General features: G+C 46.9%; 4 protein-coding genes, 3 non-coding genes and 2 pseudogenes across 7 annotated transcripts; 7 read left to right on the top strand and 2 right to left on the bottom strand.

Moving 5' to 3' along the window:
* Positions 1 to 1,297: 1,297 nt before the first annotated feature.
* LOC139015940 (U2 spliceosomal RNA) lies at positions 1,298 to 1,423 on the top strand (annotated as a pseudogene).
* A 39,047-nt stretch (positions 1,424 to 40,470) lies between these two features.
* Positions 40,471 to 41,589, bottom strand: TEX44 (testis expressed 44). The gene is given in 1 exon segment (XM_070423248.1): positions 40,471 to 41,589. A coding segment is annotated over 1 exon segment (1,119 nt).
* A 28,882-nt stretch (positions 41,590 to 70,471) lies between these two features.
* On the top strand, positions 70,472 to 79,120 carry NMUR1 (neuromedin U receptor 1). Its single transcript, XM_070423346.1, has 3 exons — positions 70,472 to 70,533; positions 73,180 to 74,059; positions 76,610 to 79,120. Exons 1-3 carry the CDS (start codon positions 70,531 to 70,533, stop codon positions 77,044 to 77,046), a joined length of 1,320 nt encoding a protein of 439 aa, XP_070279447.1. The 5' UTR covers positions 70,472 to 70,530; the 3' UTR covers positions 77,047 to 79,120.
* Positions 79,121 to 80,120: 1,000 nt separating this feature from the next.
* LOC139015103 (nucleolin-like) lies at positions 80,121 to 95,689 on the top strand. The gene is made up of 11 exons (XM_070422383.1): positions 80,121 to 80,200; positions 81,612 to 81,725; positions 83,596 to 83,971; positions 84,364 to 84,483; positions 84,834 to 84,956; positions 85,248 to 85,334; positions 86,105 to 86,243; positions 87,900 to 88,024; positions 88,693 to 88,816; positions 92,487 to 92,644; positions 94,947 to 95,689. Exons 2-11 carry the CDS (start codon positions 81,642 to 81,644, stop codon positions 94,988 to 94,990), a joined length of 1,380 nt encoding a protein of 459 aa, XP_070278484.1. The 5' UTR covers positions 80,121 to 80,200; positions 81,612 to 81,641; the 3' UTR covers positions 94,991 to 95,689.
* Positions 95,690 to 107,168: 11,479 nt separating this feature from the next.
* On the bottom strand, positions 107,169 to 107,708 carry LOC139015459 (ferritin light chain pseudogene; annotated as a pseudogene).
* An 8,242-nt stretch (positions 107,709 to 115,950) lies between these two features.
* On the top strand, positions 115,951 to 127,552 carry NCL (nucleolin). Its single transcript, XM_070422381.1, has 14 exons — positions 115,951 to 116,118; positions 117,298 to 117,411; positions 118,598 to 119,084; positions 119,480 to 119,692; positions 119,801 to 119,887; positions 120,079 to 120,220; positions 121,004 to 121,128; positions 123,099 to 123,222; positions 123,728 to 123,885; positions 124,405 to 124,528; positions 124,763 to 124,896; positions 125,404 to 125,530; positions 126,758 to 126,981; positions 127,082 to 127,552. The coding sequence occupies exons 1-14, from the start codon at positions 116,101 to 116,103 to the stop codon at positions 127,156 to 127,158; spliced, it is 2,154 nt and encodes a 717-aa protein (XP_070278482.1). The 5' UTR covers positions 115,951 to 116,100; the 3' UTR covers positions 127,159 to 127,552.
* LOC139015881 (small nucleolar RNA SNORD82) lies at positions 119,930 to 119,999 on the top strand. The gene has a single exon (XR_011472531.1). It is a non-coding gene; the product is annotated as a small nucleolar RNA SNORD82 (small nucleolar RNA).
* LOC139015882 (small nucleolar RNA SNORD20) lies at positions 125,017 to 125,095 on the top strand. The gene has a single exon (XR_011472532.1). It is a non-coding gene; the product is annotated as a small nucleolar RNA SNORD20 (small nucleolar RNA).
* LOC139015877 (small nucleolar RNA SNORA75) lies at positions 125,584 to 125,718 on the top strand. The gene has a single exon (XR_011472527.1). It is a non-coding gene; the product is annotated as a small nucleolar RNA SNORA75 (small nucleolar RNA).
* Positions 127,553 to 142,306: the final 14,754 nt, after the last annotated feature.

The following is a 142,306-nucleotide window of genomic DNA, read 5'->3' as shown; positions in this document are numbered from 1 at the left end:
AAATAAAAACCTCACTCAGAAAGATCCAGAGGTGTGGGAAGCTGCCTATTGTCTTCACTAGCAGAGAGGTGTGGACCAGGAACCTGGAAGGCTGGTGACCCTTGAAGCCCTGGCAAAGGTCAGAGCTGTGCACCCACTGTTAGTCCAGACAATGGTGGCTGAAGCAACTTCCCCACTTATTATTATGTAAATCCTTGCTGATGGGCTAGTCTGCCTTTTACTGAAAATTGCCTGCCTAAGGGCTATGGGTGTATCCCAAACCAATAAAAGGTTGGCGAGGCCTGAGCACCAGTGGAAGTCCTTCCCCTTGAGTTGGACTTGCCTGCCTGGTCCCCCAATATTTCCAAATTACTATTTCTTGTCTTGTCTCTTTAATTTGCGTGCAGCCCTCTTCCAGATCCTGAACCCTAAACCACGCGGGACGTGGGGGAAACTTTACACACAGAGGCCTCACCAGACTCTAGAGGGGCCTGAAGCACAGAGAAGATGAAGAAGCCTGCCTTCCCTGCCCAGGGCATCTCCTGCCCTAACAGTCACCCTGCTAGCCCTCTCTTGGTGCGCTGTGTGTGACTGGCACCTTTCCTTGGCAGGCTGGCCACATGCTGCCATGTGCTGGGTCAATGCTTGTGGTCCTTCTATTCCTTCTGGGCATTATGAGGTATAAGTGAAGACATGGACTGTGCCCCAGACTCTTGCCAGAGAACCCCATGTGACACTGACACCTGGTCACTTGGTCCCCAGGCCATGGACATAAGGTTCTGTCTGGCTCCTGATGAGGACTTGGGAGCAGGTTAGTGGCAGAGCACAGGCCTGGACTGTGGAGCTAAAATGCATTTAAAAAAAATATTTTGTGGTTTCAGAGAAGTAGGGGGAGGGAGAGAGGACAGAAACATGAATGATGAGAGAGAATCATTGATCAGCTGCCTCCTGCACAACCCCTACCGGCATCGAGCCGGCCACCCAGGCATGTGTCCTGACCGGGAATCCAACCATGACCTCGTGGTTCATAGGTCGACACTCAATCACTGAACCACACTGGCTAGGCAGGCAAATGCATTCTTTTTTTATTGCTTTTTTACAGAGAGGAAGGGAGAGGGATAGAGAGTTAGAAACATCGATGAGAGAGAAGCATCGATCAGCTGCCTCCCGCACACCCCCCTACTGGGGATGTGCCCGCAACCAAGGCACATGCCCTTGACCGGAATCGAACTTGGGACCTTTCAGTCTCCAGGCCGACGCTCTATCCAGTGAGCCAAACCGGCTAGGGCGGCAAATGCATTTTTAAAAACAAATTGTTATCGCTTCTTGGCCTTTTGGCTGAGATCAAATGTAGTATCTGTTCTTATCAGTTTAGTGTCTGATATTTCCTCTACCCGAGGACAATATATTGAATGGGTTTTTGGATCAGGGGAAAAAAATGTTCTTTGAATTGATAAATGAGCACATGAGACAACATTGAGAAGTTGAAAAGAGAATGTGGTGAGAAGTTTCTCTCCCTCTGTCCCTTAGCCTCAAACTTTACCAGAGCTGTTCTCCACATCTACAGCTCAAATTAGGTTTCTTTTATTATTTAAAGACTAGGATATTAGGCACCTGCTCTGCACCTGGCTTTTTTATTTACCAATATTGTCTTGAAAATTGCTCCTTATCTACATATAAATAGCTTCCTCTACCTCCTTTTCTTTATATGTATTTCTGTGGTCATTTCCAAGTAGTTTTTTGTTTTTTTTAAAGAATGCCTTTCCACAGAAACAGGAGTCCCCAGACATAGCCAGAAATTTCAGGATAACTCTTGGATTCGTTTACTCACCTTCAAAATTCCAGGAATACTGGGTTGAATAGATCGGTATTCCTCTTTAGGTGGATTCGAATTTCAAAAGAGGCCTTGCCCTAGCCGGTTTGGCTCGGTGGATAGAATGTCGGCCTGTGGACTGAAGGGTCCCGGGTTTGATTTCCAGTCAAGGGCACATGCCCGGATTGCGGGCTCGATCCCCAGAAGGGGGTGTGCAAGTGGCAGCCGATCAATGATTCTCTCTCATCATTGTTGTTTCTATCTCTCCCTCTCCCTTCCTCTCTGAGATCAATTAAAAAACAACAACAACAGCAATTACAAAACAACAAAAACCAGCTACATGATAGAATTTTGGGCAGGAGGGGTGGTCAGAGATAGGTTGGACTTTGGATAGAAGACTTTATCTGTGGTGTCCCTGTTAGGGGCAGAAATAGAATATTGGGGTCCAGGTACAATTATAAGAAATATTAAATATGTTCTGTTAACCATGATGGTTCTGTTATGAGTAGAGGAAGCACATTCTAACCTGGCTGAGTCTTGTACGCCCTGGGACCTGGGAGCTAACATTGGTATGCAGTCCATCCTCCTGTCCCGAGAACTGCCTGTCATTACAGAAAGATTTACAACCTCATGGTTGAAACAATCCCAGTCCCTAGTCCCAGAGGCACCTGCTCTTTACAACTCCCAGCCCCTATTACCTGTAATCTGGTCCCTAGATGCCTGGAGGCATCAGCCCTCTGAAACCCCCTCCAGCCCTCATGACTTGTAACCTGTAATGTTTATCCCATGCCTACTTTCTTTCCCATGCCTGTAAGTCCTACTTTCTCACGTAATCTTTGTCCTTCTACCCAATATAAGCAGCTGGCTTATGGGCAGAGGCAGTGCAGATTTTAGTGGATGAACTGCTGCTCTCCCATACTGCCGGCATTATTGGAATAAACGTTCATCTGTGATTCAACCGTCTCTGCTTAATTGTTCAAGTAGCGAGAGGTAGCCTGGACCCCTTGGTGGTCCAGTTACATCCCCAAATCCAGGTGTTAGGGTACAAGGTTCTCTGTCTATCCAGAGATGAATATTCACCTTGCCTCCCGCCTTGGGGCTTTATAATAAATGCTACCCTCCCAATACTGAACTCTCATGCAACCAATCAGCTCTTCTGCCCAGCTTCTCTCATGATGTCAGACAGGCCAGAAGCCATTGGCCAGGGACACCTCAGAAAGATGCTAAGAGATCAGAAGAGTTTCAACTGCTCCCCCAAGCTCCCTGGGGTGGGCTGGGTGGGCAAGGCAGGCTTCCCTCTCCCCCCACTCAGAGCAGTTCCAAGTTTATTGCAGTTTACATGTCAGTCTCTGAATAAGCTTTGAGCTGAAGAATATGTGCTTTGGCCTAACAATCTACATGGCCAGCAGGGGCTTCCTTGTCATGGATATCCACCCCTTTTTCACTTTGGGCCACTGAGATTCACCAACAGATGTCAGTCCCATCCAACAACCTTCCTGCCAGACTCACACACCGGAGCGAGAGGGGGACTGTCCAGACCTGCCACAGTGAGTATCTTGTCTACCAGATAGACTTCTCTGTGAAATAAGGAGAGCTTTCTGGTTTTTACATCAGTGCTTGATGAGTCTGTTTAGTGTCAGTCCTGCCAAAAGGGATCCCCTCTGGCCCACAGAGCTCAGAGCAGCACTTCAGATGATGGTTTATTCCCCAGAGTAAGTGCCCACTTGCTCTCTCAGGCCAGCCAAGCCACTGCTTGGACCACTGGTGGGGCCCTTCTTTCAGCTGGAAGTGTGTTGATGAGACTGAGGGAGCAGTTTCCAGTATATGTTTGGTTTGTGTGAAAGAAATTCAGTTGCAGAATTATAGTGTCCTCAGGTGCACAGTGACCAGGTAGAGGGAAAAGCACAAATCCATCCTGACCACCACCAACTGGTGTCAGAAGGTCCCCTCCTACCTGGAGGATGGCACCACCAGTGTTTCTCCCTCCAGATTGTAAGGAAAACCTTTTTCTCCACCCTCTTATATTGGGGGCCTGCAAATTAACTGGCAAAATACAGATTAGCAAGAGAAAAGACAGATGTGTGTTTTTTTAATCCTCACCCAAGGATATGTTTATTGATTTGAGAGAGAGAGAAACATCTGTGTGAGAGAGAAACATTGACCAGTTGCCTCCCACACGTGTCCCAATCAGGTATTGCCTTGATTGGGAATCAAACCCCCCACCTTTTGGTGTACAGGACAATGCTCCAACCAGACCACACAGGCCAGGGCCAAAAAGACAGGTTTTTAATTCACATATATGCTAGGGAGTTGACAGAAAAATGTGACTCAAGTAAGCTTTGTGTGAAAGAAAGATTAGATATTACACTTAAAGCACTTAATACAGTATCTGGCACATAGCAAGTGTTCAACTAACACAGCTAACCTCTCTAGAAGCAATGGGTAAAAGCAAGTTCATTCCCCCTTGAGTCATCCATTCTGGAGAATTAGAGTTATGTTATGTTCATACCCTGCCTGCACATCCCCAGAGCATTTTCTTACTTTCTTTTAAATTTTGACTTAAAATAAAATTTTATTTTTCAATTACAGTTTACATTCAGTATTATTTTGTATTAGTTTCAGGTGTACAGCATAGTGGTTAGATAATCATAGACTTTACAAAGTAGTCCCCCTGATATTTTAGGTACCCACCTGGCACCACACATATTTATTACAATACCAGAGGCCTGGTGCACAGATTTGCACACTGGTGGGATCCATCGGCCTGGCCTACAGGGATCGGGCCAAAACCAGCTCTCCGACATCCCCTGAAGGGTCCTGGATTGCGAGAGGGTGCAGGCCAGGCTGAGGGACCCCACCGGTGCATGATGGGGTGGGGAGGGAACGTGGGAGGGCTCCAGGTCATGTCTGGCCTGTCTCGCTTAGTCCTGATCAGCAGGACCCCAGCAGCAAGCTCACCTACCGGTCAGAGCATCTGCCCCCTGGTGGTCAGTGTGCATCAAACGGTCGAACGAATAGTCGATACTTAACATATTAGGCTTTTATTATATAGGATTATTGACTATATTACTTATGCTATACTTTACATCCCTGGGAATTTTTTGTGACTACCAATTCGTAGTTCTTAATCCCTTCACCTTTTTATCCAGCCCCCCAACTCCTTCTCCCCGCTAGCAACTGTCATCCATAGCACTTTCCCCACCACTTAACCCGTTCTTGTCTGAAAGTGAACGGGACTGAGTGGGTTCCCATCACAGTTGCTCAGTGACCAACTCTCCAGGAATGCCTGTGGGACAAATACATTTTAGGGGCGGCAAGGGGCAGGCAGGGGGTCGCCAGGTTTGGAAATGTGAGTTAGGGTGGTGGATTTTTCTGGCTTGGATCTTTCTTCCATCCCTCTTTCCATCACAAATCCACAGCTCCACAAAACAGTTATTAAGGCATGACTTGCCTTTGGGAGAAAAGCTTACTACACATTTGGCCCTTGGGTCCAGGAGGAATTGTGCTTGGGGAAACTGGCCAGCTGCAAGGCTACAGGGTGAGGCCAAGCTACAAGGACCAGAATAGAAAGTCTAAATTTAAACTGTGTCTTAGAGGGTTCAAGGAGCCTGGGGCCTGTGGGCCCTGAGGCAGCTCCCTTCCAGGGGGATCTCCATGAGGACAGCTCTGCCTTCCTCCCTTTTCCTTCCTCCTTCCTCCTCCCTCCTGCCTCTTGCTTCCTGCCTCCTCCCTGCTCCCTCCTCCTTCTTGCTGCCTCCCTGCACCCTACTCCTTCCTGCTTCCTCCCTCCTCTCTGCTCTCTCCTCTCTGCTCCCTCCTCACTCCTGCCTCCTCACTCCAGGAGTGGAAACTGTTTGGTTCTTGGCTCGAGAGCTGGTTTCCTCCCAAGGAAATATTGTCTCACCGCAGCTGAGGCAGGATCTGCCCCTGGAATTTCCCTGCTGTGAAGAAACACCCACTGCTGAGTGGCTGGGACACACCTAGAGCCTGCCTGTGCACAATGCAGAGGGGACACGCCCAGAGATACACAGATGTAAACAGAAACACAAACAGGCCAGGAAAACCCTGGGGCCCTAGGAGCCAGTTCTGGTCCCAGCTCTGGCTCCACCTCCCTGTGCAAAGGTCTGAGTGAATATCTCCTTTAATGAACCCATTTTTTCACCTCTACAATATTAAAATAGATCTCTTAAAAATCCAAACAGAACAGAACTCTAAGGGAATCACCCTAGAAAGTTCTCTATTTCAAAGATTTTTCTTTCATTGTTCAAAATATTTTTGAAGTCCTTTTCTATTTTCTGAAAAAGTCCTTTCAGAACCAGTTTTAGGCACTCACAAGTCGGCCTTGTTACAGACCCAGACATTTCCTTTTTGCCTAGAGGGATCACTGTCCGTGGTACCCAGAGGCTTTGGGCTGGTTCCAAATATCCAATTCCAAAGCTTCCTGTGAGGATGGTGAGAAGTGTCTGGCAGGCATCAGCACCACTGCAAAGCTACTGATGGCCTAGGCCAGTCCCCAGAGAGGGACTCGACTCCACTCCTGGAGGGGCCAGTTCCACTCTCTAAACCCTCAGCCACAAGCAGGATCCTGCTAGAGCCTTAAATAGTCCAATATTCAGACATGGAGGGCCCTGCGCACCATTGGCCAAATGGAAACTTCCAGTTTCTGCCACAACCTCCCGGGGCAGCAGTTTGGAAGAACCCCAGCCGAGCCAGCGTTTGTGCTTTTGTGTGTGTTCACGGAGCCTGGAGGCCAGGGGCTGTCACAGACCTGATCACGTGGCGAAGATCACAGCCCAGAAGCCAGCACCCAGACTGCACCCAGAAACATCAGCAGGAGAGAGAGCACTAAGGAGACACACCCAGACACATTGGGTTGCCCGGAAACCCATAATGCCAGGCCCGCATCAGGCAGCTCAATGCAGACCCTCTCATCAAGCGAATAAACCCACCAGGAAGTCAAGTCAGAAACAGCTGTGTAATTAAAGTGCCTGCTCATCCATACGCCAAAATGCTCACCCAGATTTAGATAGTGCCTAGGCAAGGCCCCCCAAACTTCCTATGTGGTGATGGGGCATCTCAGTGACACATACACTCTCCTGAGTGGCCAGTCTAGACTCCTTACCTCCCTTTGTTTCCTCTTGGAAAACCTTTGGCTTTTCCATCGTAATCAGCCAGTGACCAAATAGTCTATTTCTGTAACTTCTTAGTATTAGACAAAGATCGCTCTTTTGAAACGTCCACAGTAAGTCACAAAGAATGCCTCTGACCTTTGTTTTCAAATTCAATATGCAAACACTAAACACACAATGAAAACTTAGAGGACAGTTTTTCAATTTCACAGACAAGCCAAGATTTTTTTCCATTTTGGCATGCAGAAGAGAAGCAAGTTTACCAACTTTTCAGTGATTCTTAAAATCCCAACTTGGTGAACAAGATACAACAGCAACTTTGAGTCTGAAAGTGTAGCATGAACAACAGGAAAATACTCCTTCTGGGCAGTACCCCTCAGTTCTGAAGAATGGGTATAAACTGAGGACTGGACCTCTATCTGGTGTCACACTGTGTCTTTACTTGGGAGTAGGCAGAACTTCTGGCATGGGGTTTTAGGCTGCCTGTCTAGTGGACAACTGTGACCTCATTTGGGTCCAAGGACAACCTCTCTGTGTAGATTCTGCCCCCTTCTCTATATATTTCATACACTTGTTGGTTTTGAATGAGATAACCTGGTCTCCCAGGCCTCTCTTCAGTCCCATCACCAAACAGGACCCACCTAGAGACATCTTTCATCTACACACTGGGTGTGTCCAGGCCCTCCACTGCCATGCAGATCCTTCTGCCTGTTGTAAAAGACCAAAGAAACCCAAGCGACGCTTAGAGAGAAATGGAGTTACACAGCTTTATTACGCTTGTGGTCTCAGAGGAGTCGTCTCCAGAGTTTGAGCAAACCAATATGGTGGAAGCTCTTATTTATACCCCTTTGGCTTCTTTGTCCCCCAGATATGGATCATACTTCTGGACTTTTCGCGGGCTTTGCAAAAAACCCTGTGGGTTGGAATGGGGGCCTTGAGACCATATCTAAGGGCCTGGCCTGGTGCCAGTACTGATAACCCCCTCCGGGGTTTCATGGTTTATGGCCTCTAAAATGTGAGCATTTAGGTAACAGGTCTCGCAAGACCAGATTGTGGAGGAAAGGGGCAGTGACTTAATTATAGGTTATCAAGAATGTACATTCGGTTACTGCACAGATTCAGATTGCTAGCCCCCCAAACATCAGGGTTACATTGGAATTAGGCTTTTAGCCTTCTCATGCCCTTTGTCCCTTTTCCCTCTCCTCGCCTTCCCCTACAGGGATTTCCGTGTAAATCTGGAACAGCCACCTTTAGTGACCTGAGGTCTCCACATGTTCAACCTGTCCTCCCAGAGATTAAATACCATACCGCCCCCCTCCAAATTCCTTTCTATTCTTTTTTAAAAAATATATATTTTTATTGACTTCAGAGAGGAAGGGAGAATGAGAGAGAGAGGGAAACATCAATGATGAGAGAGAATCATTGATCAGCTGCCTCCTGCACACCCCTCACTGGGGACTGAGCCTGCAGCCTAGGGAATGTACCCTGACCAGGAATCAAACCGTGAAACGTGACCTCCTGGTTCATAGGTTAACATTCAACCACTGAGTCACTCCGGCTGGCCTCCTTTCTATTCTTACTTTTTATGCCTGAAAAGATTAATCGGTTCCTCACCCAAGACAGAAATAAACCAAAAAAAAGCCTACTAGATTTAATTTTCTTTTTTAATCCTCACCTGAGGATATGTTTAGAGAGAGGAAGGGAGAGAGAAGCATCGATGAGAGAGAGAAACATCGACGATTGGTTGCCTCCCATATGTGCCCCTACCAGGGATTGAACCCACAACCTAGGTATGTACCCTGACTGGGGATTGAACCTTGACCTTTTGGTGTACAGGATGATGCTCTAACCAATTGAGCCATAAAGCCCGGGACTATATTTAATTTTTTTAAAATATATTTTATTGATTTTTTACAGAGAGGAAGGAAGAGTGATAGAGAGTTAGAAACATCAGTGAGAGAGAAATATTGATCAGCTGCCCCCTGCACACCTCCCACTGGGAATGTGCCCGCAACCAAGGTACACGCCCTTGACCGGAATCGAGCCTTGGACCTTTCAGTCCACAGGCTGACACTCTATCCACTGAGCCAAACCGGTTAGGGCTATATTTAATTTTTTAAGTGAAAATTTTCTATATGTCAAAAGCCACAAACAAAACAAATTGAAGAGGCAGAAGACAAACTTGGAAAATATATTTTTCAGCCTCCTTAATACTCAAAGCAAGATAAAATAAAACCATTTGAGATAACATTTCCCCTTATTGCCTATCAGACTAGTAACTGAATACCTACTGTTGGGCAGTGGCTTTCTCATGAATTACTTTTAGAAATGCACAATAGCCTGGCTGGCAGGGCTCAATGGTTGAGCATCGGAACCAGGAACCAAGAAGTGGTGGGTTCAATTCCCGGTCAGGGCACATGCCTGGGTTGCAGGCTCCATCCCCAGTGAGGGTGCATGCAGGAGGCAGCCGATTGAAGATGTTTCTCTCTCATTGATGTTTCTTGATGATGTTTCTCTCTCATTGATGTTTTTATCTTTCTATTCTCTCCCTTTAAAAATGAAAACATATTTTTTTAAAAAAAGAAATGCATGATAACTGGGAGAGCCTTTTGGAAGAAAATTAACCCTTAAAATTACCAGTACCTTTTTTTCAAACAAAGAATGAGATAAAATTTCTGATTTTTATTTTATTTATTATTATTATTTTTTTAAAAAATATATTTTATTGATTTTTACAGAGAGGAGGGAGAGGGACAGAGAGTTAGAAACATCGATGAGAGAGAAACATCGATCATCTGCCTCCAGCACACCCTCTATTGGGAGTGTGCCTGCAACCAAGGTACATGCCCTTGACTGGAATCGAACCTAGGACCCTTCAGTCCGCAGGCCGACGCTCTATCCACTGAGCCAAACCGGTCAGGGCTTATTATTATTTTTTAAATCCTCATCAGAGGATATTTTTCCATTGATTTTTTAGAGAGAGGGAAGGAGAGAGAAATATCGATGTGGAAGAAACACATTGATTGGTTGTACCTGGACCAGGGCCCGGCCTGGGGAGGAGCCTGCAACAGAGGTATGTGCCCTTGACCAGAACTGAACCCGGGACCCTTTGGTCTGCAGTCCGATGATCTATCCACTGAGCCAAACCAGCTAGGGCACCAGTACTGTTTGACCTGTCAATCTCACCTGTAGAATCGTTAAGGTATGCAAAACATTATATGTTTTGCATAGCTACAAAAATGCTCATTGCATTACTATTGCTAAAAGGAAAAAAATGTATTTATAACTTCTATTTCTTGAGAATATACCCAATTCCTCTTGGCCTGTTTTATGTTATATTTATTTAAATTCTCAACACACGGTGCCAGAATGTTATTTTGTATTTCAGTATCTTAATAAGAATGCAGTTGATTAGAAATATGTTGAGTTGGGGTGAGTCTGAGAATTAACTCACCCCCTTGCTGGCCCTGTGACCATAGAAAGGGACTTCTTTCCCCTTCAGTTTCCCACTCTGAGGTTTGTGGGACATGGGACCTGGGCTGAGTGAGACCCAGAAGATGGGCAAGGACACAGTGGAAAGAAGTTGGCAGAGGAACAAGTGGCAGGCTCCTGGGAAGTAGCTGGGAGGTTGGATTACAGGTAACCGGAGCCTGTATGCTGAGCCATATGTCTGGGGTGAAAAGTCCTTTACAGGAGGGGCCAACAGACTTCTCTGGCTCCCCCATCACCCACCCTGCTGTCTCTCTGGCGTGGCGCTGTCCCACACCATGGCCACAAGGAAAGGTGACCCAGAGAATACACTTTTGTGGGAAAGCTGCCACCTGGCCAGAACTTTCCTCTGTCAGTTCACTGAATTCACTCCTGCTCATACTGTCCTCCCAGAGCTCCCTAAGGTGCGGGGTTCTCCAGCAACTCTCTCCCCAGCAGGACACCTGCATGCTCCAGACAGCCTTGAAAGCAGATTTACTCTGTAACTCGGAACCCTCCCCGCAGTATGGCTGCTTCCGCAGGTCCCCGTGACAGAGCCCAGCTCTGGGGGTGCCAGCCTAGAGGTTCTCTTTCTCACCACCCTTTGTGCATCCCCTCAGAGTCTGTCATTTCCTCTTTTCTTCTAAACTGTCCCCTGGCCCTGCCATTTCTTTTCCTCTCATCCGGGGGCCTCAAGAGTTGCCTGGCTGGTCGGTCATGCCGAGTGCCATCCAGTTGACTTCAAAGTAACACACCACTTCCATTCTCTTGTTCTAGCCTAGGGTGTTCACACTTGATTTTTTTAACCATTGATCCAGGCTTTTGGCTGCTCTCAGGCAGAACATCAATGCTGAGCTGCCTGGGTTGGAAGGGAATGAGGTCTAAAACCCTCCCTCCTCACATGGCAGCCTCCCCACCCCACCCACCCAAACAGAATCCTTCCCCAGTGCACCCATGACCTGGTTACCCATCAGAATCATCTGGGGAACTTTAAACGAATGGGAATTCGAGAACCCCAAGCAGGCCTCCTGACTGAGAATGTGTGTATATGGGGTGGGGCCTGTGCTGTCCATGGGTCTCCCAGAGACTCTGAAGCAGCTGGTCTGCATCCCCTCAGCTGCCAGTTCCTCTCCTCGCTCTGGCCATGGGGTCTTACCACCTTCAAGACCTGCCACCCCTTCCCTTTATTCCCTCAGCTCTTCTCCTGACTGGTCAAGTCCCCCTCCAGCTCAGACCTTCAGCGACCCTGACACCTGCGTGACCCTTCTCTGAACAACTCTAGCACTTACTGTCTGTGCCACTCATAGGGTCTAATATAGGAAGTTTATTTTTAACTTTACAAGTAGTGTAGGAGTACATCTTTTTTGTAAAACAATTCAGGTGATCCAGATGGAGTGAAGCCCCCTGATTCTCCCTTGTCCCCACTCCCACACCTGGGTCACTCTGAGCAGGTGGAGTGTCATTCCAGACCCGTGTATTTCCTGCCTAGTTTCCAGATCTGGAAAAAGAAGAACCATCTTTCCTTCTGCCGACACAGCTCCTCTCTGCCTGTGCTAAGTTCTGGGCCCTGCAGCCTCCCCTACAGCCTGTGGCCGGGGCCACCCCCTCTCTTCTGCTTCTCTCCCCTCACCTGGGGCCTGTGTCTGCATGCACACGCGTGCGCGCACACACACACACACACACACATGCACGTGCCAATATACACAGGTATTTCTTTTCTTGAAAATACCTCTCTCAGGATCCTTAGATGCCTTTTACCAGCCTCTCCTGTTAGTCTCCTTCCTTTCAAGCCCAACTTCTTTAACAAATGGGCTCCCTTCCTGAACACCTCACATTGCAGCTGCTCAGATCTCAGGCCGCTCCCTCCTGCTGATCCTCCCTGGGAGGCCATGACCCAAGTCCAGGCTCTGCCAAGCTAGTGCTGCCCCTCCCCCATTGCAAAAGTGCTCTGGCCTTGCAGCTGGACTCCCCACTCCAGGCCATGCCCCCAAGCAGTTTTCTGGTCTCTTCAGGGAGTGGATGAAGGGTGAGAAGTGTCCTTAGGGGAGCTCCTGGAATACTGCCTCAATTCATCTCCGCAGTCACCCTCAGACTTCTGTGAGCTTCTGGCAGTTTTACCTACCAGGGAGGGAGGGACCAGCTCCAGAAGTTCTCCTGGGGTGTGGCTCACCCCAACAGCCAGGGCATGTTCTGACAACCAAGGCTTCCAGAATCCGAGGGCCCCCTGGAGATGGGCACACAGCTCAGCTTTTCAATCCAGTGGCCAACTGAGAGAAGCGTTCCGACAGCCTTTCCTTCTCTGAGGGAGGAACAGGAAGATGGGCCATAGACCTTACCACCATTCTCCTCACTTTAATAGCATAAAATAAAAGCAAACAACATTTTAAATTATGAAACATTCCCCCCAAAGTACTACATTAGTCGCCTATTGCTGCTATACCAAGTTACCACAAATTTAGTGACTTAGAACAATACAGATTTGTTCTTTTAGGTCAGAAGTGTAAAATCAAGGTGCTGGCAGGGCTGTGTTCCTTCTGGTGCCTTCAGAGAAGACTCTTTTCTCGCCTTTTCCAGCTTCTAGGGACCATCTGCATTCCCTGGCTTCTGTCTCCTTCCATCTTCAAAGTACATCCCTGTAGCCTCTACTTCCATTGTCAGTGTCCTCTCTCTGATTAACCCTCTTGCCTCTGTCTTATGATTACATTGGATCCCTCAGGTAATTCAAGATAATCTCCGCCTTTCAAGATCCTTTAATTATATCTGCAAAGTCCTTACACCACATAAGGTAGCATATTCATAGATTCTGGGGATTAGGACTTGGATGGACATCTTTGGGAACTATTATTTCACTTACCACAGTATAAAATGTAATATAAATAGACATCTGTATCTGCCCCCAATGTTTAATAGGTGCTAATACTTTGCCTTATTTTCTTCAGATATTTCTAAAGAAATAAAACTTGAAATAGCTAAAGCCCTATATCTCTTTTCCCTCCTTCTCTCCTCAGAAGTAATCACTCCACTAAGATTGGTGAAAATAGCCCCATGTATGTTTCAGTTCTTTGCTATATATTATAAATGCAATTCTAAATAGAACAATAGTATTTTGTGTGTTTTGAAACTTTATGTGAAAGGAATCACTGTGTGGACCATTTTGCAATCTGCTTTTAAAACTCAATATGTTTTTGCCCTGGCTGGTGTAGCTCAGTTGGTTGAGTGTCATGCCAAGCACCAAAAGGTTCCTGGTTTGATTCCTGGTCAGGGCACATACCCAGGTTTTGGGTTCGATACCCAATCAGGGCACGTACAGAAGGCAACCGATCAACGTTCCTCCTTCACATTGATTTTTCCTCTCTCCCTTCCCCTCTCTCTGAAAAATTAATAAAAAACTTTTTTTAAAAAAACACTTCAATATTTTTGAGGCTATACATGTGAATACATGAAGATCTAGCTCATTCATTTCACAATATAGACTACCTCCGATGAGCAAGTTAGAGTTCATTTTGTCCTTCCTTTGTTTTCACTTTTTTTTCTATTACAAACTGTGCTTCATTAAAGATTTTTGTACTTGTTTTCAGGAGCAACTGTGCTGAAGCCCTCAGTGGGAGACACCCAGTGCAGCATGGCTGGGTCTGGGGGATGCACACCTTCCGAATTACTAGGTATTGCCCCCTGGTCCCAAAGTCCCTCCCAACAACAGTGTCTAAAAGTACCCATTTCCCCCACATCCTCATCACCATCTGGTATTTTCAGATTTACTATTTTTTAAAATGATTTTCTTTAGGGGAGAAAGATTGATTGTTTTCCAGTCAATCTGTTCTGCCCCCAATTTTTTTCTTGATGTTTATGCAGCTGGGCTCCTCTCTTTCATCTTGACCTTGACTGACAAATCCACCCAGGGCCTCTGTGCTCTGCTCGGCATCCCCTCCCCAGATTCCCTCTGTGGAGCTCCCCACTGTAGATAGCCTTCTGCCCACGCTGGTTTCTTTGTGCCAGCCCTAGATGAGTTCCTCCTGCACAGTCTGGAGCACCTATTCTCCCCATAGGAATCCCTGGGATGTGTGGGGAATCTCCCAGTGGGAGGAGCCGAGTCTTCTCCATTACTGCCCCTTAGCCTAAATGAATGAGGCCTGTCTAGCCCTGATGATGTGAGTACATCCATTCGGGAATTATTCAGTTCTGAGCTCCAAAAATAAATAAATAAATAAATAAATAAATAAATGGTTGCATTTCTCCTGTCCCCAAGGGTGTTCTGCAACATACACCTGCCAATGAACCAAAAACCATATCCTCACGTCAGGATGGAAGAATACAGCCAAAGACTGTGACCTTTCTTCCCAGGGCAAGCCTCATGTCTTTATCAGCTGGTGGCATTTATTTATTTTTTAAAATCTATTTTTATTGATTTCAGAGAGGAAGGGAGAGATAAAAACATCAATGATGAGAGAGAATCATTGATCAGCTGCCTCCTGTACACCTCCTACTGGGGATCCAGCCCACAATCTGGGCATGTGCCCTTGACCAGAATCGAACCCAGGACCCTTCAATCTGCAGGCTGACGCTCTATCCTCTGAACCAAACTGGCTGGGGCCATCAACTGGTGGCATTTAGACACCAAACCTTATTCTAGGTTTTTATGCCCCCTCTCCCCCTCCCGCCCCCTTTAAGCTAGATGTGTTGACTATCAGCACAGGAAGTTATCTGGTCTTCATAATGATCCATTTCTCCTCCTACTGGTCCCTAAACAAACGGAAATGACATTGTCCTCATGTGTCTATGCCAGTGATGGCGAACCTATGACACGCGTGTCAGAGGTGACAGGCGAACTCATTTTTTTGGTTGATTTTTCTTTGTTAAATGGCACTTAAATATATAAAATAAGTATCAAAAATATGTCTTTGTTTTACTATGGTTGCAAATATCAAAAAAATTTTATATGTGACATGGCACCAGAGTTAAGTTAGGGTTTTTCAAAATGCTGACACGCCGAGCTCAAAAGGCTCACCATCACTGGTCTATGCTAAGACAAAGAGATTGCTCACCTATCTGGTTCTGAGAGTCTTTTGAACTTTGTATATACCCAGTCTGTATATTCTCATGCACCCATTATGGGCTTTGCCCAAGATGTATCCCTGGAAAAGATCTGGGGGATTGCTTCCTAAGGTTGAGATCCGCCACCTGCTTTAAGGAGAACCCCGAGGGCTGCTGGCTGAGCCTCCTGCTGCAGAACAGTGGCCAGTGGGATGCATCAAAGGGTCCTTATACTTGCACATTTTAGCATTTGGAGTGAATCCCTTGCTTGGTTCTAGGCATGAGAAGGGTACTTTAGAAACTATCATTTTCCTATAAACAAATGGTTTGTGTTTCTAATGCTCCACATGGCGCCCCCTTGTCCAACCATTCCCAGGACTGAGATAGGAAGATGAGGGGTTCACAGTGGCCAGTGCGGCCTGAGGCCCTTTGTGCCCCACCGGTCACCTGCTGTCATTTAAAGTGCACGCAAAACTCCATTTCAACTGTTTGTTAGAAGCTGCTTTCCAGAGAATAACCCAGACCAACAGAGCACAGGTGGACACCAGCCCTAATTGACCTCGTCTGACAAAGACTACTGGAAGCTCAGAATGCCTGCGGAGGTGCCAGGAGGCACAGTGACAAGCCAACCACAGAGGAAGTCACCCAGAAACCCAGGGAGTAGAAGTCCTGTTCTCAAGTGCCTGTTTTCAAAACAAATGTTTCCTGATGGAACTTGGAGGGAGTTCTGGGCAGCCACCAAGACGGGTAATTGGGCCATGTCAGGGCTTCTGAAAAGACCGAGGAAGCTCAGGGCCACATGCCTGCACAGTGAAATCTCTCACCAGACCCTTTTCTCCAGATATTGTAGATTCCTGAATTCTCTCTAGCTGGGAAATTTGATCAACCACTGAAGTTTTTTTGTTTTTTTTAAAATATTTTTTATAGAGAGGAAGGGAGAGGGATAGAGAGTTAGAAACATCGATGAGAGAGAAACATCGATCAGTTGCCTCCTGCATTCTCCCCACTGGGGATGTGCCCGCAACCAAGGTACATGCCCTTGACCGGAATCGAACCTGGGACCCTTGAGTCCGCAGGCCGACGCTCTATCCACTGAGCCAAACCAGTTAGGGCAACCACTGAAGTTTTAAAAAGAACTAGGTGAAGAGTCACTCCCCTCCATCCCTGGCAGAACAGATTAAATCTTGTCTTGAATTAAGGGTTCTCTTAACTCCTAATTACTGCATTAGAAATTGATATTGTTTCTTCAAGATTTACTCAAACCAAAGTTTTTATTTCTCAAAAATGTCATCTCACTAATTAGCATCTTAAAGTCACTTTACCCCATCGTTTAACTGATGTCCCTTCATAGTTTTCTGCCACACACTTCTCAGTGACTGTAGCACAGATCCTTCCAATCGACAATCTTACATGAGGAGCAGATGGGTTGATACATCCATTCTGCTGTGGTTGCTATACTTGGCGTCATCTTACCAACAAGTTAGTTAATGTCAGAAGCAAGGTGTAGGTGTCCTATGATTCCGTTCGTGTGTCGGGCTGTGTGCTTAATGACATACACATAATTTTACCATGTGAGCTGGAGCTGGCTCTCATCCCTAGCTAACTGTGCACATTCCTCCTCAGCTCCACATTCCCTGACGTCATGTTGGTAGCTTGAAATCAGCTATGATGGGAATACTTACACCAGGAAAATTGGCAAATGAATCAGGGCTTTTTGTTGGAGGGTCGGGGGTGGGGGGAGGGCTTAGAAAATATCTGGAGCCTGGCTGGTGTGGCTCAGTGTCGACCCAGGTACCAATAGGTCACTGGTTCAATTCCAGGTCAGGGCACATGCCCAGGTTGTGGGCTCGATCCCCAGTTGGGGGGACTGCAGGAGGCAGCCGATGATGTTTCTCTCTCTCTATCTTTCTCCCTTCCTCTCTCTCTAAAATCAATAAAGGGAAAAAATAATAAAAGTATATTTTAAAAAGAAAAAGAAAATATCTGGAGGAAACAAGAAACCAAAAACAGTTACCTTTGCAGAGTGAAACTGGAAAGCAAGGGTATTGGAGAACATATTTTTGTTTTTGAATTTTTTATCATGTTCATCACTAGTTTTTAAAAGATTTTTTATTGATTTTTAAAAAATATATTTTATTGATTTTTTTACAAAGAGGAAGGGAGAGGGATAGAGTTAGAAACATCGATAAGAGAGAAACATCGATCAGCTGCCTCCTGCATACTCCCCACTGGGGACGTGCCCGCAACCCAGGTACATGCCCTTGACCAGAATCGAACCTGGGATCTTTCAGTCCGCAGGCCGACGCTCTATCCACTAAGCCAAACCGGTTAGGGCTTATTGATTTTTTGAGAGAGAAGGGAGAGGGAGAGAGAGAAACATCGATTGGCTGCCTCCTGCTTGCCCCCTACGAGGGATAAAGCCCACAACCCTGGCATGTGCCCTGACCTGGAATGGAACTGGCAACCTTTCAGTGCATGGGACAACACCCAACTGAGCCACACCAGCCTGGGCTCAACTATTTTTTAAAAAAGATAACTTTCTTTTTTAAGAACAAAGACTTCCCGAAGTGTTTATTAATCCCACACCATAGTCAGGAAACTGCCTGGTTGAGGAAGAGATCAGAGCCTGGAGAGGATTTATAGCAGTTGCCCCAGTGGAGTGATATCCTGGGACAGGAGCTGGGGACTGGGCAGGGGCAGGGCCCTGAGGAGTCGGGAGTACAGCAGCAGGCGGTCCTTCTAGAACTTTGTGCCAGGCCTGAAGGGAGTGCCAAAGTAATGCCAGGTCCCCAGCCAAGACCTCAGGCCAAAATTAGGGTCACCAAACCCCAAGAATCAAACAGAAAAATGGGTATGAAGATAGGACACCAAAAATAGTGCATCTCTAGGGAGGATAGGGGGAGGCAGAGACCTGATACAAGAGGCAGGGGTCACAGGAGGATATTTTCGATTATGGGGCTGGCGGGGGAGCTCTTTAGGCCATTCCTGAGACCATTTCCCTGCAGCTTAACTTAAAAGGGGACTTTAGCTCTGCCTAAGAGGGTGGAGGGCAAACTGGGGCAGTGAGGAAACAAGTAGAGACAGGTTCCTCAGCACTGGGGAAAAGGCTCCCCACAACTCCCAGGGGAGCGTCCGCAGTCCACAGTAAACAAGTTCCAGGGAGCAAAGCAGAACTCCAGGCGGATTCCAGAAACCTCGCCATTCTGCAGAAAGCACCCCTAGAGGCCTGGTCAGTGTCTGGGGATGGGGCAGGGGTTCCCATTGGAGGGTTTTGGAGTGGCTTGAAAATTCTGAGCAGAGATAATGGAGGCCCCAGGTGCAGAGATGGGCTACATCCAAGAAAATACATCTGAGATGCAGTGAGATGCAGGATCTGGAGCGTGGCCCCAGAATAGGTTGGCAGGACCCTACTTCTGGGGGACCTCGAGGCAGCATCTCATTCCTCCCTGCAGGCCAGGATGCTTGGGAAAGAGACTCTCCAGGAAACTGAACACAGGAGCATTGGCCAGGAAAGGGAGGGGGCAGTGGGAGGATGGAGTGGGCTGCTGCTCCTCTTGGCAGCAGCCAAATGCCACAGTCTGTGCTCTCCAGGACCCTCAGACATTTCCAAACTCCACCTGACAGCTCAGGAAGCACCCTTTGCAGACTTGTCAAGTAGGGCTGCCACTGGTTACGAGGGAGTCAAAAATCCCATTTTATAAACACCTAGGGCTGCTTCCAAGCAACCAGAACTAATAGGGCCACGACTTGGCCCCCTTCTTTTTAAAAAAAAAAATTTGCTTTTTAAATATATTTTATTGATTTTTCACAGAGAGGAAGGGAGAGAGATAGAGAGTTAGAAACATCGATGAGAGAGAAACATCGATCAGCTGCCTCCTGCACATCTCCTACTGGGGATATGCCCGCAACCCAGGTACATGCCCTTGACTGGAATCGAACCTGGGACCTTTCAGTCCGAAGGCCGACGCTCTATCCACTGAGCCAAACTGGTTTTGGCAGGCCCCCTTCTTTTAATTTGCTGCTAGAGTCCTTCATTTTTTTAAGATAAATTAGATGCATAAATCTCCTATCACTGGCACAGGCTGTTCCCTATCTCCTTTCATATTACTGCAGCTGGATTATGATAAACCAGCAACACCCTGAAAATGCTGTTGAACCTATTGATCAATTATGGTTAGCACTCGCTCCCTCTTTCCCCCCCCCCACCCCCGCCCCCCCAACCCCATATCAATTACAGGTAAACTAAGTCAGTTTCTGCTGACATTGACATGTTCAATTGTAAGTTCCCATGACATCACTAAATCACAATATCCCACAAATTCAGCTACTTGGTACATATTTTACAGCAAACTCATTCCCAAAAGCCTGTCAGGAAGCCAGCATCCCATCATGAGATAATCAGAGTCATTCACTTAACCAACGTTGAGACTGTGGCTGCTGTGTGTGTGTGGTGCCGAGTGCCAAGGATGCAGACAGGGCCTGGCCCTATGAGGAGAAGATAGGCCTATGACTACGGTGCCACCCGCAGGCTGTATGCCTCAAGGACAGCCCTGAGCTGTATTTGTGACAGTATCTCTTGCACCTAACAGGAGGCCTAGAACTTGGTGCTCAATAAAAATTTGACAATGAATAATATATAACAAAGATTTGGGAGATCAGGAGGAGGTGGTTAGCTCTGCTAGGGAACTAGAGAAAGCTTTGCAGAAGAGGTGCAAGAAGCTGGTCTTTGAAACATAGGAGTCCACAAAGCAGTCCAGGAGGGCAGCAAACAGGCAGGCGTGATGTGGCGAGAGGTCAGGCAGGAAGGAAGGCAGGATGAAGAAGGATCTTGAACTGAAGGTTACAGATACTAGGCTCTGTTCATAGATCCTACCATCCAAATGACAAATTCTTCTTAGAATTGAAGCCAAGTTGCCTTTTTAGAAGATTATTTTCCTTTCTTTGTCCAGTAGTAAAACCATGCTGTTTCCTTTCTCACCTTGACTGCTGGGAAACTCCTCAAGTACTGGGTTCCTTATACTTTTTTGTATCCCTTAACAGTCCTATGTAGGATTTCCCACCTACTAGATCTTATATTAGTTCTGTGTTGCTATAAAACAATATAATGACAAAAGTTGCCACTTAGCCCTAGCCCAGTGGTCAGCAAACTGTGGCTCATGAGCCACATGCAGCTCTCTGGCCCCTTGAGTGTGGCTCTTCCACAAAATACCGACTTCTGCGCATGGGCCACGAAGTTTCAATCGCACTGTACATGCGCGCCCGCACGTGTTCTTTTATGGGAGAGCCACACTCAAGGGGCCAAAGAGCCGCATGTGGCTCTCGAGTCGCAGTTTGCCAACCACTGCCTTAGCCAGTTTGGCTCAGTGGATAGAGTGTCAGCCTGAAGACTGAAAAGTCCCTGGTTCGATTTTGGTCAAGGGCACATGCCTGGGTTGTAGGCTTGATCCCCAGTGGAGGGTGTGCTGGAGGAAGCCGATCAATGATTCTCTCTCATCATTGATGTTTCTATTTCTCCCTCTCCCTTCCTCTCTGAAATCAATTAAAAAAAAAAGTCACTGCTTAAAGCAGTACACATTTATTATATCACAGTTTCTCACAGAAGTCTGGACATCCTGGACTGGGACTTCTGCAGGGCTGCCATCAAGGTGTTGGCTAGGGCTGAGGTCTCATCTGAGGCTTGACTGGGGAGGAATCTGCTTGCAAGCTCATGAGGTGGTTGGCAGAATTCAGTTTCTTGGGGGCATCAGGGAGAGGCCTCAATTCCTTGTTCCCTCTGTAGGCAGCCCCAATGTTGCAGCTTGCTCTGTAAAGAAGGTGGTTCCAATTTTATGTAACATTATCATATACACATAATCACATCCATCCCATCACCTTTGCCCTATAAGTCCCACCCACACAGATCCCACCCACACTCGGGGGTAGGGGTTACACAGGACATGAAGACCAGAAGGAAGGATCATGGACCATCTCAGAGTCTGCTGCCACAAGTCCTTGTCAGATATTAACCGTTAAGTGAACTACTCCTTTTGGCAACTGAAGGTATCACTTCCATAAACACACATATTCTCTGCTGAGGAAGAAAGTGAACTGTCCCCCTGCTAAGAATGCTCACCACCCCCGCCTCTATCTACTACAGTGCTGGGCATAGTTGTGCAGGTTATAAATATGGAACAAAGAAATGTTTTAGGATTCATATCACTGCTGGAAGGACCTGGAGTTTTCTACCATCAGGGTGATTATCTGATTGTCATAAATTTCTCGATTGACATGTGCAATTTAAAAAAACCCATAAAACAATTATAACAGTCACAAAGTGAGAACAAGTTCAGACATCACCATTATGAATGGGCTCTTTCCTAGAAAAATGTCTCCTAGCCCCTAGCAGCTACTGTTTCCTCCACTTTACAGATGAGCTATGTACATGAATACCATTTCCCAATTCCGCTAGTGCAAAATTTCACTAGCACAGGATAAGTGCATGGGCGACAGAGCCGGGTGGCCTGGGCTGACATCAAACTTCACATACTATGTGACTTTGGACAAATTACCTAACTTCCCATAGTGATAGCAAATGCTTTACTACTTGCTATGTGCAGGCTCTTTACGTATATTAAATTCATATAAATTCATTTAACTCATATAACCACCCTGGGAGGTAGGCACCATTAGTATCCCTATCATTATTCTCACCTCAGTTAGGTGAGAAAACTGAGGGATAAGAGTTAAGGCCTGGGTTTACTATTCTTAGCCTGAGCAAGAACAAGGAGAATGAAGGGTAAGTGGTGGACGAGGCAACCTTGAACAAAGGAACAGCAAGCAGGATGCTAGTGCCAGCAGATTCTAACTACTGTCCCCACTGCTGTCCCTGGCCAGGGAGGACAAGTAGAAACTGTGTGGTTTACCATTTGAACCTCGTGTACTGACTAAGATTCCGTGCTGACTGAGATCTTAAACATGACTTGCATCCCTGTGCAGGGTACGAGGACAAAAACTAAGCCAGAATGCCATCATCTGGGAAACTGAATTGCGTTTTGCTTAAAGCTAGCCTCACCTCGGTGAAAGTTCCTCTATTCCGGGGGCTGGTGCCCAGCCACAGGCTCCGTTTCAGCTTCTGAAACTTCCCACCAGCTTCACAAGGGCAAAGGGCATCTGCGTTAGCCTGTGAGCAAGAAGCCCAACTGTGTGGAACCAAGGCTTCCTCATGTTCCGATGGCTTGGGAGGGAGGGGGCCTTAACACTGGGAGGAAGCAGATAGAGCTGACAAAGATGCAACTGGAGGAGGGGCCCTTTCAGCGAAGTCAGGCTCCCCCATTACTGCCGAGGAAACAAGAGAATGCACCAGGGAGGGGGTTAGATGCTGGCAGGGAGACAGCGCCGAGCCTCCCTGGATCTGGGTGTCCCTTACTCTGCATTTTCCTCCCACACGCACCTTCTATCTCCTCTGTCTGAGGAGAGCCCCAAGAGTTTCCAAAACCCCACAGAGCCAGACGTCCTCTTAACCCAGGACCCCTTCCTCTGCACATTCGTCCCCTCACCCCTGTACCTCAGCTGAAGGCCACCCTGCCCGTCTGGCTTCTCTGGTAGGGAGGGCTTAGCAAGCCTCACTCAGAAGCAAACACAACGTTTCTTACACTTTTCCCGCCAACATGGCTGGGTAATAGCTGGGAGGCTTCGCTGGTGGCTGAGACACCCACCAACTGAGCGCACCTCTGCGCCCACAGGATCCAGCTTGCCACGGTCACACAGTACCCATTCCTGCCCTCACTCCCTGGGACATTCCAGCGCCCCTTGCATCTCCCCATCGCCCCTTTCCTGCCTGCCTATCTCCCTTTTCTTCCTGATGGCTGGGAGGGGGTTCTCGGTGCTCCGGGGCTTACTGCCCTCGAGTGTGCCCATTTTCCCGTGGGGGCGGGCGCGGTTACACCCGGGAGCGGCGAGCGCGCGGTGGGCCGGGGGTGATCTCCCCGCTGTGCCGGGCCGTGTGCGCGCGCTCCTGGGTTCCCCTCCACGGTGGGGACCACCAAACCTCCTACCGCCCGGACTGCACCCCAACCCCTTGGGGAAAACGTGAGGCCCTTCCACAACCTGGAGGGATTGGCGGCCCGGCTCCGCACCTGCCTGACCCCCGTCCCCCAACTTGCAGCCGGGGAGTGGCTCGGGGCGCCAAGCGCGGAGGCGTGCGGGCCAGGAGACGGTCAACTTTGCGCGCACACGTGGGGCTTAGGGGCCCGGAGGGACGGAGCGAGCGGCGCATCTGGAGAGGGCACAGCTCCCCGCAGGCGATCTCGGGGTCTTGCCGGGGTCGCCGCCCGAGCCCGGGCGCAGGAGGCCGGGGTCTGAGTTGGGAAGTGAGGGAGGCGGCACCGCCATGCTCCAGTTGAGCCCTGGAAAAACCCCGGCGCGCGGCGGGGGAGGCGGGCCGCTGCCGGGGACCAAGGGAACAAAGGCGGCCCGCGGCCGGATGCAGTCATGGAAAAACCCATCAGGGCGCCGGGGCGGGGGCGGCAGGGGAGGGGCGGCGGACGCCCAGCAGCCGGGCCGCCCTCACCAACCGCCCGGGCGGGGCCGCTCTCGGACCCTGCCCCAGAGCGCTCCTCGGGGGCGGAGCGGGAGGCTCGGGAAAACAGAATCTGCCGGCGGGGAGGGCTGGGCTGGGGACCCAGAGCCGGAGCCCCCAGGCTCCGGATGCTGTGGGCCAGCCTGCCCGCCGCGCACACCCTGTACGCCGGTCCACGAGGGGAGGGTGGCCACACACGGGACACTCGGGACACACGCGGCGCTGCACACGGCCACTTGGCCGTTGCGGCAGCCGGTGGTGGCCGGCCAGTAGGGGGCGCGCACAGACCCAAGCAATGGCGCGGACGTGTGTGCCGCGGCGCACACTCTCCTGCACACACATGATCGCTCACACGCACGTGCTCCCAGACACGCGAGCTTCCCGCAGCTCCCAGGGCAGAGAGAAGGAAAGGGTCCCACCGAGTGGGGCCGAAATAGATACTCGCCAGGGCCTTTCTCGGAACCTCAGAAGCTGCGGCGGGGCCTTAGAAGAAGTCGCAGTTAGGGTCCTTCACCCTGGACCCCATTTTACAGGGGTGGGGATTGGGCCTCCTAAAGCCGCTGTGCTCGAGTCCCGCCTCAGGGCTGGAGTTAACGTCCCTGGCAAAACGCTGCCTGCCCTGTCCTAGTCTCGTGAACCTGCCTGGAGATGCGAAAGCAGCACGCTGTGTTTTATTCTGTAGAAAAGGAACGTCTTGGTGCAATGGACCCAGTGACTCCTGAGGCCTTTCCAGTTCTGATTTAGGAGGAAAGAACCGGACCCAGAGACCATAAAAGGAGTTGGTGGGAGATGAGAAAAAACCTCCCGTGCCTGGTTTGAACTCAGCCATAGGCTCTTCCTGGTTCAAATGTCTCTTTGTTTATTTGTGCTGCTGCCTGCTGTTGGGTGTCAGGAGAGGCAAAACCTGAACCAGTGGGGCCCCTGGGGTGGGGAAGGGATGTAGAATAGGACAGACTTTGGGGGCCTAGAGCCAGCCTCTGGGAGCAGAGGAGACCCCAGGCTCTCTGAGTTGGGGTGGCAGGTAGGGGTTCCTGAAGGCCAGAGGGCAATGAAGCAGGAACCCATGACTTCAAAAAGGTTCAAGTTCAAGAAGTCACCACCTTTATGGGGCCTGGCTGTTGGAGTTGTGAGAATAGAGTTGTGGTTGAGGTTCTGGCCACCACTTAGAATACAGGATCAACATAGTAGGGACACCAGTGAGACGACAGGGTCAAATGAACTGACATCAACTTGTGGTCCCTTGGGGAACTGAGGTTGTAATCACATGACCTGGCCCTGCCTCTCTTAGCTTCCTGGTTTGGGGGAATCTTTGGGCCTCAAGTTCCTCATCTGTAAAATGGATACAAGAGTTCCTCCTCCACAGGGGTATTTTGGGGATTGAAAATGGATATAAGGCCCCCTTCTATGCCACCTTCTCTTCTCAAAGTCCCTGGTCACTAGGGCTCCTTCCAAGTCCATTTCCTGTGAGCAGGTGGGGTCCAGTGGGATGAAGGCTGGGGAGCAGCGCCCCCTTGTGGTGGATATCAGGAGGGCCGGGTCAATTGAGGAAGACACGCATGGGCTAACCTGGTTAGTGCCTAATGGCGTCTAACAAGTGAACCTCCAGGGGCTGGTCATGGGGCTGCACTGAGGGAGACCTTTACTTCTGACTCAGTTACCCCCTGGAACAAGCAGAGAGAATGCTGCTTCCCCACAGCAGCCTCTCCTCTCACAACCCAGCTTCTCCAGCTTTAAAAGGTTTCTCTCAATTCTGCCCCCGGAGGAATCCACGCACTTGGCATTTACACTGTGCTTTATAGCTTACAAGCACGTTGACACATTACTTGTCCCTGAGGTGTACTGTTTCTGGGTGGTGATGGCACTAGATGGATAGAGACCGTGGTTTACAGCATGGCTCCAGCACAGTTTGGATCCTGCTTCCTCCATCCAGCTTTGTAACCAGGACAACATTCAAAATACTGAATAACCAGAGGACTGGCAGCGACCAATCAGAACAGATCCTGCCACAAACACCAGGAACGGAGGGGGGGGGGGGGCGCAAATGCTTGTGTAGCTATGGAATATTCTGGAATAACCCCAACCTCACTGGGCCTCAGTTTCTTCATCTGCAATTTGGGCACGGTGACTGTAATAGTACCGCTTTTTAGGGCTGTGGTGAAGACTAAATTAGCTAATGCATGTAAAAGATTGAGAAACCCTAAAAAACACCTAATAAGAGTTACCTGTCCTGTGTCCTCTCAAACTCAGTGACTCAGGGTGATTGCTACTTTTTAGGGAGACTCCCCAAGTAAGTCCACTGTGTGTGCTTGGGCTCACCTCCTGGCTCACCTCCTGTTTGTCTGGCCCTCCGGTTATTCTGCTCTCTAGAAGTGCTCGAACTTTACCATTCATCTGAATTTCTGGGGGATCTTGTTAAATTGCAGGTTCTGATTGAGTAGGTCTGAGTGGGGCCTGGGATTCTACATTTCCTACAAGCTCCCAGGTGGTGCTGATGCTGGTCTGAGAAGCAAGACTCCCAAAGAGTATTGCAGAAACAGAATTGTCAGATAATTGATCTGTAAACATTTATTGAGGACTTAGTGCAAGGATCAAAACAGTCTGAAGGATGGCTTCCAACCTCAAGCAGCAGGGTCATTGCACAAACACAGGTTAAAACTAAAAATCAGCCGAAACCGGTTTGGCTCAGTGGATAGAGCGTCGGCCTGTGGGCTGAAAGGTCCCAGGTTCGATTCCGGTCAAGGGCATGTACCTGGGTTGCGGGCACATCCCCAGTAGGAGGTGTGCAGGAGGCAGCTGATCGATGTTTCTAACTCTCTATCTCTCTCCCTTCCTCTCTGTAAAAAATCAATAAAATATATTTTTTTAAAAAAACAAAAACTAAAAATCAGGCCAAGGGGCAAACATGTGCCAACAGTAGCTGGTGAATCCATTCTCTGCCCAGTAGCCAAAGTGATGCTCTAAACAAGTAAAGATTTCATAACTGCCCTGCTAACAGCTGTCCAATGGCTCCCATCTCACTCAGAATAAGAGGCAAATTCTCCTGGATTCTTCAGGCCCTGAATCATCTTGTCTTGCTTCTGACCTCATCTCCCGTCACTCAGCTTCATTCTAGACTCACCTTTTGTTCCCTTGAACCCAATACCCCACTTCTTCCGGAGATCCTTTGAATTTGCCTGGTTAATGCTTGTCCTTCAAACTGGTGAGCACCTGGCCTCTTATTCAGCCTCTAATTGCTTCCCAGAAAGACCTTCATTGACCTAAAGGAAGTATGGTCTAAAGTAGCTGCCCCCAGTCCAGGTCAGATATTCTCTATTGTATCATTTTTTAAAAAAAGAAATTCAATGTTATGGCATTATATTGTTGGGTTTTTTTTAAAAAATATTTTTTTATTGACTTCAGAGAGGAATGGTGAGGGAGGGAGAGATAGAAACATCAATGATAAGAGAGAATCATTGAAGAAAGAGAGGAAGAAAAAATAATCATTGATTGGCCGCCTCCTGCACGCCCCCTACTGAGGATCGAGCCCTCAACCCAGGCATGTGCCCTTGGCTGGGATCGAACCCAGGACCCTTCAGTCTGCAGACTGATGTGTTATCCACTGAGCCAAACCAGCTAGGACTGTTGGTTGCTTTTTTTTTTTTTTTTTAATGTTTTTATTGCTTTTAGAGAGAGAACGGAAGAGGGAAAGAGAGATAGAAACATTGAGTGGCTGCCTTCTGCATGCCCCCTACTGAGATGAAGCCCCAAACCCAGGCATGTGCCCCTACCTGGAGATCTCTTGCTGCCTCGGGATGGTGTATTTTTTTGGGGGGGAGAGGGGGGATAGTGTATTTTTTAAAAAATAGCCCTAGCTGGTTTGGCTCAGTGGCTAGAGTATCAGCCTGTGGACTGAAGGGTCCCGGGTTTGATTCCAGTCAAGGGCACATGCCCAGTTGAGGGCTCAATTCCCAGTAGGGGGTGAGCAGGAGGCAGGTGATCAATGATTCTCTCTCATCATTGATGTTTCTCTCTCTCCCTCGCCTTTCCTCTCTGAAATCAATAAAAATATATTTAAAAATATCTCCCAGGATATTTTTTCCACTGATTCTTAGAGAGAGGTGGAACGGAGGGAGGAAGGGAGGAAGAGGGGGAGAGAGAGAGAGAAAGAGACATGATGTGAGAGGGACATATCCGTTGGTTGCTTCCGGAATTCGCCCAGCCCCGGTCAGGGATCAAACCTGCAAACCAGGTATGTGCCTTGGACCAGGAATCGAATCATGACCCTTTGGTTCGAGGGCACGAGCCACACTGGTCAGGGCTTGACTCTGTTCTTATATGTTTCAGTGTTGGTCAGTGCCAGATTCTCATCAGTCAGCTGCTGTGCTTATTTCCTCCTCTTATGTAGACAGCCATCATACATTTCACTCAAGAGCAAGTGTTCTTCTGCTGAATAGAGAACCAAATATCCAACATTTGCATTTCTGGAAGGGTCCTGTGATTTTGGTGGGCCTCTCTGAGGACACACCCCCCCCCCACCCCCCAATGCCCTGAGTGTGTTGAATGGTTAGGAACTGGCCAGCAGCAGCGTGTGGGAGAGACCAACAGATGGATCCTGAGAGAGGGGACAGGTGGACTGTGCCCAGGAAGGAGGCTTGCTTAGTGTATAGGATTCACCAGCTGGGTTGGTTTCATGCATGCAACCTGGGCAGTGGCATAGAGCCCAATAATTGGCTTAATGCTTTGCTGTCATTTTCTTGACATTCTTAATACATTTTGAGCAAGATACCTTATATTTTCACTTTGCACTGGGCCCCACAAATTAGGTAGCTGGTTCTGCTCACTAGCTCTGGTTCCTGGCCCAGGGTTAGTTCCCCAGGATCATCTAGGAGAGACTGAGGAAACTTGGAGGAACCTGGGTGTATCCTTGAACAGGTTCTGCATGTGAAACAGGGATCACGGAGCCTGCTTCACCCAGAGGGATGGAGGTTTTTCCCAACTATGAGTCAGGCTAAGGAGCTGCACTGCCAGGAGAAAGCCAGCTCTAGGCCTCTCTTTCAAAGTGGCCACATGTCTCCTGCCCTCAGCCCATGGTCAGCTGTCAGACTGTTGACAAGAGATGCTAGGGTTCATGGGTTGGGGCAGATGCCTTCCTGAGGCAGGATAGGCAGAGCATGCCCTGGCTTCTGGGCAGGGACCTAGCTGGTCTGGATGCCAATACTGGCTGGTTTTCTGAGGCCTGGGCCCAGATCTCTGTGTCTCAGAGTCTAGACCAGCCATGGGCAAACTACGGCCCGTGGGCCATTTGAAATGAATAAAACTAAAAAAAAAAAGACCATATCCTTTTATGTAATGATGTTTACTTTGAATTTATATTAGTTCACACAAACACTCCATCCATGCTTTTGTTCTGGCCCTCCCGTCTAGTTTAAGAACCCATTGTGGCCCTCGAGTCAAAAAGTTTGCCCAGCCCTGGTCTAGACTCTAGCCTGCCCGGCCCATTGGACCCGGGGGAAGTGGTGGCAGCTCCTCCGAAGCAGATTGTGAGAGGCTTGGATGTTGCTCCGTTGCTGCTACAGGTGCCATTAGGAGGGAGGACCCAGTTAGCACCCTGAGTCCTGAGGGACGCCCAGGTGGGGCTGGGCCAGCTCTCAGGCCCAAATTTAGGTCATTGCTTTGCCTTTGCATACCTGATTGTCTTTCTAATCCTGTTGCGTCTTGTCCCTCACCTTCTTCCACTCTGGGTTTGAGCCTTATCCTTTTTTTCTGTGACTGATGCCACCTGCCTCCGTTTACCCATGTACTTGTCACTTTTACTCTCTTGCAGTTCACCTTCAGTGGGCAGGGCTGGGGCCTGTTTCCGACATTGTCCCTCGGTCATTTTTTACGCCCCCCCCCCCTCCCCGCCCCCGGTCATTTTCGAACAAGGAGCCTCTCGTTTTATTTTTGCATTGTGGTCCCCAAATCATGGAGCCGATCTGCTGACCAGGGCACGAAGGACAGGTACGGAGGTGCTAAAGATCAGAATCTGACCAGGGGTTCTCAGCGCTGGAGTCATATGGCAATTCTGAAAGGGTAGCCAATCCCATGGGAAGGCCGGGCTGAGTACCTACTGTGTGCCAGTGAGGGTTCGGGGCGGGTTACTGCAAACTGAAGCCCCCTTTTTTCAAGGGGTTGACCCAGGAGAGCGTTTATAAGCAGGACAAAGCCTGGCCATCCAGGGGCCTCCCCAGGATCGGGGAGAAAACCGCGGCGGCAGGGAGCGGAGGAGGGGCGCTTCGGGTCGCGCTCAGACCCCGCCCCGCCCGGGTCGCCGGCCCCGGGCAGCTGAAAGGGCCTCTGTGTTCTGTCCTCTGCCTGCCCGCGGGCCAGGAGCGCATTTCCTCAGCTGCGCCAGACCCCGGAGGCTCCGCAGCCCCTCTGGGGACAGACACAAATAGTTCCCGGCCCAGCTGCCGGGCCAGTTACCTTGGGAACCAAACTCAATTGCCTGACGTCACCGGGCCGTTGCGTAGCAACCGGCACAGACTCTCCCACCCGCTCTCCCCGCCCGCGGGCTGAGGTCGGGGGACTTGGAGACCGCGGGGCGGGCGGTGATGCCCAGCCATAGCCCTGCCGCGCCGTCCTCGCCGCCCCTCGCCCGCGGGCCGCGCCCTTGTCCCGCGCTCGAGCTGCCGCCCGGGTCCCAGAGGGGCTCCACCCTGCGACGGAAGGAAACCCCAGCGGAGGACACGGCGCCACCAGGCCTCGCGCCGGTGGGCAAGGGCCGGAGGTGGTCCCAGGGCAGCCTGCAACCAGCCGGGATTTCTCTCCCAGAGAGAGGCCTTTGTTCGCTGTCACCCTTCTGACTGCCCTGCTTTCCGTCCCGGTCTAGTTTCTCGCCAGGCCCCAACCTGGACTCCTGCTCCAGTAGCAAGGAGCAGAGGCAGTATGGGGCGTCTTCGTCCCCCCTCAATCGCCTCGGAAATCTGCCTCTTGGACACTGCCTTGGAGGTGGAGAGGCTGGGCTCTGCTCATGCCACTCTGCCCCCATCCCTGGAGCCCTTCTTCACTCCTGTGCCTTCCCCTGGCCTCTGTGCTGTGACATCCGCATCCCAGGGTTGTGGTCTTATAATCGGACCACCAAGGGGTCGGGTCTCCCTGTCACTACTTGAGCCAATTAAACAGACAGGGTTGAATCATAGATGAGCGTTTATTCCAATAATGCTGGCAGTGTGGGAGAGCAGCAGATCATCCATAAAAATCTGCTCTGCACCCCACCATAAGCCAGCTGCTTACTATATTGGGTAGAAAGACAAAGATTACGTGGGGAAGTAGGAATTACAGGCATGGGAAAGTAGGCTCGGGATAATTATTACAGGTTAAAAGTCATGCGGGCTGGGGGGGCGGGGGAGGGGGGGCGGGCATTGCAGGAGGGCGGGTGCCTCTGGGCACCCTGGGACCAGATTACAGACAGGTAATAGGGGCTGGGAGTTGTAAAGAGTAGGTGCCTCCTGGATTAGATTGTTTCAGCCACAATGTTATAAATCTTTCCATAATGATAGGCAGTTCTCGGGACAGGAGGATGGGCTGCATTCCAATGTTAGCTCCCATGTCCCAGGGGGTACAACTCTCAGCGAGGTTAGAATGTGCTTCCTCTAATCAGAACCATCATGGTTAACAGAGCATGGTTAATATTTCTTAAATTTGTAGCTGGTCCCCAATATTCTATTTCTGCCCCTAACAGTCTTGGGAGCCAGCTGTGGTCCTGGGAGTGGAGAGGGAGGGGCCTGCCTGACCACCTCCCCACGTTTCTGGAGTGGGCCTTGTCATTAGGTTACTCCATCTCCTGCCCAGCTCTGTTTCTCACCATTGCTGAATCCCAAAGCCCAGGCTGGGAGACAAGGCCCAGAATTTCATGCTGGGGCCAGTAGTAATCTGCCACTGTGCCCTGCCCTGCCTCAACTTACCCAACTTTGACAAGGGTAATAATGACCACCACCTCTTGCTAAGAGGACCCTGCTTGTCTTGTTCAAGTTCACTGTGGTGAAGGCCATCTGTGGGAGGTGATTTTCTTCATCAAAAGCTCCATTTTAACAAGTACTAATAAAATACAGGTGGTCAGAAATGAAACCAGGTGTTTTAGGTGAATCCTATTTCCTCATTGGTTAATATTTAAAATTCAGAGATGCAGAGGAATTTTTTAATCCACAGAGTTAGGGGAGTACACCTAAGAATGCCTCAGATCTTTCTAAAGCACATGGTTAGAGGAAAGTGACCCAGACCGGGCCAACCAGATCCTTCCACTTGGCATTTATCAGACTGGAGCAGGGAAACAGGTTTTTCTTCTTAGTGCTGGAAATGTGAGCATGTGGGCCTGGAGCCTCCAGGAGCCATGTTCCCTACAAGCAGCAGAAACCTGGAGGAGAATGCTAAACAAACCCAAAAAGGCTCTGGAGCAGTGGTTCTCAACTTTGGCTGCACGTTAGAATCACCTGGGAATCTTTTCAAAATCCTGATTTCTGGGCGTCATCCTCCGGAAATTCTGTTTCTTTGTTACTAATGTTGTGGCCCCACCCCATAACAAAGAAACAGAATTTTCGGAGGATGAGGCCCAGAAATCAGAATTTTTAAAAGATTTCCAGCCCTAACCGATTTGGCTCAGTGGATAGAGCGTTGGCCTATGGACTCAAGGGTCCCAGGTTCGATTCCGGTCAAGGGCATGTACCTTGGTTGTGGGCACATCCCCGGTAGGGAGTGTGCAGGAGGCAGCTGATCGATGTTTCTCTCTCATCGATGTTTCTCTCTATCCCTCTCCCTTCCTCTCTGTAAAAAATCAATAAAATATATTAAAAAAAAAAAAGATTCCCAGGTGATTCTAATGTGCAGCCAAGGTTGAGAACCAATGCTCTGGAGGCTTCAGCTAGAAATAAATGATAAAGGTTTATTCAAAGGTCTTAGGGTTTGTACACCAGAAACAACTAGACAATACCCAGTGTTTCAAAGAATAAAGAAAAGCTGAGGGCTCTTATAGTAAAAAGCACATTCTTGAGAAGAATTAGTCCTGCATTCTTCTCCTCTGGATTGGTTGGAGAGGATAATTCTCTAGATGACCGATTGTCTGCATCCTGGATGTCAGGTGGTCTGGATATGTGAACATTCTTCCTCCGTCCTTCAGGGGTAATCAGAGGGTTATCTGGAGGTCTGATGTATATCGAGGCATTGGCGCAGGACTGGAAAGTTCAAAAATTTAAGTTCCCAGGCTAGTTAAAGCAAGAATAGAATCATTTCCTCAGGCTTCAACCTACTTGATTTTAGTAATTGAGCAACTTGACTATGGTGACTCCATTATATTTCTTCGCTCTATTTCTCAAGGGGCAGAGTTGCTATGGTAGGTAGTGGGCGCAAGCAATGGAGACAGTCCTTACAGCTTGGAGTCCCTGACATCGGGCATCTCCAGAGCCAGGTTCTTCCTAGCCCTTCTCTGCCCAGCCCATCAATCTATTAGTGCCCACGTAAGTTACTTCATGTTGTGTTTCTGTCAGTTCCAATTAAGAGATTTCCACAATGCAGAACACCCCAAGGAAGAAGAAAAAGCACACCTGTCATTTGTCACATGCCAACTGTTAAATGTTTGTTTCTTTTTAGTATGCATTATTATTTTTTTTAAAATATATTTTATTGATTTTTTTTACAGAGAGGAAGGGAGAGGGAAAGAGAGTTAGAAACATCAATGAGAGAGAAGCATTGATCAGCTGCCTCCTGCACACCCCCTACTGGGGATGTGCCTGCAACCAAGGTACATGCCCTTGACTGGAATCGAACCCGGGACCCTTGAGTCCGCAGGCCGACGCTCTATCCACTGAGCCAAACCAGTCAGGGCTTTAGTATGCATTATTGATCACAGCATCCCTGTGAGGGAAATGGGAGACCTATTTTATAGATGAAGAAACTGAGGTTTGGAGACAGTAAGGCCCTCATCTAGGACCACAGTGTCCACTTGAGGAGGACTCAATAGGATGGGCCAGTGGAGGTTCAATGGATACTCCCCGTCCAGAGACCCCTCAGCCAAGCCCTACCCTTTACAGTCTCTGCAAGGCGAGGCCCTTCCTGGAGGACCCTGAGCCTGCTGTGGTCTGAGTTTGGAGCACTGTTATGCAAACTATGCCATGGTGTTGGGCTCTGGCAGCAACTCCAGTTGGAGGGTCTGTGTCCTTCTGCCCATCTGGCTTTGTTCCTCAGAGATTCTGAACACATTTTCAACCTGAGTCAATCAGTTCAACTGATGGCATCTCAGGTTTATTCTGAACCCCGGAGATGTAGCAAATATATATTGGTTTCTGCCCCCTTAGTTCCTGGCACAGTTTCTAAAACCCTTGGAATTTCCTGAGTAGTAGGAATGACTCTTGGAATATGGGGGCTGCTCGCCAGAGGAACCAACCTTGAGATTAGAGAGTTGGAACTTTTAGTCCCGTTCTATCTCCCCACCCCCACCCCCACCCACCCCGCTCCCACACACACACCTCTGGGGAGAGGAGGCTGGAGATTGAGTTAATCACTGCTGGCCAGTGCTTTACTTTAATCAATCATGCCTGCATAATGAAACTTCCATAACAACCCTAAACCACAAGGTTCAGATTGCGTCTGGGTTGTTGAATGGATCCATATACCAGGAAGCTGTGGCCCCCCAACTGCATGGAGACAGAAACTGTTGTGCTCTGGACCCTTCTGGACCTTTCCCTATGTACTTTGTCATCTGGCTGCTCATTTATATCCCTTATAATATCCTTTATAATAAACTGGCAATAGTGAGTAATGTGTTTCCCTGAATTCTGTGAGCTGTTATGGCAAATTATCTAACCTGAGGAGGAAGTCAAGGGAATCCCTGATTTTGTAGCCAAGTCAGACAGAAGTGTGGGTAATCTGGGGACCCACCTTTAGTGATGGCATCTTTAGTGATGCAGTCTTGTGGGACTTAACCTGTGGGATCTGTACTGACTCGAGGTGGTTAGTGTCAGTATTGGATTGCAGGATACCCACAGAGAATTGAAGAATTGCTTGGTGCGGAAAATCCACACATTTAGTATTGGAAGTGTTGTGAGTAAAGAAACAATTTTTATTGAACTCACTTCTCTCTGGATATTAACCTCAGTCTGGGGCCCTCCTTGGTGCAGGCTAGTGATGCCTTCTCTCCAGCAGAGGGCGCATTCCTCTCCCTTAGTGGACTCAAAGCTCAAGATCCAGGAGGCCTAAGAAATAGGGCTTTCTCTTAGCCCAGAGAGGGTCAGTTTTGCATTTAAATATTTTAAAATGTACGTAAGTTTACCTTTACACTTTATCACATTCCCTGGGGGACTGTCCTTATCTATGATCACTTTCTTTAGGAGACACTTTCCTGGATAGAACCTGTGCCTAAACCAGCCAAACCTATAAACTTGACTGTCGTCATGTGGTGACTAACCAATTAGCTTAGTGGCCATAGACTAAACAAGAATATTGTCCTTACAAAACAAGTAAAAACACTGACAGATTTATTTTTATTTTTTTTTACAATAGTCAAAGTGGCCTCAAATTTCTAACTATTCTTACAAAAATAGTTTCAGAGATTCTTTTTTAAAAATAATCTTCCAACTTAAATTTTTTTCATTGATTTCAGAGAGAAAGGGAGAGGGAAAGAGAGATAGAAACATCAATGATGAGAGAGACTCATCGATCAGCTGTCTCCTGCACAGCCCCCAACCAGAGGTTGAGCCTGCAACCTGGGCATGTGCCCTGACTGGGAATCGAACAGTGACCTCCTGGTTCATCGGTTGATGCTGAACCACTGAGCCACACTAGTGGGGCCAAACTTTTTTTTTTTTAATCCTCATTAAAATCCTCATTTAATCCTCATATGTGTTAGAGAGAGGAAGGTAGGGCAAGAGAGAAAGAAACATCGATGTGAGAAACATCCATCAGTTGCCTCCCATACATGCCCCGACCAGGAATCAAACCTGAAACCTACTATGTGCTCTGACTGGGAATTGAACCTGAAACCATTTTGGTCCCTGGGATGATGCTCTAACCAACTAAACTACCTGGCCAGGGCAAAATTCTCGAACTTTAAACATCATTTGAATTTGTGGATCCCACTCCTCGATACACATCTCAGATGGTGGAAAATAACAGTCTCTAGTCACAGGTTGGTTTTTCCTGGACACAGGCTCTCAGCCAGAAGGAAGCCGGAGTGTGTGGAGGGGGAGGGAGACTGCCATGCAGACCCCACATCACTCCCATCAGCTCCCCAGGAGCTCTAGAGCTGGAGCTGGAGCTGGAGTTGTTCCAAGCTGGCCCAGGACAGTCGGGCCTTACACTCCTGCACAGACCAGTCATTGGATTGGACCACCCAGGAGGGCATGACCTTGGGCCAGGTGGCACTGAAAACTGTCCACTGATAGTGCTCATAGCAGCTCGGGGAACAAGTCCTTCAATGAAGGGGACAATCCACTCTGGGGTGGAGGCCACAGTGTCCGTGCTGCTATCTGCCAGGACTTGTTGGTGCCCTTCCCTTAGCCAAGCCCCTGCTGGGCTCAGATGTTAGGCTACTGTGCCTGCCCTGCTGGCTCTTGGCCCAGCCTAAATGTTTCTTTAAGCAGATCCTCTGCTTACTGGCCAATCTCTCAGTGGCAGAAGACCTGCCCAGAAAGATGGTTGTCTCTCCTAGAGAAATATGGGTGGTTGTCAGGTGGGAACCCTATTGTACAGAGAAGAAGTGAGAAGGTGCCAGCTTTGTTGGGGTGAATTTGTAACTTCGTCATGCCTCAGTTCTCAACACGAAAGAGTACCCTACATACAGCCACCCTGTTATTCTGACTGCTCATTGTTTTCCCCCTATATTTTTTCTTTTTAAATATATGTTTATTGATTTCAGAGAGGAAGGGAGAGGGAGAGAGAGAGATAGAAACATCAATGATGAGAGAGAATCATTTTTTTTATTCTTTTTAAAAAAAGTATTATAATAAGTATTACAAACGGTATTACATATGTGTCCTTCCCCCCCCCCCCCCCCGCCCTTGACAATCCCCTGCCCTCCCTTACCCCCCAGTGTCTTATGTCCATTAGTTATGCTTATATGCATGCATACAAGTCCTTCGGTTGATCTCTTACTCCCCTCCCTTCTGCCCCCCAACCCCTCTGGCCTTCCCACTGCAGTTTGACAATCAGTTTGAGGCAGCTCTGCCTCTGTATCTATTATTGTTCAAAAGTTTGTAATGGTCTTTATTATCCATGAATGAGTGAGATCATGTGGTATTTTTCCTTCATTGACTGGCTTATTTCACTTAGCATAATGCTCGAGAGAGAATCATTGATCGGCTGCCTCCTGTATGCCCCACACTGGGGATCAGGTCCACAACCCAGGCATGTGCTCTGAGAATTGAACCGTGACCTGGTTCATAGGTCAACACTCACCACTGAGCCACGCCAGCTGGGCTGTTTTCCCCCTTAAATAACACTGTCTGTGCCTACGCACTGCCTCTCTTCAATAGTGCTCCCCTTCTTCAATTTTTATCCATCTGCCAAGGTGATCCATATGCCCGCGATGAGCTGATCACTCCTGCTTGCTGACTGCTCCTGTGTCTATGAACTGCTCCCTCTTGCCCGGAGAGGGGCCTTTCCCCAAGCTCATGTCTTCTGGCCTTTCTTTTCTCTCTCAGGCCACCTTTCCAGAACCGGGGTCTGCCCACTTCTCTCTGTGTTGGACTCCTCTGAGTGTGCAGTCCTGACCTTCTCCCCAAGTGCACTGGTACCCAGATGCCTGGGGGGTCCCACCTGCAGAGAAGATGTGTTGCCAAGCGGATTTGCCAACACAGCTGTTTATTCCGAAGCAAAGAGGAAGGCTGGAAGCAAGCAGGAAAGTCAGCCCTTGGCACATAGCTCCATAGAACCCTCTGCCACAATAATGACAATGCTCACTAACACATAGCACTCAACTTCGTGCCAGGCACTGCTCCAAGCACTTGACTCATTAACTCGTGTAATCCTCACAACAGCCCAATGCAATAGGTGCTATCTTGTCACTTCACAGATGAGGAAACTGAGGCACAAGGGGATAAAAGTTACACAGCTAGTACAAGGTAGAGCCAGGATTCAAGGTGGCCTGGGCCCCAAGGCCATACTCTTTACAACTCTGCCAGCTTTTACACATGTCCTGTGGGGATTCCCCCAATTCTTGGCTGACCCTGGCTCCAGAGGTAGGTGTGAGGCCCAGGCCAGGTATCCTGTTTCCATGGCCTCAGTGACTGGTTCAGGAGAGAGCATGGGAGCCAAGCCAGGCCCTGTGGTACCCTCCCCCAGGACTCTCCTGCCAGAGCCTGGGAACAAGAGCCTCTCTCTTTCCAAGAAGGTGGCTGAGCCACCTGAGAATGAAGTCAGCACAGATTGGGGGAGGGGAGTTTGAGCTGGAAAGATAGAACCCTGAGGACAAGGCTGAACCCTGGGCCCAGCCACACCTACACTTGGCGGTTGTGCCAGTCAGCGAATCCCTTCACCTAGTCAGGGTTGGTTTCTGTCCCTTCTGAACTGTTGGTTACCTTTGAAGTTCCAGTGTCTTGTAGTAGCTGGCACATAGTGGCATTTACCTAGTTCAACATTTTTTATTGATAGCCTTTGGGGTCTACCCTGGCAGCTTTATCACCCATTCTCTGCTCTAGGCCCAGCCCAGGTTGAGCTGCTGAACTACCCTCCCCCACCAAGTACCCATCACATCCGCATCAGCTTTCCTTCCTGTGACCTCTCCTCTCTTTTTAGGTCTAATTCAATTACTTCTCTGCGAGGCCTTGATCACTGGGAGATGAATTGACAACTTCCTTCCTCTGAACCTTTGCTTTCACTACATGGAAACAGTTCTCGGCTCACCTACAGAGAGTGGCAGCTGCTCGAGGAAAAAGGTAGACACACCTGGTTCACCTTTGCACCCCTCCCCTTGGGGCTTGGTATTAGATTTCCTCACGAACCATCTGCAGGGTAGGGGTGGCAAATATGCGCCTCTGGGGGCCCAGCAGGTGACATCAGTCATGGATGCAGGCCAGGTAGGTCTCTCTTAAAGCAGGCAGCTCAACTGCCAGTTGCTCTGAAGTAATAAGGCCCCTAGGTTTTTTAAGAGAAATTTATATGCTTATATAAGCATTCTGGGATTTTAAATGTTAGCAATTAATTCACAATTTGAGAGACACTGTGTAGGGCAAACGCATTTGGAGACGCTGCTAGAAGTGAGGAGTGAATGACTCCACGTCCAGGGCTGCAGCATAAAGGTGTGAGGGGTGCGACCTGCGTAAGGCACTGGGCCAAGGGCAGGAGTGGGGCTGATGTCCAGTAGGAGCCTCACTCACCAAGTCACGTGACCAGTGTGATACTGTATCCAGCCAGAGGGCTGGTGGATTTCCAAAGCAGGCGGCTGCCCTTCCAAGGTGGACAGAGTCACAGTCAAAAGTAAAAACCACGTATAAAGGCCTGGTCTAGGATGACCCACTTGTCTTGGTTTGCCTGGGGGTTTCCTGGTTTTAAACCTGAAAGTCTCACATCCCAGGAACCTTTTAGTCCCAGACAAACTGGGATGGCTGGTCACCCTACCTATATCCCTGTTCCCACCCTGACCCTCTAGAACAGTGGTTCTCAACCTTCCTAATGTCGCGACCCTTTAATACAGTTCCTCATGTTGTGGTGACCCCCAACCATAAAATTATTTTCGTTGCTACTTCATAACTGTAATGTTGCTACTATTATGAATCGTAATGTAAATATCTGATATGCAGGATGGTCTTAGGCGACCCCTGTGAAAGGGTTGTTCGACTGCCAAAGAGGTTGCGACCCACAGGTTGAGAACCACTGCGCTAGAGGATAATGATAGTGACAGCTGAAATGTTCGAGCTCATCAAGTGCCAAACCCCATGTGCTAGGACCTGCATGGTTTCCCTTATGTCTCATAACATCTTCATGGTGTGGCTTCATTATCCATTCTACAGAGGACCGTCGGAGGTTCAGAGGGTGAAGTGATGGGCCCAGGACCAGCAGTGGCGCTGGGGTTTCAACTCACATTGGTCTGGCTCCGTGTCCTCGAACCCACTCAGAGAGCCCCTGTCTGCTGGGCCAGGAGGCCTGGGAAGGGTCAGGTCACTTCCTCAGGAGCACACTTGCCTGATTGGAGGTCCCACCAGGATCAATTTTTGCAGGTCTGAGACCTCTACGCTAGGCCCCCACCGCTGCCCAGGCTCTTTCATTTCTGTACTTTGGCTCCAGCCCCTGAATGGGACCACCTGAGAAGCCCTCAGGGGACCCCTTTCTGTTTCTAGAACACCCTAGCCCTCTCCTGCCCCTCCACCCTGTGCCCACCGCAGAAACCAGGGATAAGGCTGACACTTAGAAAATAAATGCTGCTGGGGATTTATTGCTTGGTCTGGGGAGAGCCATCCCAGGCTGGCAGGGGCAAGGGGGCAGGGCATGAGTGTCCAGGGTCTCAGGGGGTTGCTGAGCTAGTCCTTTGGGGGCTTGCTGTGCAGGGTCTAGTCAGCGTTGGGGCCAGAGTGGGTGAGTTGGCTGGTCATATAACAAATGGCTGAGCGGATGCCTTCTACAGTCCTCTGCTCCATCCTCTCCAGCATGCGGTTGACAGAGCAAAGGACCAGCCCGGAGGAGAAGGCCAACCTGGCGTTCCCCAGGATGCTGGAGACCAAGCGCAGACTGAGCCCTGGGCTGTACAGCAGGTATGTCACGGAGATGTGTCCCGAGGCCAGGAGGCCTGTGGCCATGGTCATGGTGGCCTCAGACCAGACCAGGATGTCTGCCAGGGAGCTGATGGACCCCTCGCCCGCTCCCAGCAAGCTGGTCATGGAGCGCATGTAGGCGTTCTCCTAGCAGGCTATGTACAGACTGGAGTCCAGATGCCTTCTCCCCAGGGCCACCGTGGGGGCGCCAGGCAAGCAGGTCGCACTACTTCCTGGGGAGGGAGGGGCCGGTGGAGCCTGCAGGTCTCTCGAGCAGTCTATCAAATCCCCCTCGGTCACTGCCTGGGACTCAGCCAATGGCAAAGCTTCAGTGTCAGGGTTCACGGCTTCTGGACCCTCAGATTTCTCAACAGCTTCGATGGTGTCAAGCTGGCTGTCTGCATCTGCAGTGCCCATGGCAGGCACATTTTGGGGGAACTGTGCTTCAGCACTTGGGGTAGATGGGTCTAGGTCTTGCTCCCTGTCTGGGACACCCGCTGTTTGTGGTGTCTCTTCCTTAACCAGGGAGCCAGTGTGGAAAATCCTAAGACTCTGGGTCTTCCTCGAATCTCGCACCAGCCCAGCCCACACTAGGTTCTGGAGACTCAAGGATGTTTGCCGGGCATCTGGGGCCAGGTGGGCCAGCTGGGCCATGGCCTTCTTGGGCTCCTGACTGTGCCCTGCATCAGCTTCATCTTCATGCTGGTTCTCCTCCCCAGATGCTGCTATGGCCTTGGAGGCGGCTGACTTGATGGAGGCCGGATCTACAGCCTGCTGTTCAGTGGACGCTGCACCGCTAGCCGCTGGGCCATCTGCAGGGAGGGAGACCTGACTTTGGGATCCCACTGCAGGGCTGTCTGAAGACCTGCTGTCACTGTGCGTGGGGATGCTGGCCTCTCCCCAGGGGACAGTGGTCATCTAGACTGTCTGTTACTTGTGCTGCTTGAGGGAGTAGTGATGGCCCTGCTGGGCTGAGTTGTCCAGGTGGTGAGGTCACAGGGGGCTGAGGGCATTCAACGATGTCACAGGCACCAGCAGAGCCAGGGTAGCTGTGTTTAGTCGGCTTAGTCCCCAGGACTGTTTATAGTCAAGTCTGCCAGTGCATAAGGAGAGAAAGACAAATACATTAGAAAAAGGTGGAGGTATGTATGCAGGTGCAGGTGCCACAAGGAATCATAATGGCTGTGACTCTGATGAAAGAGAATGGGATGCAGTTGTTCACTTATAATAAATGATATAAGGGACCACTCCCAGCACCTTCCCAAGAAGATGTAGTCCTCCTATGCTCCTGAAACACAGTCACATCTTGTTGGGCTTCTTGTGACCACAAGGGACCTGGCCTGAGAAAAAGCCCCACATAGAGGATGGTGGAGCCAGGGGGATTGCAGAAAAGTAGGGCAAAGCCTTAATCAAACTGCACCTGCAGCCCCCAGCCCCCAGACTTCCTGTGAGGGCAGTGTTAGGTCGGAGAGAGCCCAGGATCGGATACATGCAGACATGTGATGAGACAAGGGACTCCCCCTGGAATTTCTCACAGATCAACGTGCTAGACACAGATACCGGCTTCTTCTCCCTGAATCCACATACCCCCACACAGATACTGACTCATTCCTGAATACCTTGCTGACCCCCCTGCAGCTGGAGCCTCCTCAACTGAATACCTCAGCTCATGTCCCCGCCCCTCACCCAACCGCAGTATAAAAAAAGCGCGCCCCCCTCCATGTTGGCGTGAATCCACGTGCCCTGTCTTTGGGGGTACGTGGGTCTCCCGGGGACGCAGAAATAAACCTTTTCCTTTCCTTTCTTTTCTGATTCACTGGACTCTCTATTTCTTGCGCCGCCTCCTGAGCCACCTAACCTAACAGGCAGGAGATTTGTGTCCAAGTGGCTTTAGCAAGTTGAGCCAGGGCTTTTTGTTACTAGCAGTCACAGGCAGCTTAAGGGATAACATCCCTAGTCCCTAGTCTAAAAGTCATCCAGGGAACCTAGTAGTAGATTCACCACCATCCTATCTCCCCTGAACACCCTGGCTCCTCTGGCCACTAGGGCCCTTGCTCTCCTGTCACCTCTCTCCTGCCTTGGCTTCAGACCTCCCCTCCCAGGATCTCTGTCCACACTGGTCCAGAAATCACCCCACAGAGTCCCTCCCACCCCCTTCCTTGGATTCCTCCTTGGCACTGGCGCTCAGCTAAAGCAGCTGAAGCAGCTGAAGCCACCTCCACAGACTAAGAACTACAGGGCTCACCATTTGAAGCAGCAAAGATTGTCATTTCTCCCCCAGAGTCTACATTAATGAGCAGAGAGCTATAAACCAATCTAGTCAATTGGCCCCTGGGCTCCCCAGTCTTTGGCCGGCTGCTCCTCAGGATGCTCCATCCCAGCTCTGGGCTCCCAGGGCAGCCTCTCTGCATATCAGCTCTGTAAGAGGGTCTCCAGGTTCTCCATCTTCCCAGAACTCCACTTCCTGCATGTTCAAGGCACAAGGAGATGGAGTAACCTGGGCGCCATTAGCAGATGGTATGGGAATTCCACCTAGAACATCACTGGGTTTGTTAGGAAGAAACAGGATAATCAGCCCCAGGGGGTGGAGCTGAGACCCCAAAGGCATTCTCAAGTGACAAAGGAAGTTGCTACCCAGCTTTCTAAGGAGGTGGATGCCATTAGCCTGAGGGCCTTTGTTTGGAAAGAGCTGGGTTTGGGCCAGGCGCCTACAGCCCAATTGTTCTGCAGGAGAGGGGGTGAGGGTTCTGGGAAATGAAGGCCGAGTTAGAGGGGGAGCAGCAAGGCAGCTGTGCTGAGAGGGAGGGTCAGGCTTCCCTGGGGATGCAGCAGGTGAGGCTTGGGGAGAATAGAAATATCTAGGGAATGTTTAAGTTGTTTGTGTTGAGGTCTCCAGGGTACACCCATCACCTTCTCCACAACATCAGAAATCATACCTTGTTTGCTAGTGCTTTTTTTGTGTGAGTGCTGGCAGCCAGGGGATTACAAGGTTTTGTGTGTGTGTGTGTGTGTGTGTGTATTTCTCCTAGACAGTGGCTTGGAGCAGATGACTGTCTTTGGGGACACAGATACAGAGATAGTGGAGGGCTGAGTTACAAAATGGTGCTGGGACAACTGGTTAAGTATTTGGAAAAACACTAAGTTAGGTTCTAACTTTCACTTTCAGTTTTTAAAGAAGTAAATACAGAGAGGATTAAAGGCAAACTAAAAAAAAATATTTTATTTTGTGAAGGAGAAGTACTTTCTAAGCATTAAAGTCAATAAAAAAAATTCTGAAGGGGAAAATAGTCAGAGATAAAAAAAATGCTCTAAAAATTTTAAGAGCAAACCACAAACTGGGAAAAATATATTTGCTACAAATATGACTGAGTTAACACTGTATATATACTAGAGGGGCCAGTGCACAAATACGTGCACCTTGAAAAGAACTGTGGGCCACTGGGCTGTGGTGGTGTCTTGGCATAGGGGTGGGTCTTGGCCCATCCTTCCATGCCCTGCCCAGCCCCTCCCGCCAGGGCCCCTGGGCCCCTGTCTGCAGGCAGCCCTGCTCCCAAGCTGGCCCTGCTGACGGCGTGGAGCGACTGGGTCCCGCACCAGTAGCAGGTACGACCAGGGCCCGCGCTGGCAGTGGGTGTGAGCAGTGGCTCCGGTGCTGGCAGCAGATGTGAACGCCAGGTGGGACTGCGGCGCACGGAGCAAAGAATTTTCAGTAACCACCAGAGGCTTGCCTCAATGACGGTGACCGGTGCCCTGCCTTGGTCTGGGGCCCCCGCTCACCTGCCCCACCATCCCACTGTGGCCAATGCCCACCATGTTCCGCACATGCCCCCTTGTGGTCTGCGCACATTATAGCGACCAGTTGTTTGGTTGTTCCGGTTGTTCCACTGTTCGGTCTATTTGCATATTAGCCTTTTATTATATACTAGAGGCCCGGTGCACGAAATTCGTGCACTGGGGATGGTTGGGGGGGTCCCTTAGCCCAGCATGTGCCCTCTTGCAGTCCAGGACCCCTCCCTTGTTACTGCCCAGCTGCTTGCTGCTTCCTACCACTTGGCTTGCTGCTCCTTAGTGCTGCCACAAAGGCCTCGGGTCTGCTGGGTGCCAGGCCTGCCGGTTTGTGTCTCTGATACCCCCAGCAGCCCCAGCACCAAGGTGGCCGGCCTTGGAGCTGCTGGGTACAGGCCACCCGTTGCGTGTTTGTGTCTTCTATCAGGCCCCCAGCAGCCCCAGCACCACCTAAATAACTTAAGGGAAACTTTATTTAGTCTTCTTTTAAAAGCAATCTAGTTTAAAAATGAGTTGCAGTTAAGACAGAAAAAAGAACATGGTACCTAAGAGTGAGATAGACTGACAGAGGAGAGGCTGTACACTGGTCAGGGGCTTACATGCCAACTGTTCTACACCTGGGAAATGATGTAAAATCGGTTTCTTTAGTTTTCTGCTTAATGGTCTTCTCCAGCACTGAGGGCAGAGGAGCTGCCTTCCAGCCCATAGGCTGCTTCTCAGAGTTGAAAATTTCGCCATAGGCCTCTGCCTAGGACAGGACCTCTGCACCCCCAGGGTGCATAAACACACAGGGCTTCCATCAGGCTCCGCTGATCCCGGGGCTGGGAGGCTTCTCGGCTCCACTGATCCAGGTGGCCGGGAGGCCTCTCAGCTCCGCTGATATCGGGGGCAGGAGGCCTCTCGGCTCCACTGATCCAGGCGGCAGGGAGGCCTCTTGGCTCCGCTGATCCAGGGGCCGGGAGGCCTCTCGGCTCCGCTGATATCGGGGGCGGGTGGCCTCTCTGCTCCGCTGATCCCCGGGCTGGGAGGCCTCTCGGCTCCGCTGATATCGGGGGCGGGAGGCCTCTTGGCTCCGCTGATTCCTCGGCCGGGAGGCCTCTCAGCTCCACTGATCCAGGCGGCCGGGAGGCCTCTCGGCTCCACTGATCCCCGGGCCAGGAGGCCTCTCGGCTCCGCTGATCCAGGGCCGGGAGGCCTCTCGGCTCTGCTGATCCAGGGGCCGGGAGGCCTCTCGGCTCCACTGATCCCCGGGCTGGGAGGCCTCTCGGCTCCGCTGATCCAGGGGCCGGGAGACCTCTCAGCTCTGCTGATTCCCCGGCCGGGAGGCCTCTCAGCTCCGCTGATCCCCGGGCAGTGAGGCCTCTCTGCTCTGCGGCTTCAGGGCTGTTTGGCTTCGCTCTACCGCTTGGAGACTGAGTTTGCAGATTAACCGCCATCTTTTAGCTTCTACTTGAAACATTGTATCTTTTGGAGCTGTTGCTTCAGGAGCTCAGAGCCCCGCAGTTGCAGGAGGGAACCTTGGTTTTCTCTATCACTGGGGCAACCAAGCATCCTGTTCTCAGCTGCCTGGCTGCCGCCGCCATCTTGGCTGACAGTTAATTTGCATATACTCACTGATTAGCCAATGAAAAGGGTAGCGGTCGTACGCCAATTACCATGTTTCTCTTTTATTAGTGTAGACTAGAGGCCTGGCGCATGAATTCTCGTGCGGGTACGATCCCTAGGCCTGGCCTGTGATCAGGGCCATCTTCCCTGGCTGCCTGCAGCTGGCCCCGCCCCCTGCCACCACCCACCCCCCGCTGCCACCCACCCCCGGTTCCCTGTTTGCCATTAGACGATTGGAGCCTGCTGGCTGAGGGGAGGGACCAAGAGGTCAGCCATTCCGCCTGCTCCCTGGCCCTGCCCCCCACCCCAGTTCCCCATTTGCCATTGGGCAATCAGAGCCTGCCGGCCAGGGAAAGGGACCAAGAGGTGGTCAGTGCGCCTCATAGTGACTGGCCATCCGAGGCTTGCCTGTGCCTCAGGCCGGCCCTGGGTGGCTGGGGGGCTGAGGGGAATGGGGGACTCCAGAGGCAGGTGTGCGGAGCGGCTGGGCCCACCTGAGGGTGGGCCCAGCCTTGCTACGCACCTGCTGCCCTGGAGGGGCTGAGGGGACTGGGCACCACCATCTTGTGGCTGTGGGCACCGCCATCTTTGGGTGGGGCAGTCAATTAGCATATTCCCTCCTTATTGGCTGTGGGTACCGCCATCTTTGTGATGGCGTGAGGATCAATTAGCATATTACCATTTTATTATATAGGATATATATATATATATATATATATATATATATTCCAAGTAGATGGACCAGACACCATTAGATACCCAGTAACACAATATGCAAAAGATGAGAACAGACCATTCATCCAAGAAATCTAAATAACAAATAAACAAAGGAAAATATTCAAATATATTAATAGTAGTCAAAGAAAGATATGATTAGCCCTACCTGGTTTGGCTCAGTGGATAGAGCGTTGGCCTGCGGACTGAAGGGTCCCGGGTTCGATTCCGGTCAAGGGCATGTACCTTGGTTGTGGGCACATCCCCAGTGGGGGTGTGCAGGAGGCAGCTGATCGATGTTTCTCTTTCATCGATATTTCTGACTCTCTATCCCTCTCCCTTCCTCTCTGTAAAAAATAAAATATATTTTAAAAAAGAGAAAGATATAATTTAAAAATAAACTATCTTTAGGTAGTGGTATTATAAGTGACTTAAAATTGTTTTCTTTGGCAAACTGCATTTCCTAATTAATTATTTTACAATTACACTTATTGCTTGCATTAAGAGAAGATCCTAAAAGGTAAAAGCACATGATACCATTAAATAACAAGTGAATAGCCAGAGTCAGAGATTTCTAGTTGTGGTGAATCACGGGCAAATTTTTTCTTTCAACAATGAGTAAGTATTACTTTAAGTATTAGAACTAATTTGCAAGTTAAAATAAATTCCTTCTTTCTAACCTCCCAGAAGCCTGTGCTCTGCATGCAAATAGGATTCCTGGGGCCACCAAACGCCCACTCCACAGTGGGAAGGCAATTGTACTGGGAGACCACCCCTCCCACATCCATCCCTAAAACAAAGGGGTGCTTCAGCCCTCCCCACACCATATACACACCCCCTAGGCTGCCCAGCCCTCAGGACACCTCCATCTCCAGGGCCCTCCCTAGTCTCTCCTGACCCTTAGGTTTGGCCTGTCAGCTGCTAGGAGAGGACTCAGGGCCAGTGTGGGACTGCCCCAGGGCCCAGAGAGGAGGGGCAGGCCCCCAAGCCCCCTCAGAGGCCTGGCTGGTGGCTGTGCAGTGGCCTGAGGGGGCTCTGAGGGGCTCTGGTGCGGACCAGCCTTGAGAGGGCAGAAGTCAAACCATGATCCCTCTGCCTGCGGCATGTCCCCCCACCCACCCTTCTCATTTACTCCTGGGTGTCTGAAGTGTGTCCCCTTAAATGGCACGTGTTGAAGTCCTAATCCCCAGTATCTCAGAATGTGACTGTATTTGGAGATTGGGCCTTTAAATTCTAACTGAGTTAGGATGAGACCATTGGTGTGGGCCCTAAAGCAGTGTGACTGGTGTCCTTTTAAGAAGAGGCAGTTTGGACACAAACACACATAAATGTCCATAAACCGAGGGGAGAGGCCAGGAACAGCTCCTTCCCTCACAGCCCTCAGAAGGAACGAACCCCTCCAACATCTTGATTTCTGCCTCCTGCCTCCAGAACTGTGGGAAAATACAGTTCTGCTGTTTCAGCCCCCAGTCTGTGGTACTTGTAATGGCAACCCTGGCAGACGGATGCAGTGCTCTTGAGCAGGATTGGGCCTCAAATAGAATTTTTAAGAAGTTAAAGATAGGTGTCTGCTGGCAAAAAATTTATTATCCAGTTTGAGAGACAGGTCATCAGTCTGTTGTCACAACGCAGCCCAGTGGGCCAAATGCACAATCCCAGCAGTGTGCGGTGGCAAGATCCAGGATGCTGGCTAGACTTACAGATAGGGCCAGCCGGAAGCCAAGCCATGGGGTACAGAGAGGTCGCAGGGTTTTGCCCTCAGGCTCCCCGGCTCTCCCCTGCGCAGGGATCTGCTAGTCATCTACAAGGAGGCAGTCAGGTGGGGTGGGGTGGGGGAGCTGTGACTCTGCATGGAGCCAGCTTTGTTCCATTCCTGGGGCATCCTGTGGATGGTGACTCAGTTGAAATGCCTGTGTCCCCCAGGATCGGGGCCCCTCAGCTCAGAAGGAGTGGGAAGAGGGGTTTCCCTGGGGCTACTGCTCTAAGAGAGAGTTACTCACTGAGCCTTAGCTCTAAACTAGTGGTTTGGTTTTTAGCCTCTTTAAGTCAGGAAGAAACCATTTGGAGAAGTGATGAAAGATATAGGCCCCTCCCCAGAAAAAAATGCACACACATACATTCCCTGAGCCCCACCTCTAAGATCTGAGCCATCTCTGGTTATTTGCATTCCAGGGACCTGCAGATCCTTGAAACTCACCTGTCTGATGGCTTGTAGGCAAGCAGAGTGTGGAGAGGTGGTAGGGGTGGGTGAGCAGGGATGCAATCCAGGTGGAAGGCACCAGGGTAGCAAGAAGTGCCAATAGCGCGAAAAAAAAAAAAAAGAAGTGCCAATAGGCCCTAGCTAGTTTGGCTCAGTGGATAGAGCATTGGCCTGCAGACTGAAGGGTCCCAAGTTCGTTTCTGGTCTAGGGCACATGCCAGGGTTGCAGGCTTTATCCCCAGTAGGGGGTGTGCAGGAGGCAGCCGATCAATGATTCTCTCTCATCATTGATGTTTCTATTTCTCCCTCTCCTTTTCTCTCTGAAATCAAAAAAAAAAAAAAAGAAAAAGAAAAGATATATTTTTTAAAAAGTGCCAACAGTAAGAACACTCAGGCTCACTTCCTCCTGTAGGCTGAGGGGGTGGGACAGTGTTCTGGGCAGGAGAGGGACCTGGAGGAAGCAGAGATTTGAGAAGACTTGGGAGAAAGCCTCTAGAACAGTGGTTCTCAACCTGTGGGTCACGCCCCCTTTGGGGGTTGAACGACCCTTTCACAGGGATCGCCTAAGACCATCGAAAAACACACATATAATTACATATTGTTTTTGTGATTAATCACTATGCTTTAATTATGTTCAATTTGTAACAATGAAATTGGGGGTCACCACAACATGAGGAACTGTATTAAAGGGTCGCGGCATTAGGAAGCACAGCCCGTGAGAGCCTGCCTACCACATTGCTACAATGGCTGAGCATCAGTTTTTGCAAATGTTTCCAGAAAGACAGGCCCTATCTTCCAGGACAAAGCAGAAAGAACACGGTCAGAAAGTCCAGTTCAGATTTTGAGCGAGTAGAACAGTAAGTCCTGACCTGCCCCAAACAGGAATGCGTTCATGGGGGATGGTCAGCAAGGAGTTTAGGAAAGGAGGATTTGTGGATCCAGCATTGCTGAGAGGATAGTGCTCTTCCCAGTGTGTCCCTTGGAGGGGATGGACCCCGAGCTTGCAGACACCTAGAGGAGTCCCACTCACCCCTGCTCTGTGTCCACACTCAGCCAGCACCTTGGGTGTCCTTTGGCTTCTGTAGTGAATGTAGTTATGGTCCCCAAAAGACATGTCAACCTGCAACCTTAGAATGTGACCTCTTTGGAATAAGGGTCTTTGCAGGTGTAATTAAGTTAAGGATGGTCAGATGAGATCATCTAGCAGGGTGGGCCCTAAATCTGATGACTGGGGTCCTTATAAGAGAAAGAGGAGGGAGTTGAGAATGAGACACGAAAGGGAAGGTCATGTGAAGATGGAGGCAGAGGTGGGAGTCAATGATGCATCTATAAGCCAAGAACACCACAGTTGGTCGGTAACCACCAGAAGAGAGGAATGAGGCACGGAGGGTTCTCCCTCAGAGCTCCAGAAGGAACCAATCCTGCCACCATCTTAATTTCTGACATCTGGTCTCCAGACTGTAAGAGAATAAGGCCGTCAAGCTTGGGTTGTTTGTTACATCAGCACTAGAAATGAATATAGCTTCTGATGGTGATCATAGGTGCTGGCAAAGGACCTCATCTTTGAATAAAATTGGGAAACACTGTGTTAAATATAGGTTTCTTTGTTCAAGAACTTTTCAGAGTCTTTTTTTTAATCCTCACCTGAGCATATATATTTTTTTCTTTTTGTTTTAAATGATGGAACGTGTTAAACATGTAAAAACTGAGCTATCTTGAATAGTCCATGGGAAGGACCTGGTGAACACTTAGGTTTTACTTGCAAAGCAATTTCCTTTTGAGAAATGGCACCATCTTCTGAAAACCAAGCTGAAGTGACTGTCTTGGTGGTAAGGATCTTCAGAGATGGGGGGCTGGGGGGAAGAGCCGTGGTATGGAGACAGCTCCCAGTGCCCTCCCAGCCTGACCTAGCTCTCTGCTGCCCTCCAGTGCTGATTATTTGAAATTGCAGGAGGGTGCCACCCTTCATTCTAGGTAGCTGATCCCTCTCAGGGTCTGGGCTTAGACCCAGATCCCATGCCACAGGGTGAGGAGGAGGTTTGTGACGCATACCTCCCCACCTTTCCCCCCCAAAAGCTACACATATCCACCAAGCCGAACTATCTAAGGCAACAATTCTTAACTTTTATTAACATTTATTAACCCAGGAATTGTACTTTAATTTTTATATTTGAAGCCAATTAATCTTTTTTTTTTAAGTCACACATATTCTCATAGGACCTTAGCTGCTAGGTTATGCCTGTGCCTGGGATGCTTGATATAAGGAAACCATCCCCCAAAAGGACCTACTGGGACCCGGGACCCTGCTCTCTTCCCAGGGCTCCCTGCCTTCCACATTTCCATCAGCTATTGGTTATTTTAAACATACGTGTATAACCATTTTGCTAAGTTACAAAACATGATATGGTTATTTTAGACAAGTTGGAAATTGGGTTTTCTGGTCAATGGACCGGCCTGGCCCACATACCCCCATATGAGTATAAAGGAGAATAACCACCCTCCCTAATTTTACCACCTTGAGATAACCAGTTAACATTTAAGGGTCTTCCCCCCAATCCATTTTTTAAGGCAAAATTACCACCCAATTTATCTCAATCAATATTTACAAGATACATTTTTACTTGAAAAATTGGGATCCCATGTACTTTCAGTTTTAAACTTTTGTCCACTTATTTAAAATATTTTGAGCGCCCTAGCCAGTTTGGCTCAGTGGATAGAGCATCAGCCTGTGGACTGAAGGGTTCCAGGTTCAATTTCAGTCAAGGGCACATGCCTGGTTGTAGGCTTGATCCCCAGTAGGGGCATGCAGGAGACAGCCAATCAGTGATTCTCTCTCATCATTGATGTTTCTATCTTTCTCTTCCTCTCCCTTCCTCTCTGAAATCAATAAAAATATGTTTAAAAAATACACATATATTTTTGAGCAATTTCCTAGGTCCTTAAATAGAATTTAGTAGGTGCATACATTTAAGTATAAATTTAAATTTAATATAACTTAAAACATAACTTTAAGTTTGATAGCTGCATTCCCACCATAAAGGTACATTATATGGCCAGTCACCTATTGTAGGGTATTTTTTAGTCTGTGTTCACTGGGTGTAGCTGCAGTAACAACGTATCTCAACATCTCAGTAGCTCACAACCCTAACGGCTCATTTCTTGCTCGTCTTAAACAGGTGTCTCCCCAAACTTTATACAAACTTTAACAGCTGTTAGCTCAATTTTGAAAATGAAATGCATTTTAATAAACACTTCCTTTGCCCTAGCTGGTTTGGCTCAGTGGATAGAGCATTGGCCTGCGGACTGAAGGGTCCAGGTTCGATTCTGGCCAAGGGCACATGCCTGGGTTGTGGGCTTGATCCCCAGTAGGGGATGTGCAGGAGGCAGCCGATCAATGATTCTCTCTCATCATTGATGTCTCTCTCTCTCTCTCTCTCTCTCCCTTCCTCTCTGAAATCAATAAAAAAATTTAACAAAAAAATAAATACTTCCTTTATAATTATTCAAAGTGTGTGCATATATTTTGGGGGGACACCCTATATTTCTGTCACCGGTTTCTTGCGGCTTAGCTCCTTTTGCCTGTGAGTCACCTGTAGCTGTAATTCTTCTTCCTTCTACAATGCAAGTCAAAGAAACAGCCCCCACTGGAGACATGTCAATCTTGTGGCAGAGGTTAAGAGCAAGTGAGCAGGTGGAAATAAGCAATATCTCTTAAAGTTTCAGCTTGAGCCCTAGTTGGTTTGGCTCAGTAGATAAGGCGTCAGCCTGCAGACCAAAGGGTCCCAGGTTCGGTTCTGGTCAAGGGCACTACCTTGGTTGTGGGTTCCTCCCCGGCCCAGATCCTGGTTGGGGCTCATGCGGGAGGCAACCAATCATTGTGTTTCTCTCACATTGATGTTTCTCTCTGTCTTTCCCTCTCTCTTCTCTCTCTAAAAATCAATGGAAAAATATTCTCGGGTTAGGATTAACAAACAAAAAAGACAAAGCCTAAAAAAAAAAAGTTTCAGCTTGAGAGGCCACAAATCATGTTCATACACAAGCCATTGGCAAAGGCAGTCAGGAGGTCAAGGCCAAAGACAGTGGGGGCAGGAAATAGTGCCCCTGGAGGCAGCGGCAGGTGAGCGGGGTTGTATAATCTCCTTCCAGGAAGAGAGAGCAAATACCGTGGGGCCTTGACTTGCGAGTGTCCTAACGAGTTTTTTGAGATACCAGCTGTCTCTCTTTTGAGATACCAGCTGTCTCTCGGTGGATTTTTTGCATTGAGTTGATAGAGTAATTTGAGTTAACGAGCTCCTTAATGAGCTCCTTAACGGTCTTGGTCTCGGAATGAATTAAACTCTTAAGTCAAGGCCCCACTGTAATTGGGAACTAGAACACGATGGTCTCCAGGTGTTTCCAGGTTTAAACTATTAAACTACTTTGATTTATCTTCTTGAATGATATTAAATCTTACATAATTTTTAAACTAAAATTTAATTTTAACCACGGTTGCACAGGTACATACTTTTTAAAGTCAAATAATTCTTTAAGGTTTATAAACCTCCCTACCCCCGAAACAGTAGCAGCCTTCCAGCCAAATTTCTACATCTCAACCGCTTGGAAAAGAACTTTCCCCCATTCTTAATATGTGCCAGGAATTGGGCTAAAGGTTTTACCCAAATTGTCTTCATTTAATCGCCCCAAACACCTCGGTAGGTAAATATAGTATTTAACAGAAGAAATTGAAGCTACAGAGGCGATTTCTTTGGCCAGCAGGGGGCAGATTTGCGATTGGCATCAGGATACTGGATGCTGTAAACAGGAGCTGAACTTTTGCACCATCGGTCTCAAAGTGCCCTCCTCACCAGCAGCTTCCGCCCCATCTGGGAACTTGTTAGAGATCCACGTGCTTAGGCCTTACCGCAGCTCTGCTGGCTCAGAAACTCTGAGGCTGCAATCAGCAATTAGGTGACTAATGGACACTCAAGATTGACAACTGAGCCCAGCTGGCGTGGCTCAGTGGTTGAGCATCCACCTATGAACCAGGAGGTCCCAGTTCGATTCCGCTTAGGGCATATGCCCGGGTTGGGGGTTCAATCCCCAATGTGGGGCTTGCAGGAGGCAGCCAATCAATGATTCTCTCTCATCATTGATGTTTCTATCTCCCCCTCCCTCTCTCTAAATATCTTTAAAAAACAACAACAACAAAAGAAGATTGACAACTGGGCTCCCCTAGCCGGCCTGGCTCCCTCCTCCTGGGAGGCAGGAAGGTGCCGTGCCCTGTGCCTCTCCCACCGGCTTCAGTGACTGCCTGCTGGATGACCTGAGAGCTCATGGAGACACTATCCCTGCTTCTCCCAGCTCCAGGGGACCCCACCTACCCAGTGCCACCACTGCTAGGCCCAGGACAGTGATCATGGAGCCCCTGGGATCATTGGTTAGTGGGGGACCCCTGGCCCACAGATGGAGAGATGTGCGCCTTGGAGAGTCTGGGGTCAGAATGAGGAAGAATGTGAGTCAGAGGGGCTTCTACGCTAGAAGGGGAAGATCTGGGGTCTGAAGGTTTAGGGAAGGGATCCCGGTTATGGGGAGAAAAGAGCACCTGGGTCAGGTGGAACACCTCTAGGACTGCCCTCCCAGGGAAGTTTCTGGGCGAGTCGCTTGCATCCCCCAGTGCAATATCCTGGAAACATAGCAGGTGGGTGACTTCCCTGCTCCTCCCCGCCTGAAGCCAGCTGCTCCTGGACACTGCTACGTGGGGGCTTGGATGTCTGCTGGAGGCCCCTGTTGGGTCTGTCTTCCCTGGAGACGATGAAGGCCCTGCTTGCTGGAAGTCAAGGACCCTCCAACATGGGGACCCAGTGAAGCTATGGAGGGACTGGGTTGCTCAGAGATGGGGGGCGGTCACAGAGGAGGGCAAAATCAGGATGGCAGAGCCTGAGGGTGATGGTCCAGACTTCATCCAATCTAGACATCAGCTGTTTGTTCAGGTCATGCCATCCCAGTGTCTCTACAGTGTCTATCTCTGTAGAGTATCCTCATTCATTTCATTTTGTTCTCATGGGTGCCTTTTAAAACCATTCCTGTGGAGCCAGAATTATGACTCCCTCCCTCCCCTCGGCCTTCCACAGTCCTCCCCACCCAGCTGTCACCTCACACACATACATGTCCTCTAAATCTTGACCTCTATTTGATATCTCAGTGATGATTCCTCCATCTGTCTCTGGCTCCCTGCCTTCTGGGCACTTGACAATATCACATTTCCTGGCCTTCTTATAACTGATTTGATGGGGCCATGTGACTAGTTCTGGCCAACGAGTGGAGTGATTTGAGTGACTTCTAGGCTAAATATTTAATTGCCAGATACCCTCCCGAACCCTAACAGAGTGATGTTTAAGAAGATGGTTACTCCATCAGTATCAGTCCATGAATGACACATGAGAAGACTCCTCTTACTGCTCTATAGATACCTGTGACAAACATGCAAATTGAAAGAGTAATAAACTTCCGTTGTGTGCAGGGCTGGCCTAGAAGTTCCATAACATCACTAGAGACTTACACTTCCTCTGCCTTTCAGCTCTGCTCTTCATATGCTGTGACCTGCAACTTACAGTTTACTTCAGGGTCCATAATGGCTGCTGGAGCTCCAGACATCACAGCTATATCCCAGAAAGGAAATAGCGGGGAGAGGCTAAGAAGAGGGTAAAAATGGCCCTTGTCAGTTCTCTGTTTCTCTTTTAAAGAATTTCTCATAACTCCCACTCAACATCTACTCAATAGCACCCCCTATTTGGGAAGCATCACTTGGCTGGATACACGCTGTATAAACGGTCACTTGGAAAAACAAAGAAACGAGGATCCGTCAGGCAGGAAAGAGGGAGAGAGGAGAATGGACACTAGGTGGTCCGCCTGCCTCTCTGTCATGGGTACCACCCAAAATTCCCTCCGGTCTCTTACAGTCCAGGCTCTGCTTAGCAGCCAGATGATTACTTGTTTAAATTTTAAGGCAATACACGTACATATTTTTTTCCCAAAAAAATGCCAGCAGTGTAGCTGATACAGTGTAGCTGATGCTACAGTAAAAAAATAAGTCTCCCGACTGTGCCTGTTCCCCACTTCCTCAGCCAGAAACAATCTCTGAATTTTCAACATATGAACCAGACCCTGTCATCTCCCTGGTGAAGACCCTTCCGTGGGTCCCAGGGCCTGCTCTCGGGCCGTGCCCCCCTTTCTGTCTCAGCTCATGCCACTCTCTTCCTGGCTCATAGTGGGAGGTGCTCTGGCTTCTAACCAGTTCCTGGAGATGCTCCCCCTCCCAGGCCTTCCCCTTGCTGTTCCCTCCCCTGGAATCCTCTTTCCAGTCCTTCAGGGCTCAGGTCAGTTCCCTTTAGTTCAGTGGCATATTCTTCTTGAGGTGCAACCCCATACAAGGTAGCCAAGTCCTTCTTCCACCCTCCAGTCAGGGGTCCACACTGCTAGACAGCTGAATGTCATGCTTTACTACTGTCCATCATCAAGGGACATGATGAGGTAGGCCCAGGGTTCTATGGGAAATGGGGGACGGGGGGCTGGTCCAAATATGAATAAGCGTAGGAGCTGAGGAACCATTTTTTTATTTAATACTAGAGGCCCAGTGCACAAAATCCATGCATGGGTAGAGTCCCTAGGCCTGGCCGGCGATCAGGGCCAATCTGCGGGGTAACTGGCAGGTTGATCAGGGGGCCCCCACTGACACCCACCTTGGCTGGCCCCACCCCCATCCCTGCCAGTCGGGGCCTGTGGGCTGGGGACAGCTCCTGGGTCTTTCCCCTGTTCAGTCAATTTGCATATTAGGGTTTTATTACATAGGATGTGTCATAGTGCCTCCTATGACCCAGTATTGGGGAGACACAAGAGAATGAGAGGGGTGCATTCTCCTGGAACTTCCAGAGCAGAACAAGGAGGCTGACAATAAACAAAACAAACAAATAAGATGATTCCAGACTGTGATAAATGGGATTTAGTAGAAGATTTTGGTGAGGAGGGTGGTCGTATCAGAATGTGTGGTCAAGAAACTATCTTAGAACCCTGAAGTATGAGAAGGTGCTAGGCAAAGAAGCAGGGAAAGGGATTCCCAGAAGAGCAAACAGCATGTGCAAAGGCCCCGAGGTGGCAGAGAGTGGTCTGGTGGAGCTCAGGGAAGGGGAAGGTGAGCAGAGGTGGGCAGGGCTGGGCTACAGTCTGAATTAAATTGGGATTATTATGAGCATAACCAATGGACACAGACAGTAAGGGGATGAGGGGATGTGCTGGGGGGTGGGGGTGGCCAGGAAGAAGTCAATGGTGGGAAAAGAAGACTCATGTAATACTTTAAACAATAAAGAATTTAAATGTAAAACAAAATTGGGATTATTCCAAGAGCCTTGGGGGGATTTTTGGCTGGGCAGTGGCGTGATCTGGTCTGATTTATATGGGAGCTGACTATGAGAACTGTGCTTCTTGAGTCCTTTGAGTGGTCTCTGCAATTTTTTGTTTATAGCATTGGAATAGCTTTATGGAGGTTATTCTTGGATGTCTGGCCATTTCAGTTGAACCAACAGCCGGATGCAGAGCAATAGGGCAAGTTTCAGCAAACATCCCATATGTTTCTCTGTGACCTTGAGGATTGTCTCCCCTGAGAGGGACACTCATGCCACTCAGCACTTTTAGGCCTGCCTTCCACTGAGGGTAGGTGCATCCGTCAAGGCTCTCCAGAAAGATGGACTCAATAGATAAATCAATAGACCTACCTCTATCTCTATTTCTATCTCTAACTGTACCTATAATTACATCTATATTCTATGTTAAAGAATTGATTTATGTGTTTGTGGGGCTGGCAAATCTGAAATCTATAGGGCAGGCTGGCAGGCTGGAAACTCAGGTAGGAGTTGATGATGTGTCTTGAGGCATAAGTTCTGCTCTGGAAAGAACTCAGGTTTTGCTCTTAAAGCCTTCAACTGATTGGATAAGGCCCACCCACATTATGAGGGTAATAAACTCCTTGTGGATGTGAACCACTTGTGCAAAATACCTTCACAGCAGCATTTATCTTCTTGGTTTTTTGCTTGTTTGTTTTTGTTAATCCTCACCTGGGGATATTCTTTCCATTGATTTTTAGATAGAGTGGAAGGGAGAGGGGAGGGACAGAGAGAGAAACATCAGTGTGAGAGAGACACATCGATTGGTTGCCTCCCGCTTGCACCCCGACCAGGGCCAGGGATGGAGGCTGCAACTGAGGTATGTACCCTTGACCAGAATTGAACCCAAGACCCTTCAGTCCTCGGGCTGATGCTCTAACCTCTAACCACTGAGATAAACAGGGCTCACAACAGCATTTATACTAGTATTTGAATAAGTAACTGGGCACTGTAGCCTACCTCGGCACCTCTCAGGCCTGCCTTCCACTGAGTTGACACATAAAACTATCACAGTGAAATATAGAAAAAATAAAAAGTTTTTATTCTAGGCCAACTTATGAAATCTTTGAGCTAACTTAGGCTCTTTTGTTCTGTTGCTCTGGGCCAGGGGTGGGCAAACTTTTTAACTCTAGGGCCACAATGGGTTCTTAAACTGGACCGGAGGGCCGGAACAAAAGCATGGATGGAGTGTTTGTGTGAACTAATATAAATTCAAAGTAAACATCATTACATAAAAGGGTACGATCTTTTTTTTTTTTAGTTTTATTCATTTCAAACGGGCTGGATCCGGCCCGCGGGCCGTAGTTTGCCCACGGCTGCTCTGGGCAATCCTAGGTGTGAGTGTTGTGGGCATTAACATCCACCAACTATCCTTTACTTGAAAAAGAAGGCATTTGGCTGAGGCTGAGCAGCCTGGAATTGTGGGAAAATCAAGTTCTGAGCATCCATTTCTCACTCTGGGTCTGGAGGTGGTGTGAGAAGCTGGGTCCAGCCCAAACTTCTCCCCTCTGACTCTCAGCCTGTGCTCAGACGGTGAGGTTCATGGCCCAAGTGACCTGGGCCTCGCTGAGCAGGAGATGCCTCTCCCGCTCACCCCCTTCCCTGACAGGCCTCCAGGGGTGTTCCTGGCTCACTCACTTCAAGTCTTGGCTGTGTAATCTTTGCCTTCCCTTAATCAGATATGTCAAGTTCACAGTCAAAGGGTCTGACTCTTCCCACAGTCTGCTGAACTCTACCCTCATAGCCCTTATAACCTCCTGCTTCTCTGTCTTGGTGGTTTGTGTGGTCAGATGAAACCCGACCACAGGAGACAGGCAAAATAAGACAAAGGGGAAATGAACACGTCCCATACAGCCTGACTGTAGGGTAAAGGGCAGTGACAGGCCTGGACTGTTCCATGGTCCCCTCCACAGTTCCCAGGCCTGAAAGTGTGTGTGTGCGGGGGTGGTTAGCGTGTGTGCAAACTACCCCAGCCTCATGCAGGCATGCTGGGCAGACTGAGGCCAGCTTCATGGTATTCTGGACTTCGGTTCAAGCTTTCACCCTAGACAGTTGGCCGGTGGACACAGTCTCCCCAGATGGGTTCTCTACTGACAGGACTTAGAATCAGCCTCATGCCAGGTGAACTTGACTCCCAACCCAAAGAAGACAATTGCTTTAGTTTGGGTTTCTTAAAAAACAAACCTTAGGAGAAGAATTGGGTGCAGTTGTTTATTTGAGATGTGATCTCAAAAAGCATGGGGTGGGGAAAAGAGACAAAGAAGACAGGAAAGGAAAGAAAGTTCATATTAATGGGCAAGCTTTGGCCGTGGGAAATGGGTTCAGTCACACTGGGACCTTCTGAGAGAATGAAACACGCCTCAGAGTTACCACCTAAGGGCAAGGAAGCTGTGGTGTATCTGCTTTTAAAACAGTTTTATTAAGATACTAGAGGCCCGGTGCAAGGATTTGTGCACATTGAAAGGAAATTAATTAGAAGAAATATTTTAATATTGCTATTCGCCCTTTCTCTATAATAGAAGGGTCAACCAAATTCACAATCGACAATGACAGATCAAAACACACGTGGGTGCCAGCAAGAGCTTTATATATATTGCGCATGCGCAAGTCAACTTAGCCTTTTATATATATAGAATGAACTTGCTTAATTAGACCTACTTTCTGATTTAACTAAACTTTTGCCGGCCCAGTGAAGCACCCCAACTTCTCTTTCAGGTAATTGTCAGCAACACAGCAGTAAATATCAACACGAAGCTGATTATTATTATAGATCACGCAGGGAGAACAAAGGGTAAAGTATTTAACTGCAGCAGTGTTTGACTATATTCTGCACAGTGAGAAAACCTGAAGTCATTTTCAAGGTCCACCATTTATTACTTATTTTCAGTCGGGTCAAGTTTCTAAACTTTCTAAATCTCCGTTTTCCGGCTGATGAAAAGAAAATAGTATTCTACCAAGTCTCCTATCTACCTACTTCAGGACTTCTGTGAGGAGCAAATGAGATGAGGCACGGGAAAACACTTCACAAACATTTGGTTAAAGTGTAAAATATTTGCATCTGGCTATAAAGTAAGTCGAGGTCCTGGGCTGAAGAAACTCCAAGGAGGCTAGTCACTAGGGAGAGGAAGCTGGGAGTTGCTACGTCTGGCACCCATAGTGACCGTTTCCGGGCTGGGCTGGGCTGTGGGCTGCATTTTGCGCCATGGGGTCTTGGCAGTGTTGGCTGTGATTTGGTGGGGTGTTGCTCTGGGGTGGTGGCTGGGCCTGTGTCCCACTTGGGGAAAGCCGAATGTTGGTTTGTTGGCACCAGGTCCGTGGTGCCAGCCAGTGTGCATCATGGCAGCTCCTGCGTTGAGCGTCTGCCCCCTGGTGGTCAATGCGCATCATAGTGACTGGTCAGACACTTACTAGTAGCATATTAACCTTTTAAATATATAGATAATTCACATACCATACAAATTACTCACTAAAAGTGTACAATTTAGTGGTTTTTAGTATATTCACAGATATGTGCTATTATCCCCTTGGTCAATTTTAGAAGATTTCATCACCTCTAAAAAAACAAATCCCATACCTTTTAACTATCACTCTTATACACCACACCCCACCTCAGCCTAAGCAACCACAAATCTACAGTTGACCCTTGAACAATGTGGGGGTTATGGGCACCAATCCCCCATACAGTTGAAAATTCGAGTATAACTTTCGACTCCCCAAAACTTAATTACATTTGTTCCTCAGTATCGTGGGGGTTGGTTCCAGGACCCCTGTGGATGTACCAAAATCCATGGTTACTCAAGTCCCTTATATAAAACTAGAGGCCCGATGCACAAAATTCATGCAAGGGGCTCAGCCCTTGCAGCCCCAGCTACCTCGGCCCTCATGGCCCCACCCACTGGTTGTTCTGGAAGGTTGTTCCGGAAGGTTGTTCTGCCGTCCAGTCTAATTAGCATATTAGCTCTTTATTATATAGAATGGTGTAGAATAATGTTCACATTCTTTCTGTCTCTATGGATTTGCCTATTTTGAATGTTTCATATGGATGGAATTATATACTATGTGACTGGCTTTTCTTCACGTCTTTCAGTTTTCAGGTCCATTCAAGCTATAGCATATATCTATACTTAATTCCTTTTTATGACCAAGTAATATTCCATTGTATGAATAGACTGCATTTGGTTTCTCCATTTTTCCCTTGATGAACATTTGGGTTGTTTCTACCTTTAGACTATTATTTTTTAAAATGCTATTATAAACATTTGCATGCAAGTGTTCTTTTTTAAATCTTCACCTGAGGATATGTTTTTATTTATTTTTTGAGAGAGGAAGGGAAAGAGAGGAAGAGAGAGAGAAACACTGATGTGAGAGAAACATCAATTGGTTACCTCCCATAAGCGCCTGACCAGGGATTGAACCTGCAATCTCGTTATGTGACCTGATTGGGAATTGAATCCGCAACCGTTTGGTGTACAGCACAAGGCTCCAACCAACTGAGCCATCCTGCCAGGTCATGTATACAACTTTTTATGTGAACATATGTTTTCATTTCTCTTAGGTATGTATCTTAAGTATATAATTGCTGGGCATATGGTCACTCTATATTTAATCATTTGAGGAACTACCAAACTGTTTTTCCAAAGTGGCTACATCATTTTACATCCCTACCAGGAATATATGAGACTATTAGTTAGCTATTGTTTCATAACAAATTACCCAAAACCTAGCATCTTAAAACAGTAAATATTTATTACATCACATTGTTTTTGAGGGTCAAGAACCCAGAAGCAGCTGAGCTGGGTGGTCTGGCTCAGGGTCTCTCATGAGGCTGGAGGACTTGAAGACTTGACTGGAGCTGAAGGATCCGTTTCCAAGGTGGCTTGCTTCCAAGGGCCATCTTGGAAGCTGCCTACCACATGGGATACTTATCCAACCACTTCCATCTCTCAGTAGGAGGGTAGCTCCTGGGATGTTAAGTCCTTGGTACTTTTGGCATCAACCAGAATATACTGAAGGCCCTATAATGTTAAAGAATACCCACAGGCAGAGAGAGAGAGAGAGAGAGAGAGAGAGAGAGAGAGAGAGAAAGAAGAAGAAGAAGAAGAAGAAGAAGAAGAAGAAGAAGAAGAAGAAGAAGAAGAAGAAGAAGGAGAAGGAGAAGAAATTGTCAGCCTGTATGAGCCATATTTGCAGATTCCACAGGAGACATGGCCAGGGAACCTGCCTTGCCTGTTACAGTGATCAAACCTGTCCCACATCATGTCTCCAGTATCCCCTTCCTTGCTGAAAGCCCCACCACCCCTCACACTTGTCGTGACACCAATCTCCATCCTCTCTCCTGTTGAACATGCCCTGCCTTTGGTCTCTTTCATGTCCTGTGGGACTTTGCTCTAGTTCTTATCTGCTCCCCCCTTAGTTGATCAACAGTGGTATCAGCAGATTTCCCAGGTCTTCTTCTTTACTTACTCAGTTGACTTTTTTTTTTTTTTGCTTTATGATTACAAAACCAATAAACGTTGATTGTTGAAAATGCAAACAACACAAAAATTTGTTTTTTAAAAGATGTTTTTACTGATTTCAGAGAGAGGAAGGAAGAGGGAAAGAGGAATAGAAACATCAATGATGACAGAGAATCATTGATCGGCTGCCTCCTGCATGCCCCCTACTGAGGATTGAGCCCGCAAGCTGGGCATGTGTCCTCACTAGGAATAATACTGTGATCTTCTGGTTCATAGATCTGGTTCATAGGTCGATACTCAACCACTGAGCCACGCTGGCTGGGCCAAAATTTTATTTTTTTGAGAGTGAAAGTCTCTAGAATCGACCACTGTTGCCTATTTGACAAATGTTCTACAACCATTTTTCATGCATACGCCCACCCAGTAATTTACATACTTGGGGAGCCAACCCTCCCTGTTGCTATGTTCCTCACAGGTTTCTCTTGGCAACTTATCTTGCCTATATGCCTTTCCCGGACAGCATGTGTGGGTCAGCCTGCACCTCTCACGTGCATGCCCAGTGCTTCTTAGTGTGTGTGTCTCATCATGTATGTTGCTCATTCCCTTTTGATGGAGTCAGCAGGTCCCTTTGGGGCCATGTCTCCTCTCCTTGCCCTGACTCTGATTTCACCTGCAGCTGGGGAGGAAGGGTCCCAGCTCGGGCTCATGTCTATCGTCTCTCGCTTTGTGGAAGGACATTCTCTGGACTCTTGTACGGACACATCCACGAAGTGCTGGGGAGCTAACAGCCCTGAGGAAGCCAGTTAGCCAATTACTTGGTCCTTCAGACGGATGGTTCTGGGAGCGTGCAGGACACTTCTTTTAGGAGTTAAGACAAAATATTTAGGTTTAGGTTGTCTCCAATTTTTCATTATTACAAAGATGAGTCTTCTTACACTCATCTCTGTATTTGAGTTACTATTTTCTGTAAATTTCTAGAGGTAAAGTTGCAGGGTCAAAGGGATAAACTTCTATATTTTGGTAGCTACTGTTAAACTTGTGCTTCAGAAATGTAATTCGCGTCCACAGTGAGGGAGCCTGTTTCCCTCTATCTGGGAGGTTGGGTACATACAGATATATATTCCCTAGTTTTGCTCACCGATACAGCCTGGGGGTAGCAACCGCCCAGTAGTAATGAGCATATCTGGTACCCAGGTGTTGGTCTCTAACCACCATTTCCCACTATAAAAGAAGCAGAACCCTGGGAAAATGCAAAGGAACAGTGCCTGGGTCATTGCCCCTCTCAGAATGAATACTGAATGAATGCTTCCCATGCAGAGTATGAAGAGAAAAGAATGGAATACAGACACAGGGCCTCAATTATGGGCCTCAAGGCTTCCCCTTCATGCTTGGGGCAAAAGCAGCCATAGAGTTTGGTGGCCAGTGATAAGAGACTGTATCCAGGTAGGGAAGTCACTGTCCCACGGCCAATGTAGAAATCCCTCCTTCTAGTGGGCCTTGAACTGCTGCCCTGCCACAAGTGCCACAATAGGACAAAGGTGAAGAAAGAAAAAGGAACCAGAGCTCCTTGGAAAATGGCTGATTCCAGGCTGGTCCCAAGGAAATACACTGAGGCCTGGAACATCTTATTATGTAAGAAGGTATAGAAATATACATGGTAAGGATGTATGAAAAGGATGCAGGAGATAGCTTGAAGGGGTTCCCACTGGCCAAATCTGGGATAATTTGAACATCAATGAATAATGATAATAAATTATTATCCATTGAATAAAATAAGAAATCCCTAGTCCATATGGATATAAATAAATAGTGAAAGCAAGAAATTTTTCCTTACAGTACAATGTCAAATGAAGAAATGATAGAATTAGAATACCATTTGGCAACCATCATAGTAATAATTAATTCCTCCAAGAATCATAAATGGATGCTAAAGTTAATGGGTAAGAGTTTGGTGAGAAATGAGACATATACATCACCTCAAAGTACCTCCCCACAAAATACATATTAATCCCAAAAGTCTCTAGGGGAGAAGCCTGGAAGATGCCCTCTCCATCAAGGGAATGAAGCCACCATCTTCAGTAAGGGGACAAGTAGAAGCTTCGTGCTACCTCCCAGGATGCAGTGACCAGGACACACCCCCTTTCTGTGACACTCCTGCCGAAAATGTGTAACCCGAGCCCGTTATTAGGAAACATTCAACAAACCATAATGGAGAGAAACCCTACAAAATAATTGGCCTATAATCTTAAATAATGTCAAGGTCATGACAGTCAAGGGCAGACTGAGGAACTGTTCCAGATTGGGACAACTGGCGGAGCTTGAAAGGGCGGCAGTGATGCCTCCCATGTTGATGTCTGCCTCGTGGTGACAGAGGAGAGGATCCCCATTTGCAGGAAAGACTGAAGTATTCGGGGAGCTTGGGCTTCAGGTCAGCAACTTACTCTCAAATGGTTCAGGACAAGAAGTCCTTGGTACTATTCTTACAGAATTATTCTGGAATGTATTTTGTCATTAAAAACTCCACAGGTGCCCTAACCGGTTTGGCTCAGCGGATAGAGCGTCGGCCTGCGGACTCAAGGGTTCCAGGTTCGATTCCGGTCAAGGGCATGTACCTTGGTTGCGGGCACATCCCCAGTAGGGAGTGTGCAGGAGGTGGCTGATCGATGTTTCTCTCTCGTCGATGTTTCTAACTCTCTATCCCTCTCCCTTCCTCTCTGTAAAAAATTAATAAAATAAAATATATTTAAAAAAAAAACTCCACAGGTTCCTGGGAGCCTATAAGAATGATCTAATTTTATCCTCACACCAACAGGCAAAAGATGGCTACCCCCACCTGATGGGTGAGAGAAATGAGGCCCCACAGCTGGCACAGGCTGTTGGGGCAGAGGGGGATGCAGCCAGGGCTGTGCTGTCTTAGGTCATTCAGTGGGTATGTGGTCAGTCAGTAGGTCAAGAGCAGGGCTTTGCAGGGGGAGTGGGTGCCAGCTGCACTCCCTTCTCTGAGAAATGGGAGGATGGTGCCTTCCTTGGGGGTGAACTGAAACAATATTGAGGTCTGGTTAGTGCCCACAGACCTGCACTGTTGGGGGTGGGGTACTGTCCCCACATAGGGGTCACACAGGGAACGTAACTGAGCCCAACTTCCTGGCCAGAGGTCTCAGCCAGGAAGTACCCATGCTGGGCCTGGCAGCCAAGATCTGGGAGGGAAGTGCGTTGTGTGCGGCCCCTCCCTCCTCACACTGGGCCTGGGGGGTCCTAGGTGCGTGGTAGGGGTGACACAGCAGAGAGTGTAATAATCGGATGACAAAGTGGCAGCCATATGGAGGGGGCCCTGGGTGCACAAGGGCATGTGTCTGGCTGGAGGTGACAGTGACACACCTCTGTGCCCAAGTTTTCCCACACCACCCTCGGAAGGTTTCTGCCCAGACAAAGCCTGACCCTATGGATGATCTGGAGAAAGGGCTGGCCAGGGACAAGCCACCGGAATTAAACAAGAAACTGCCTTTTAAAATGAAGAAACTATGTACTTACACATGTAATTATTATAGAAGGAGCAAATGTTGACTGTTGGAAAAAAAATTTTAACTGAAAACAAAAAGAATTACCTTCCCTCTTCCCACCCTAGTCTACCCACGAGAGAAAACCACTGTCAACTTCAGGATCTGACGCCCTAGACAGGCTGCCCCTCCGCAGGGCCTTGGGCTACACACTGACCTGGGGCCCACCCCTGGACCAACCTCAGCTGGCTCCCCTCTTATCAACGCTGAGAGGAAGATACAAGTCCCCATTCTGCAGATGAGGACGCTGAGGCTGGAAAGGGGAAGGCGCTTGCTCAAAGTCACACTCCCTATCCTTGCCCAGGTTCTTACTCTGGCTGCAGACGCTCTCCGTCACAGCACAGGAGGCCTTTGCTCCCTTCCTGCTCAGAAGCGACTGCTCAGGGAAAGAGCGGCCTGGAGCAGAGTGGGGCCGGGGTCCTCCTGGGTCCTTTGGGGCCCTTCGAGGTTGGGTTTAGCCTGACAGAGTGGTCCTGCCCTAATAAAGGCCTGCTCAGTTCAAGCTGCTCATCCTTGTTTATAGCGCCTCCACCCAAACAGACTCAAGAGCTTTCTGAGAACGTGAGTTGCCGGATGATCCTAATGAGATCACCCAAGGGAGGACAAGGACTGCCGGCCCCTGTATACAAATGGGCCTGGCCACCAATCATAGCCTCTTTGTCCTTCAGTTTCTCTCTCTAAACCCCCTCTTCCCAGGAGATAAAGAACCTTTAGGTTATTTTCTCTCACTGCCTTGAAGAAAAACACTAACAATCACTTCCTTTTGTTCAGAAATGTACCAAGTGCCTGAGACTTGCACCTATTCTCGTTTATATGAAAAATATCCAGCCTGGGCCGGGTAGCTCAGTTAGTTAGAGGTCATCCCAATACGTCCAGGTTGAGGGTTTGATCCCTGGTCAGGGCACATGTAAAACGCAACCAGTGAATTCATAAATAAGTGGAAGATCAAATCAATGTCTCTGTCTCTATCTCTCTCTACAAAGAAAAAGAGAAAGAAAAATAGTCATCAAGTGGCTAAATGCTTTCTGGGCAATGCATCCTTTATTTCATTCAGTTCTTATAATAAACCTCATGAAGTAGGTCTGTTGTCATCCCCATTTCACAGATGAGGAAACTAAGGCATAGAACATCTAAGCAACATGTCTCCCAAGAATGAAAATTATAAAACTTCCGTCTCTGGGAAGTCATCTCAGCCACAACCCCACGCTGTGATCCCTTGAAGGGCACCAAGCCCCAACTAGGGAACTCTTGAACTTTTACCAAATATTCCAGCGCAAATTGGGTACCAACACTGCTCCCTGGAGAAAAGGACGGGAGTCAGCAGGGTGAGGAGAAGCTGCGGGGCTAGTGCAGTACACTCTAGGACCCGGGGGGTACCCCAAAGTGCTCCCAGAGGTCTCAGCAGCCCTCCCTTGGCAGATTTGCTGCTTGTGGACTTGGCCCTTAGTCTGGGTAGATGCCCACCAGACCAGGAGATGTGTTTACTCCAGGCCTCTTCCCTGTGAGTGTCTTTCTCCCGCCCCCCGCCCCCACCTCCCCATGGGCACGGCCCTAGGGAAGCCACCTCCGGACAGAGTAGAGAGGCAGCAGGATGTCATCGGGTTCTGATGGGACATGCTGCTATGGTGGTCTTGAGCCTGAGGACACAGGGCCCTCTGGACAGTGCTACAACCATGAATGGCCACTGGGCTTCTCCTTTTGGGGGACTACCTTTAGCTCCACGTGATCTTTGATGGCTGCTGATGCTCTGAGTGATGCAGCCAGCTGTAGGAATTCCTGACCAGTGGGAGCCCTTCTGCTTCTGTGAGGTAGAGAAGAGGGCCTTCTCCATCATTTCCTGGGCTCTGAGCACTTCCAAAGGGTCTACAGTGAGTTTCAGGCTGCTCAGAGTTTGTGCAAAGTGTTCAAAGTGGTGTGTGAGTGTGAGTGTGTGCTCCAGTGATGGGAGCGGTGTCGACAACACTAATCACATGCTAAGTGTTGTCTGTGACCCCATGTTTCCCAGCCATGCTGCCTGCCCCTCGTTGCTCATCTGATATGATAGCAGCCCTAGTCTTATTTTATTTTATTTATTTACTAGAGGCCTGGTGTATGAAATCTGTGTAAACGGGAAGGGGGAGGAATGCAGCGGGGGGGGGGGGGGGGTCCCTCAGCCCGACCTGCACCCTCTTGCAATCCGAGACTGCTGGCTCCTAACCACTCACCTGCCTACCTGATCACCCCTAACCACTTTGCCTGCCTGCCTGATCGCCTCTAACCACTCTGCCTGCCTGCCTGATCGCCCCTAACCACTCTGCCTGCCTGCCTGATCACCCCTAACTGCCTCTGCCTCGGCCCCCGCCGCAGCAGCTTCATCCAGAAGGACTCTGGAATGATGTCCAGAAGGTTGTTCGGCTGTCCCATCTAATTACGCTTTTATTATTATAGATTTTTGCAGCCCTGGTCTTGAAGGGTACACTGGACTCACTCATCCGGGGCTCAATAGTTAACTCTCTGGGAAACCCCAGAATCCTTTACCCCTAGGACTTGGAGACGATCCGCCCCTGCACTGCCAGAAACCTCCCCATGCCTAGAGCTATGCCTAGAGCTATGTTTATATGTGCAGTTCCTGGGAAGGCAGGCTGAGGGAGGCTTTGAGAGGGCCTAACTCCCAGTTTCCAAGGCCAGTCTCATGGGGCTGGGGGGCAGGGCAGAGAAAATCTGGGGGAAGGTCTTGCTTCCAGTTGTCACTAAGTGGAGATAATCCCACCCAACTTTCTTGAGTGCTGACCACATGCCAGCCCTGTGCTAATCTTCACACTCCATCTCATTGCGTGCGCACAATAGCGGTAACAGTGAGCACATTCTACTGGACAGAGGGGCTGGGTCTCTTCCCATTCCCACAGCTCACCGCACCCTTTCTGGGTCCTGGGGCTTTGTACTTAACCCCTCCCAGTGCTCCTCAAAGTGTGATTCTGGGGCTCTCAGGAAGGCATCTGTGGCCTCCCCCAGACTAAGTGAATCAGACCCTGAGACGAGGCCCAGGAGCCAGCGTTTTAGCCTGTGAGGCCCACATTTCTAGGCTCCCCTGCAAGTTCCTGATGAAATAACTTCCAGCTAAGGAGCTGCTGAGAGGGGGGAGCGAGCAGGGACGGTGCTCCCTGCTGGGTTTACATGCGTCCTGTTTGTGGGGGCAGGAGGAGGCTGGGGTCCCAGCATTCATGGCTCTTCCCTGCTGACAGCTCCCTCCTTCCCTGTGGACATCCTGCAATCAGGTGAGAGGGGCCTGGGGGACATCTGAGTGGAAGGGTATTGAGGGTGAGAGGACTTAGTGAGGGGGCCCAGGAAGGCAAGTGGGAGCCAGGGAGGTCCAACATCAGGTCAGACTTGCGTTCTTTTTCAGAAGGAAGGACCTGTACAAGGTTTCGAGCAGAATGACTGCGTTGGGGGTTCAGGAAAACGGGGCTGTGGGAACAGGGACTGGAGGGAGAAGGGAGGTTCCTGCAGTCGTCCTGGGAGGGCTGAGGGCCTCCAGGGAGAAGGGGGGAGACTGCTGCCCTGGACCTGGGATGGAGGAAGGGAAAGAGGCTGGTGTGAAGCTGGGAGGCAGGATGGGACCCTTGGAGTCTCATTAACTCCCCAGGGGCCAGTGGGATGTCCTTGGAGGCTCCTCTGAAATGAGGGGTAGGAGGAGGTGAGGCTGGAAGACACCCTAGTAAGGACTTACGCTGAAAGTCAGCCAGTTGCAGGGCGGCGACAGCGTGTGAGACGCAAATCACTCAGCCTTCATCTCTGAAAAACGGGTTGTCGTGAGGGTTCTGAGAGAGAACGGTGCGCCAGGAAGCGCCCCGTCAAACGCTTGGAAACACAATGATATGGTTTAGGTGGGTGTGTGCGTGGCCCCAGATGAGTGTGTCTGGCTGGATTCAGAGGCGGGGTGGGCGGGCTGCGGGGGGGCGGCCCTGCCCTCTGGTGGCGGTCCTGGACGGGGCACCCCGGCCACCGATAGGCGGGGCGGCGGGGCGACGGGCGGGCTGTTGGTGGGCCGGCCGCCGACAGGCGTCCAGTCTGCCAGTCCGCTCTCTCCTGGCGCCGCATCTGCCGGTCGGGTGTGCTCCGCGCCCCTGGAACTCGCGGCCGCGGACGGCATGGTAGGTGAGCGGGATGCCGCAGTGGCCGAGAGCGCTGTGGCTGGACGGGGCGTGGGGCGTGGGCACGAAGAGGCGGGAGGAGCGCGGACTGGGTCTTCCCCGGCGGTAGAGGTCTGAGGGTCCTGTTGGGGCGCCCCATCTCCGGGGGACTCGCGGATCATTTGTCTTACTGCGCGCGCCGCGGGGCGACCCTTCCCGGTGGTGTAGGGAGCCTCCCGTGGACCTGGGTCTGCGCCGCGCTGGTCCAGCTCATCCCCGCGCCTCCCGCCCAGCGGGGTCGGGGGAGGCAGAGGCTGCGCTCGAGTGGATGAAAATGCGCCAGGATCCCAAGATGCGGGGATTATGTGTGGGAGGGGCAGGGAGGCTGGGGGATTTTGTTTGGAGGGGAGGAAGATACTCTGATTAAGAATGCCTGGGGGTCCTTGTCACCCAGTTTAATACCTCACTGTAGGAAAAAAAAAAAAGAAAGAAAGAAAGAAAGAAAGAAAGAAAGAAAGAAAGAAAGAAAGAAAGAAAGAAAGAAAGAAAGAAAAAGGAGAAGAATGCTTGGGTCTGGGAGAGCAAAGGACCTGGAAAAGAAAGTAGTTGGAAGGTGGTTGCACGGGTATGTGGGCCACCTGAGCCCCCAAGCCTGTGACTGAAGAGAGGAAATGGGGCTGGAGGAATAGGGAGAAGACCCGGGAACCAGCCTGAAAATCCAGTTGCTGGAGGGGAGGGTTGATGGTGGGGGTGGGCTTAGGGAACAGGCTCCGGAGGACAGTCTGGGGCTGCTCCCTCCCTCCCCTGGACTGCCCTTCCCTTTCCATGTGGGGAGTAGGGTCATGTACTGTGCACTGAAACTGAGCACCCAGAATGTACCAGGTGCGCTCCTGAGAACTCTGTGTCGTCTCTCATTTAATCTTCACAGAAGCTGTAAGGTAGGCTCTATTGACACCCCCATTTCACAGACGAGGAGACTGAGGCACAGTAAGGGGAGGTAACCGCTAGGCTAGAGTGTGACAGAGCTGACATTTGCTCCCAGGACAGTTTGTTTAACACCATGGCCTTGGTTCTTAATCACTGTATATGGTGGACTGGCAGAGATGGGCAGCCCGAGAGAGGAGAGGGAACCCGAGAACTGAGAGTGTTAAGGGTGTCAAATATTTCAACTTCTAATAGTGTAGGTGATGGAAAACAGAAATAAGAATGAACTTTTGGCTATGGCCAGCATTGCTCAGTGGTTAGAATGTAGGTCTATGCACCGGAGGGTCTCAGATTCTATTTTCAGATAAGGGCAGGTACCTGGGTTGCAGTTTTGATCCCCACCACCCCCTCCCACCCCGTTTGGGGTACATGTGAGAGGCAACCAATAGAGCTCTCTCTCTCTCTCTCTCTCTCTCTCTCTCCCTTCCACCCTCCTTCTCCCCCCTCCTTTGCACTCTCTCTAAAAATCAATGGGAAAAATATCCTCACTCCTTCAGTGAGGATTAAAACAATAAAGAATCAACTTTTGGATTAGCATTACCATCTTTTAGCCCTGGGTCCCCTCAGTGACTCAGCCCCCTCTGTAACTCAGTCCCCTCAGTGGGGTGCTGATAACCTGGCCCTTCTGAGTGTCAGGCAGGCCTCTTTCAGGGATTAAACTCTCTCCAGCCTCCTAATAAGGAAACAGCTGCAGAGAGGTTACCAGGCAAATGGTCACACAGCCTGGGACTGGGAAGGCTGTATTTGAACCCAAGCAGTTGCCTACTGAGTCCTTGTTCTTCAAGACCACATGATACTGCACGTTGCCCATTTTACAGATGCCCAAACTGAGTACCTGTCTCAAAGTCTGTGGCTTGAAAGGGGAGAGATTCAAGGGAAAACTGCTGATGGCAAAGCCCATGTTCAAGAGGATTCATCATTTAGTCAAGGTTTCAATAGATTGAGAAATTTCAAATTGAAGTCCACTTGTTATCTTTTGTAAAAATATGTTTATTGGTGAGAGAGAGAGAGAGAGAGAGAGAAACATCAATGTGAGAGAAACATCAATCAGTTGCCTCCCATACATATCCCAACAGGAATTGAACCTACAACCTGGATATGTGCCCTGTGATTGGGAATCAAACCGGCGGGGCATGGGACAATCCTCAACCAACTAAGCCACATCAGTTAGGGCTTTATCATTTTGAAGATGTACTTTTATTTATTTAATTTTGGTTAATCCTCACCAGAGGATATTTTTTCCATTGATTTTTTTTTTAGAGAGAGAGTGGAAGAAAGGGGGAGAGACAGAGAGAGAAAGATTGATGTGAGAGAGACACATCGATTGGTTGCCTCGGGGATCGAGCCTGCAACCGAGGTACATGCCCTTGCCTGGAATTGAACCTGAAACCTTTCAGTCAACTGGTGACCATGCAGGTTAGCCCATTGCCCACAGGTGATGCTCTAACTGCTGAGCCAAACTGGCTAGGATAAGATGTACATTTTTACATCTCTGAAGTTGTAATGCATCTTACAATGGAAGACAGACTTCTTTCTCAGCAGTACATAAATAATGCACCTTTGGTTTAATGAATTACAACAGAGCCATGGTTCCCTAAGTGACTTTTCACTTGATCTTAGCCAAAAGGCCGAGAAGCGATCCCTAAGTGACTTTTCTGAGTGTCTCTGTATTCTGTTCTACAGGTTCCTTTCTGCCTCAATTGTTCCATCTTTCCTGGAGACATGTCCATCAGGGGTGCAAGGAGCCCGGTGCCCTGCAATGGCAGTAGGGAGTGGGGGCACTTTGAACCTGTGGATTTTGAACTTGAGGATTTGAACCTGACTGATGAGGAGCTGAGACTCAAGTATCTGGGGCTCCAGAAGACGGAGCTGTTCCTACCTATTTGTGTCACATACCTGTTGATCTTTGTGGTGGGCACCGTGGGCAACGGGCTAACCTGCATGGTCATCCTTCGCTACAAGGCCATGCACACGCCCACCAACTACTACCTCTTCAGCCTCGCAGTGTCGGACCTGCTGGTGCTGCTCCTAGGCATGCCCCTGGAGCTCTATGAGAAGTGGCGTAACTACCCCTTCCTCCTGGGTGCTGGTGGCTGCTACTTCCGCACGCTGCTCTTTGAGACAGTCTGCCTGGCCTCTGTGCTCAATGTCACCGCCCTGAGTGTGGAACGCTACATGGCCGTGGTGCACCCACTGCAGGCCAGGTCTGTGATGACTCCAGCCCATGTTCGCCGGGTGCTCGGGGCTATCTGGAGCCTTGCCTTACTCTGCTCTCTGCCCAACACCAGCCTTCATGGCATTGAGCTGCTGGATGTGCCCTGCCGGGGTATAGTGCCCGACTCGGCCGAGTGCAAGGTGGTCCACTCAAAGGCCTTCTACCACCTACTCATGCAGGCCACAGCACTGCTCTTCTTCTGCCTGCCCATGGCCATCATCAGCGTGCTCTACCTGCTCATTGGGCTGCGGCTGCGGAGTGAGAAGCTGCTGCTGCTCAGGCAGGGGCCCCAGAGCAGGGTCCAGCGACTACAGGATAGGAGTCGGACACAGGTGACCAAGATGCTGTGTAAGTGTTGCTGCTGGGGAAAGGGGTGATCGAGACAGTGGGTATGAGTCTGGGTCTTCCAGGGCTGGGGGAGGTGCTGCATCCGAGTTTATGAGTGTAAGGCTTGGAATCACATACCCCTCTGTGTGTGTGTGTATGCACAGGTGCACATACACATGTGCATGCATGCATACTGTTTTAGAAACTAACACCAAAGGTAAATGCTAATGACTTCTGGCAGGATCAGCTACATAATTTGCAGAGCCCAGTGCAAAATGAAAATTCAGGTTTCTTGTTAAAAAATCATTAAGATTGTCAAGACAGCAACAGTAGAGCATTAAACCATTTTAAACTCGGGCCCTGTGCAAATGCACAGGTGGCTCAGAGACCCAAACCCAGACGGGGCAGGCGACATGGCTGGGCTCCAGGATAACAGAGCTGTTCATGGCATCTGCACCCTCCAGGTCTCTCATCTTGGCTGCTAAACATGTCTTGGCTCTGTCCTTTCCTACATCAGCCTGGAAGGCATGGCCATAGGCTTTCCTGAGGAACCGTTCTCTTTCCTTAGTGGCTATTGAAAAGTTCCAGGAAAGGATTCTGATAAGTGGGGTTAGGTCATGGCCCATCCCCAGGCGAGAATAACAGGATGCTGAAGTGACTACTCCCACAGAACCATATGGGGGGTTCTGGGGGGATCTGCATATGCAAGATGATGATTTCTTCCATCTATGTTTGCAGTTCCCTGGGGACCACAGGAGTGATCATTGTCTAAAAGAGGATTGTCAGAAAATTAAATAAATAAATAAATAAATAAATAAATAAATAAAAATAAAAGAGGATTGTCAGGAGGGGTGTTTGCGAGGGTCAGAGCATAGGAGAATCAGGGCAGAAGTGTGGACTGGGGCCAGCCAGGGCATGCAGCTGGGTTGAGGTTCTAGATGTTACTGTGCTCTAGACGGGGCTCTTTTTCAAAAACAGTGGCCCCAGGAAGCAAGACAAACTGATACTAAGTCAGTCATTGATTTCCATCCCATCTCATTCCACCTTAGCAGGGCCTGAATCAAGCAGATGGGTTGAGCCAGGGCAGGACAGGCTGGTGAGGCCTTGGTCAAAGCCATGGGATTACAGCCAGCTAACTGAGGACTGCCCCATTCTCAGACAGAAGCCCACCCCCCACTCGCCCCCTGCCCTGGGTGTGGTGTCCCAGAGAGTGGTGTCACTTGTCATCCCCTGGAGTTCTCTGCTTGCTTCCCAGCTCTGCACTGTGAAGCCTGTACTACAGACCAACTGGCCCCTGCCCCCCGCCCCCCCCCCCTACCCCGCCCTCCTGTTTCAGTCTCCTCCAGATGACAAGGTCCAGGTCTGAGTCTGCTCAGCTGGCATAGTTCTCACCCTGGGCAGGAGGGCGGGGAAGATGTTTCCTTAAAGCCACCTTGGTTGCTGGCCTGGGACTCTGGCTTTCTTCTCTCTCTCCATCCCTCCCTTCCTCCTTCCCCCACCTTCACTTTCTGAAGGCCTACTGTGCAGCAGGCTGCGTGCTGGGGACATTGGAATCTGGGATTACGAGCAAAACCACACGAGGCTGACACTGCAGGGGAAAGATAGTCAGCTAAACAAACACAAGAAATAAGAAACAAAAATCAAGGCAGCCCTAGCTGGCTTTGCTCAGTGGATAGAGCGTCGGCAGCGTAGGCCTGTGGACTGAAGGGTCTCGGGTTCGTTCTAGTGAAGGGCACATGCCTGGATTGTGGGCTTGATCCCCAATAGGGGGCATGCAGGAGGCAGCCAATCAATGATTATCTCTCATCATTGATGTTTCTCTCTCTCTCTCCCTTCTTCTCTGAAATCAATTTAAAAAAATTTTTTTTTTTAAATCAAGGCAGATCCGGTGACAGAGACCCAAGAAGGTCATGGCTGGTTAAGACTAGGGCTGGAAGGAAGCTGGGGAGAAAGAGTGAGGGCTTGGCCAACCTGTCCTGTCTTTTGCTGGATGGTAGGGGATGGGATCTCAAGAAGCCAGCAGTTAGTACAGGGCAGGATATTCAGCTGGGCCTTGGAGAGCTGGTGGCTGGGGCTGGGAAGGCTCTGGGGCCAAGGCAGACAAGGGGAGGTGTTTGTGTTTTCTCTGGCCCCTTAACCTCCATCTACTGCTGTCTGAACATGGGCCCCATTCTTCTGCTTCTCTCTGCTTACCCATCAGTAAGCATTGTCCCTGAGTGGGCACCCAGGGTGGGCCTTAGCCACACAGTCTGCATCACGCTGGGGCTTAGTGTCCAGAGCTTAGAGTCACCTAGTTCCAAGCTCCATGGTGAGATAGTCGGGCTGGGCCAGCTTGGCTCAAGTGTCCACGCCTGGCCCAGGGGGCTGTGGCCAGGGGCAGGGCACACACCCACTGCCCAGTCAGTGACAGTAGTGAGAGCAGCCTCTCTGAAGGGGGGTGGCCAGGGCAGGCGAACTTCTAGAAACTTCCAGATGGACAGTGGGCATGGGTAGCCTGTGGAATAGGAGGGGAGGGGAGAATGAGCAGACCAAACTGGAGCAGCACCCAGTCTCCTTTCTCTGCCCCTACAGTTGTGCTGGTCCTGGTGTTTGGCATCTGCTGGGCCCTGTTCCACATCGAACGTCTCATGTGGAGCTTCGTGTCCCCCTCGACCGAGTGCCTGCTCGTGGCCCACCAGTACGTACACATCATCTCTGGCGTCTTCTTCTATCTCGGCTCTGCTGCCAACCCCGTGCTCTACAGCCTCATGTCCACCCGCTTCCAGGACACCTTCCGGGAAGCCCTGTGCTTGGGAACCCGGTGCCGTGGCCACAGACGACGTCACAGCTCCCACAGCCTCAGCAGGGTGACCACGGGCAGCACCCTGTGTGACATGGGCTCCCTGGGCAGCAGGGCCCACCCTCTGGCTGAGAACTATGACCCAGAGGGACAGCAAGAGACTGACCCCTCCCTCCATAGAGGAGACTCACAGCAGCTCCACCTGGAGGCACCAGAGGGCCACTTGTAGCCACACCTGCCCTCCTCTTCAGTGATGTCTTCATGCCTGTCCCCTTTATGCCCTGTTCCCCCTGCAGCCACCTTAGTGACTCCTGCCCCCACCATGTACTAGAAGGGATATACGATTACCCTCTAGGCCCCTAGGCCTCCAGTTAAAGTCCTTCCCTGCAGGAACATCATAGTCGGTTAACTGGCACAGCACACCTTCTTTTGGGGACATCCCCACTCCTGCCAGTTTCCAAAATGTTTTCCCAAGGCTCTGCCTTCCCTCCCACTTTCTGTCCCTTTCTAGCTCATGGCCTGCACCTGGGGCCCTCCTCCTACCTGACCCCTCCCTGGCCTGGTCAGCTTATTCTGCTCTGGGATCTCCACTGGTGGCACTGTTGGGTGGCAGGGATGGCAGGGATCCAGGGGACCTGCTTCCAATCTTAGCCCTGTTGCCACCTTGCTGTGTGGCATCAAGCATATCAGCTCACCTTCCCAGGCCTTGATCCCCTGCTTGCAAAATGAAACGGGCCCCGATATTCTAAGTGCCACACTTTGACTCTTTAGCTGCATTTTCTGCGAGTGTGCGTAAGTCACTGCTGTAATGAAACCCACTGATACCCTCAGATTACCAAGACGGAAATTACTGTCTACGCACTCACCACCCCAACCCCTCTCCCTCCCTGACCTCCATACGCACCACCTCCCGTGCCCCCCTTCTGGTTGCACAACAATGTGAACATGCTCAAACAATATTCAACTGTATGCTTCAGGGATGGGCAAACTTTTTGACTCGAGGGCCACAATGGGTTCTTACTGGACCGAGGGCCACAATGGGTTCTTACTGGACCGGAGGGCCGGAACAAAAGCATGGATGGAGTGTTTGTGTGAACTAATATAAATTCAAAGTAAACATCATTACATAAAAGGGGACGGTCTTTTTTTTTTTTAGTTTTATTCATTTCAAACGGCCTGATCCGGCCCGCGGGCCGTAGTTTGCCCACGGCTGGCTTAAATGGTTAAGATGATAAATTTTGTTGTGTATTTACCAGTTTTTTTAAATCTAAGATAAGCAGAAATTGTCATTTATTTTTTTAAAGCCCCACACAACAGTCTGTAATACTTAGTAATCATTCGAATTCACTGTTTTTAAAACTTTTTTTTTTTTAAGAAGAAAGATGAGAACAGATTTAAGGCATTTGGTTCTAGAAACATTTACATTCTTCTGACAGTCTAAACCTCTTCAGCACAGGCCTCACCCTCTGAAGTTCCTGCACAGGACAGAGCAGGACAATTGGGGCTGTTTAGGAACAGATGTCAAGGCCAATAGCCTGTAGAGCAGCGGTTCTCAACCTGTGGGTCGCGACCCCTTTGGGGGTCGAACAACCCTTTCACAGGGGTCGCCTAAGACCATCGGAAAACACATAATTACATATTGTTTTTGTGATTAATCACTATGCTTTAATTATGGTCAGTTTGTAACAATGAAAATACATCCTGCATATCAGATATTTACAATTCATAACAGTAGCAAAATTACAGTTATGAAATAGCAATAAAAATAAGTTTATGTTTGGGGGTCACCACAACATGAGGCACTGTATTAAAGGGTCACGGCATTGGGAAGGTTGAGAACCACTGCTGTAGAGGTACATAATGAAGTATTTACAGACAAAATGATAGGATGCCTGGGATTCACATTAAAATAATTAAGCAAAAAAGGAGGAGGGGGAGGGGGGAAGGGAAGGGGTGAGGAGGTAAAAGTGAGGCAGGGAATAGCTGAGAAAAGAATGGCAAAAATATTGAAGTTTTGCCCTGGTTGGTTTGGCTCAGTGGATAGAGCGTTGGCCTGCGGATTGAAGGGTCCAGGGTTTGATTTCTGTCAAGGGCATGTGCCTGGGTTCCACTCTCAATCCCCAGGAGGGAGCGTGCAGGAGGCAGCCAATCAATTATTCTCTCTCATCATTGATGTTTCTCTCTCTCCCTTCCTCTCTGAAATCAATAAAAATATATTTTAAAAAATATTGAAGTTTTGAAGCTGGGTGATGGGTAAAAGAGGATTCATTTTTAATTTCTCTACTTAATGTATGTTTGAAAGTATTCACAATAAAATGTTTTTAAGTTTGCAATAAAGATTCACCTATTTCTCTCTCCATCAACGTGACTGCCTTTATTAACAGCTCTCAGCACCTGCAGACTGGGGTTCCCAGCCTGGGGCTAAGGAGGGCCTCCCACTCTCGCGTGCTGACCTACGGTCTCTCACGTGGCCTCGCTCCCTAGCAGGGGGGGCGGGGGGGGCTGGGCGTGGAGCGCGGGACGGGGGTGTCGAGCACTCTGCCCGCGTCGACAGGATCCCGAAACGTCCGGGAACCGGAGGGACCAGTACCCACCGCTCCCAAGAACGGCACATGCGGCACCAAAAAATGTCCGTCCCAAGGCGCAGGCTCCGCAAGCACAGGCCGCGGAGGGGCACTTCACTAGCCGTGCGCCCACCGCCCAATCTGCGCCGGCCTCGCACAGAGCGAATCCCTGCTCCTCACCCGCTTGCTCCCCCCCCCCCCTCGCTCCCCCGCCTCTTCCTCCCCCGCCCCTCTTGCTCCTCTCCGCCCCTCTTGCTCCCCCGCCCCTCTTGCTCCCCCGCCCCTCTTGCTCCCCATCCCTCTTGCTCCCCCACCCCTCCTCCTCCCCACACTCTTGCTCCCCCCTGCCCCCCTTGCTCCCCCGCCTCCCTTGCTCCCCACCCTCTTGCTCCCCCGCCTCCCTTGCTCCCCACCCTCTTGCTCCCCGCCCCTCTTGCTCCCCATCCCCCTTGCTCCCCACCCCTCCTGCTCCCCATCCCTCTTGCTCCGCACTCCGGCCCGACCCAGAAACGGAATCTCCACTCTCCCTTCCGGCGACCTGGGCCAGCCCACTCCAGGCCCCGCCCCACGACGTCCGCGATTGGCTCATGGAATGAGCGCAAACTCTGATTGGTTGAAATGGAGTGACGAAGGCACAGTCGTCGACTTTCCAAAGATGAGCTTTCGCCCAGGCTCGAACTCCAGCCGGTAGCGAAACATCCGCGCCGGAGTCTTCAGTACCAGCGGCCCTTGGCGTTGTTCGGGTCCTCTGGGCTCGTCTGCCCCCCTCACCCGCCACACACCCACCGTGTAACCCACAAAGATAAGGGGCCTTCCTCCGTAAGCACGAACGTCGAGGCCCGTTTTCTGAGGAACGCGCGCAGGGCGCCGCTAGGAGGAGGGTGTTCGCGCCGTCCGGGCGCATTCGAGGGCGTCCTGCTGCGGGAAGTCTCGCGTGATTAGCGCGGAGGTCTTGCGGTTTGGGGTTCTTGGTGGCGAGGTGAAGAGCCGCGGCGGGTGTTGCGGGTGGTGGATGCAGCGGAGAGCCTTCGGGACTGAGCGTGGGGAAGGGGGCGCTGGGCCTTGGGGTGGAGAGATGAGGCCAAACTCCTGGAACAGGCGGGAGCCGGGCACGTGCCTTGGGTGGCCCGCCACGTGGGCCGGGCCTCGCAGGTCGTTCCTCGAGGTAGCGAGCAGCCGGGTTTCTTCATTTTTTAAATCTAGTTAGGTTAAGAGGTGATCTTTAAAGTTGCCCTAATTTAAATTCAGAGGAGAGGGGTGGGATAAGGTGCCACAATTTACCGAAGGCTTTTAAAAGTTTTTTATTTTATTTTATTGATTTCAGAGAGGAAGGGAGAGGGAGAGAGAGAAACATCAATGATGAGAGAGAATCATTGATCAGCTGCCTCCTGCACGTCCCCACTGGGGATCGAGCCTTTAACCCAGGCATGTGCCCTGACCTGGAATCCAGTCGAGGACCATTCAGTCTGCAGGCTGAGGCTCTGTATACTGAGCCAAACCGACTAGGGCTGGAAGTATCATTTTTAAAACAGGTGTGCTAGCCCTGACCGGTTTGGCTCGGTGGCTAGAGCGTTGGCCTGCGGACTGAAAGGTCCCAGGTTCGATTCCGGTCAAGGGCATGTACCTTGGTTGTGGGCACATCCCCAGTAGGGAATGTGCAGGAGGCAGCTGATGGATGTGTCTCTCTCATTGATGTTTCTAGCTCCCTCTCCCTCTCCCTTCCTCTCTGTAAAAAAATCAATAAAATATATTTTTAAAAAATAAAATATATTTTAAAATAAATAAATAAATAAAACAGGTATGCTAAATGAAGGCAATAGGAGGAGGGAGAGCGTGTGTTTGAAATTGTTTATTTTATTTTTAATCCTCACCCGAGGATATTTTTCCATTAATTTTTAAAGAGAGGGAAAGACAGAAATATCGATGTGAGAGAAATACCCATTGGTTGCCTCCTGCATGAGCCCTAACCAGGACCCAGGCCCTGCAACCGAGGTATGTGCCCTTGACAAGAATCGAACCCGGGGACCCCTCACTCCGCAGGCCAATGTTCTATCCACTGAGCCAAACCAGCAAGGGCTAAAATTGTCTTTTTACCTAAGATTGGTTTACCTTATTGGTAATATTTAACAGAATGAAAAGTGGATTCTGAGAAAGGGAGATGACTGCAGGCAAAATGTGAGTGGCCTGAAATGTGGAAGGTGTAATGTGCTAATGACCGTGTCTGTTGTAGGCTGGTAAAAATCAAGGTGACCCCAAGAAAATGGCTTCCCCTCCAAAGGAGGTAGAAGAAGATAGTGAAGATGAGGAAATGTCAGATGAAGAAGATGAAAGCAGTGGAGAAGAGGTAATTATGTACAATTTAATGCAGAGTCATGTACAGTCGTGTTGTATGTGTGAAAATACTGGCAAAGGTAAGATTGTATTCCTTCATAGATGTCCTGTTGTAATGGTTGAGTGTTTCACAAGCTCTTCATTGACTTGTCAAAATACCATAAAGGTAAGTATTTGGATGAGCTTGAGAGAAAAGATCTGGAGCCGCCTCCTCATGTGCCCTCCACAGGGCTTAGTGTGATGATGTATTAAATCATTTTTCCAGTTTCAACTTGCTAGCCCCACATGCTAGATGAGGAAACAGCCTGGACAGCTAGCTGTCTTGTATGTGGTGGTGCTGGACATTGTATTCAGGTCTGGGTTTAGCCTTACCAGATTCCTTTCCTAGCTGCCAAGCAGGTCTCTGTTCTTTTTTTAAAAAAAGATAGATATTTTTATTGATTTCAGAGAGGAAAGGAGAGGGACAGAGATAGAAACATCAGTGATGACAGAGAATCACTGATTGGCTGTCTCCCTTACTCCCCCTACTGGGGATCAAGTCCACAATTGGGGCATGTGCCCTGACTGGGAATTGAATTGTGACCTCTTGGTTCATAGGTCGACACAACCACTGAGCCACACAACTGGGCAGGTCTCTGTTCTTTGTACAACTTTTGTAACACTAGTCACTGTGTTATAATGTTGTGGAGTGAGGAACGCCAGCTCCCTTTGTACTGACGATGACACTTTGGTACTCTTGGCTACTATTGCTTTCTGTAAAGACAACTACAAGTCTTATTTTAACACATAACTTGATAAAACTGGTGGTCAACAAGAGGTAGCTTCGAGTGTGACTTGAATATAGATAATGTTTTTATCAAGTTAACTGCCCACTCTAATTTGTATTAATTTTGCAAGGACTGTCCAGCCTATTTGATACTCATTTTATCTCTGGTCTTAATACTGAGCTTTCAGTGAACTTCATACCATCTCCCCAAATGATTTAATAACACTTAACAGAGCTCTTAATTACAGAAATTAATTCATAATCCTTAAAATACCATGTAACATTGGTTATCATTGTCAGAAGAGAAAAAAAGGTGAGGCTTAAAAAAATCTCTCCTAGCCCTAACTGGTTTGGCTTAGTGGATAGAGCATCGGCTTGCAGACTTCGATTCCGGTCAAGGACACATGCCCAGATTGTGGGTTTGATCCCCAGTAGGGGGCGTGCAGGAGTCAGCTGATCAATGATTCTCTCTCTCTCTCTCTCTCTTCTTCTTCTCTGAAATCAATAAAAATATATTTTAAAGAACTAGAGCCACACAGTAGCAGATGGGATCAAGACTGTCTATTTTCAGAGTGTATTTAAGGTGTGCTGCTTCAAAGCTGAAGTGATTAGAGTATGAAGTATAGAAATTAACAGGTGTGGGTCCATAGGTATTTGAAGGGTTCATTATGATTATACATTTTACCTGAAAATGAGGACTGTGACTGCACAGATATAGATAAGGACATGTAACATGACGCTATAGTTTTAACATGCTAGCATATATCTAATGCATGTGGTCTTGAACTAGAAGGCAGTGCCAGAATTTAGCAGTCATTTATGAGGGACCAATACTCCCTTTTTGAGTTTGAAAATAGACTCATGTTTGTTTGTTTTTACAAATATTTTTATTGATTTCGGAGAGGAAGGGAGAGGGAGAGAGACATAGAAACATCAATGATGAGAGAGAATCATTGATCGGCTTCCTCCTGCATGCCTCCCACTGGGGATTGAGCCCACAGCCCAGGCATATGTCCTGACCTGGAATCAAACCATGACCTCCTGGTTTGTAGGTCGATATTCAACAACTGAGCCATACCGGCTGAGCGACTCATGTTTGTTTTTATTTAATCTTGAGGTTATCATTCCTCAGAAAAAAGGCAAAAAGGCTACCACAACTCCAGGAAAGAAGGTGATGGTTTCCCCAACAGAAAAGATTGCAGTTGCCACAGCAGGCAAGAAAGCAGTTGTCACCCCTGGCAAAGAGGCAACAGCTATACTGGCTCCTGGCAAAAAGGCAGCAGTTACACCAGCCAAAGCCATAGCAACCCCTGGTAAGAAGGAAGCAGCCACCCCAGACAAGGGAGCAGGGAATGACAAGAATGCCAAGAAGGAAGATAGTGATGAGGAAGATGATGGCAACAGTGAAGAGGAGGATGAGGTTGAATTTGAGCCAGCAGTGATGAAAGCTACTGCTGCTGCCCCTTTCTTGGATGATGATGATGATGAAGATGGTAAGGCGTTCTATTGGTAGTTCTTGGGCTCTTCTCTTGTTTGCAAGGTACATTAGGGGTGAGATTGTGGGGTGGGTGGGCAACATGCAGACATACTCCTTCCATGACACCATGGGGGTTAGATAAAAATCCTCCCAGGGATTCTCCGTGCTGGTTGTATACTAGGGTGGTAGCCATGAATGATTGCCTGCCCCTGAGAAAATGTTTAACACAGCACATTCTATGAGTAGTTTTTATAATATAGGGTTTTGCTTCCAAGTAATCTGTTAATTCTTGCTATAACTACTAAGCACAGTATTGTATTATGTAGTTTTTCCTTTAGATTTATCTGGAACTAATGTTGGTTTGAGGATAATTCTCTTGAGTTTTTGACTAGGTAGCTTCTCTTTCAGACTCTGAAGAAGAACCAATGGAGATTACACCAGCCAAAGGCAAGAAAGCTCCTGTAAAAGCTGTTCCTGTGAAGGCCAAGAGCACAGGAAATGAAGACGAAGAGGAGGATGAAGATGAAGGTAATTGAGTTAGATTCTAAAGTGTATTGGTATGAGTTTTATTTATTTTATTTTTTAAAATATATTTTACTGATTTTTTTACAGAGAGGAAGGGAGAGGGATAGAGAGTTAGAAACATCGATGAGAGAGAAACATTGATCAGCTGCCTCTTGCACACCTCCTACTGGGGATGTGCCCGCAGTAGGAGTAAGGGTAAGGTACATGCCCTTGACTGTAATCGAACCTGGGACCTTTCAGTCCACAGGCCAATGCTCTATCCACTGAACCAAACCGGCCAGGGCGGTATGAGTTTTATTTAAAGGAGGTATTTGAATATGTGTCAGGAATTGATTGGGTGGGTTTTCATTTAGATTCTGAAAAAGAAGCTGTGAATTCTCTATGGTCCAGAGGGAGAAAAGCCTTTCCTGTGGGGGCCGAGGAGGACGAGCAGGACAACCACTGTGATGACAAAGGCTATGAGGAAGAGGAGGAAGGTCAGAATGACCCAAATTGGCTATGTTAAATGGTGGCCAGTCTCAACGATTTCTAGTTGTAAGGGAAGTCCTTGGGCAGGGACTGTTGCATTTCTGTTATGAACTTGAAGAACTTTCTAATTAATTTATAAATGCTTTTAAAAGTATTTTGACCAGACCTAATCCATGTGTCTTGTGAAGAATAGGCATAACATAGGTATGATATTTGTGGAGAATGTAAGAACTTCTAGTTTACTTACTAGTGGCACAGACAGATCAGTAAAAATACAATATTTTGGCTTTTGCCCACAGATCATATTAAAAAAACACCTGATAAACAGAAGAAGAAAATGGCCAAACAGAAGGCTTCCCCTGAAACCAAAAAACAGAAATTAGAAGGTAACTCCTTTGTTGTGTTGTTTTGTTTTGTTTTGTTAATTTTCACCCAAGGATATTTTTTCCATTGCTTTTTAGAGAGAGTGGAAGGGAGGGAGGAAGGGAGAGAGAGAGAGGGAGAGAGAGAGAGAGAGAGAGAGAGAGAGGGAGAGAGAGAGAGAGAAACATCAATGTGAGAGGGACACACTGACTAATTGCCTCCTGCACAAGCCGAGACCAGGGGTGGGGATCGAACCTACAACCCAGGTACGTGCCTTTGGGAACCAAATCTGAGACCTTCAGGTGTGCAAGCTGATGCTCTAACCACTGAGAACACCAGCCAGGGCTCTTTCCTGTGTTTTAAAATATAAGGGACATAGAGAATTTTATCTTGGTGAAAACCAAATCTTAAATCATGAGCAAGGATTTTAATTGCAGCCTGGTGTTATAATATGCCAGTCTTCGATGAATTTTCTTTTAGCATCATTCTTTCTGAACTGCTTATTTGACTTGTGTGTGTGTTGTTGTTGTTTTACCTTTTTGTTTGGAGGTTCTAGCAGGGAAGCGCAGCTACTCGTATACCCTTGACCGAAGACCGGTCCTCTCCTGCGGGGGGAAGGTTGTCCTCTTCGACCGAGCGCGCAGCTTCAGGAGGGACGCACATAGATCGATGAGGGAGGAGGGGGACACCCGCCTAGCCAGCCAGATCAGCCGAATCAACCCTGGCGATCAATGGGGTGACAGATGTCGCAGCCAGATCGCCCTCACATCCGTTTTACCTTTTTGTATGGCAGCTGAACCACCTGTAACTTTCAACCTGTTTGTTGGAAACCTGAATTTCAACAAAACTGCTGCTGAACTAAAAACTGGTCTCAGGGAATTTTTTGCTAAAAATGAACTCACAGTTGTTGGTGTCAGAGTCAGCTCGTCCAGGTAAATACCGGTAAATTAAGAATGTTGTTAAGAGTTTATCAGCCTAGCACGTACTGTCCCTGGAGAATTTAGGAGTCCCAGTCGCTTTCTGTTTCACTGTGGGTTACTAGACTTCCACTTTGTCACATCCTTCTATTACTTGCTCTTCGCCCTTTGGTGGGATTTTACCTCAGTCTCTTGCAGTCAAAATGAGTATTTAAAACCCTTCAGTGGCTTGTTTATTAAACCTACAAGATTAAACTTTGCTACCCAATTTTCCCAACCAAAGCATTAAAATAATCCCAAGATCTTCCAAGTCTTTACAGAAACATATTTTCATGATTTTCCAACTGTGAGCAATGTTATTTGCCTAGAATTATGTTAGCTAAGCCACAGATTTAATCACAAAACCCCCAACTTTGGTGGTAAATATTGTTCTGCTTTTTTGCTGAGTTGAATTTCATCTTTTCTCACTTCTTTCTCATCAAAAGCAAATGTCTTAGGTGTAAGCCTGTTTTGTACAACTCAGAATTTCTCAGGTAGAAACAAAGGTAATCATACTAGTAAACATTTGCTGTGTGCTCACTGTTCAAGGTGTTGCTCTTAGTTTCTTTTTCTTTTTTTTTTTAATATATTTTATTGATTTTTTACAGAGAGGAAGGGAGAGAGATAGAGAGTTAGAAACATCGATGAGAGAGAAACATCGATCAGCTGCCTCCTGCACATCTCCTACTGGGGATGTGCCCACAACCCAGGTACATGCCTTTGACCGGAATCGAACCCGGGACCTTTCAGTCCGTAGGCCGACGCTCTATCCATTGAGCCAAACCGGTTTCGGCGCTCTTAGTTTCTTATTTATATAAATCACTGACTCCATAAGACAGTCCTCAGTGGTGATTATTGCCATTATCCCCATTTCATAGAAGAGGCGACTAAGGCACAGAGAAGTTATGCTGCCCAGTATCACAGCGAGAAAGGGGCAGAGCCAGGACTTGAGCCCAGCACTCTGGCTCCAGAGCCTGTCCCTGGCTCTTCTAGTTTTTGTTAGCTATATTTTGGAATATTGTTGCATTTGCAGTAAATAAGGATTCCTTTTGTATTAAGAAAAAATTCTTAACCGAAACAGCCCTTGAGTTTGTTAACAGTTCCACATTAGGAATAATATTTTTGTTCCAGTAAACAAATGCAGATGGCTGCTTATTAAAAATAAAACTTGTCATTACAAGCTTCATTTTCTATAGCTTTTGGTTAACTCTGGTCAGTTATTAAACAGAAAACCAGTACTTGCTCTAGAACAGGGCTTCTCAACCTTGGCATGGTTGACCTTTGTGTGGTGGGCTGTCAAGTTCATTGTAGGCTGTTTAGCAGCTTCCCTGGATTCTACCCACAAGATAATAGAAGCACTGCCCCAGTTGTAACAGCTGAAAATGTCCCCAGATATTGCCAAACTCGCCGGTGAGAACCACTATTTTCTGGGGACTCCCTAGCACTGATATTGCCAGTTGGTGAAGCCTTGGTTTGAAATTGTAAATTTAGCAACTGCTTTTTATTTGATACTAATTTCCACTCTCACAACCAGTGTGATGAGCCAACCAGAAGGCTTGTGCCTCTTGATTTAACGTGTGTGTGTGTGTGTGTGTGTGTGTGTGTGTTTTCCTTTCTTCTTCCTCTCTATAGGAGATTTGGTTATGTGAATTTTAAATCTGTTGACGATCAGGAAAAAGCCCTGGAACTCAGTGAGACAAAGGTCCTTGGGTATGAAATTAAATTGAAGAAACCAAAGGGAAAGGAAACAAAAAAAGGTATGCAAATAAGGTAATTTGTTTATAGCTACCTAAAAGACTGCGTCAGGCAGGAGTATCATCTTCTGTCTTATTCTGTGCTCCCCAGTTACCAACAGGTCACCTGCTTCCACATCACCAACTTGGCCCACCTTGCTCTCATTCCCTATGCTCTAGCTACTTGGCCCACCTTCTCTGTCACAGTTCTTTACCTTACTCTCTGTCATTTTCTACCTTATCTTCTCTGTCACATGTTCACTGCAAGACTCATGCTCTGGCTACCTGCAACCCATCCAGCTTAAAGGTCACTTCCTCAGATCCAGAAGCCTTTCCCTTACCCCAGACGAGGCTATGTCTTCTCCACTAAATGTTCTCATCTCCTCTTTTACTTTTCTTCCTGGCACTTAGCACAATTTGTAATTATGGGATTGTTTATGTACTGGTTTTTCCCCCACAAGACCACATTCCTATATTTTCACAGCCTGCATGAAGCATAGGCCCTCACCCAACCTGTATGTTCAAATATTTGTTTAGTTCAAATATTTGAAGGAGTATGCATTGTTGTTTCCTCTCTTCAACTCTTGTGAAATATTTTTTTTGTGTGTGAAATATTTTTTTCTCTCCGAGAGAACTTTTGATGCCTATGAGATCTAAATGCAGACTAAAAATATTCTTTTCTATTTATGTAGATCGAAATGCCAAAACACTTTTGATCAAGAACTTGCCTAGCAAGGTCACTGAGCATGAACTAAAGGAAGTGTTTGAGGATGCTTTTCAAATCAGATTTTTGAGCAATGATGGGATAAGTAAAAGGTATGTTTCGTACCTCGTACTGAAAAGAATACATGTCTACTGGATCCAAACGTGACAATTTCATTCCATTCTCCCAAATCATTGATGCCTGATTTTAGAGAATGAAAGAGTAGTTAAGTAGCCTTGCTATTAGAAGGCATATAATGCACAGCCAGATCCTGGTAGAAAACAATGTTGGTATCATAGAAAAATGGAGACTTATTCAACCAAATACAAGATTGAAGTTTGGAAGAATTCAGCCATAGATTATCTTCATTCCTCTCTCTTCAGGGCTAGCTCTAGTAAAAAAAAAAACACTTTGTGACTTGCCTGGGCAGGTACCAAAACAGAACATTAACTTTGTCTGTTAGAATTATATTATAACCCTGGCCAGTTTGCCTCGATGGTTAGAGTGTTGGTCCTCAGATGGATAGTTGCAGGTTTGATTCCCAGTCGAGGACTTGTACCTGGGTTGCAGGTTTGATCCCAGGTCAGGGTGCATGTGGGAGGCAGCTAGTTGATGTGTGTCTCTCTCTCATCAATGTTTCTCTTTCTCTCCCCCTTCTTTCTCCCTTCCATTCTCCCTCTAAAGATCAAAGGGAAAAATATCGTTGGGTGAGGATTAAAAAAAAGAATTATGTTGTGAGCAGTTAATGAAAATTATCACCGTGTGTCCAAGCTTTGATAGGGTAAGAGGGTGAATATGGTGACGTTAGAATGGATGGAACAGAATGTACTTTGAAGGGATTTTCAGTGAGGTGAAAATTGAATATTAGGTTTCCAGACACATTTGAGCTGAATTTGTTGGTGTAGGTGTACTCTAAAACAATTTATGCCAGAATATTCTGATGAACATAATCTCTAGAAAAGAATCCTGCAGATTTAGAAAACAAGTCTGAAAACAAATCCCAAATTGTTCGCAGTGTTTTCTGTGAGGAGATTGGCGGGCACTCTGCATACTTGTGGTCAGCAACAACAAAGCAGAAATTCCTGCCAAAAGCTATATTAATTCTCTAACTTTAATTAAGTTGTAGTTAGATATACTTAAATGTTTAGAATCATTTAAGATTCATTACAAAGGGGAGCTGAGAGAAGCCCAGAATCCAGGACCATATGAAATAAAGCATAGTGCCCAAGTCAGAATGAGTGTGGTGCATTCTCTTCAAGAATATTCTTACTGCCCTGGCTGGTGTGGCTCAGTTGGTTGAGTGTTCTCTATGCACCAGGAAGGAGATTGCAGGCTCAATTCCCAGTCAGGGCACATACCCAGGTTGCAGGCTCAATCCCCAGTAGGGGGTGTGCAGGAGGCAGCTGATCGGTGTTTCTCTCTCATCGATGTTTCTATCTCTCTCTTTCCCTTCCTATCTCTCTAAAAACCATTTTTTAAAAAACCATAATGGGAGAAAAAGAGAGAGAGAGAGAGAAAGAAAAAAAATAATGGGGGACACATCATAAACAAAAGTAATTCAAAATGGATCTAATATCTAAAGGTAAGAGTTAAAACTTAGAAAAAAACACACAAGAGTAAATCTTTGTGATACTAGGTAAAGATATTGCACAGACAATAAAACAGAAGATTGAGATGTTAGCCTTTATCAAAATTAAAAACATTTGTACTTCAAAGGACACTATCCAAAAAGTCAAAAGAAACCACACACTGGGAGAAAATATTGCAAATCATGTATCTGATAGGTAACTTGTATTCAGAACATAGAAAGAACTCGTACAACTCAAATTAAAAGACAACCCAATTGCCCTAGCCAGTTTGGCTGAGTGGATAGAGCATCGGCCTGCGGACTGAAGGGTCCCAGGTTCTATTCTGGTCCAGGGCATGTACCTTGGTTGCAGGCTTGATCCCCAGTAGGGGGCGTGCAGGAGACAGCTGATTGATGTTTTTCTCTCATTGAAGTTTCTAACTATCCCTCTCCCTTCCTCTCTGTAAAATAAATTAAAGAAAACCCAATTAGAAAGGATTTGAATGGACATTTCTCCAAATAAGATATAGAAATGGCCAATAAGCGCATGAAAAGATGTTCAACATTAGTCATTAAGGAAATGCAAATCAAAACCATGATGTGATACCACTTCAACCCACTAGAATGCCTATTATAAAAAAGGCAGGCAGTAACAAGTTTGGGCAAGGAGGTGGAGAAATTGGAGTCCTCAGACATTGCTGGTGGGAATGCAAAATAGAGCAGTTGTTTTGGAAAACAGTTTTGCAGTTTCTCAAAATGTTAAACATACAGTTGCCATATGGTTTGGCAATCCTACTATTAGGTATCTACCCAAAAGAAATAAAAACTTGTAACTATACATTTCTATGAATGTTTGTATGAGATTTATTTATACTAGCTAAAAAGTGTAAATAACCCAGAATGTACAACAGCTGATGAACAGATAAACAAAATGTGGTACTTTCATACAGTGGAATATTATTCAGTCATAAAAAGGGATGAAATACTGACACATGCTATGACAACATGGATGAAACTCAAAAACATTAGGCTAAGTGAAAGAAGCCAGACACAAAAGATTGAATATTTGTATAATCCTATTGATATGAAATGTCCAAAATAGGCAAATTTATGGAAAACATTGTAGTGGTTGCCTGCAGCTGGGGGATGGGAATGAATGGCGGGGGGGTGGGGGGGGGGGCGAGGAACGAAGAATGACTGCTGAGGGATACTTTTGGGGATGATGAAAATGTTCTAAAATTAGATTATGGTGATGACTGTATAATTCTGTAAATATGCTAGAAACCATTGCATACTTTACATGGGTGAATTAAATAGACTATGTGGCCCTGCTGGTGTGGCTCAGTGGTTGAGTGTCGACTTATGAACCAGGTGGTCACAGTTCATTCCCAGTCCTGGGTTTCAGGCTTGACCCCCAGTAGGGAGCGTGCAGGAGGCACCCAATCAGTGATTCCCATCATTGATATTTCTTTTTTTTTCTTTTTTTTTAAATATATATTTTATTGATTATTTATAGAGAGGAAGGGAGAAGGATAGAGAGCCAGAAACATCGATGAGAGAGAAACATCGATCAGCTGCCTCCTGCACAACTCCTACTGGGGATGTGCCCGCAACCAAGGTACATGCCCTTGACCGGAATCGAACCTGGGACCTTTGAGTCCGCAGGCCGACGCTCTATCCACTGAGCCAAACCGGTTAGGGCCATCATTGGTATTTCTGTCTCTCCCTCACTCTTCCTCTCTGAAATCAATAAAATATATATATATAATAAAAAAAAAATAGAGTATGTGTATATTTGCTTTTATATGTACAGTTTATTATCTCTAAGGATAGAAATTGAGTGGCAGGAAGACTTCATGGTATCTATCTTTTTGCATTTTGTTTTTTTGTGTTTTTAATATATTTTATTGATTTTTTACAGAGAGGAAGGGAGAAGGATAGAGAGTTAGAAACATTGATGAGAGAGAAACATCGATCAGCTGCCTCCTGCACACCCCCTACTGGGGATGTGCCCGCAACCAAGGTATATGCCCTTGACTGGAATCGAACCTGGGACCCTTCAGTCCGCAGGCTGATGCTATATCCACTGAGCCAAACCGGTTAGGGCTGTTTTTGCATTTTGAATCTTGTATATGTATTACCGTTTAAAAAGACAGATAAATACAAATACTAAATGCTGGCAGTTCTCTCTCCCCACCCTATCCCCACAACTGCAGAATTGCCTATATTGACTTCAAGTCACAAGCTGATGCAGAGAGAACCTTGGAAGAGAAGCAAGGTACAGAAATTGGAGGGCTTGCCATAGTTCTGGAGCATGTTAGAGAGAAAAATCAAGGCCAAGAAGAGAGGGCCAGGAAGAACAGAAGTTGGAGAGGTAAGCATGCTAAAGCTCTGTAGATGGAGACTTAAGAGGGATGTCAATTAGGTTAGGGGCACTTGGCACTTTTAAATACAATTTTCTCCCTGTATCAAAAACGTAAGTCATCCTCATAATTATATCAAACTAATGAGCATTTTCCTAGTTAACTGTAACCTTGGTGTCTGTAGAAGAAATGGCACTTTGAGCCCTGGCCGGTTTGGCTCTTTTGGTTGAGCATCATCAAATACACTGAGAGGACCCCAGTTCGATTCCCCGTCAGGGCACATGTCTGGGTTTCTGGCTCGATCTCCAGTTGCAGGCATGTAAGAGGCTGCCAATCTATGTTTCTCTCTCTCTCTCTCTCTCTCTCTCTCTCCCCCTCTCCATTCCTTTTTAAAAATTCAATAAAAACGCCAGAACCGGTTTGGCTCAGTGGATAGAGCGTCGGCTTGCGGACTGAAGGGTCCCAGGTTCGATTCTGGTCAAGGGCATGTACCTTGGTTGCGGGCACATCCCCAGTAGGGGGTGTGCAGGAGGCAGCTGGTCGATGTTTCTCTCTCATTGATGTTTCTAACTCTCTATCTCCCTTCCTTTCTGTAAAAAATCAATAAAATATATATTAAAAAAATTCAATAAAAACATTATTTTTTTAATTAAATTTTTATTGTTCAGATTACATTTGTTCCTCTTCCCCCCCCCCATAACTCCCCTCCTTCCAGTTCCCGCCCCACCCTCCGCCCTCACTCCCCACCCACTGTCCTCATCCATAGGTGCACAATTTTTGTCCAGTCTCTTCCCGAATCTCCCATTCCCCTTTCCCCCCCAAGAATAGTCAGTCCATTCCCTTTCTATGTCCCTGATTCATTATAATCACCAGTTCATTCTGTACATCAGATTATTTATTCACTTGATTCTTAGATTCACTTGTTGATAGATGCATGTTTGTTGTTCACAATTTGTATCTTTACCTTTTTCTTCTTCCTCTTCTTAAAGGATACCTTTCAGTATTTCATATAATACTGGTTTAGTGGTGATGAACTCCTTTAGCTTTTCCTTGTCTGTGAAGCTCTTTATCTGACCTTCAATTCTGAATGATAGCTTTGCTGGATAAAGTACTCTTGGTTGTAGGTTCTTGGTATTCAGCACTTTGAATATTTCTTGCCATTCCCTTCTGGCCTGCAAAGTTTCTGTTGAGAAATCAGCTGACAGTCGTATGGGTATTCCCTTGTAGGTAATTGAGTCTCTTTCTCTTGCTGCTTTTAAGATTCTCTCTTTGTCTTTTGCTCTTGGCATTTTAATTATGATATGTCTTGGTGTGGTCCTCTTTGGATTCCTTTTGTTTGGGGTTCTCTGCGCTTCTTGGACCTGTAAGTCCATTTCTTTCACCAGGTGGGGGAAGTTCTCTGCCATTATTTCTTCAAATAGGTTTTCAATATCTTGCTGTCTCTCATCTTCTGGCACTCCTATTATTCTGATGTTGGTACGCTTGTAGCTGTCCCAGAGGCTCCTTACACTATCTTCACACTTTCGGATTCTTTTTTCATTTTGCTTTTCCAGTTGGGTGTTTTTTGCTTCTTCAGTTTGATTCTTGTGCTCCTCTGGTCTGCTATTGGGTATAATATTCTTTATTTCAGTCCGTGTATGCTTACTTTCTAATTTCTTTATCGTAGCATCGAGGGTCTCATTAGTTTTCGTGAGGCTCTGCTCAAGTTTATAGCAAGCCCTCAAAATTGCGATTTTTAGCTCCATATCCTCCATTTCTGTCATGTTTTTTTGTCTCCGCATCTTTTCTTGGTGCACCCCCTTGTGGTCTTTGTGCGCAGTCTTGTTCTAGCCAAGCCTTAATTGTTGTAGTTAACACTAGAGGGATTTGACCACCAGGCCGACTGGCTGTAGGAATCAGCTGTGTGGAAAACTTCAGTCCTCTGGGGAGGTGCTAGTCCAGCCTTTGCCTGAGGCGATCGGCAAATGGCTCTGCGCAGGGCCTGGGCGGGGCGGGGTCAACAGGGCGGGGGGAGGGAGCAGCTATGGCTGCTCTCAGTCCGTCTCCAGGGGCTCTGCCTCTTTGTCCCCGCAACCGCTGCAAACCTCGGAGGGACCGTAGCCAGACAGTCCCGCTTCTCCCGTTTGAGTCAGGGTCCCTAGAGACTCGCCCGGATCTGTAGCCCAGAGTCTGAGACTCACTCCTGATTGAAAACGACAACCGCGCCCTCAGCCACCAGCCCGCTTTGCGCGCGCACCGCCGCACCACCGTACCTTTAAATTTTCCACACTGCGCCTCCTCTAAGCCTCGTAATGCTGTTGTTTTTCCTTCTAGTTGAAGAGTCTCTCCTCAGCCAGCCTTCCTGTGGTTCTGGGTGATGTCCGTTCCGTCTTTTAGTTGTATTTTTGAAGTGGTTGTTCGAGGCAGCAAACTCTGGTGTTTACCTATGCCGCCATCTTGGTCTCTCTCCGGAATAATCTTATGGTTAGGTCCAATAAAAACATATTAAAAAAGAAATGGGACCTTGAAATACATCAGTTTGGTTTCCCTTTTTGGGTACCCTTAGGCTTCTGTTTGAACAACCTCTTAAACTTGTGGTTTCAGAATTTGATATTTAGTTCTCTTCAGACATTTAATTATTTTTGAGAAGAGTTGTTGTCAGGTTTAAATCAGAAACCCCAAGCCAGTGCCCCTAATCTGATGGGTAAGCATGGTGGCTTATACAGCATTTATAGGAAAAAGCAATACAATTTGTTATGAATGTGTGTTTTTTTAAATCAAGACATTTCACATAAAAATTGGGATTCCAAGCTTCTTTTGCTACATCAGGAAATCTGGCCACCCTGTGGCTGCAGCCCTACCTGCCCGAAGTCATACCTGTCTGCAGCCACCTGGAGAGAAGCAGCTGTTTTCTCTTAACTGTGGCATTTGCTGTTTGTGCAGCCTCCACCATTCTCTAAGTTCTCCCTAACTCCAAACAAGTGAACAGCACACTTACACTTTGAAAAAATAGTTAATACTTTTTCTTCCAAAGTAGTACTTTCTTCCCTATTAGTAAAGATGACATTTTAACATTTCTTATGCATTTATCTCTTTCAAAAAATAGGAAAACAAAAGATAGAACAAGAAAGCCACACATTTCAAGAAAAATGGGAGAGAGCTTATTTCTTTGTGGAGGTAAAGAATGTTCCTATGTGTTTAATATGCAAAGAGAGTCTGTCTGTGTCGAAAGAATATAACCTAAGATGCCATTATGAAACAAACCACAGTAGGAACCTTGTTGGATATACAGAAAAGATGCGTGATAAAAAACTCAATGAACTGAAAAAAAGGTTGAAACTTGAACATGATTTGCTTTTGAATGTGAATAAAATAACTGATGCTGCCATGAAATGTAGTTACGTATTACGTGAGAAAATTGCCCGGGCATCAAAACCCCTTACAGATGGTGCGTTTATAAAGGAATGTCTACTGAGTGCTGCAGAAATTTTGTGCCCTGAACAGAGACAAGTGTTTGCCAACATAAATCTCACTGGTAATATTGCTGAGCAGCATGTTGCCAATGTGACTGAGAACTTACAGAATACCTTGCAAGAAAAAGTTAAATCATTTGTGGCTTTCTCTATTGCAGCTCATGAAAGCACTTATATAAATAACACCCCCCAGTTAGCTGTATTTATTCGCGGTGTTGATGAAACTTTTGATGTGACTGAGGAACTTTTGGACATGGTACCCCTGACGGGCACAACATCGGGAAATGACTTATTTTTATGTGTTGAGAAAAGTCTTAGAAAATTTGATGTAGACTGGTCAAAATTAGTAAGCGTTAGCACAGATGGTAATTCTGCAACGGTTGGTGTGAAGCAACTTGTTACAAAACTTAAGTCTAAAGTGTCAGGGCTTTGCAAAGACATAGAACTTAAATCTGTGCATGGCCTCTTTCTCCAAGAATCCCTTTGTGCTAAAAAGTTACAAATGGATCATGTCATGGACATAGTAATTTACACCATAACGTGGCTGCATTCCCATGGCTCGACCCACAGGAAGTTTAGTGCTTTGTTCAGTGAGTTAGACACACAGTATGGACACCTGACCTACATGGAACTGAAGTGGCTGAGCCGTGGAATGGTGCTAAGGCAGTTTTTTGAACTGTTGGAAGAAATTGACATTTTCATGTCTTCTAAAGGAAAATCTGTGCCTCAGCTTCGTAACAAAGATTGGGTCAAAGACCTAGCCTTTTTGGTTGACATTATGACTTATGTAAACATGTTGGATGTTGCTCTGCAAGGGCATTCGCAGATGGTTACACAAATGTACCATGCAGTTCGCTCTTTCCTAGCGAAATTGTGTCTTTGGGAAACTCATTTGACAAGAAACAATCTGGCCCACTTCCCGACGCTGAGACTAGTTTCTGAAAATGAAAGTGATGGGCTGAACTACATTCCCAAAATTAAAGAGTTGAAGACTGAATTTCAAAAAAGGTTCTCTGATTTCAAACCTTATGAAAACGAACTTATACTGTTCAGCTCACCTTTCTCAATTAATATTAATAATGTGAATGAAGAGCTACAAATGGAGGTTATTGAATTGCAGCACAACACTATATTGAAAACTAAATATGATGATGTTGGAATCCCAGAATTCTTCAAATATCTTGGGAATAGTTACCCTAAATATAAAAATCATTGTGCAAAGATTCTGTCCATGTTTGGAAGTACATATATTTGTGAGCAACTATTTTCTGTTATGACACAAAATAATACTATTGTTCCCAGTTAAAGGATTCAAAGATGAGTTTGCTCCTGCATATTGCTACGAGAGGTCCCCAACCTGCTATTGACTGACGGGCATTAGTGAGTAACATCCCATTTTAGATTTCAAATCTGAGGAGTAACAAATTAAAAAACTCTGAATAATTATTTCTATTTCCAAATTACATTTTTCTAATGTCAACTTAAAGCACAATCTCTGGCATCATTTGTTTGTACCTTATAACATAAAATAAAGTTTGATTATACCCTGGCAGTTTATTTCTCCTATGCTTTGCCTTTCTGGTCCCTAGAATTATACAAATATATAAACCTCTGCCCTAAAAGTAGCCACATATTTTCCTAAAGGCACTCATGAGCCAAGGATGTGAACCAGAGAGTCAACTGGAGAGAATGAGTGTTCAGATTAGCCTAGAGCATTCCTATCCCCAAGGACCACAGACCTACGGCTGCAATCGTGGGGCTCAGGCCAGACTAACCCCCTTCTACGGACCAAGCTGGTGTGGTATAGCCAATGGGCTTCTTAATTGATGCTTCCATTTTGGATTTGCGCATTTATAAAATTTCAATATTATTGGTCAGCTTACAGTCGGTTGTGGCTGGCCCAGGAGTCATTCTGCCTCCTACAGGCAGGGATGGACATGCCCTTGCATTGGGGCCACCCTGAAGGGATGCAGAGTGGATGATGTGTGTAAGAGCTTATGAGCATTTTTCCAGGGAGAAGGCCCATAACTGCAATTGGGACTTGACTGCTCATTGCTGCAGAAACTACTTAAGCAATTAGTTTAATTATAGCAGTCATATATATATATATATATATATATATATATATATAAATATAATTATAGTTTAATTATAGCATATATATATATATATGCATATATATTATTTACATTTAGAGACTATAAGGAAATAAAGGGAAATTCCTACAATCTCATCAACCAGAGGTAAGCCCTATAAGTATTTAGGCATGTTTTCTATGCCTTATTTTATATGGCGGAGTATACAGTGGAACCTCATTTCTTGAACTTAATTCTTTCCAGAAGGCTGTTCGAGAAGTGATTTGTTCTAAAACCAAATCATTTTTTCCCCGCTAGGAATAATGTAAATTGAATTAATTGTTCTAGATTCCCAAATGATTCCCTGGATGTTTTGTTGTTTTGTTATTCCTCACCTGAGGATATTTTCCCCATTGATTTTTAGAGAGAGTGGAAGAGGGGGAGAGAGAGAGAAACATCAATGTGAGAGAGACACATTGATTGGTTGCCTCCCACACAAGCCCCCAACAAGGGCCAGGGATGGAGCCTGCAACTGAGGTATGTGCCCTTGACTGGAATCAAACCAGACCCTTCAGTCCACAGGCCTACGCTCTATCCACTGAGCCAAACCTTTCTTATATACAGTACATGTATAGTGCACTGTTTAATCTATAAATAAATACTTTTCTTAAATTTATGGAAACAACCCCAACTAGCCTTAAATGAATTTTTCATGTATCTCTGCCTTAGGAATGCTATCACCAGCTAACTGCTTTTCCTTTATCCAATCAACAACAGTTTTTCTACCTATTCCATTACCTGTGATTGTTGTTTGGGGATCACTTTCACACCCTTTAACAACATTTGCATTCTTGATCGTCTATGTTTTAAAATTGTGCTAAACAAAAGCATTCTCTCCTTTGTTTGCTGCCTGATAGATGCTTTTTGTCATGCTGAGGTATCAGCATGAAAGGCTGTCAGGTCAAAAACTGAAGTTTTGGTCTACAACTGAGACATTTTTTCTGTGAACAACTTGGTCAAGAACCGTATTGTTCAAGATGAGAGATGTTCGGGAACCGAGGTTTTAATTTTTTTTTAATCTCTGGCCAGTATGGCTTAACTGTTTGGAGTGTTGTCTGTGCACTGGAAGGTTGCCAGTTTGATTCCCAATCAGGGCATATACAGGAAGCAACCAATTGATTTGTGTCTCTCACATTGATGTTTCTATCCCTCCCTTTGTCTCTCTCTAGAAATTTAATTTAAATAAAACACATCAGTAAACTCAAAACTGCTTCATAAAAAATAATTTTTTAGCCCTAACCGGTTTAGCTCAGTGGATAGAGCGTCGGTCTGCAGACTGAAGGGTCCCAGGTTTGATTCTGGTCAAGGGCATGTACCTTGGTTGCGGGCACATCCCCAGTAGGGAGTATGCAGGAGGCAGCTGATTGATGTTTCTCTCTCATCAATGTTTCTAACTCTCTATCCCTCTCCCTTCCTCTCCGTAAAATATCAATAAAATATATTTTAAAAATAATAATTTTTTAGCCCTGGCCTGGTAGCTCAGTTGGTTGGAGTGTCATCCTGATGCACCAGGGTTGCAGGGTTTGGTCTGGGTTCGGGCACATGCAGGAGTCAGCCAGTGAATGCATGGATGGGTAAGCAGGTCGATGTTTTTCTCTTTCTCTCTAAAATAAATTTTTTATTTTTCAATTATAGTTGATTACAACATTATGTTAGTTTCAGGTGTACAACCCAGTGATTAGACATTTATATAACTCACAGTAATCACCCTTATAAATCTAATATCCATCTGAAACCATACGTATTTATTACAATATTATTGGCTACATTCCCTATGCTGTACTTCAAAGATTTTTTAAAAATTAATATTTAGAGAAAGGAAAGGAGAGAGAGAAAGAAACATCAATTGGTTGCCTCCCATACATGCCCAGACCAGAGATTGAACCCACCACCTTTCAGTGTACGGGATGACACTCCAACCAACTGAGCCACACCGACCAGGACCCTGTGCTATACTTTCAATCTCTGACTATTCTGTAGCTACCAATTTATACTATTTATTATTTTTTTAATTTAAACTTTTTAAAAAATATTTTTTATTGATTTTTTACAGAGAGGAAGGGAGAGGGATAGAGTTAGAAACATCGATCAGCTGCCTCTTGCACACCCCCTATTGGGGACGTGCCCACAACCAAGGTACATGCCCTTGACTGGAATCAAACCTCGGACCCTTCAGTCTGCAGGCCAACACTCTATCCACTGATCCAAACCGATTAGGGCTTAAATTTAAACTTCTTAATCCCTTCACCTTTTTCACCCATCTCCTGAAACCCCTCCCCTCTGGCAACTGTCAAAATGTATATGAGTCTGTTTCTGTTCTGCTTGTTAATTTCATTTTCTAGATTCCACATTACTGAAATCATCTGGCATTTGTATTTCTGAGTGATTTACTTCAAGGGCTGAATTTATTTGATTCTGCCAGTCAGGGTGAGTTCTCTTGGCTTCGCAGGAGCCACAGGGTTGATTTACAGGGGTGAGATCCCCCTTTCATCCTACCAGGTTCTGAGAAGGCCAGAGAAACCCTGCTGTCCCGGGAAGGAGCGACAGATCATGTCTGATGACAGCCTCCCAGCAGAGGTCCTAGAACCACTAAGGAGCATGAAGAAGCTCCGCTGGATCGACCCCACTGAGCAAAGAGAAAGATGGGGGTGAGGGAGGCAGGTGAGGGGTGGGAAGGGACGGACTGGTGCTATGAGGGCTCTGATTCTAAATACATGGCTCCTGTCTTGGCCTGGCCCACACTGCTCCCTGAAAGGCTTCCATTTCCCTTGTTGCCTTGTCCATGTGATCCCTTATTCTCCCCTACAAGTTAAATCTACCACTCCTCATTCTCATTCGATAACTTCACCTTCTAAATAAACGCTGTTTGAGAAGAACCCTTTCACCCTCTCTTCCTGTTCGCATTTATACGCTTACCTGGGATTGCACACCTCCAGCCTCCTCCCTTCCTGTCCTAAGGTACCTTCTTCCTGCGCTTGGCAGGTCCCTGCCCTGTGCTTACCTCTCCCCTGCTCTTCAGGGCTTTCCTCTATCCTCTGTCTCCCTGTACTTTGGGGATTTTTGTTTGTACTGGCTCCTTCCACCAATGTCTGAACATGCCCACGTCTCTGGCATACTCCTTTTCATTTCCTGATTAAAACCAAAATTTTAAGTTGGGAAACACATTCACATTATTCAAAATTCCGCAGGTACATATCGATAGGTCTCCTACCCCTCCCCTGGCCCTCAGTTCCCCTGGATGGAAGTAACCAGTATGACTGGTTTCTTTTATCCCTCCACTGTTGTGCATGAACAAGGAATTATGTTTACATTATTTTTTCCCACCTATTTTTTTACACATAAAACAGGTTATACACATTCCCCTGTACTTTGCTTTTTTTCATTTAACACTATCTTGGAGATCATTCCATATGAATAACAAAGAGCTGCTTCCTTAGTTTTACAGCTGTAGTTATGTATACCATACAAAAAAATTTATTTCACCAGTGTCTCAAGTTAACTAGCTCCTCAGACAGATGGACCCACAGTTGTAGTGGCTCAACAGAGTAAAAGTGTATTTCTCAGTCATGCCACAGTTCAGAGCAGTGTTGAAACCGGACACAATGGTTCCGAGGCTGCCTGTCACTACCTGAGCCAAATTAAGCAGGAGACAGAGTTGAATCATTTATGAGTGTTTATTTCAATACTGCTGGCAAGAAAATAAAAAAAAATGAAAAAATAAATCAATATTGCTGGCAGTATGGGGAGAGCAGCTGGGCACCCTGGAAATTCTGCTCTGACCCCTCTCATCAGTTGGCTGATTATATACGAATGAGGGAGAAGATAACTACACGTAGCTTCGAGCTGCAAGTGTAACATGGAACGGAGAGCATAGGGCCTGCAGTCCAGCCTTCAGGAGCTCAAAGTCCGATAACAAGGTGGCTAATCTATGATGTTGTTACAAACAGCTCAGCCTGTTCCTGGGACTGGAGAATGGTTAGCATTCCTGAGGCAAACGTCAGGGTCCAGGCACAGCGACCAAATCAAAGCACATCTTGTCCTTGATCTGTTCTCAAAATGTATTTCTTCTCTGAGTAATGGGCCCATCAAGACATCTTATCCTTGTTTCATCCTCTCGTTTCCCAGGGTCTGTAAGAAAACTTATCTATTGTTAGTAAGGTGAATAATGATTAAACTGTGTCTCTACTTTTTTAAAATATATTTTTATTGATTTCAGAGAGGGAGAGGGAGAGAGCGATAGAAACATCAATGATGAGAGAGAATCATTGACGGGCTGCCTCCTGCACACCCCCTACTGGGGATTGAGGCTGCAACCTGGGCATGTGCCCTTGACTGGAATCGAACCCAGCCCCTTCAGACTGCAGGCTGATGCTCCATCCACTGTGCCAAACCGGCTATGTGCCCTTCCCTACTATCAGTGTTGCCAGTCTGGTGGCCGTCCATGTGATCATGTAGGGACCCAGGCTCCCTCCCTTGTGTGCCTCTATCCTGTTCTGGGTCATTGACAATCTCCTCATCCAGAGAGTGGACAGGAAAGAACAAGTAGGATCCAATATTCAGCCCAGAATGGCCTGGACTTTTGAAGGTCCACTACTTTTGGCTAGAACTTGGTGAAATGACCACAACTCTAGTCTCAAGGGAGCCTGGGAATGTACCCAGCTCCACATCCCGGAGGGGGAACGGGTGGGATGAGCAGCTGGTGGGTCTCTGATGCCACTAGTGTCCTGTTCATGCTGCCGTGTTTTCCAAAGAATCCAAACAAGCCTTTCTCTCCATCTGCGTCCGCCTTCTAGGTCCTGTTCTTTTTCCATTTACAGCCTGCCTCTAGTCTCTCCATCTATAATCGCTTCTCCTTCAAAACACCCTTCACCCAACAGTCCAAGTGACCAAATAATAAAACAAAACAAACCCAAATTAGGTCACATTACTTCCCTGCTTAACATTCTCCAATGATTCCCTACATCATTTGTAATAAAACCCAAACTCCTCTAACAGCCCAATTAAAAATGGGCAAAGAAACAAGACTCATAGATGCAGAGGACAGACTGAAGGTTACCAGAGAGAAAGGGGCGGGGGGTAAAGGATTGGGAGAAAAAGGTGAGATTAAGAAGTACAAATTGGTTGTTAAAAATTATCATGGGGCTGTGAAATCAGCATAGGGCCCTTCCCTACTATCAGTGTTGCCAGTCTGGTGGCCGTCCATGTGATCATGTAGGGACACAAGCTCCCTCCCTTGTGTGCCTCTATCCTGTTCTGGGTCATTGACAATCTCCTTATCCAGAGAGTGGACAGGAAAGAACAAGTAGGATCCAATGTTCAGCCCAGAATGGCCTGAATAGGGAATAGAGTCAATGATATTGTAATAATTATGTATGGTGCCAGTTGGGTACTGGAAACATTGGGAGAACACTTTTTTGTAAAGTACTAGAGGCCCGGTCCACAAAATTTATAAACTGGGGCGGGGGGGGGGGGGGGGCTCAGCCTGGTCTGCACCCTCTGGCAGTCTGGGACCCCTCACTCCTTACTGTCCTCCTGCTTGCTGCTCCACGGAGGTTGAACAGGCTCCCACCATTGCTGCTGAACTCGCCAGCCGTGAGCCCGGCTTCTGGCTGAGGGGCGCTCCCCCTGTGGGAGTGCACTGACCACCAAGGGGCAGCTTCTGCATTGAGCATCTGCTCCCTAGTGGTCAGTGCATGTCATAGTGACCAGTTGTTGCACCCTTCATCTGCCATTCGGTCGACTGGCATATTATGCTTTTATTATATAGGATGTGATTGTCTAACTACTATGCTGTTTTCCTGAAACTAATACAAAATAATAATGAATGTAAACTATTTGAAAAAAGTAGGCCAAGGACTTCAATGGACATTTCCCAACAAAGTAGTACAAATGGCCAATAAGCATATGAAAAGATGTTCAACGTCAATGATCATTGGGGGAAATACAAATCAAAATTTTGATGAGATACCACCTCACCTTCATAAGGATGGCAACTAAAACAACAGCAACAACAAACAGAAAATAAGTGTTGGAGAGGATGTGGAGAAATGGAACCCTGGCACTGTTGGTGGCAACATAAAATGGTGCAGCTGCTGTGAAAAACAGTATGGTGATACCGCAAAAAGTTAAAAATGGAGCTATCAGCCTGGCCAGCGAGGCTCAGTGGTTGAGCATTGACCTATGAACCAGGAGGTCACAGTTCAATTCCTGGTCAGGGCACATGCCTGGGTTGTAGGCTCGATCCCCAGTGTGGGCGTGCAGGAGGCAGCTGATTGACATTCTCATTGATGTTTTTATCTCATTCTCTCCCTTCCTCTCTGAAATCAATAAGAAAATATGTATATTCTTAAAAATAGAGCTATTATATGATCCAGCAATTCCACTTCTGGGTATATATTCAAAAGAATTGAAAGCAGAGTCTCAAAGAGCATACTCATGTTAGCAATAGCTAAATGTGTCTATCAATGGATGCATGGATAAGCAAAATGTGATATCTCCATACAATGAAATATTATTCAGCCTTAACACTGATTTTATTTTCTTTTTATTTTATATTCAGTCTTTAAAAGGAAGAAAATTCTGACACATTCTACAACATGGATGAACCTTGAGAACATTATGCTAAATGAAATAAGCCAGTCACGTACAGTGTGATTCCACTTATATGAGATATATAGAGTGGTCAAAATCATAGAGACAGGAAGTAGAATGGTGGTTGCCAGGTCTGTGGGGAGCGGGGAGGGGAGTTGTTATTTAATGGGTATAGAGTTTTAGCTTTACAAGATAAAAAAAAGTTCTGGTCCTAATTGGTTTGGCTCAGTGGATAGAGCTTCAGCCTGTAGACTGAAGGGTCCTGGGTTCAATTCCGGTCAAAGGCACATGCCCCGGTTGCGGGCTCGATCCCCAGTGGGAAGCGTGCAGGAGGCAGCTGATCAATGATACTCTCTCATCATTGATGTTTCTATCTCTCTCTCCCTCTCCCTTCCTCTGAAATCAATAAAAATATATATTAAATAAATAAATAAATAAATAAGTTAAAAAGATTTTAAAAAAACACAGTTCTGGACAGCCCTGGCTGGGTTGCTCAGTTGGTTAGAGCATCATCTCAATTCACCAAGGTTGCAGGTTCAATCCCTGATCAGAGCACATACAAGAATCAATCAAGGAATGCATAAATAAGTGAAACAACAAATCTCTCTTTCCAATTCCTCTCTCTCTAAAATCAACCAATCAAATTTTAAAAAGTTCTGGACATTTTGCTAGACAATTGGATAAAGATGTGTTCCATATATATATAATGGAATACTACTCAGCCAGAAGAAAAGATGAAATACTGCCATTCGTGACAACATGGATGGTTCTTAAGAATATAGCATGCTACGCGAAATAAGTCCAAAAAAAGTGAAGAACCATGATTTCATATGAGGAATATAAAACTGAAAGCACAAATGAACAAATGAAACAAACAAAAACTTATAGGTACAGACAATAATATGGTGATTACCAGAGGGAAAGGGTTGTGGAGGTAGTAAAGGGTAAATGGGGTCAAATATATGGTGATGGAAGATGGCTTGACCTTAGGTAGTGGGCACACAATGATGTATTATAGAATTGTACACTTGAAACCTATGTAATTTTATTAACCAATGTCACCCCAATAAATTTAAATATTTTTTTTCCAAATATATTTTTATTGATTTCAGAGAGGCAGGGTGGGTGAGTGAGAGAGAGAAACATCTATGAAGAGAATCATTGATCGACTGCCTCCTGCAGGCCCCACGCTGGGGATCAAGCCCACAACCTGTGCCCTGACCGGGAATGAACCATGACTTGACCTCCTGGTTCATAGGTCGATGCTCAACCACTGAGCCATGCCGGCTGAGCTAAATAATTTTTATTTATTTATTTTATTTTAATTTATTTGGGGGTGGGCTAAGTAATTTTTAAAAACTTCTGGAGATGGATGACAGTGATAGTTGTGTAATATTACAAATGTATTTCATACCATTGAACTGTACATTTAAAAACAATTAAATATGGCAAATTTTATGTATATTTTACCACATTAAAAATTTTTTGGAAAAAAGACAAAACTTGCCCTAGCTGGTTTGGCTCAGTGAATAGAGTGTCAGAATGCGGACTAAAAGGGCACATGCCCAGGTTGCAGGCTTAATCCCCAGTGGTGGGTGTGCAGGAGGCAGCCGATCAGTGATTCTCTCATCATTGATGTTTCTATCTCTTCCTCTCCCTTCCTCTCTGAAATCAATAAAAATATATTAAAAAAAAAAAAGACAAAACTAAATTCACCTACCATGGGACTACAAAGCCCTATGTAATAGGGGCTCTCCTGTCTCCTCAATCTCTTTTCCATTTTGCTCCTCACTGCACGCCCAATACTTGTCTTCTTTCTGTGCTTTGAGTCCTTTAATGTAGCTGTTTCCACTGCCTGGAATATTCCTTTCCAGATCTGACCACTCAGGTCCAAGCTTAAATGTTGCCACCTCAGAAAAGTCTGTCTTGACCCATCTTCCCCAAACCCCCAATCAACCCCTATCACTCTTTGTTTCCACTTATGTGATAATCTTACCCCCAAATGTTGTATCCTTCTTGGTACATCATATCAGGAGGCATGTCATGTCCATCTGCCTCATTCCTGGGGATGTTAACTTTGATCATTTGGTTAAGATGATTTTCATCCGGTTTCTTCATTATAAAATTAGTCGTTTATCAGTATCTTATGGGGAGATACTTTGAGACTCTCTATCCTGTTTCTTATCATTTTCCTCACTGATCTAATTGTAGCAACTATTGCTGATTCTTGCCTTAAACCCTTATTGCTGGGTATTTGCCAAACAGTAAATTTATTGAACTTCTACCATAAATAAGGCCTTTCCTTCAGGGAGAGACTCTGGCAAAGGCCAGACACCAGGGGAATACAGAGGGGCCCCTTAAAGGCCTCTGGGCTCCAAAGGCTCCTCGCCATGCTTGAGGGTCAGCCTTTTGAAGAGATACTTGCCCAGCTCAGCCTGGGGGCCCGCAGCCTGCAGAGGTGAGTCAAGAGGTCGCCCATCTTCTTGATGAGTTTCACCTGCTCATCCAGGAAGTGGTTCTCCAGGAAGTCACAGAGATGAAGGTCTGTGCCAGTAGAACCCAGGGCATGCAGCTCAAAAAGGGCCTGGTTCAGGTTCCTCTTTAAGGCCATGGTCGCTTCTGTGGCATCCTGAATTTTGCCCGACTCACCTTGGGAGGCTTCAGCACATTCTGGAAGAGAATGAGGCCACTGCACTGGTTTTGCATCTTTAAGAGATGCTCGGTGCCCTTGCACTTCTCCACCAGCTCCCGGAAGAAGTGGCCAGGCCCTCGAGAGCCACGTTGTCGCTGTTGAAATAGAAGCCCAGAGAGAGGTAGGTGTAGGAGGCCCACAGATACAGGTTGGCCCGGCGGTTGACGGCAGCCATGGAATAATTCTGACAAATTTGAGAGCCCATGCTGACCCCTGACCAGGGCACAGCTTCCCAGCAGAAGGTAAGCTGAGGGAGACAAGCATGATCAGGAGCCCTGGGAGACTGAGCAAAGGCCCAACAAAGGGAAGAAGGTTCCAGCACATTTGTGGGAAATAGCAGTAATGGGGCTCCTGAGGCAGGACCAGCCCTGCCACCTGCACCACAATTTGGGGGACTAGTGCAAAATTAAAATGCAAGGCTCCTGTGCAACACTGTTATGGTTTCACACATAAGAAACCGTATGGTTTGCCGAAACCGGTTTGGCTCAGTGGATAGAGCGTCGGCCTGTGGACTGAAGGGTCCCGGGTTCGATTCCGGTCAGGGGCACGTACGTTGGTTGCGGGCACATCCCCAGTGGGAGATGTGCAGGAGGCAGCTGGTCGATGTTTCTCTCTCATCGATGTTTCTAACTCTCTATCCCTCTCCCTTCCTCTCTGTAAAAAATCAATAAAAAATATATTAAAAAAAAAAAAAAAAGAAACCGTATGGTTTAAATCAATCCCAGGGCCCTTCCAAGTGTGTCACACACCCACGAAGCCACGCCTGCGGGCACCTTAGAGTTCTGGTTCTGAAGAAAGCACTGCGCTGAGCCTGGAGAGGCGCAGCAGCCTTCACCCAGCGCAGGCCCTGGGGCTGCACCGGAACTAGGAATCGCCTCAGCGCTGCCACCTGCTGGCCAACCAGGGCCACTGCACTTCTCTTCAGCATGAAGGACCTTGAGCAAGCAGTAAAACTGGCATAGTGATCGCCAGGTAGTCCAGCCTTTCCTTTCACTGAAGGGAAATCAGCACCCCCACCCTCACCCCCTCCTTCCCAGAACAGGGTATTCTGTCTGAGCTCACCTCAGTGATGATGGCAGCACTTACTTGTCTGTTCTTTACAATCCCTCAAAGTAAAGATGATACCCCCATATAGATGAGAAAATGAAATTAAGAATTTGAGCTTTCTGACCCAGTGAAACGTGACCTATGAACCAGGAGATCACAGCTGGATTCCCGGCCAGGGCACATGCCTGGGTTGTGGCTCAATCTCCAGTAGGGGGCGTGCAAGAGATAGCTGACCAATGATTCTTGTCATTGATGTTTCTCTCCCTCTTCCTCTCTGAAATCAATAAAACTATATATTAAAAAAAAAGAATTTGAGCTTTCTTTTTTTTTTTATTTTTATTGATTTCAGAGAAGAAGGAGAGGAAGAGAGAGATGGAAACATCAATGATGAAAGAGAATCTTTGATGAGCTGCCTCCTGCACACCCCCTCCTGGGGATCCAGCCGCAATCCAGGCATGTGCTCTTGACCAGAATCAAACCCGGGACCCTTCAGTCCACAGGCCAGTGCTCTATCCACTGAGCCAAACCAGCTAAGGCTGAGCTTTCTTTTTAAAACATTTTTATTGATTAAAAAAAATTTTTTTTTAAAGAGAGAGAAAGGGATAGACAGAAACATTGATGGGAGCATAATCGACTGGCTGCCTTCTGCACTATTGGGGATTGAGCCAAAATCTGGAATGGAACCTCTTGCTTTCTGGGTAGATGCTCAAACGCTGAGCCACACTGGTGGGTTGAGAATTTGAGCGTTTTGGCTATTGTGGTTATCTCCCATGACCCGTCTCTGTTGTCTAGCCTCTCCCCTGATTATTCTTGGATACCCACTGTCCCAAGTACCAACCCACCTGAGCCTGGGGCAGGGTGGTGGCTCAGGCCCACACTTATCAGCACAGTCCCATTACCTGACTTCAGGATTGGCCTATAACTCAAGGGCAGTGGAGTAGACTTTCTTTTTAGCTGGGGTAGCTGGGAAAGATATTTCTAGCTCCCTCCTGACTCTAAGATATATAGACATGAGGTTTATTGCTTGAACCACAACAAGATGCATTTTGCCACAATGAGGAAAGCTGGTTTGAGCATGAAGCTGACATGGAGAAGTGGGGGAAGAAAGACACAAAACAGAGTCCAGGATGATATCTTGGAGCTGCTGGATCAAGCCAGTCCTGACGTGCTGAGTCAGGGTGCCCAGCACTTTGCAGTACTGGGAGCCAGTGAATCCCCTTGAGTATGAAAACAGTTTTGAGCAGCTGCAATGAAAGGTGTCTCATGCATGTCTTTCAAACCTCTATCTGAGTCTCTAGCTCCCTCTGCTGTGGATCGTCTTCCTCGACCTGGATCCAGAGTCTTCAAGTCCCTCTGTCTCCCCTGAGTCCTCAACAGGGCACCAGCCCTCTCTCCAGGGCCTTTGTACAGCTGTTGTGCCTGCCCAGGACACTCTCCCCTCCCCTTATGGTCTCAACCTAAATGACATCTCCTCGATAAGGCTCTTCCTGACTCCAGGTCACTCCAGAAACATCTGCTGAGCTCCTGCTCTGCCAGGCAGCGGGCGAGGCCCAGCTCCCCATGGGGAGCTCTGGAGCTGCTGCTGATCCAGCCGTGGGCAAACTACGGCCCGTGGGCCGGATCCGGCCCGTTTGAAATGAATAAAACTTAAAAAAAAAGACCGTACCCTTTTATGTAATGATGTTTACTTTGAATTTATATTAGTTCACACAAACACTCCATCCATGCTTTTGTTCCGGCCCTCCGGTCCAGTTTAAGAACCCATTGTGGCCCTCGAGTCAAAAAGTTTGCCCACCCCTGTATCTCATGGGAGGCAACAGGCATCAAATGGCCACACTCATGATCTCAAATGAGAGAAACGAGACCTGGACTTGGAAGTGAGAGTGTACCTGGGTGAATCCGGAGATTTCAAAGAAAGCCATGAGGCTGGAAAGCAGAGGGGGGAAGCTGGAATAGATCTCACTGTCTTGGAGTGTGGCGATGCTGAGGAGGGCTGGGATTCCGAATGTATTGTGAAGGTCGTCAATTGGCCTTCCATGTTTGCCAAGCTACCTCTGATTCAGCTTCCGCTGCAGGCCTCCAAATAATGGTCATGGTTCATGCATTTCTCCTTGAACTTTATATATTTTTATATCGAATTTGTTATTGCGATAGCATTCATATGCCATAATAGTCACCTTTTATTTTTAATCCTTACCTGAGGATATTTTTCCATTGATTTTTTAGAGCGAGTGGAAGAAAGGGGGAAAAAGAGAAAAACATCAGTGTGAGAGAAACACATCGATTGGTTGCCTCCTGCACAAACCCCTGACCAGGGCCGGGGCCAGGGAGGAGCCTGCAACCAAAGTACGTGCTCTTGATCAGAATTGAAACTGGAACCCTTTCGTCTGCAGACTGAAGCTCTATCCACTGAGCCAAACTGGCTAGGGCTATTTATTTATTTTTTTTAGTCACCCTTTTATTTTATTTTATTTATTTTTTTTTTTAAATATATTTTATTGATTTTTTACAGAGAGGAAGGGAGAGGAACAGAGAGTTAGAAACATCGATGAGAGAGAAACATCGACCAGCTGCCTCCTGCACACCTCCTACTGGGGATGTGCCCGCAACCAAGGTACATGCCCTTGACCGGAATCGAACCTGGGACCTTTCAGTCCGCAGGCCGACGCTCTATCCTCTGAGCCAAACCGGTTTGGCTAGTCACCCTTTTAGAGTGTCAACATAAAAAAGTCTGAGCCTGTGGAGAAGTTTTATGAGTTTATTTGAGCCAAACGGACGACATACTGGCAGGCTCCAGAAAATAACAGTTTAGCAGCTTTTTGTACGCACTTGAAATTAAGGAGGGAAAATAAGGGAGATCACATGGAGGTGGGAAAGCAAGGCAGGGATTGGATTATAGGATAGTTAATTATGTAATAATTATGTGCTGTTGAGGTGGTTATTTCAAAAGTGTGTTAACCTAGATGCACAGAAACAATGGACAGGGCTTGTTTAAGGCCAAGATAAACCTTTTACTAGAAAGTTGTGGGCCTGCCCTGGCCAGTGTGGCTCAGTTGGTTAAGTGTGGTGCCATCCACCCTGAGGTCCCTGGTTCAATTCCTTGTCAGGGCACATGCCCGGGTTGCAGGCTGGATCCCCAGTAGGGGGCATGCAGGAAGCAGCCCATCAATGATTTTCTCTCATCATTGATGTTTCTTTCTCTCTCTCCCTCTCCCTTCCCTCTCTCTAAAAATCAATAAAAAACATATTTAAAAAACAAAGTGATAGATATGGGCTGTGATTATTCACCATGAGCTGCCCAGTTAGGAGTTTATGATCAGACCATCCTGTGAGGTTACTTTCCACAGAACCCTTTTTTCACCCACAAAAGTGTACAATTCAGCCTGACCGGTGTGGCTCAGTGGTTGAGCATCAACCTATGAACCAGGTGGTCATGGTTCAATTCCCGGTCAATTATATATTTATATATTTTTTTATTGATTTCAGAGAGAAAGGGAGAGAGAGAGAATCATTGATTGGCTGCCTCCTGCAGGCCCCCTACTGGGGATCGAGCTCGCAACCCGGGCATGTGCCCTTGACTGGAATCAAACCCGGGACCCTTCAGTCTGCAGGCCGATGCTCTATCTGCTGAACCAAACCAGCTAGGGCATGTAAACGTTTTTATATGGATATATGATTTAATTTCTCTTGGGTATATACATAGGAATGGATTTGCGGGATTATATGGTAACTCTGTTTAACCATTTAAGGAGCTGCCAGACTATTTTCCAAAGAAGCTGCACTGTTCTACATTTCTTCTTTTTTTAAAAAAATATATTTTATTGATTTTTTACAGAGAGGAAGGGAGAGAGACAGAGTTAGAAACATCGATGAGAGAGAAACATCGATCAGCTGCCTTCTGCACATCTCCCACTGGGGATGTGCCTGCAACCAAGAAACATGCCCTTGACCGGAATTGAACTTGGGGCCCTTCAGTCCGGAGGCCGACGCTCTATCCACTGAGCCAAACCAGTTTCGGCTGTTTTACATTTCTACTAGCACAGTATAGGGTACCGATTTCTCCACATCCCCACCAACACTTCTTCTTTTGTTTTGTTTGTTTGTTTTGTTAATCCTCACCCAAGGATATTTTTCCATTGATTTTTAAAGAGAGTGGAAGAGAGAGGGAGAGACAGAGAGGGAGAAACATGGATGGGAGAGACACATCGATTGGTTGTCTCCTGCACACACCTCCACTGGGGCCGGGGATGGAGCCTGCAACCGAGATGTGTGCCCTTGACTGGAATGGAACCCGGGACCCTTCAGTCTTGGGCTGACACTTTATCCACTGAGCCAAACTGGCTAGGGCTTTTTTTTTTTTCTTTTAATAATAACCATCCTAACGGGTGTGAGGTATAAATGATCTTTTAAAAGTTCAGGTTTCTGAATTTGCAAGGCTGAGGTCCAGACCCTCAGCTACTTTCAACCTCACCTTCTTTCAATCCTCTGCACAGGAGGGCAGATGGAGGACTGGACAGGAACAGAAGCTGAGGCCCAGGCGGGGAACAGTGGGGATTCAGGAAAGACAGTCCTTTGCTGGGAAGCCTGCTCCCACTCAGGCAAGGTGGCCATGGGCTGGGGTTAGACTGGAGGACCTAGAGCAGATGCCCAGTTCTCTGGAGTATCTGTGATACCACACTGTCTGGAATACCCGCCAGAGTTCCTGGGACCTCCCTGGCTTATCCTAACATTCCTCCAACAACTCTAAGCCATCATTCATGGAATCAGCATTTACTGAGCACCAATCATTTGCTGACACTGTGTAGAGGATGAATTCCACATGACCTCATGAAGCATACTCACCCATAATCCATAACCGTTGATTTAAAAACCAGGTGTGTGCAGTGTGGTGGATTATGCTACAGGTGCCAGGGAGGCTGGCATTGGGGAGGCTGGTTCAGAGTTGCTGCATTGATCCAGGCAGGAAATGAAGGCTTAAATGGAAGTAGTGGCCAGAGTAGTGGACGGATCCCAAAGACATCCGAAGGCCAGGCCTTGGGAAGCCCCTGCTGTGGGAGTAGAGGGAGAGGTTGGGTCTAAGGTAACATCCGGCTCTTGGCACAGAGGGCTGGCTGCTGTGTCTCATTTAACGAGATATGAAAAATGGCAGTTCGGGTGGAAGAAGCTGTGACGCTCAGTTTGTGACGTTCTGAATGTGAAGAGTTACAGAACACCAAAGGGAGCTTTCTGGATCCCAGGAGGCAAGTTGCTCCTGGAGAGAACACCATTTGGGCACCATGGGGGGGGGGGGGGGGGCGGCGGCGGCAGCTCTCCACTGAGAGGTGGAGCCACGGCTGCTGCCAGAGAAGGTGCCCCAAGCAGAGGGCAGGAGGTAGGGGTATATACAGAAGGAGTTGAGACCACAGAGTCAAGGGCATTATCCAAGGAGGGAAGTTACAGGGTGGAGGAAGGGAAAGGAGGCAGGGGAAATGTTCCATGGAGGACACGGTCAAGGAAAAAGCCACAGAGAGGTGCAGAAAGAGAAGGTTCACAAGTGTCCTTTGGGCTAGCAACCAAGAGGGTGTTGGGGTCCTGAGAGGGACTGGCAGCAACTTTTCTCCTCTTCCCTGCAGCTTGCTCTGGTGAAGAACAAGAGAAGGAAAGGAGGAGGAGGGTGAGGGTGAGGCAGAGAGAGGCTCCCCTGTCCCCAGTGAAAGAACATTGTTTTAGAGCAGTGGTTCTCAACCTTCCTAATGCCGCGACCCTTTAATACAGTTCATGTTGTGGTGACCCCCAATCATAAAATTATTTTCATTGCTACTTCATAACTGTAATTTTGCTACTGTTATGAATCGTAATGTAAATATCTGATATGCAGGATGTATTTTCATTGTTACAAATTGAACATAATTAAAGCATAGTGATTAATCACAAAAACAATATGTAATTATCTATGTGTTTTCTGATGGTCTTAGGCGACCCCTGTGAAAGGGTCGTTGGACCCACAAAGGGGTCGCGCCCCACAGGTTGAGAACCGCTGTTTTAGAGACTCCAGCTTCCCGGGCCTGGAGGGGACAGGTAAGGACCAGGGCTGTCTGCAACTCCACAGGTGGGAACACCCGGGGAGGTCTGCTTTCTCCCCGTGGAGTGGAAAATGGGTAAATGCTGGGGGAGGGGGAGGGCGAGAAGCGAGGATCCCTGGAGAGAAGACAGGGAATAGATGCTGGGGAGATGGCAACCAGAGGCCAGATCCATTTGGAGCTCCTGGAAGGTTTTCCGAGCTGCTGCCGAGCAGCACGGTTAGAAACCCCGGCCTGCGCATCGCAGGCAGGACTCCTCTCCAGCAGGGCCCGGCCTCCTGGAGGGAGAGGGGGAAGCTGACCAGGGGCTGGACTGGGAGGTGTAGCAGGGGAGTCAGGGGCGGTGACTCTGGCCCAGGACCCGCCCTCCTGCAGGCTCAGGGGTCCCTGGTCACTGCACAGTCGGGGAGCTGAGGGCTGAGCCCCGCGTCTCTGAGTTTCTCAGGCGCCTCCAGAAGGCCACGGCCAGGTCCTTTCACTGGCGCCCAAGGCCCGGTTTCCTCGTCCCTGGAAAGGGGTCGTCTGTGGGTGGCAGCAACTTCCTGCTTGTGTCTTAGGTCCCATTGGGCTTCTCAGCAATTCTATTAACCTTGGAACCAGTTCCCTGCTTGAACTGTTTGTTTATTTTCAATCCTCACCTGGAGGTATTTTCCCCATTTCTTTTCAGAGATTGGAAGGGAGGGAGAGTGGGAGAGAAACATCAATGCAAGAGAGACACATGGATTGGTTGCCTCCCACACTAGCCCCGGCTGCCTTTACGCACAGCTCTCCGGAGGCAACTTTAGGCGCGTGGCCCGGGAAGGCATCACCTGCAGACCCGGGGCTAAGGTGGGCCTCCCACTCTGGCGTTGTGAACCCAGGTCTCGGGCTCATCGAGGAAATATGGGAGAATTCCTTTCTCCATGGCAGCCGAGAGGCTAAGCATGAAGTGCGGGGCGGGGATATCGAAAAACTCTGCCGGAGTCGACAGGATCCCGACACACCCGGAGCAGGAGAGGGCCGGTACCCACACGGCCCCCCGAGATCGACACACGCGGCGCCAAAAAATGTCCGTCCCAAGGCGCAGGCTCCGCGGAGGGGCGCTTGTGTCACCGCGCGCCCACCACCCAATCAACGTCGGCCTTGCACAAAGCGACCCTCCCCCCAGGCCGCCGAAACGGAATCTCCACCCTCTCCTCTGGCGGCTTTGGCCCGCCCACTCCTGCTCAGGCCCCGCCCCGCGACGTCCCCGATAGAGATTCGCAATTGGCTCGTGGGATGAGCGCAAACTCTGGTTGGTTGAAGTGGAGTCACGAGGGCACAGTCGTCGCCTTTCCAGAGGGGATTACTGGGCAGGCTCAGTCTTTCGCCTCAGTCTCGAGCTCTAGCTGGTAGCGAGACGTACGCGCTCCGGTTCTTCAGTACCAGCGGCCGCCATCGACGCCGTTTGGTTCCTCTGGGCACATCTGCGCCACTCACCCGCCACCCACTCCACCCTCATAAGCCGCCGCCATGGTGAAGCTCGCAAAGGTAAGAGGCCTTCCTCGCGCAATCACGGACGCCGAGGCCTATTTTCTGAGGAGCGCGCGCGCGGCGCCGCGAGGAGGAGGGCCTGCGCGCCGTCCCAGGCGCATTCGAGGGCGCCATGCTGCGGGAAGTCTCGCGTGAGCAGTGCGGAGGTCTCGCGTTTTTTGGGTACTTTTTTTGGCGAGGTGGAGAGCTTGCAGGTGTTGCTGAAACGGCGTGAAAAGACCTCGGGGCTGAGCGTAGTCCCGAGGGGCCGCTGCGCCTCGGTAGAGGGATGAGGCCAAACTCCTGGGACGGGTGCGAGCGGGACACCGCCTCCTGACGCACGTGCCTCGGCGGGCGGCCCGCCACGTGGGCCGTGCCGCGTGGGTCCTGGCGTCTCCGGAGGGGACCGTTCCGTGAGGTGGGGAGCGGCGGGATTTCTTCATTTGGAGGCCCCCGGCCTATAGGATCTTAACTATGAGGTGGACCCCGGAAGGAGGCCCCGCCGCGTGCTCTCTGTGCCTGGCTGCGCGCACATGGTGGAGATGGCCCCACGTGGCCCTGGGGCGGGGTTTCCCCGGGAAAGGAAAATTGTAAGACCAATGGTCTTATACTTAAAGACGTGATTTTTCTTTAATGTTGTCCTAATTTAATTTAAGAGGAGTGGTGGGATAAGGTGCCAGAATTTACTGAAGGCTTTTTTTCTCAAACTATTGGGGTGACATTGGTCAACATGAACCATACAGGTTTTAGGTGTGGGTTTCTATGTTACAAGATCTGTGTATTGCACCCCGTGTTCACTATACAGTCAAATCTCTTGTCACCATATGTTAGGACACCTCTACTGCCATCATCAAAGGGTTTTTTTAAGGTAGTTTTCCCCAGGTGAGGTTTTGAGTTGTTGCCATTAAAATGGTTCCATTGTAGGCTAGTGAGTATTAAGAAATTGTGCCTGATGTAAGAGTAGATTTTGGAAGTATAAATTTTAAAATGGGTGGGCTTAAGGCAATAGGAAGAGGGAGATGATTCTTTGAAATTGTCTTTTTACCTAGGGTTGGTTTATGTTATTTGTAATTAACAGAATGAAAAGTGGGTTGTGAGAAAGGGATATGACCATTGTACTATATGAAGAATGTGAGCAAAATGTGAGTGGCCTGAAATGTGGGAGGTGCAACGTGCTAATGACCGTGTCTGTTGTAGGCTGGTAAAAATCAAGGTGACCCCAAGAAAATGGCTCCTCCTCCAAAGGAGGTAGAAGAAGATAGTGAAGATGAGGAAATGTCAGATGAAGAAGATGAAAGCAGTGGAGAAGAGGTAATTATGTACAATTTAATGCAGAGTCATGTACAGTCGTGTTGTATGTGAGAATACTGGCAAAGGTAAGATTGTATTCCTTCATACATGCCTTATTGAAATGGTTGAGTGTCAAAATTACTATAAGGCTAAGTATTTGGATGAGCTTGAGAGAAAAGAGCTAGAGCCTCTTCCTCATGATGGTGTATTAAATCATTTTTCCAGTTTCAACATGCTAGCCCCACATACTAGATGAGGAAACAGCCTGGACAGCTAGCTGTCTTGTATGTGGTGGTGCTGAGCATTATTTTCAGGTCTGAAATCAGTCTTACCAGATTCCTTTTCTAGCCACCAAACAGGTCTCTGTGTATTTGTATGAGTTTTGTAACACTAGTCACATTTTATAATGTTGTGGAGTGAGGAACGCCAGCTCCCTTTGTGCTGACAATGACACTCTGGTACTCCTGGCTACTGTTGCTTACTGTAAAGACAACTACAAGTCTTATTTTAACACATAACTTGATAAAACTGGTGGTCAACAAGAAGTAACTTTGAGTGTGACTTGAATGTAGATAACGTTTTTATCAAGCTAACTGCTCACTCTTCATATTAATTTTGCAAGGACTGTCCAGCCTATTGATACTTATTTTATCTCTGGTCTTAATACTGAGCTTTCAGTGAACTTTATACCACCTCCCCAAATGATTTAATAACACTTAACAGAACTTTTAGTTACAGAAATTAATTCATAATCCTTAAAACAACATATAACATTAGTTATCATTGTCAGAAGAGGAAAAAAAGTTGAGGCTTTAAAAAATCTTTCCTAGGGCCACACAGTAGCAGATGAGATCCAGACAGTCTATTTTTAGACTGCATTTGGGTACTTTTGGGTGAGGTGAAGAGCTTTGCCAAAGCCGAAGCAATTAGAATATGAGGTAAAGAAATTCACAAGTCTGGGTCCAGAGGTATTTGAAGTGTTAAGGGTTCATTATGATTGGATATTTTACCTGAAAATGACTGTGATTTCATAGGTACAGAGAAGGACATGTAACATGATGCTATAGCTTAACATGCTAGTATATACCTAATACTATGTGGTCTTGAACCAGAGGTAGTGCCAGAATTTAGCACTCATTTATGTGGGAACCAATGCTCACTTTTTGAGTTTAAAATAGACTCATGTTTATTTTTATTTAATTTACAGATTATCATTCCTCAGAAAAAAGGCAAGAAGGCTACCACAACTCCAGGAAAGAAGGTGATGGTTTCCCCAACAAAAAAGATTGCCGTTGCCACACCAGGCAAGAAAGCAGTTGTCACCCCTGGAAAAAAGGCAGTGGCTGTGCCAACCCCTGCCAAAAAGGCAGCAGTTACACCAGCCAAAGCATTAGCCACACCTGGTAAGAAGGGAGGCACACCAGGCAAAGCATTGGTAGCAACTCCTGGTAAGAAGGGAGCAGCCATCCCAGTCAAGGGAGCAAAGAACGGCAAGAATGCCAAGAAGGAAGATAGTGATGAGGAAGATGATGATGACAGTGAAGAGGAGGATGATGACGATGAGGAGGATGAGGATGAAGATGAGGATGAAATTCAGCCAGCGGTGATGAAAGCTACTGCTGCTGCTCCTGCCTCAGATGATGAGGATGATGACGAAGACGAGGATGAGGATGAGGATGATGACGAAGAAGATGGTAAGGCGTTCTGTTGGTAGTCCTTGGGCTCTATTCTTGTTTGCAAGGTACATTAGGGGTGAGATTGTGGGGTGGGTGGGCAACATACAGACATACTCCTTCCATGACACCATGGGGGTTAGATAAAAATCCTCCCAGGGATTCTCCATGCTGGTTGTATACTAGGGTGGTAGCCATGAATGATTGCCTGCCCCTGAGAAAATGTTTAACACAGCACATTCTATGAGTAGTTTTTATAATGTAGGGTTTTGCTTCCAAGTAATCTGTTAATTCTTGCTGTAATTACTAAGCACAGTATTGTATTATGTATTTTTTTTCCCTTTAGATTTATCTGGAACTAATGTTGATTTGGGGATAAATTGTTTGAGTTTTTGACTAGGTCGCTTCTCTTTCAGACTCTGAAGAAGAACCAATGGAGATTACACCAGCCAAAGGCAAGAAAGCTCCTGTAAAAGCTGTTCCTGTGAAGGCTAAGAGCACAGCTGAGGATGAAGATGAGGAGGACGATGAAGATGATGATGATGATGATGATGATGAAGAGGACGATGAAGATGATGAAGACGAGGATGAGGAGGAGGAGGAGGAGGAGGAGGAGGAGGAGGAGGAAGGTAATTGAGCTAGATTCTAAAGTGATTTGGTATGAGTTTTATTTAAAGAAGATACTGAATATGTGTGGCTACTTATGGATAACACAGATTGTTTGAAATTTTGTCCAGAGCCTGTCAAAGAAGCACCTGGAAAACGAAAGAAGGAAATGGCCAAACAGAAAGCTGCTCCTGAGGCCAAGAAACAGAAAGTGGAAGGTAACTTGTCAGAATGGAGAGGGGGAGGGATTTGCACTTAATAGCACAAGTGATGAACAAAAAAGGGACTTAATACTGAAACCTGATGTTACATTGCAGTATGCTGATGTGCTTGTATAGAAATTTACGTTGGAAATCAAATTCATCCCATACTTTATAAATCAGATTAATTTGAGTTAATTTTTTTGCAGCCACAGAACCGACTACGGCTTTCAATCTCTTTGTTGGAAACCTGAACTTCAGCAAGTCTGCTCCTGAATTAAAAACGGGTATCAGTGATGTTTTTGCTAAGAACGATCTTGCTGTTGTGGATGTCAGAATTGGTGTGTCGAGGTAGGTATGGGGAGTTAAGCCATTGTACTCCTGGGTCTGCTAATGCTTTTTTCCCTCCCTTTTTAGAACATTAGTACTTTACTCTTAAGCATGAATGTGTCTTCAAAGTTGAGACATTAATGAAGTGTTACTTAGATTATTAAATTGTATGACCTTCCCCAATTGGAGTTTCCATAATCTCCCTTAACTTTTGATATAGCACAAAATAATTTTTAATAAGCTATGAGTTTTTATTCTTAAAAATATTTAATTTGAAACTATTAGATACAAATAACCAGATAGGATTCTCCTACCTTGATGCTTTAACAAGTTCTTTTGTTAGCTGTTATGAGCAGTGTAGTTAATAAAGACAAACTCATGCCCTAACTGGTTTGGCTCAGTGGATAGAGCGTCGGCCTGCGCACTGAAGGGTCCCAGGTTCGATTCCGGTCAAGGGCATGTACCTTGGTTGCGGGCACATCCCCAGTAGGGGGTGTGCAGGAGGCAACAGATCGATGTTTCTAGCTCTCTGTCCCTCTCCCTTCCTCTCTGTGGAAAGTCAGTGAAACATATTTTTTTAAAAAAGACAAACTCAGAGGTGGATCTGCATCAGGTCTTGGTATTTACACTTCAGTCTGTATCCTGAGTTTTCAGTCTTAATTTTGCTAATAGAGTATGGTGCTTTTTAACTTAATCCGTTTGCCCCATCGCATTAGTGTTGCTGTTTGTCTAGAATAACATGTTAATGAGGGGTCTTCTGTTTTTTTAAAAATAATTTTTATCCTTTGCCTTATCACCTTAAAGGAAGTTTGGCTATGTGGATTTTGAATCTGCTGAGGACCTGGAAAAAGCCTTAGAACTCACTGGTTTAAAAGTCTTTGGCAATGAAATTAAACTAGAAAAACCAAAGGGAAAAGACAGTAAAAAAGGTATGTATTGCTTTAGGTAACTGATACTGAGAGCTAATTCCTTCATTGATACATTTCTAGACTAATTGGCCAGGTTAAATAATTACTCCTCCCCACCCCCCCAGTGTTGTGAGGATTAAATAAATTAGAATGTTAAATGTTTACAGTAGTGCCTAGCAGTATTTGCTGGTTCTAGAAATTCCTGTCAGCAAGCAAGAATGGACTAATAAAAAATAACTGTTTAGCTCTGGCCAGTGTGACTGAGTTGGTGAACATCATCCCATGCACCAAAAGATTGACTGTTCAAATTCCCAGTCAGGACACATGCCCAGGTTGCAGGCTCGATTCCCCCAGTTGGAGGGGAGCGCGGGGTGGCGGGATGTGTGCAGGCCAATTGATGCCTCTTTTCCTAAATTTTAAAAAAACCTTCAAAAGAAATATAGCCTAGCCATCATGGTTCAGTCAGTGAGCGGTGACCTATGAACCAGGTGGTCAGGGTTCCATTCCTGGTCAGGGCATATACATGGCCAGGTTGTAGGCTTAAACCCCAATGTGGGGCGTGCAGGAGGCAGCTGATCAATGATTTTTATCATTAATGTTTCTAATCTCCCTCTCTGAAATCAATAAAAATGTATTTAAAAAATTATATAATTGTTTAGATGTACAGGCATACTCTAATATAGGGGAGATCTTTCCTCACTGGAACTAGATCAAATCCTGACTATTTCTGTATCTTTCTTATACTTTGTCATGTTTCATGTGTGTTCATGACTCTTTTTTTAAGATTTTTAAATTGATTTTTTAAAAAAAATATATTACTGCCGAAACCGGTTTGGCTCAGTCAATAGAGCGTCTGCCCGGGACTGAAGGGTCCCGGGTTCGATTCCGGTCAAGGGCATGTACCTAGATTGCGGGCACATCCCCAGTAGGAGATGTGCAGGAGGCAGCTGATTGATGTTTCTCTCTCATCAATGTTTCTGACTCTCTCCTTTCCTCTCTGTAAAAAATCAATTAAAAAAATATATATATATTTATTGATTTTTTTTACAGAGAGGAAGGGAGAGGGATAGAGAGCTAGAGACATGGATGAGAGAGAAACACTGATCAGCTGCCTCCTGCACACTCCCTACTGGGGATGTGCCCGCAACCAAGGTACATGCCCTTGACCGGAATCGAACCTTGGACCCTTGAGTCCACAGGCTGACCTCTATCCACTGAGCCAAACCGGTTAGGGCTTAAATTGATTTTTGAGGGAGATCCATCAATCGGCCACCTGGAAGATCAAGCCCACGACCCAGGCTTGTGCCTTCGCCCAACCAACTGAGCCACACCAGCCAGTGCTGCTCATGACTTTAAATTAAAAATGCCCAGCTGGTGTGGCTCAGTGGTTGAGTATTGACCTATGAGCCAGGAGGTCATGGTTCAGTACCTGGTGTGGGGTGTGCAGGAGGCAGCCAATCCATGATTCTTTCATCATTGATGTTTCCATCTCTCTCCCTCTGCCTTTCTCTCTGAAATCAATAAAAATATGTTTAAAAATATATATTTTGATTTCAGAGAGGAAGGGAGAGAGAGAAACATCAATGATGAGAAAGAATCCTGGATCACTGCCTTCTGCATGCTCCCCAGTGGGGATCAAGTCTACAACCCAGGCATGTGCCCTTGGCCAGAATCAAATCCGGGATCCTTCAGTCCATAGGCTGATGCTCTCTACCCACTGAACCAAACCAGCTAGGGCGAAAATACATTTTTGAAACTAACTGCTAAGCACCTACTAGGTTGAGTTCCAAGTATCCAGCACATAGTTTGATGTTGGGTGTGACAGGAGCTTGTGTCTTGCTACTGCTGTATTGCCATACTATTGGTGTCTGTTTTGTACACTTATAGGACCCCAAATTATTAAACAGAACTTTTCTATTGGTCAGTATGTTGGAGGTAAGGAGAAAGGCCTTTTAACCCATCCAATTCATTTTGTGTTTTTTAAAATTTAGATCGAGATGCAAGAACACTGTTGGCAAAAAATCTGCCTTATAAAGTTACTCAGGACGAATTAAAAGAAGTGTTTGAAGATGCTATGGAGATCAGATTAGTCAGCAAGGATGGAAAAAGTAAAGGGTATGTTTTGTGTCTATCGGAATGTTAAGAGTTTTATAAATCAATGTGATTCTAATTTATAAAAGGAATGGCCCAACTTTCCTATGTGTGTGATTTGGGCAAATATATAACCTGTGCCTTGATTTCCTATCTGTACAATCGGGATAATGTCTAATTTATAGTGATTTTAAAAGAGTTAATGTGAAAAAAGGATTACAAAATGTATAGTACATGCTTTGTAAGGAACGGCAATTATTTGTGTTAAAAATTAATATGATTGTCCAACCTTTATGGCTCAGTGATTGAGCGTCGACCTGTGAACCAGGAGGTCGCCGTTTGAGGCCAGCGGGTTGCGGGCTCAGTCCCCAGTGTGGGGCATGTAGGAGGTGGCCAGTCAGATTCTCTCTCATCATTGATGTTTCTGTCTCTCCCCCTCTCTGAAATAAAAAAATATAATTTAAAAAAATTAATATGGTTTTAAAAATCAAGCAAATTCTTCCTTTTTTTAAAAAACACCCTTTTGCAGGATTGCTTATATTGAATTTAAGACAGAAGCTGATGCAGAGAAAACCTTGGAAGAAAAGCAAGGGACAGAAATAGATGGGCGATCCATTTCTCTGTACTATACTGGAGAGAAAGGTCAAAATCAAGACCATAGAGGTGGAAAGAACAGCACTTGGAGTGGTAAGAATTTATAGGCTTCCTATAGGGTTCTAGAATTGATGGAGCGAAATCCTTTGCATCTTTGAATTTGATATAAAATGACTGAGTGTAGATGTAGTTAAGCAAGTTATGCTTCTGTTTGTAATAGTAATTCTGTGTTTTGAATGAGAGCTATATGAAATCATTTTGCATTAGAACATAGACAAATTTAACTTCTTTGTATGTTTTATATTTTGAATGACTTCATGTACATTTTTAAAATTATACTTAATGTAAATTTTAAAATTAGAGTTTTGTTCTAGGAAGATATAGATCAGTAGTCAGCTTACACTTTTGAATAACAGGAATGGAAGGAAGCCAGACATAACAGTTCATTATAGGTACTCAGTATATTGAGACACTCGGAATGGGATTCTATCTGCATCAACATTAGTATGTTATCTCTCCTAAGCACAAAAATTCTTAAGAACAAGATAGAGCTGTGACTGAAGTTGCGAACCACTGTTTCACAGTTTTAATTTGGCATCTCTTTATTTGTAGGTGAATCAAAAACTCTGGTTTTAAGCAACCTTTCCTACAGTGCAACAGAAGAAACTCTTCAGGAAGTATTTGAAAAGGCAACTTTTATCAAAGTGCCCCAGAACCAAAATGGCAAATCTAAAGGGTATAGTAATTTGTATCTTTATGTTGTCAGTCATTGGCTGTAGGAGTGTTTTGAATAGATATAATCCTGTAACCCTGTCTGTTAGAAGCTGAATCATTTTTAGCTATACAAATCAGTATAAAATAAAGAGCCTCATTTATTTGCTCGAGGGGGGAGAAAAGGCTTATGGCATCAGATACGACTGCAGAGGAGCCATGAGCTTGGTAACTTATTCTAAATATTGTTCATCCTCAGGTATGCATTTATAGAATTTGCTTCATTTGAAGATGCTAAAGAAGCTTTAAATTCCTGTAATAAAAGAGAAATTGAGGGCAGAGCAATCAGGCTGGAATTGCAAGGACCCAGAGGATCACCTAATGCAAGAAGCCGTAAGTTACAATTACCAGGGTGTTGTGGTTGGGGGATAGCTCTCCTCAGTGCCGTGCTTCAACTTGGGTCAGATCTAGAGGTGAACTTTTTTTTTTCTGTTGTTGCTGAGTAAATGGCACTGGATATGATGACTGATTATCTGAGAAATAATTGATGAAATCCAAGAAAATTCCTCTAGATAGTCAAGTTCTGATCCAGCCACGTCAGCTCTGAGCAACAGATTTGCCTGTGGTTTACTGCCCTGTGTGGTGGTTGTAGCTACCTGCTTGAGATCTGTCTCACTTGTTTGGGTTGGCTCTCCTGCCTGCTTTGGTGGTCAAAGTAGACTTGAGATAGCAGTTGATTTAAGCCCTTTGATTTCATTAAATATTAGTTGTCTAAGATTACCTTTTTCTCAGAGACACTTGAGGGTTCTGATACAACAAGCATTCTTGGCTAGTGGTCATTCTAAACATTACATAAATCCATGTCATCATTATGAATGATTATTTTTTGTTCTTCCCCAGAGCCATCCAAAACTCTATTTGTCAAAGGTCTGTCTGAGGAGACTACGGAAGAGACATTGAAGGAGTCATTTGATGGCTCTGTCCGGGCAAGGATAGTCACTGACCGGGAGACGGGCTCTTCCAAAGGGTAAGGTGCAATAGGGTACAGTGTCCACTGAGTGGGGACCTCTCATCCAATGTGTCTTCTCAATGAGCTCCTTTCTGTCGCTCTGTGGCAGTTTATGGATTCGCACGAGAAGAAGAGACAATTCACAGAGCTAGCATTATTTTGCCTCCTGTCTTCAGAGGTATATTCTGCTGTTTTGTGAGACATTTTTGCATTTAGGCTGTCAGTAAACCCAGTTTCAACTTTCTGGAGAGAGCTACTCTTGCCATTTTGGTCTTTTCTCAATTGAGCAAGGCTACTTTCTAGGGGATCCATGTCCAATATGTGAGTCAAACCTCAGTTCTTAAATGTCTCCCATCTCAAACTGTTCTGTTCTTGACCAACTTGTTCACAGAAAAAAATATTTCTAATAACAAAACTGCAGTTCTAGGCCCTTTCATCTAGACCTGATAACCCTTTTATGCTGATACATTAGCATGACAAAAAGCATCTCTCAGGCCACAAACAGGAGAGAATGTAAATCAGTTTTCCTCTAAACTTCTAGTTGTTAGCATCTCAGGAAATTGTGCTGTGAATATTTTTGTGTGTTTTGCTGGTGAAATGGAAGCTTAGCATAATTTTAAAACGAGTGCTGATGTTGCTGTGTGAAAGTGCTCGAAAAACAATCATCACAGGAAATTGGAGAGATAGAAAAACTGTTGTTGATTTGGATAAATGAAAAGCAGCTGGCTGAGGCCATGATCCCTGAGAAAGAAGATGCTGCACCAGTGGAACGTGTGCTGAAAGTGATTTAAGGCTAGTTAAGGCTGAATCGACCCATGAACCAGTAGGTCACGGTTAGATTCCTGATCAGGGCACATGCCTGGGTTGTGGGCTTGATCCCCAGATCCTCTCTGATCATTGATATTTCTATCTCTCCCTCTCCCTTTGTCTCAAATCAATAATAAAAATATATTAAAATAAGTAAATAAAGCCAGTAGGGGTGGTTCCATAAAAGTAACATATTGTTTTATATAACATATAAAACATGTTATATAAACATGTTTATATAACATAAAATATGTTAGACATGTATTATGTATAAGAAAGATTAAAACAGAATCATTTAGTGGTCTGGAATGGATTCAGTTGACATTTCTAGTGGGGAAAATGATTCCATTTCTGAAGAACCTTCTGGAATGAATGAAGTTCGAGTGTATTTTCCATATATCTTTGCTTTATAATGGATAATTTTATTTGGTGTTTTAGGTTTGGTTTTGTAGACTTCAACAGTGAGGAAGATGCCAAAGCCGCTAAGGAGGCCATGGAAGATGGTGAAATTGATGGAAACAAAGTTACTTTGGACTGGGCCAAGCCTAAGGGTGAAGGTGGCTTCGGGGGTCGTGGTGGAGGCAGAGGTGGCTTTGGAGGCAGAGGCGGTGGCAGAGGAGGCCGAGGTGGATTTGGTGGCAGAGGCCGGGGAGGTTTTGGAGGTAAGGATCATTGGAGTCCTCATCAGTGGTCACTATCACTGGGGGAGGGAGACCTGGCAGCTTTGCACCTGTTCTTTAATGATGTCTTCCCTTCCTTCAGGTCGAGGAGGCTTCCGAGGAGGCAGAGGAGGAGGGGGAGACCATAAGCCACAAGGAAAGAAGACGAAGTTTGATTAGTTTCTTCTAATCCCTGTCTTTCCCTCTTCCATTTGAAAAAGAAAGGACTCTGGTGTTTTTACTCTGTTACCTGATCAATGACAGAGCCTTCTAAGGACATTCCAAGACAGTATACAGTCCTGTGGTCTACTTGGAAATCCATTTAGATAACATTTCAAAGGAGATAACCTGTTGGTTTTGACTGGATATTCGTATAAACTTTTTAAAGAGATGAGTGGTAGAGCTAACCCTTATCTGTAAGTTTTGAATTTATATTGTTTCTTCCCGTGTACAAAACCATTTTTTTCCTACAAATAGTTTTTTTTGTGTGTGTTGGGATATAAAGGAAAGCAGAATGTTTTATCATAATTTTGCTTCAGCAGCTATGGGACAAATTAAAAGTCCTAAACTCTGGTGCCAGACTTGTACTTCCTAGAGTGTTTCTCCTGGAATATTGTTGAAGGTGGAGCATGGTAAACCCACTTCAGATCCATCCCACCCCTGATGAAAATGCTTGGTGCTTAGGTTTCAAATGCTCCAGCCACAAGTTTGGTGAAATGGAAGTTTCCTCTGGCTTCTTGGGAGGCCAGCATGTTCTGACAAGCTCGGGAAAGAGGAACAGGAGCCCTTTGGTTAGGCCTCCTTAGATACACGCTGAGAGTATGGATTCTGGAATAGTCAGTGACTAATGTCAGATGGATGGACCAATGGGGACTGTGAGGCTGGGGAAGAAGCTACCAATCCAATAGATGATGGACCTGGTATTTTTTGGTCTATCTTCCAGCAACCTTAGGTGGAGCTATAAGAAAGGCCTTTGGTTTTGCACTATGTGCAGTACCCAGACATTCTAACTGACTTATTAAACATTCCCTGCCCCTGTTATACACACACACACACACTTTTGTTAGAAGTTAAAGGCTGATGAGATGTCTAGGGTCAAGGGACTGACATGATAAATTTACTTGAAAAATGGTGCCCCAGCCCAGCTGATGTGGCTCAATGGTTGAGTGAAAATGTATGAACCAGAGGTCACAGTTCAATTCCTGGTCTGGGTACATGCTGGAGTTGCAGGCTTGATCCCCAGTAAGGGGCATGCAGGAGACAACTGACCAATGATTCTCATGTTTCTCCCTCTGAAATCAAGGAAAAGTTTTAAAGTACCCCCGGTGACAGCTGAGTTTTTAAAAAATATATTTTGATTTCAGAGAGGGAGTGAGGGAAACATCAATGATGAGAGAATCATTGATCAGCTACCTCCTGCATGTCCCCTACTGGGGATTGAACCTGCAACTCATATGCCCTTGATTGGAATTGAACCTGGGACACCAGTCTGCAGGCCGATGCACTATCCACTGAGCCAAACAGGCTAGGGCACAGCTGAGATTTTTTAAATTGACCAACTCTTAAAAGCAGGTGGACTTAACTACCTGGTTACTAATCAGACTAATAAAAATGCAATACTGGTAGAATTCAATAAACTTACAAGGAAACCAACCTAAAAGGTAAGTGGGTAGTTTTTTTTTTCTGGTGGGATGTGGAAATCTAAGCCATGTGGCACATCAACCACTTACCAGTCCTGTTCCAAGTACTAAGGATTTAAGAGCAAGACAAGTCTTGCTTTTGGAGGATGGCAGTGCTAATGAAAGTGGTGCTGCCAAGGGAGGTCTGTCCTGATAGGGAAACCAAAATGAGCTGGGAGCCAGTGTTTTCCTAGACTAAAAGTTACAATTCCAAGCATGTCATGGTTAAATCTCAAAAGGCTGAGTGGAGTTAGAATTGAAATATCAAAAGTTGTTTTGTTAATGGTGCTTAATCCCTCCTAAACTGTCATGGGCCTATGAGGGGTCTTTGTGGGCCTCCAGGGACCCATCAACATTGACTCGGGCCTTCTCCCAATCAGATGCTTGGCTGCTTTGCTCAACTATTGACAGGCCTAAGAGTGTAATAGGCAATTTGGGAATTTAGGAGCATGAAGTAGGATTGCAACTAGCTCAGGCCCAATAGTCAGGGCTTATTCAATGCTTGTCTGACTTGGAAACGTGGAGTAGGGTTTTGGGGGCTTACCTTGTTGAAGGGAAGGTAAAGAAGGCTAGAGCCTGACCTGATAATTGCAAGAGGAGGCCTTGGCTGCTAGGGTAGGGCCTGTACTATAAGATACCTGTCCTGCCATTAGAGTTGGTCTCTGATAGATAAATGCTGATACCGTGTCCTCAATATGGGCAGGAAAGTTAAGGTTCTTCGTGCTACTTCCTTCCCATTAAGGGATGGAAACAGCCCAATCCTGTTAACTCCAGAGGTATGCTGGTCTAAATGAAGATGAGGGTAGAAGCCCAGCCAGTGTGACTTTGTGGTTAAGCTTTGACCTATGGAACCAAGAGGCCAAGGTTAGATTCCCAGTTAGGGCACATGCCCAGGCTGAGGGCTCAATTCCCAGTGGGGGTGTGCAGGAGGCAGCAGATTAACGATTATCCTCGATATTTCTATCCCTCTCCCTTTCTGAAATAAAAGTATTTTCTTAAAAAAAGGTGAGGATGGAGCGTGATTACCCTGCAGGGCTGGAGAGGAGTGCTAGGGCTTGCATTTAGGGTCAAGCCCTGTAAACATCACAGGTCTTCCTGATACCTGTCTGGTTTCTGATTTGGTGGGTTGGGTGAGGGCTTGCTGCCATTTTAGAAAAGCAGTCCCTTTCAGGAAATGGTTGTTGCTACTTTTGTCATTTTTCCAGCAGGTGGCAGCATATCCACAAGGATGTGGAAACGCCTTGGGAACCCTGAAGATTAGGCCAGTGGATTTTGAGCTCAATACTCTCAGATTAGTGACAGGGCCTGGGAATCTGCAGGAAGTCCACTCAAGACACTTTGAGAGATGTTGCAGAAGCCCCTAAGTCAGCCCTAACCGGTTTGGCTCAGTGGATAGAGCATCGGCCTGCGGACTCAAGGGTCCCAGGTTCAATTCCGGTCAAGGGCATGTACCTTGGTTTCGGGCACATCCCCAGTAGGGGGTGTGCAGGAGGCAGCTGATGTTTCTCATTGATGTTTCTGGCTCTCTGTCCCTTTCCCTTCCTCTCTGTAAACAATCAATAAAAATATATATTTAAAAAAAAATGAGTTCGCGTGTCACCTCTGACACGCGTGTCATAGGTTCGCCATCACTGCCCTAAGTGGATTCCAATTGGATCCAAGAACTAAAATGCATTGAATGTTTCTGTGCTCTTTCTCTGCGTTACCCTTTTATCTATGGTCTACTATCTCCTTGTATCTCAATCTCTGTCTCTCCTCAGCTTTAAGAAGTGCCCAAATCTTTCTTCTTCCAAAAAGAGGTTGTCCCCTGGCCCTCCCTCCACCAAGCTATTTCCCTCTTCCTTTCATTGCCAAACAGAAATACCACAATCTGGCTCTCAGCATTGTGGCTTCAGTCCTCATATCCCTACCCCTCGTGCTCATTAAGAGTGCCGATCAAAGGCTGCAAATCAGTGATCAGTCTTTCCTCCAGTTTATGGCTTCCCTGGAGAATCTGACAGATGATCCCTCCTTGCCTGAAACCCCTTCTCCTCCACCCTTCAAAGATGGACTGACAAACCAGAGTGGTGGCTCTGTGACAGCAGGCTGAGGTGGAAAGGGAAGGAAAATAAACCCTGGGATTAGGGCCTATCTCAGCAAACTGATTTTCACCAATTAATGGATATGAACCAATGTCTGTTCCTTATAGGCCAGGTAACCTATAATGGCAGAAGACAGCCCTAGAGGGTTCATTGCTGGTCCCTCTACATGGAAACATGAACATGTTCCTGGCAAACTGAATGAAGGGACTTTGTTTTGTTCACTATTCTGTCCTATGGGTGTAGAACAGTACCTGACACATACCAGGTACTTGGTGATGAATGAAGGAACCCTGGAGAAACTGCTTCCCTTGACTGCAGGGAACCCTATGGTGGCAGTGGGAGAGGACCTTAGGGCCAGGGATTCCTAATGTATAAAGTTCTTATATTTTTTTTTGTGTTGGGAATGTTTGGGGAGTCTGGTAAAACCTTTGAACCCCTCTTAGAATAAATGTCTTCAAAATTATTTTTAATCTTCACCAATGACATTTTTTTTTTTCCTGAGAGGAAGGGAGAAAGAGAAAGTGAGACATCAATGAGAGAGAGGATGGTTGCCTCTGTACTGCCCCAACCAGGGGTTAAACCCACAATGTAGGTATGTGCCCTGATCGATGATTGAACCTGGAACCTTTTGCTGTATGGGAGGATGCTCCAACCAACTAAGCCACCCAGCCAGGTCTCAAAATCATTAAAAAAAAAAAATTACAAAAAAAAAAAAAAAAAAAAAAAAAAAATTACAAGGGAAAACTATTAGAATAGTTACTTAAATATTTAAGAACAGCTTTTGTGATAGAATCGTATGTATTGATGCATTAGATAAAATGTATTGACATTTAAAATACTGTTAGAGAGTTGGTTCTGATAATGGTGGACTGGCTTCTAACAGACTAACCCTTCTGCTGATAATTATAAACTCTGGACAAAACTTTTGGAGATGTTGAAGGACAAACAATACCAGAAGCTGAAGCAGACACTATCCTTGAAATAAGGACAGTAGGTGAGATTCGTGCTTAGCCTGTAGTTGTGTTTTCAGGTGTCAAAATTCTCTTTGCAAAGAAATTGATAGTGTTTTGTGTCTGCGCCTTAGGTAAAGTGCTTCCCCAGCACTTGATCTTTGCAAGGCTGTTCTTGGCTCTATTTTCTTCTATGTCAGCGGTTCTCAACCTGTGGGTCGCGACCCTCGGAAAACACATATAGCATATCAGATATTTACATTATGATTCGTAACAGTAGCAAAATTACAGTTATGAAGTAGCAACGAAAATGATTTTATGGTTGGGGTCACCACAACATGAGGAACTGTATTAAAAGGTCGCGGCATTAGGAAGGTTGAGAACCACTGTATGTGGACAGCACTACCAAGAAACCTTGTAGATTTTCTAGGAGATCAAAATGGTTGTTTCAGAACTTCAAATGGGAAGACATGTCATTTAGATGGTTAAAAGTATCCACCAAATAAGGTAACCTAAGAATACAGTTTTTTTCTTCAGAGTCTTTCCAGAAGTGGGCTTTCTCCCTCTTTCAGAAAAAGACTTCTGCTGTCAGTCTGAACAAATGCCTTAGAACTTGTCCTTCAAAAGTCACCAAGAAGCACTTCAAATGACTGTTTTCCCATTTCCTGATAAACTTTTTTTCAAATGCAATGATTGAGAGACTTGCTTCTGATAAAGTCGATGACTTTTAGAAATGTTAACAAAACATCTTTTAGGATGTTGGAAAAGTCTTTGTTGCCCATGCACATCTATGTAAAATGACAAGGGGAGCTTTCTTTATCGCTAAATTTGCAAATTCAGTTTTGCAGGAGGCTCATCTGCTCAGAGAATGAACCTTTCTATTCAGGCAAAGTTTTATTTGGCAAAAAACCTTTTTACCACTTCCAAAATGTTGACAGCCTTTGTAGTTTCCAAAGGCGATTTACAAAGTAAGAATTCTTGGGTAGCGTCAGCATGTCCATAATGAGCAAAAGCATGAGCAAAAGCCTCTTTGGGGAATAATGAGGCTGCTGTTTCCTAAAAGACCTACTTTAAAATCCTATATAATAAAAGGCTAATATGTAAATCGACCGAACGGCAGAACAACCAGTCACTATGATGCACACTGACCACCAGGGGGCAGATGCTCAATGCAGAAGTTGCCCCCTGGTGGCCAGTGTGCTCCTACAGGGCGAGTGCCGCTCAGACAGAAGCTGGACTCACGGCTGGTGAGCGCAGCAGCGGTGGAGGGAGCCTCTCCTGCCTCCGCGACAGCGCTAAGGACCCCTTGGGGGATGTCCGTCTGCTGGCCTAGGGGTCCTGGACTGCAAGAGGGCTCAGGCCAAGCTGAGGAACCCCCCTCCAGTGCACGAATGTCATACACCAGGCTTCTAGTGTTAAAATAAATGTCATCTCTTCTACTACACATTACATCATTTGATGGGGGAACTGCTTCCAATGTTTTCTTTTGACTCAATCCAGAAAGTGGCTCCATAATGTGTGTGCATGTCCTGACACTCTGACATGGGAGATTTTCTTTGGCTTCTGGTAACCAATCTTAGAGGATGCTTTCATAAAAGCTTCTTGTGAAATAGCCAATCCAAGTGTTGGAAGTGTTCCAGCTTCTTTGAATTGAGCTTTTCTTACATAAAACCCCTCTTCATCTCTATGCACTTTTAGGACATATCATGCCCTTTCTGTTTTGCTGGTTTCATTCTTCCATTCACAAAAAAATTTCAGCACAAAAATACCTGGCTTTTGTATCCTGTTATGTTCATTATTCAAAGTGAAACTGGCCCGGCTGCTGTGGCTCAGTGTTTGAAAGTCGACCCATAAATGAGGTCACCAGTTCAATTCCCAATTAGGGCAAATGCCTGGGTTGGGAGCTCCATCCCCAGTAGGGGCCTGCAGGAGGTATCTGGTAGATATTTCTTTCTCTCTACCCTCTCCCTTCCTCTTTCTAAATCAATAAAAATATATTTTAAAAAACAACAAAAAGCTCTGACTGGTTTGGCTCAGTGGATAGAGCGTCGGTCTGCAGACTGAAGGGTCCCAGGTTCGATTCCAGTCAAGGGCATGTACCTTGGTTGCGGACAGATCCCCAGGAGGGGGTGTGCAGGAGGCAGCTGATCGATGTTTCTCTCTCATCGATGTTTCTAGCTCTCTATCCCTCTCCCTTCCTCTCTGTAAAAAAATCAATAAAATATATTTAAAAAAACAAAACAAACAATAAAACAAAAAAGTGAAACTGAATGATAGTCATTTTTTAAATGTTTTTTTTAAAAAAATTGATTTGAGAGAAAGGGAGAAGAAGAGATGGAAACATCAATGAGAGAAACATCAATTAGTTTCCCTTGCACTCCCCCTAATAGGAATTGAGCCTGCAACCCGGGCCTGTGTCCTGACTAGGAATCAAACCAGCAACCTGTTGGTGCATGGGTTGATGTTCAACCACTGAGCAACACCAGCCGGATTGTGATGGTCTTTTTTTTTTTTTTTTTTTTTAAATATATTTTATTGATTTTTTACAGAGAGGAAGGGAGAGAGATAGAGAGTTAGAAACATCGATGGGAGAGAAACATCGATCAGCTGCCTCCTGCACACCCCCTCCTAGGGATGTGCCCGCAACCAAGGTACATGCCCTTGACTGGTATCGAACCCGGGACCCTTCAGTCCGCAGGCTAACGCTCTATCCACTGAGCCAAAACGGTCAGGGCTGTGATGGTCTTTTGAATGTGTCAACCTGACTAGGCTACAGTCCCTAGTTCTTTCATCAAACACTAATTTAGGCATTGCTTGGGAACTGGCAATGGGGAAAATTCTGAGGCAGGTGGCCTGGATTACGGATGGGAAGTCAAATATGCTGCCCTCCCACCAACCACCACGCACTCCCCCTGCAGACTCCACTGGTTCTTTTTTTTTTTTTTTTTAATATATTTTATTGATTTTTTTTACAGAGAGGAAGGGAGAGAGAGAGAAACATCGATGAGAGAGAAACATAGATCAGCTGCCTCCTGCACACTCCCTACTGGGGATGTGCCTGCAACCAAGGTACATGCCCTTGACCGGAATTGAACCTGGGACCCTTCAGTCTGCAGGCTGACGCTCCATCCACTGAGCCAAACTGGTTAGGGCTCCACTGGTTCTTAAGGTGCTTGGAACAACTGTGGCTAAACTGACTTCTGACTGGTCCCTTGCTTTTGGTTCTCCCTACTGGGAACTGTGTGAAAAGGGATATCCTGAGCCACATTCTGTTCCTTTTGAATATGTTGACTGAACCTGGTCAGAATTGCATAGAGAACTAAAGGACCAAAAATAGCCCAGAGTCCCCCATTCATCCGGACTATAGATTGATGGGGGGTGGGGGGGTTCAAGCTAACTGCAGTGAATTACGCAGTGAGCAGCATATGAGAATGCAGAGACAGAAAGTAGACACTCTCAGGGAGCTTGGCCGTGAAGGTCAGAGTAGATAGCAGTAGCTGAAGAGGATTATAGGATTGAAGGAGAGGTTTTTGTTTTTGTTTGTTTTTAATATATGAGAAACTTGAACCCATTTAGGTGACCATTGAGAAGGTCTCAAATAGGCGGGTGCATAGGAAGCATGGAAATAGACCCAACTGTACCTGAGAATCTATACTAATAAAAGCCTAGGTGGCCCTTGCGCGACGCCCTCATGTAATCACAAGATGGCCGCCCCCACATCGTCACAAGATGGCAGCCACCAGATGGTCGGTAGAGGAGGACAATTGTGGGCGATTGGGCTGGCAGGGGAGCAGCTAGGCATCAATTGGGCCGGCAGGGGAGTGGTTAGGGGGTGATCAGGCTGGCAGGCAGAAGCGGTTAGGGGCAATCAGGCAGGCAGGCAGGCAGGCAGGCAGGCTAGTGGTTAGGAGCCAGCAGTCCCGGATTGTGAGAGGGATGTCCAACTGCCAGTTTAGGCCTGATCCCACATCCCCTGAGGGGTCCCAGATTGGAAAGGGAACCCCCCCACCCGGTGCACGAATTTCGTGCACCAGGCCTCTAGTCTATACTAATAAAAGGGTAATATGCTAATTAGACTGGATCAGCCAGACATCTTCTGGACATCCAACTTCTGGACAAAATCAGGCCAGCAGGGGAGCAAGCAGTTAGGGGCAATCAGGCCGGCAGGGGAGCAAACGGTTAGGGGTGATCAGGCCGGCGGGGGAGCAAGCAGGGGCAAGATCAGGCTGGCATGGGGGAGCAAGCAGTTAGGGGCGAGATCAGGCTGGCGAGGGAGCAGTTAGGGGTGATCAGGCAGGCAACTAGAGGCAGTTAGGGGCAATCAGGCAAGCTGGCAGGTGAGCAGTTAGGAGCCTGAGGTCCCGGATTGTGAGAGGGATGTCCAACTGCGGGATCGGGCCTAAACCAGCAGTCAGATATCCCCCAACGGGTCCCACATCCCCTCATTTCCAGGATCTTCCTGTCCTTTCCTCTCCTAGCTCCTTCAACACTTCCACATTGGAGAGGGTGCAGGCTGGGCTGAGGGACCCCACCCCCCATGCACGAATTTTGTGCACCAGGCCTCTAGTTTATAATAATAAAAGCACAATATGCTAATTAGACTGGACAGCCTTCCGGATGACCTTCTGGACAAAACCAGGGTTGTGAGGGAAGCCTGGTTCTGGGTGCCTGCCTGCAGCTGGAGGAAAGCCAGTGCTGGCAGCCTGGGGAAGGAAGGCCTACTCTTACATGAATTTTGTGCATCGGGCCTCTAGTTCACTATATAATAAACTTTGCACTTTGGATTGGTGGAGGAAAGACAGACTGGTGTGAGAACAACTGGATAACCACCTGCCTGGAGAAATATTGTGTTAGCACTTCATGCCTTATATTAAAATAAATTTTAGGTGGATCAAAGGTATTGATATGAAAAGTGAAATATAAAATACTAGGGAAAAAAGAAAGTAAAATACTAGAAGAAAACATGGGAAGTGACAAATATTTTCACAGCATATGAGATAAATGTCTGTGATGAAACCATTCTACAAATAATTTAAATAGACAAATAAGGCAATAGAAAAATAGACAAAGGTTTTGAACAACCCTTTCTCATAAAAGGAAATACAAATGACTCATAAACACATAACCAATGTGACCTTATTTGGGATAATAGAAATACAAATTAAAACTACAACAGTATACACCTTTTCTTACCTGTTAGATATGCAAGGATCACCACGTTTGCTAACATACTTTTGGCAAGAGGGGCTCCCTTTGTGTTGCTCTAGTGCAGTGGTTCTCAACCTTCCTAATACCACGACCCTTTAATACAGTTCCTCATGTTGTGGTGACCCCCAACCATAAAATTATTTTCGTTGCTACTTCATAACTGTAATTTTGCTACTGTTATGAATCGTAATGTAAATATCTGATATGCAGGATGTATTTTCATTGTTATAAATTGAACATAATTAAAGCATAGTGATTAATCACAAAAACAATATGTAGTTATATATGTGTTTTCCGATAGTCTTAGGCGACCCCTGTGAAAGGGGCGTTCGACCCCCAAAGGGGTCGTGACCCACAGGTTGAGAACCACTGCTCTAGTGCATGGATTTAGTACAATTTCTAGGGAGAGGGAAAGTTGGTAAATAGCTGTCTGTTATGGGCTGTGTACCCTCAAAATTCAAACAGATTTTAATATGTTGAAATCCTAACACCCAGTACCTCAGAATGTGATGGTGTATGGAGGTAAGGTCTTTAAGGAGGTAATCAAGTAAAAATAAGGTCATTAGGTGGGTTCTACTCCAATATGACTGGTGTTCTTACAAGAAGAGGGAATTAGCCGAAACCGGTTTGGCTCAGTGGATAGAGCGTCGGCCTGCGGACTGAAAGGTCCCAGGTTCGATTCTGGTCAAGGGCATGTACCTGGGTTGCGGGCACATCCCCAGTAGGAGATGTGCAGGAGGCAGCTGATCGATGTTTCTCTCTCATCGATGTTTCTAATTCTCTATCTCTCTCCCTTCCTCTCTTAAAAAAAAAAAAAAAAAGAAGAGGGACTTAGACCCAGACACAGAGGGAAGACCATCTTCAGACACAGGGAGAGATGGCATCTGCAAGCCAAGAAGAGAAGCCCCAGAAGAAACCAGCCCTGCTGACACCTCCATCTCAGACTTCCAGCCTCCAGACTGTGCATAGATTCATTTCTGTTATTTAAACCACTCAGTCTGTGGTACTTCGCTATTGCAGCCCTAGCTGACTAATGCATTATCAAACTTTAAATTGGCCTGGAAATGTGACTTGTAGGAATTTCTGTTACAGATAGGATAGCCCATGAGCTCATGAGCATGTACAAGGATATGCAAGCAATATTGTTTGTATCAGTCCAGGTTTAAACAGGAAAATGGAAGCCATTCTAGGTATTTTGAGTAGAAAGAGATTAATAGAGAGAATTAGAAGCTGGTAGAAGCATTGAAGGAGCTGGGAGAGGAAAGGACAGGAAGATCCTGGAAATGAGGGGATGTCGGGGAAGGTGCCACCAATGATCCCAGGTGCCAGCAGATGATCCCCAGGAGAACACCAGGAGCTTCTGGAAGCTGTCCCCAAGCATCTCAGCCGCCTATTGCTCTGAAGTAGAGGTCTTTCAGGGGGACCCCAGAAGCCCAGGAAAGATGGCCCAGCTGCTGTTGGAGAACAATGGTGTCTACAACCTCAGCCTTCCAGATCAGGTGAGGGTGTCTCTCATGGGTAGAATTCAGTCTAGATTAGAACATACTGGATAGGGACTCCGAAAATTTAGGGAGATGGAAATTCAGGGGATGGGGATGATATTACAGTAACAATGATGGATCTAGGGGCTGGTTGTAGACATCAGGACTCATCCACAGAGTGCAACACCAGGCAGCTTCCGGTGGAATGTGGCTAACTCCACATGGACTGAGATGGGATGATCTTTCAGATTCATGTTTAAGTAGCAAGTCTTTTGTCCCAATTTGTGTAACAGATAAAAAGGGTGAGCCCTGGCTGGTGTGGCTCAGTTGGTTGAGCATTGTCCTGTGCACCAAGGTCACCAGTTTGATTCCTGGTCAGGGCACAAGCCTAGGTTGTGGGTTCAGTCCCCGAACGGGAGGCAACCAATCGATGTTTCTTTCTCTCCCTTCCCCTTCTTCTCTCTAAAATCAATGAAAACATATTTTAAAAAACCCCAAAAAGATAAAAGGGGCGATAGCTCCGTGTGTGCTTGCTCGTAGACTATCTCAGGAAACATCCACAGAGACAGGGGGCAGTGGTGGCCTCGGGGGACCGGAAAGTGGTAACGGGCACAGGCGGGAGAGGAACTTTTCCTCATTATATTCTCCTTTGTCATGTTTGTGCTTCGAGCATATACATATTCAAAATGTAAGTAAAATAATTAAAAAATCAAATGACCAAATAGAGAAATAAACTTTCTCCAAAGATCGAGGGGAAGCCTGGAAGCACCCAGCCCTGGCAGAAGCCCACAGATTTCCTGGGCCTCCCTGCACAACTGTGTGTCTCAGTGACTGTCAGCTGCACTGGTGGCTAAAGGGGAGGCCTAGGGAATCTGAGGAAGACAGAACAGGTCTTGAGGACAGAGCCTGAGCCCAGGGACAAAGCAGGCCCTGTCCACCTGGACATCAGCGTCTGCCAGCCCAGCCCCTGCATGGGGGAGCAAGGCCAGGAAACCAGAAAGCTCTGTCTGAAGCAAGGACAAGCTGCAGGCCTGAAGCTTGGGGTCTCTGTAGGCTGCTGGTTTCAGGTATCCCTTTAGGAGCTCATACCTTTTGCCTATTTCTTAAAAAACCCAAAATAACAACAAAAAAATCCCTGTCCGGTGTGGCTCAGTTGGCTGGGTGTAGTCCTGTGCACCTAGGGATTGCTGGTGTGATTCCCTGTCAGGGCACATGCCTGGGTTGTGAGGGCTTGATCCCTGGTAGTGGGTGTGCAGGAGGCAACCAGTCGATGTTATGTGCTCACATCAATGTTTCTCTCTTTCTCTCTCTCTCAAAATCAATTTAAAAATCTTTTTTATATTAAAAAACAACAACCCCAAATATATCACCTTGAATTTTTTTAAAACGCATACTGCCTTTGCTTTATTCTGAGCACTTCAGGTAGATATGAGTGGACTACTCCAGCCTTACCACCAGGTCTCTGGACTGATTGATGTTGACTTACATTCAATGTCTCCAACCAGGTCACCAATGGCTCTGTAGGGAGCAGTAGATCTGGAGGTTCAGACTTCCCCACCAGAACCAGGATGGGAGGGGAGGGGTGCAGGTGAGAAACGTGTACAATGCTGAGGGTCATGGTTGGAGCTCAGGCAGAGGGATTCATCAGGGCAACTCCCTCAGCTTCACTCAGTGCCCAGTTCCTCTCTGAGCGTGGCACACAGAGTCCATAAAATAAGACATTTTTCAGCCTTGAACTTGATCTCAAAAAGTGGAAATGCTTCTGAGGTCTCAATTTTAGTCATACCTTGTTCTGTCTAGCACCTGTTATCATTCTGAAATTTTTTTTTTTTTTTTAACAGAGAGGAAGGGAGAGGGACAGAGAGTTAGAAACATCGATGAGAGAGAGAGACACCAATCAGCTGCCTCCCGCACACCCTGCACTGGGGATGTGCCTGCAACCAAGGTACATGCCCTTGACCGGAATCAAACCTTGAGTCCGTAGGCCGACGCTCTATCCACTGAGCCAAACCGGCCAGGGCTGAAATTTTTCTTTTAAGTTGGTTTATCTTTCACTGATTTTCCAGTTATTTTATTAATTATTTCACTTTTACATCTTCCTTGTTCATTAAGTCTTGTATGCCCTTTCCTATTTGCAACCCTCCTAATTTCTGAGCATCTGGTTGAATTGCTTACCTCGGCCAAGGACCATGAGGTTGCAGAGACACCTGGCCTCCCTTGCTCAGCTGGAAGGACTCAGAGTCTCCAACCTATTGTCAAGAGGAAGGGCCTGACTCCACAGGCCTGGGGGAAGGGCTCCTCACCCCACTTTTGGCCTCTAGTTCCTCAGACCTTCTGGTCCCTCCCCAGGTAGCCCTGACTCCACATCACCTATCGGTCCAGTACCCACAGTCTTTTGAAGCACAAATGGTGGAAATGTGAATATACTTAAATCTAGTGTCTTTTTCTTTGTGACACCATCCCTTGCTTTATGTAGAGAACAATAACATTTTCATGTATGGTTACCACTGTTTTTATTTTTTTACCTTTTGCCCTTTAATTTCTTTGGATTTGGATTTTGTTATGTTACTACATGTTATTTTTGTTATTTTCCAAACAATCACATGTCCTAGAATCATGTATTGAATGAACAGTCTCTTGCCCACTAATTTTCTTTCTTTTTTTTTAAATTAAAAAATATTTTTATTTTTTAAAAGATGTATATAATTTTTAATTGATTTCAGAGAGGAAAGGAGGGGGAGAGAGAGAGAGAAACATCAGTGATGAGAGAGAATCATTGATCGGCTGCCTCTTGTAAGCCCCAAACTGGGGATTGAGCCTGAAACCTGGGCATGTGCCCTTGACTGGAATCGAACCTGGGACCCTTCAGTCCCCAGGCCGATGCTCTATCCACTAAGCCAGTGATGGCGAACCTTTTGAACTTGGCGTGTCAGCATTTTGAAAAACCCTAACTTAACTCTGGTGCCGTGTCACATATAGAAATTTTTGATATTTGCAACCATCGTAAAACAAAGACATATTTTTGATATTTATTTTATATATTTAAATGCCATTTAACAAAGAAAAATAAACCAAAAAAATGAGTTCGCATGTCATAGGTTCGCCATCACTGCACTAAGCCAAATCAGCTAGGGCCCCACTAATTTTCAATTTCTGCTTTGTTATATGCGATAGTCCTAATTACCCCAGAGTCAGTTTCTGATCTATTAAACATCATTAATCTGACCATGTATTATACCAGACAATATTAATTAACTACTGTAGTAGTTAATTTGTAATGGGTTTTTAATCTGGTAAAGCTAGTTTCTTTTATTTTCAAATATTCTTAATTAGTTTTGATTGTTTCTTCTTTCAGATGGCTCTTAAAAGAGCTTTGTCAAATTCTACCAAAAAAAAAAAAAAAAGGAAAAAAGAATTTTGTATAGAATTGTTAAAACTTAAACATTAATATTACTACAGGAACATGTTTTTCAATTGTTTTATATCACTAAGAAAAAGTTTTTTTTTGTTTGTTTTGTTTTGTTTTTTTTTTGAACAGAGCCTAAATCTTTATTTTTCATAACCTACATTTTTTCAAATTAGACAGTTTTACACTGAATGACACAAAAGGAAACTTAAATTACCAATAGTTACACATAAGCTTGATTCCAGTCTTAATGAAAATAGAACAAACAAAAATCCTAAGAAAGCTCCTGTTTTGTGAACTGGCATCTGTTGGCTCTCCTTCAGTCTTCGATTGTCTGCTGCTTTCTGTGTAACCTCTACTGACAGCTCACACCCTCCTCACCTACTTACCTTGTGAGAAACATAACCTGCAGCGCTCCTGACTACAGCTAGTGACAGCTGGTGATGAGCCTACAGGGGAGGGCCTGATCAGAAACATCATGACACTAACTCTTTAAGAAGCAACTACAATACTTGAAATTCAT

This window comes from Myotis yumanensis, unplaced genomic scaffold, assembly GCF_028538775.1.
Source record: "Myotis yumanensis isolate MYYU_CA2020_CCGP unplaced genomic scaffold, mMyoYum1.0.hap1 SCAF_8, whole genome shotgun sequence".
Taxonomy (NCBI): Eukaryota; Metazoa; Chordata; class Mammalia; order Chiroptera; family Vespertilionidae; genus Myotis; species Myotis yumanensis.
Note: the sequence above shows the minus strand (reverse complement) of the source record. Positions and strands in the feature narration are given on the sequence as shown.

What these genes read in the sequence shown, in the direction of transcription:
- NMUR1 (XM_070423346.1), top strand. An exon ending in ACAGGTGACCAAGATGCTGT is followed by an intron (nt 74,060 to 76,609) that starts GTAAGTGTTGCT and finishes CTGCCCCTACAG; the next exon opens with TTGTGCTGGTCCTGGTGTTT.
- LOC139015103 (XM_070422383.1), top strand. Translation starts at nt 81,642, where the DNA reads ATGGCTTCCCCTCCAAAGGAGGTAGAAGAAGATAGTGAAGATGAGGAA. An exon ending in CAAAAAACAGAAATTAGAAG is followed by an intron (nt 85,335 to 86,104) that starts GTAACTCCTTTG and finishes TTTGTATGGCAG; the next exon opens with CTGAACCACCTGTAACTTTC. An exon ending in AATGATGGGATAAGTAAAAG is followed by an intron (nt 88,817 to 92,486) that starts GTATGTTTCGTA and finishes CCACAACTGCAG; the next exon opens with AATTGCCTATATTGACTTCA.
- NCL (XM_070422381.1), top strand. An exon ending in GGGAAAAGACAGTAAAAAAG is followed by an intron (nt 121,129 to 123,098) that starts GTATGTATTGCT and finishes TTTAAAATTTAG; the next exon opens with ATCGAGATGCAAGAACACTG. An exon ending in GAGACGGGCTCTTCCAAAGG is followed by an intron (nt 125,531 to 126,757) that starts GTAAGGTGCAAT and finishes TTGGTGTTTTAG; the next exon opens with GTTTGGTTTTGTAGACTTCA.